The 144,179-nt window shown below is 36.9% G+C and overlaps 1 protein-coding gene and 2 non-coding genes across 4 annotated transcripts; all 3 read right to left on the reverse strand.

The window, feature by feature from the left end:
* Positions 1-48,267: 48,267 nt before the first annotated feature.
* Mtx2 (metaxin 2) lies at positions 48,268-98,254 on the reverse strand. Of its 2 annotated transcripts, none has more exons than XM_070020402.1 (10): positions 98,170-98,254; positions 79,466-79,513; positions 78,468-78,514; positions 67,340-67,412; positions 63,840-63,916; positions 62,571-62,663; positions 62,038-62,076; positions 61,530-61,655; positions 59,680-59,756; positions 48,268-48,675 (listed from the first exon to the last, which is right to left on the reverse strand). In XM_070020402.1, the coding sequence occupies exons 1-10, from the start codon at positions 98,207-98,209 to the stop codon at positions 48,504-48,506; spliced, it is 792 nt and encodes a 263-aa protein (XP_069876503.1). In that variant the 5' UTR covers positions 98,210-98,254; the 3' UTR covers positions 48,268-48,503. The 2 variants fall into 2 exon arrangements, with proteins under 2 accessions (XP_069876503.1, XP_069876509.1); XM_070020408.1 differs by lacking the exon at positions 98,170-98,254 and adding an exon at positions 86,182-86,210.
* On the reverse strand, positions 57,798-57,922 carry LOC138835112 (small nucleolar RNA SNORA57). Its single transcript, XR_011374441.1, has one exon. It is a non-coding gene; the product is annotated as a small nucleolar RNA SNORA57 (small nucleolar RNA).
* LOC138834979 (U6 spliceosomal RNA) lies at positions 72,276-72,386 on the reverse strand. Its single transcript, XR_011374320.1, has one exon. It is a non-coding gene; the product is annotated as a U6 spliceosomal RNA (small nuclear RNA).
* Positions 98,255-144,179: the final 45,925 nt, after the last annotated feature.

Here is a 144,179-nt window from a genome sequence, read left to right on the forward strand (position 1 = left end):
TATTGCTGCCAGCAGCATTTGTGTAACACTATAGCTGGCAGGAAAAAGAAAAAAGAAAAAGAAAGAGGAGCCTAATCCTACTTACGCTTCTTGAGTAATTTTGCTCTTCTGTGCCTGTTCTTAGATATTAATAACTATAATAATATGCTTCAAACGTGGAGAGCCTTTTCAGTCCTTGGTCTACCAACATATGATGACAAGTATTTACCTGATCACATCCATAACTATTAATATATATGATCTACTAAAGAAAACAAAAATTGTATAAATTCTGACATAAGAACTTCTGCAGTACTTCAGAATGGGGGATAACTATTTTCCTTTTCATCATATCTTAGAACTTTATGACTTTAAAGCTATGCATACCTGAAGCTGAAGCCAAGTAGCAGTTTGAAAAGGAAGTTAAGACCAAACCAAAAGGAATTATGTTGCTATCATCACAATGGACTGTATGGGTTAATTCATACATTGTCCATATGAGTAAGAACATATAAATTACATTTATACACATCATTCATTGTAAGAAGTTATAGTGTAATTATGAGAAATGCTTTACTAAAATAAATAAATACATTAAAAATAGATATCAAAACTTACCAAGAATGTAGCATGATTACAAATTCTGCAATATGTCAGAATTGTTTGTTTTTTATTACAAGTGTCATTTTGTCACTTCTTGAGGCGTCATAGATTTGAAGACTTTAAATTGTTGATGTACTATCAAAAATGATAGCCAACTTTTTTTTTTTTTTTGTCGATCGTGGGGACTGAACTCTGGACCTGGGCACTGTCTCTCAGCTCTTCAGCTCAAGGCGAGCACTCTACCACTTGAGCCACAGCGCCACTTCCAACTTTTTCTGCTTATGTGGTGCTGAGGAATCGAGCCCAGGGTCTCATGCATGCAAGGCAAGCACTGTACCACTGAGCCACCTTCCCAGCCTGATAGCTAGCTTTTTTGTCCCATTATAACTCTACTGGAGGAATTCTCTAATGGTGGGGTTTGGCACTATCATTTTTATCTGGTATAGTGATATTTATGACAAGACAGAAATATTTAGGGTCAAAACTCCCCACTTCACACCATATTTCATTTCATTTCTTATGCTATTTTTTAAATATAAACCAGTTCTTGTTGCATTGTGTTGTTGTTGTTGCTTCCTGTTTTGTGTTTGTGACAATAATGAAGCTTGAAATCTTGGGTATCTTGATTATTTTTTTCACTCAAGGCTAGAGCTTTACCAATTGAGCCACACTGCCACTTCTGGCTTATTTGGAGATAAGTCTTACAGATTTGTCTGCCCAAGCTGGCTTCAAATCTCAGTTCTTAAATCTCAGCCTCCTGAGTAGCTAGGATTACAGGTATGAACCACCCACAACCAACTCTGAAAAGATTTTAATGTTCCTTTGAGTTTGAGGAAAATGGTATAAGGTCTTGGTAACATATAGTTTTCAAATAAATGTAAGTAATATGTTTGAGATAGCGGCATCTTAAATTTGAAAATTCTACACAGAAAGACAATCTTCAAAGGATCTTTATCCTAACAACATGATTCCTTCCTCTGAGACCACGGGTGGGGGGGGGCCTTGTGGGGTGTAGAACTGGCATTCCAAAGCCCCATTTCCTTTGCCCGGGCACTGTCTCTTAGCTTTTTCACTCAAGACTGGTGATCTACAACTTGGGCCACAGCTACAGCTCTGTTTTCATCTTTTTTTTTTGGTGGATATTTGGAGTTAACCATCTTAAGGGTATGTCTGCTTGGGCTGGCTTCAAACCACAATGCTCAGGTCTCTGCTCCCTGAGTAGCTAGGATTATAGGCATGAGCCATAGATGCCAAGCTCAAAGCCCTATTTTCTATAAATGTGTTTGCCTTTTCTTTCTTTTTATGCCCACCAGATACCCAAGAACAGAAATTTCTTCAAGATGGATATCTTCAAGCTAGTATGACTTAATACTGCCTGGGCTAATTATTAAAACAAAATCCTTTGTCCAGTTTACCAGGCTGTTCTACATATCTAGAGCCTTGGCTGCTGGCATGGAAAGCTAGAGAGCAGCCAGTATTACTTTGGGTATAATATTTGCCATGGATTTTTGGCAATTTAAGGAATATTTTTGGAGCACTTATGAAAAGAATCAAAATTGAACTTACCTTCATGTTGTACACAGTGGGGGGTCTGGGGGCATCCTATATCCTGAGTTAAACTGTTTTTGTTAATTGCTCTACTCAACGAAAATATTCAGTAAGCAAAAAGTGATGACCCTTAACGAGCAACATGTTTCTGCAAGTATCCATATTCCCAGGACTTCACAGGCTCTGGCAGTTATGCTGTATAGGTATGCCTGGGCTGCTATAGCAAAATACAGACTTGGGAGGCTGTAGTAATTTATTTTTCACCCTTCTGGAAGGTAGAAGTCCAAGATTACAATGTCATTTGTTTTTTCAGGGGCCTGGTTTCCTCTGAGACATCTCTTCTTGTGGACAGCTTGTGGACAGCTGCCTTCTCATTGTTATCACAGGGTCTTCCTTCTGTGCACATAGTTTGTATTCTAATTTCCTCTTCTCATAAGGACACCACTGGTTATATCACTTCACCTAATTATTTCTCTGAAAGCCCTGTCTCCATGTGTAATTACATTCTGAAGTACCAAGGGTTAAGACTTCAACATCTGAATTTCGGAGGGGGCATAATTTAGCCCATAACATATACTTATGAGAAACATAACTCATAAGTGTAATATTGGCTTTGGTTACTCATAATGGTTTTAGGTTTCCATTAACCGAAGAATGGTGCTAAGTTATTTATCTGCTTATATAGCACTGAAGTACTGTGGCCTTGACATTAAAGCAAATAGTTCAAGACTTTTCTGGGCTGTCTGATTTTACACAAGCTACTTAAACTCTGTTTCTATCTGTAAACAAAAATAGTAACCTATCTCAGAGGCAGTGACATTAATGGATGCTGTATATTTAAAGCAGTGCCTGTCCCACTAGAATTGCTCAAGTTCTCACCAATTTTTGTCTATAAAATAAGAAAATTAGATAAGATACCTTCTAAAGTCTTCTTTCCTCCTAAAAGTAAAGCAGTAATGTTCCTATTATGTTTTATGATTCTCAGAGTTGCTACTTTGCAATTGCAGAGCAGCATTAGTAACCATAATAGAAGCTTAGAAGCAAATTCACTTGCCACTATTTACAATTAGCCAGCTTTTTCTTTCTTTCTTTTTATTGTGAAAATACTGTACAGAGGGGTCTCAATTACATGGGCAAGATAATGAGTACATTTCTTATCAAGCATTGTTGCCTCCTCCTTTGTTGCCCCTTACCATCCCTTCCCATGTTCTCCACCCCCTGCACTGCCCCCCCCTCCCCCGCCAAAGTTGTAAAGTGCGTTTTTTGACATAATGTCTTGTACATCTCATTGTTGCAATTGTATCCCGATTTAAACAATTTGTTTTTTCCCTTCCCCTCCACAAAGTATACCAACATCAAATACAGTGAAAACAGGGGTTATACCGTGGAGAGGGACATACAAAGCAACAAAGAAATCATCTTATAAATATGTTAGAAACAACCTCAAGAAAGAAAAAAAGCATTTGAATCCTTATCTTGGGGTTCATTTTGCCTAACATCAACTTATCTGACCATTTCTGCTTGTCTCAGACATATACTAGTTATTGCAAATAAGGGAAAGCATGGGACCTATGTTTCTTTGGGCCTGTTAGCCAGCTTTTTCATGCAATAGTGTTGAGTTATTCTTTCCATCACATTCCCAGAAGTTCATGAGACACTTTTACGCCAGCTCTTCAGTACAATACATTGTGTAGTATAATACATGTCCCTAAAATTCAGCTAATGAGAGATCATATTGCTTTTGGCTGAATATAGTACACTGTAAAACTATTTTTTCTTTTGCTGCTATAATATACAATATTGTATTTTAGGTAGAGAATAAGTAAATAGCATTTGGGGGTCATCCTGAGAAAACTGAGCATTCTTTAATAAATAAATATACCAGACTACCATAAAAGTCCTTTTCATTTAGAAAATCAAGCAATCAGAAACACTTTCATCTCAATGACAAGTATTTTATGGAAGTACTTAGCAAGACAATTGATAACTGAATAACATGATAGGTGAATCATGGATTAGGGAGATTAGAAATTATAACTATGAGAAGGCAATAATCTGATCACTGAAGTTGCATGAGATGGTTCTTAAAAATATAGATTATCAGATCTTTCTTTGGAGCTCTTGCATGAGGCCAAGGAATCCGAATGTTAGTGAGCATTCTGGTTATCACTGTGACCAGGCAGTTTGGGGAAATATGGCAGTGAAGCAAGCAATAGACCCCTGGGATGAGCCTGTGAGGATGCCAAAGGGGTTGGCGAAAGAGAAGGGTAGAAATTAAGCACAGTTGCACATTAGAACTGCTGAAGGGTATTGGCTGTAAAATGTATAAGTCTGTTTGTTTATTGTATTATGCTATCCTCACTCTGGAAAGATCTTTAAAATATAGATATAAATATATAAAGCCAATTTCAAAAGTATCATAAATTCCTAACACTCTCCATTAAAAATAAAACTCTTAAACACATAAAATTTTTATGCTGTTGTGTATCCATTTTAAAATAGATTTAAAAATTTTAGTGTCTTATTTTCAAGATTGTTAAAAGGAGAAACTCTTTTAACTCATTTTTTAAAATCTTCTTTAATATCAGCAGACCACAATAATGATATGTTGTCATTAATTATTGAGAAAATTCAATTCAACTAGTTTTTTAAAGTATTTTTAAGGAGTAGCATCACATGTTACAAATAAAATACAAAGACAGAGGCCTTGCTTTCAGTAAGCTTTCAATCTAGCAGAAGAAAGATGATGAAATGCCAAATAACACTAAAGAAGGACACAAAAAACATGGGAAAGAAGAAGCTAAATAAAGTACAGGGAGATTCAGGGAAGAGAGAAATTATATATTGTACAGGTTGAAGAAAACACTTCATAAGAAATGGGATGATCAGAAATACAGGGGAAATTTTAACCTAAAGATGGAAAAAAAGGACTGGGAAGGTGGCTCCGTGGTAGAGCGCTTGCCTTGCATGCAGGAGGCCCTGGGTTTGATTCCTCAGCACCACATAAGCAGAAAAAAGCCAGAAGTAGTGCTGTGGCTCAAGTGGTAGCGTGCTAGCCTTGGGCTGAAGAGTTGAGGGACAGTGTCCAGCCCAGAGTTCAGGCCCCATGAGCGACCAAAAAATAAATAAATAAATAAAGATGGAAGGAAAATGTTTTAGGTATAAACAAACTGCATAAAGAGTCTCCAGGGAAGGAAGGTACAATGTGTATGTCACATATTATGACTGGTCCCATGTGTAACAGAGCCATGCAGGATGGTAATGGGCTACAGTGCTTGAGAGGAGCCAATACCTTTCAAGCTGATATACAACTCAAGGCAACCAAAAGTTTTTCCTGGAAATGATACATGGAATTTTCTAAAGAAAATGTACCAATAATCAGAAGAATGGATTGGAAAAGAAGGAAATCTGAAGTTCGTGCAAGAATTCATCTTTTTTGCATATACAAAATATATTCTGTCATGAAGTTGAAATTTGCAAATAGATAAAGGCACTTTTCCAAACTTGAACATGATTAAAACCAGTTCAAACACAGAGAACCATTATTATAGCCAGGGACTTCAGCTCCCTTCCCATTAAGTACTACTAAGCAGAAAAGCAATGAAGATTGGAGAAGTGAAAATTACCATCAACAACAAGAGCCCAAGGACACAGGCCATCAGCAACACACAACAACAACAACACATACTTACACAGCAACAGGAGTAGAAACATATCCTTTTCAAGTAGCTCTGGAACACATGCCATGTATTCCAGACCATATACTGTGTAAGAAGACATATAACTAGATTCAGAAGAACTGAAATTATTCAGATATGTGTGTCCCTTGACAAAAACCATATTAAACTAGAAACAGACAGATAGATCGCTAATCACTTATTTCAAATACTCCCTGAGTGAAAGAAAAAAAATCATTTTTAAGTTAATATAACAAAATTTAGAGGGAAAATAAAACTTAAGAAACTTTGGTGATATAACCAAATAATTCAAAGAAAGAAGCATAAACTTATACTAGAAAAATCAAAAAGCTCTCAAGTCAATAATCTAAGTTCCAATCTAAGTTCCTATCTCAAAAAAAAAATAGAAAAGAAGGTCAAATAAACCCATATGGCAGAAGGGAAGAAATAACAAAGAGAAGAAATCAATAATGCTGAAAAGAGGAAAACAATAGAAAAAAATCAATAAAGCAAGCAAGCAAAGGGCCCTGTGTTCTAGAACCCTCAGAAGCACCAGTTGAAAAGAAAGAAACAAAACTTACAAACTCGAAACAGAGCAGTTAGCCATCCTTCAGTGGATACCTTAGCAAGTGGCACTACATGGTTACCATGCACTACCACTCAGCACTAAAAAGGATTAAACTACTGATTGTGCAACTCACTGCAAGAGCCTGCACAGAATACAGTGGAAAAACCAATCCCCAAAGGCTACACACCGTATGGTTTCATTTAAACAGCAAGTATAACACAAATGTTTTGAAACAACAAAATTATGGAGAAGAACCCATTCATTAGTGGTTGCCAGTAGCTAAAGCTTTGAGTAGGAGAAAAGGGACAAAGATAGTTTGAGGACACCAGAGAGGTGGTGATGGAGAAGTTTGGTGTTTTGATTACAACTGTGATAAAGTTGTATACACACACACATACACACACATACACACATACACACATACACACACTACACAAATTCAGGTAAAACTGGTAAAAACCTAAACTATGAATTGCACCAATGCCAATTTCCTGGTGTGATATTATTGTAGATATTCAAGATATTAGCATGGGAAGAAACTGAATGAAGGGCACACAAGACCACCCCCCACACCCAGAGTGTTCTTTTGTTGTTTTATAACTACTTGTGACACTACAATTGTCTGAATACAAAGTTTACTACTACTACTACTACTAATAATAATAATAATAATAATAATAATAATAATAACCTACTTTTAAAAAACAGACCAGGTACTAGGGAGAACAGGATGCAAGATGAAGAGTTGAGTAGAGGTCTTTGCCTTTTACTGTACACACTTCCACAAATGGCTAAACTGAATTTATTTATTTTTTAATGCAGATCTCAGGGGAGGAATAAAGAAACCCACACAGGGGCTGAGAAGGTGGCTCAGTGGTAGAGCGCTTGCCTTGCATGCATGAGGCCCTGGGTTCGATTCCTTAGCACCACATAAGCAAAAAGAAAAAAGCCGGAAGTGGCACTGTGGCTCAAGTGGTAGAGCGCTAGCCTTGAGCTCAAGGGCTGAGGGACAGTGCCCAGGCCCAGAGTTCAGGCCCCACACCAGACCTCCCCCCCAAAAAGAAGAAACTCACATAGATTGGTGGCTCCATACCTAGGCTTTGTGATTTCAGTGGATGTAAAATGTACATTGCTAATGGGTTTCAGTGGCACTGATGTTGCTGTCCTGCAACTCTCATGTTGAGAACCACTGGTTAAAGGAAATGGGAAATCAATTTAATCTTTGCTTTTTGGATCACATGTAAAATTGTTCCTTAATCTGGTGTTTGGTTAGATAATTGCTGAAACTAATCCAAGCTGTCATTTCAAATCTCATTTCTTTCAAACAGAAAATTATCAGTTCAGATAAAATGACTTTCAGCTTAAACACACAGAGAATAAACTGGTCCCAGAAAACATAAAAAGAAAATCCATTTGCAAAGGGAGAGATCCCCACCGAGTCTGTATATGAAAACAAATCCCTTCAGAAGTTCCCTGCACAGACTAAGCGGCTCCCGCTCCACCCAAGCTGGGTGATCCAGAGTGCCGAGTTTTGCTATCTACCCTCCACAGAAGAGCTCTTCCACCTCACAGAGAGGCCCAGCATAGCCTAGTGAATAAAATGTGATTTTCTCTTCCATTTCCTTTCCCAGTCACATTTCATGCCCTCTTCTCTGAATGTTTATCACCACCAAGAGTCATATTTCTGTTAGAGTATCTGGCAAGTGACTCCCTGCTGAACAGTGAGGAGAAAATTGCCATAAATCAGAGAGATCTGCAGCCCACATGCAGCCTCCCTGGCCAGCAGTGAGACCCTTGAATATTCCTCAAAGCTAAGTACTTCAGAACTGCACTCTTAAATGGAAAGTTCCAATTACTCAGAACTAGATGGCATGGGAAATACCTCAAATCCCCAAGTGTGCAGAAGGGCTGAGGCTCATTCCTTGGCTTCCGGAGAGCCCTGAACAGCCCTTGATTCAGGAAGTTCAAGGAATATTGCCTGTCTGCCATGACAGCCTTCTCTGACTACAAGGTAACCTCTGTGATGCTAGCAGATGGAAACAGAAGTGCAAAACTCAGAGCCTGTAATTTCCTGTAATAGATCAGAAGGTAAACCCATGAATAGGTTTGAGTAACTCTACGTAGTGCAGGTTCCCTTGCTTATCCTTTTCAGACACAGCTAATAATACCTTTGCTCTTTTCTGAGAAACTGCTGTACCCAGGAGCTTTGAAGACATGTCTCTGGAGCAAATCATAGCTGGTCAGCATGCCCCGCTATTGAGGACACACATGTACCTGTCAAAGGGATGGACAACCATCTTTCCAACCCCTACTCAACTTCCTCTAACCCTCATCTTACTAAAGCCCTTAAAACGTGACTCCAGTTATCCAACATGGCTAATGCCATCTACTTGTCTGCCCCTTTCCACTTTTGGAAAGTGAATTAGCCATTGCTTCCTTGCTTGCCACTCTGCTTCTTCATGGAAATTTTAATACCTTGGACTGACCAGAGCCCCCAACCCTAACAAAAAGGACTCAACTGAAGGAAGTTTGGCCATATCTGCAGCAAGTTTTTACTCAAAAACACTTCAAAATAAGAATAAACTATTCCAAGTATAAACTACTCCAAGCATGCTTGTGTCACCTGGGAGCTTCTGCAAAATGAGAATCTCTAGACCCACTCAAACTTGCCCAATCTGAATCTACATGTTAATAGTATCCCTGGTGATTCCTGGGCAACAAAATAATGAAGCAGGGCTGGGAAGGTGGCTCAGTGGTAGAGCGCTTGCCTTGCATGCATGAGGCCCTGGGTTCAATTCCTCAGCACCACATAAGCAAAAAGAAAAAAGCCGGAAGTGGTGCTGTAGCTCAAGTTGTAGAGCGCTAACCTTGAGCTGAAGAACTGAGGGACAGCATCCAGGCCGAGTTCAGGCCCCATGACCAGACCCCCCCAAAAAAGGTAAATAAATAAATAATGAAGCAGTATTGCTTTAAGGATAAAGGAAATACATTCCTAAGTGCCAGTCAGAGTGACTGCAGAGAAAGTATCTTATGGTCTAAAAGGGATAGCAACACACACACACACACACACTTGTGTGCACACACATGCACACATGTGTATATGTGTGTGTTTGAAGTAGTAGTGAGTCTAGATACAGCCAATCAGGAAAATTGCTGAAATCTGTGGGCCTCTCCCACCACTCTCCATCACATCTAGAAAGGTCTAAGACCTAATCCTAAATTCAGGTCTCACATTCTCCCAGAGAAGCATGAATTCAGACCTATTTGGCATTTCCTAATTGAATTCCTCATAAATAAGTAGTTGGTTAATTTGAAGATGGTGGCTGTTGGAGAAGTCTGAAATATTGGACCAAATTACCTAGTCAAGTATTTTTGGAAAGATTGGAAACTTATTAGACAGCCATCAGAATCTTTGCTTGTCCTTACAAACCTCTATTTGAGATAATACCATAGGCATTCACTCAGAGAAAGAGGAGAAAGAGAGACTAGGAATTAGCAGTAGGCTACCAAGACCTTATTAGCATCAGCACATTCTTGTAGTAACCACAGTTATCAAAGTGCATTTTTCCTGGGCCACCCTGGAATATGACCCTCCTATTTCTGTCTCCTTCATAGCTGAGATGACAAATGCTTTGTAGAACATTTTTGCCTGGACTACCCTCACACCTCCATGCTCCAAATCTCAGCTTTCTGGGTAGCTAAGGTTATAGGCATGAGCCACTATGCCCAACTTGAAAAGGTGTCTTTTGATAAGAAGATAAATCAGGACAGACTATGATGAAGCACACCACTAATCCCAACGCAGCACTTGGGAGGCTGAGGCAGGAGGATAAAGAATTAGAGGCTAGCCTGGGTTTCGTGGTAAGATCCTGTCCCACAAAGCCAAAAAGAAACTAGTTCTTATTCTCCTGGATAACTATTGTAGAAAATATTGGAGAAGCTTTTCTTATCAAGAAGAATTTGAGAGCCTTTTGTTTGCTTACAACTTTGCAAGAAGCTGCATTACATGAACCATGTACCTTTCAGGAACTTAAGGCAGAGGCAGATATCAAAACATGAGCTGCATCGTATAGGAAAAATTGATAGAGCTCGAAGTGAGAATATCAGGGGCAAGTAAAGGAGACAAATGAATCTGTTAAGAGACTAGATGCACTGCTGGCAAAAAAATCAGTGAGGAATAGAGAAGTGGGTTGGGAATGGGAAGACTGTGGGCTTGGCTTTGGGCCAGCGAATGGGAGATGGCTGGGAGGCATGGAATTGTACAAGTCAGTGAAAAATTAAGTGTGAAATGGACAATTAGTAGTAGAGGAACCAAAAGGAGGAAACTAAACAGACAAGTCAGCAAATAATGAATAGTGACTCAATGTTCCATGAAGGAGTTATGGCTTCAATTGAACCTTGAAAGAAATAAATTTGTTCAAGGTGAAGCAGAGTCAGATAATGTAAGGCTTTGAAAGTATCGTAGGCATTTCAGATAAAAGACATACTTTAAGGAGAAAGTAGAACTTTGAGTCTGAATATCAGGGAGCTGGAAAATGTGAGTAGTATACCTGACAGAGAGGTTGTCACCAACAGAAACTTATGGAGGAAAGGATGCTGAAGAAAAGATGATCCACTTGGTTCTGGATGTCATATGTTAGGTGACATTAAGATAGTCAAAACGGACACAAATACATGGCAGCAAGACTGGAATTAGGATGAGGAGAGTAAAACAGCTCAGGTGCCAAATTTAATAAGATTCTCCTGCTCAGATGGTTCCACATGGGAGTGAGTGCCTTCTTCCATTGTGTATCTGGACCTCAATCACTGCACCCTGGGCTCTGACCCACGACACAGGTGGAAATATGGAACTTGAATTTGGATGGAAAACAAGATTGGAGATACAGTCTTCAAAGTAAGCAGCATCTGAGCAATTGTTGTATTCAAACTAGACACCAAAGGCCAGGAAGGACCCAGGGTTGAGCCTTAGAGAACTCTCCTTTGCAAACAGAGAAGACTAAGGTAAGGACAATTAGAGTTAGAAAAACAGATATTTTTGTTTGAACATGGTAGCTCTAACAGAACTTCTTACTGTTACTACTCCCAAATCACTACTTAAATGGCAATTAAATGATTTTTTTTTGCAAAAGCATTTATAAGCAAGGATTACAAGAACGGGTGGGGAAGTGATAGTAATAAAACTCTGGAAGCTGGGATGCAGGTGGACAAATTGTTGCAGTCTAGGCAGAGTGCTGGCAACAGGATCTGAAGCCAGAAATGCAGGAAAGTGTGGGAGCAAATATAGCTGCAAACAATGTCCAAGAAAGCTTGGGGACAGCAGCACCTGACACCTCTGGAGATAAAACTGTACAAGAATAGAAACAAAAGAATGGGGTTATATTCTAGTTTTTTTAAATTATTATTATTGTGAAAATACCATACAGGGGGGTTACAATTACATGAGCAAGGTAATGAGTACATTTCTTATCAAGCATTGTTTCCTCGTCCTTTGTTTCCCCTTCCCATCCTCCCCCGCGCGCACCCCGCCCCCCCCTTGTTCTATAGCAGCTCCATACAAGAGCTCTCACCAACATGACTAAGCAATACCCTATGCTTAATCTGGCTGAATTCTAGAAATTTATTCTCTAGAAATTAAAAGTTGAGGGACTTTAGACACAACTGAGCATATGATTTCCTTCTTACTAGAAACAGGACAAAGGGAAAGTCCCCTGCTTCAGCTGAATTCCAAGAACGGTGGGAGCCTGGTTCCCAGAAGGTGGCTCAGTGGTAGAGCGCTTGCCTTGGCATGCATGAGGCCCTGGGTTCGATTCCTCAGCACTGCATAAGCAAAAAGAAAAAAAGCCAGAAGTGGTGCAGGCCCAGAGTTAAGGCCCCACGACTAGACCCAGAAAATAGAAAATAAAAAATAAGTAAAATACTTACCATACTGATGAAAAGACTAGTAAATACAGCTAACAGCTTGTATATTTTCTCAAATGAGATTGTGTACTTAGATAAACCTAATAGTAAGGCCTAGTGAAGACTTAGGACAAACAAACATTTCACATGGCACAGATAATTTGGCAAAGACTTACTCTTATGAATGAATAGTCAAGAGTCATAAAAGAAACACCTCTAGCATGAAAGATGGAGAAAAAGAAAAAGGGAGGGAGGGAGGGAGGGAGATGAGTCAAAATTGGAGAAAAATATACTGGGTATTGATGGCTCATGCCTGTAATTCTAGCTACTCAAGAGACTGAGATCTGAGGATCACTATTTGAAGCCAGCCTGGGGGCAGAAAAGTCTGTGACACTCATATTTCCAATTACACACACACACACACACACACACACACACACACACACACACACACACACACACACACACACACACACAAATATATTTTCTAAGGTCTTGCTCATTTTTAGAAAATATTCTATTTGAAGGAAATGATTCAAAGAACAGTAAAGAGTTGATAGAGATTATGGTCAGAAATTAAAGGCAAGAGAATGGTCAGAAGACAATGTTAAAGAAAACTCTAAGAAATCCAATAAAACACTGAAAGAAACATGATTATGAAAGAAAGAAGATGAACAAAATAAGGTAATCTATTTCAGAGCTTTAACTTGTAAATAATATATACTTGACAAAGAAACAAGGCAAGAAAAGATGAAAATATCAAAGAAATGACTCCACAAAAAGAACACAGAAGAAAAAGGACATTAGCTTCCATGTGAAAGGCTCTTGGGTCTCCCAGGAGAGTAAATTTCATCATCATGAAACTTCCCAACTCTGGAAACAGAGGGGCATCCAGGAAGTTTTGGTCATGCAGGGAAGGGACACATACACAGGAAGGCAGAGGAAATCTTAATGGCAAAATAGGAAACTTGGAAACAATAGTGAAATTCCTTCAAAACTTTAAGGGAAAATCATCTGAATATTAGAATTCTCTTCTCTCAGCCAAACCATTGATCAACTCTAAATATAAAATAAACTCATTTTTGGAAATGCAGACCAACAAAAGCCTTTCCTTTGCATCTTAAAAAAAAACTGGTTGACTAGAGGCTTACTACACAAAAATAGTGACACAAGAAAGAGTTTCAGGATCCCAGAAGCCAGAATTCAATATGGAGAAAGGGAATTCGTGAGATGATGGTTAGCAGCCTGCAGAATGGCAGGGAGCAGGCAGTTTAGAGTAGAGCTGATACAGATTCCTGGAAGGACATCACATAATGTAATCTTGGTCTGATCATCATTCAAAGATTTATTTTCCACTCAAGATTTGGGAATAAACTACAACAAAAACAGAAACCTAAGCAAGAAAACAGACAAACACACTAAGTAAGTATGAAATAAAGGAAATGATCTGATATCATAAGCTGTGATAGCAAGAAGGTGTGAGGTTAGGCCTGGTGGCATGTACCTGTACTCTCCGTCACTTGGAAGAAATAGGAGGATCACAACTTCAACAAGCCCATTAGGGCCAAATTAGCATGAGACTCTATCTGGAAAATCCAACTAAAAGCAAAGAGATTGGGGGTTTGGTTCAAGTGTAATGTGCTTGTCTATCAAAATCAAGGGCAAGAACACTGACTGTCATCACTAGAGGGAAGAAACTAAGAAATGCCTAAAGCCTAAAGCAGAAAAAAAAAATATTTTAAGAGTGTTTTTTCAGAGGAACAAAATCAGAAAATACTAGTGCTTCTGTGTTTGAAGAGTCAAAATGGTAAACAAATGCAGCAGTGGCACTCACTAGATATTATGTTGAAAATGAACTATAGAACTTGTGGGTGGGGACAGGAAGGAAAAACTGGAGGGGAGAGAGAGGAGGGATAGGACACGCATCAAAAAGAAATATACTCCTTACCTGACTTGTGTGACTGTAACCCCTCTGTATATCACGTTTATAATAACAATAGAAAAAATGCTGCAACCAAAAAATGGACTGTTATTAAAATCATGGCTTTGTGATAAAGGTTAAGACTATTTTATTATAAATACTATGACTTTCAACCTGTTTATTATCTCTTGTGCTGTCTGGTTGTTTTGCTTTGTTTCAGAAGTGGAGAGAATATCTCTGCTTGTCTGCTGAGTGAAGACCCACCTTCATGGTCTCAGTCAATGTGGTCATTGTGGGCATTGGTGGTGTAGTATTGAGAGAACTTAGGGTAAAGTTTACTTTCTCTATTTTTCTGATGATTCAGTTTTTCAAAATATTCTTTCTTCCCTTTCTCCCCAATATGGAAATTATGAATCAAAGCTTTTTATTGAGAGTAGAACAACATTTTTTTAGAAATGCAAAATGGGCTGATCCCCAGTGGCCTATAATCCTAGCTACTCAGGAGGATGACATCTGAAGGTTAGGGCCTGAGTTGAAGTCCCAGAACCAGCACAAAAAATAAAAATAAATAAACTACTAATCTGCCTTTTATTAAAATAAAAAGTGATTGCAATTGAAGTAGACTCAGAAAGAGGTGGACTCAGGATAGAGGACTCAAGTTATTCATATTAAGCCTTAAAGTAGTTTGCTTTTTAAAAGTTTGCATTGTACATCTTTACAATAAAAGTATAAAACAAAGTAAGGGATAAAACGAATAGTATCAATGTAGTACAATAAATCCATATCTTAGAAGCAGATACATTCATGATCACAAATATGTATCCTAGAAGTAATGACAAAACTTGTTACTCTTTCAAGCTTTACAAGTTTAATATGCTTTTCAAAACAAAAAATAAGAGAGATGGTTGTGTTGCAATTATTTAGACCTAGGATTGAAAATTAGCTTATAAGATACTCTTAATTAGATTAAGTGTGCTTTAACATCCTAAATATTCTGTATTCTTCTTTTAAACATGTTATCAATTCCTTTTTTCCAAGTGTTCATTCTTGTATCCAAAACAATGAACAGATGATCTTCAAGTACAAGATCCTCAGTGCGAAAGAAAGAAAGAAAGAAAAGAAAAGAAAGAAAGAAAGGAAGGAAGGAAGGAAGGAAAGAAAAGAAAGAAAGAAAGAAAGAAAGAAAGAAAGAAAGAAAGAAAGAAAGAAAGAAAGAAAGAAAGAAAGAAAGAAAGAAAGATCCCCAGTACTCAGAGGTTTCAAAAAAAAATTCACTTCTCATGTTTTCCAGATGTTTATGTAGTAGAATTCTTCAATGGTCTTGGTTGTTGTTGTGTGTTTTTTCAATAGTATTTTCCACGTGCTATTCTGTCTCCAAACAGTAGCTCTCAGTGCATTTCAACTTGAACACATAAACACTTCAGTGGGACAGGAAACTGCACTTTATTCAAACAATAGATTAGGCATGAAATAGTGGTTTTAAGGTTGTTTTTGACATTTGAAAAGGGCTGAAGTATTTTTATCCCTTTGCTGCCTGTGGTTTTGCAAGATAGCTAATAACTTTGAAGACACGATCCCAGCACATTATATGCACTGAAACCCTGTCCGATGCAAAGTGATATTTTTCTTTCTATTTTTCATTTCTGGATGCTGACTCCAGTAAACAATATAATCATTTTCTTTTATTGATTTTCTTATAAAATGTATCCTTGTTAGATTCATTGATGACTATCCATTACTGAGGCAGCTGATAGAATCTCATTGTGCTATTACCACAGCACAGGAAATACTTTCTGCTGGATAAAAATAACCACTCTTCAAGGGAATGATGAAACCAGGTTTGATGCAGAATTCCAGAGAATGGCATCCCCATTTGAAAAACAGTCATCAAAAATTTCCACCACCAATCCATTCAGTGTTCTCTGATAAGAAGATGCACTAGATCCCTTTAGCTTGACTTCAGTTTACCCATTAAAAATTAGTTCTTAGGTCTTTGATCTTAAACACTCAAAGTCTTAAGTCTTCAAAGGAATTCTGATTCTCTTATGCTTGGCTTGTGTAGAACCCCTCCTAAATTCCTCCACATGACCTTTAGTGGTAGCCTGTCCATGATAACTTGAATGAATCTGATCTGCCTTAACAGCTTAAGTTAAATAGTGACTTTGCATTTTGGCAGCTACAGGACTTAATTATTTTTTTATTTTATTAGGGAACCATAACCTCTTGTAATATTACTGGATCCTTTTTTACTTAGAAATATAGAGATGGTTTCTTTCACTTACAAGAGTGATAGGCTTCTGGGATCCTAAAGCACCATGCTGATAAAAATATCAGGGAACTTTTTTTTTATAAATTCATTGAAAGAATTTTTATTATTTCTAAAAAGCCCAACTATAAAGAAAACAAAATGTAAGTACTGTCATTGAAAATTTGGATATGAAGCCGGGCACCAGTGACTCATGCCTGTAATCCTAGCTACTCAGAAGGCTGAGATCTGAGGATCACCGTTCAAAGCCAGCCTGGGCAGTCTGTAAGACACTTACTTCCAATTAACCACCAGAAAAGCAGAAGTGGAGCTGTGGCTCAAGTAGCAGAGCACTCGCATTGAGCTGAAGAGCTCAGGGGCAGCACGCAGGCCCAGAGTTCAAGCCCCATTACTGACAAAAAAAAAAATGGATATGATAGTTTTAGTAGCTAATTCAGCTTACACTTAAATTGTATTTCATCCAACATTGTTCCTAATGGGATATGCTCGTGAAGATAGTTTCTAAAAGTAAAATTAAGGACTGGAGGAGTGGCTCAAATGTTACAGCATCTGTTAGCAAGCACAAGGCCCTGAGTTCAAACACCAGTACCACAAAAGGAGAAGGAAAGAGAGAAAGAAAGAACAAGAGAGGGAGAGAGGGAGAGAGAGAGAGAGAGAGAGAGAGAGAGAGAGAGAGAGAGAGAGAGAGAGAGAGAGAGAGAGAGAGAGAGAGAGAGAGAGAGAGAAGTTGGGCACCCTTGGCTCATGCCTGTAATCCTAGCTACTCAGGAGGCTGAGATCTGAGGATCGTGGTTCAAAGCCAACCCAGGCAGGAAAGTCCATAAGACTCTTATCTCCAATTAACTACCAGAAAACCAGCAGCAGCACTATGGCTCAAGTGGTAGAGCACTCGCCTTGAGCTGAAATGCTCAGGGACAGCGCTCAGGCCCAGAGTTCAAACACCATGACTGACCAAAAAAAATGGAAGGAAGGAAGGAAGGAAGGAAGAAAGGAAGGAAGGGAGGAAGGAAGAAAGGAAAGAGACTCTGATTTCAATCCCCAGTATTGCCAAAATAAATAAGGCTCAATTTCTTTTCATGGAAAATGATTTTAAAAACAATTTTAATTGCTTAAAATTAGAGTAACCAATAATTTTGTAGCATAAAAGCATTCAGAGTCCCAGAAATTCAGCAAATTCAGAGGTAAAGGTGATTTTTCAAATCAGGACAGTTAGGAGCTTGCACTTTTTGCTTTATGAAAAATGACATGCAATACCATACTAGTCCATAATTCAGTCTAATCTAAATTAGAGTACATATTAAATCAATGTAGCTTTATTTTCTTAAACCACACATAACTCATACAGCTAGCAAGGCAGTGCTCACAAGAGATTATTTAGGGATCCAGTTAACACATAGAGAAATAATTCATAATTAGTATGCCAATTATACAATGACTGGCTGCTTCCCCAGACTTTAAGTAGCACATGCACTAAACTTTCCTCCTTGTGGATTATTGATTTGTTTGGCAAACCCTCTCTCCAATCCAGAGGTAAGAGCCCAATTCTTGGCTCATTTATCAGAACTCTTCTAACTAAGAAGGTTTTGCTTACACGTTACCTGGATCTTCAAGTAACTACTATGTGAGTGCTGAGTCTTATCAGCTTATGGTCTCAGCAGCCCGTGGAGCCAGTTGCAGCAGCAAGACCTCATCTCCAAACTTAGAAGTGTGCAAAGGGTCTGTACAAGTTCAAGCAATCAGTTGTTTAAAATAATAATAATTACAATGATCCCAAGCTTGGTGAAGGTGGCTCATGCCTGTAATCCTAGCTACAAACATGGTTCAAAGCCAGCCCAGACAAGAAAATCTGTGAGACTATTATCTCCAATGAATGCCCAAAAAGCTGGAAGTAGAGCTGTGGCTCAAGTGGTAAAACACTAGCCTTGAGCACAAAAGTTCAGGAACAATGCCCAGGTCCTGAGTTCAGGCTTCAAAATTAGCATACACACACAGAGAATAATAATGATCATAACAATAATAATAACTTGATCCTAAAAAAAATGAAAAAGAGAAATGTCCAGGCATATAGGCCTTTTTTCCATGTATCATTTGAAGAGATTTCTGACTACCATAACATCTCCTTGGCCATTGTGTAAACAAAGCCATTCTCTTAACCATGCTATGAAATATGCACTTAGGGACTTGTAAACAGCAGTTTTTTAGCTCATTAAATCACTTTTAAAATAGGCTATGAATGACAACTAAAAAGTGTTTAAGAAAATATTATTCATTCTACAAAAGAGTTGCTGTGGCTTAGAATGTAAACTGGTCATTTGGGACTATTTTAAAACTACAAGCAGGAAGAGGCAGGGGTCATTGCCCTCCTCTCTGACTAAAACCTTTGCAGATTTGGCTGGTCCACTCATAAGCTGGGTTAGACCATCCGCTGCGGTGCTTGCTGCCTGGACATGAGCAAGATTTTTTTTTTGAATGAGGCAGACAATCACAAAACTAAAAACAAATTTGCAGTAAAGAGTGCACTTCGTGTTTCAGATTGTATTTTAAAACATTTATTCAAGCTCCTCTATGATTTCAAGCCCCACAGCCCAAAGGCATTAAACTGTATTGAAGCTTAATGGCCTGAAAAGTTTCTTTTTGAATTAAAGCACATCCAGTTACCAAAGTGCTGGGGGAGGGGCCATCTGCAACTAATCTGAAAATTCCATTTCAGATCCTGGAACTTTGAGGACATAAAAATAGTCAGCACAATGCTTTTAAATCACATAGGAGAGAAACATATTTCTGGGAGCTTCCATGTCCAGTTAAGGGACTTTTTAATAATGACAGATAACCTGCAGTACAGAGAGATTTAGATGGGTGTTGAGAAGAAAATAAGAACTCCCACCAGCTTCCCCAGACCTGTTTTTCTCCTCAATTACTGTAGAGGACAATTCTAAGATGTTTTGTTTTATAGGAAAAAAAAAAATGGGTTCCTCCATTGCAGCCCAGCGAATTTCAAAATAGGAATGAATGTATGATACACTTGAAAATTTAAAGATAAAAAATTAAATTGTTATTTCTATCATTTTTAATTTTCTCTTTTGTTTTCATAATGTACATTAGTAATATCCATCTCTTAAATAAATAAATATACCATGTTTGGGGTACTCAGACAGGGAAATTTAGAGCCAAATTCTACAGACAGTAACCCTGGGTTTAGCCTCGATTGACCATGAGCTGGGGGATAGCTGCAGCTGCCAGTTGTTCTGCTTGTCAGTCCACAGGTATCCTAGAATGCTGCAAGGTATCTCTGTACCCCAGAACCTGATAGACAATATGTCAAAAATTTTCTGCTCTTGTGTCTTAAAAAGCATACTATATATTAGCAATAGTAAGTCTATAACAGAAGTACAAATGCTTAGAGTCTGTGAAAATATTTACTATCAACTCTCATTGTAAAACTGGTCTATTTTTGTGAGAGAATGCAAAATAGAGCAACTCTGGGCAACTCTGGCCTGATGGTGTTCCCTTTGATGAATATTGATTACGGAGACATAGATTTTCTAATGTAGAGAGAAGCCGAAATAATATCTGAATGGGCAGGGTGTGTGTGTCTGTGTGTCTGTGTGTGTCTGTGTGTGTCAGTCCTGGGGCTTAAACTCAGGGCCTGAACACTGTCCTAGAGCTTTTTTTTTTCAAGCCTCCACTTCTGGCTTTTGGGTAGTTAATTGGAGATAAGAGTCTTATGGATTTTCCTGCTTGGGTTGGCTTTGAACCATGATCCTCAGATCTCAGCCTCCTAAAGTAGCTAGGATTATAGGAATGAACTTTAAGTGGGCATTTTTAACATCCACTTTAAATATACTGTTCTAATATCCATGCAAACAGGGTACCAGGCACAACTTCCTCTTCTGTGGGATGGTGGTTTATTGAAGGAAAGAGAAATTCAGATTATGTTTCTAAAAGAAAAGGTAGAGCAAGGGAAGGGATGACATTTTTCAAAAAGAAACATACTCTTTATATGACTTATATAACTGTAACCCCTTTGTACATCACCTTTACAATAACAATAAATAATTTTTAAAAAGAAAGAGTAATAGGCAGTATCAGCTCCTGAGCCTGTGCTGCGGCCCTGGCCGGTCAGTGTAGGCACCTTCTCAATAAAACAAAAAAAAAGAAAGAGTAATAACAACTACTATTCAAGGATTTGGAAATTTTTTAATTTAGTTATTAGTAATACTGGTGCTTATACTCAGGATCTTGTGCTTGCTGGGCAAATGGTCTACTGCTGAGTCATACAATCCTTCTTTTTAATTTACAGGTTATTTTTGAGATAGAATCTTGATTCCTTCCCTGGCATGCACCTGGACCTCAATCTACCTATCCATGTTTCCCATGAAGCTTAGGTAACAAGTATGCATCACTAGGTCTAGGTGACAGCTATCAGGCAAGAAGGGGATCTTGAAAAGTTTGCTTTGTTTGGTTTGTTGGCTTGGGCTAGACTCAAACTTTGATGTTTATCTCAGCATCCCAAGTAGCTAGGATTACAAGTGTGAAACACTGGTTTCTGGATGAAAATATTATTTTTAAATTTAACCTTGCAGAGCAAGGAAAAAAATCTTCCACCACTATCCCTCAAAAAAGAGGTAGGTCTATCAGTTTTAATGCCCACAGTGAATATCTTGTAAACCCTTATCGTATCTCTCTTTATCCAGGAAACCATATTATATATGATTCAGTGATATATATATGATATGTATTTAAATAATCATATATATGTTCTTTAATAGTTATGATTAATTTAGCAAGCATATGACACTATTTAAATAATTAATTGTACCTTTCTGGCTTTAAGCTATCATACATTGACTATTTTACTTCCCAAATCACTTCCTCAAACCTCTCTAAAACAATAAAATAAATGAGAAACAGAAACATAAGCTTTATCCTGATGATACCAGAAGTCATCTGAAATCCCCAGCTCTCACATGTACAATGGAATACATATAGAAGGAGAAACTAACTTCACTTAGTGCAAAGGTTGAAAACTTGGGTCTGGCAGAAAGATACACTGAGAAGAAGCAATGCAGCAGAATCTAAAAGAAACAAAATTCCAAAAAAACAGGAGAATTTCAGAAATGGTGAACATCAGGCAGCACAGAGGTAGGGAATCAACACCAGGTGAACTCAGGAAGAGATGGGCTTCACTGTTCATCTTCCCACTAAACAAGACGATGCTGTTCACTCACCTTCCTCCTAAATACAAAATGATGCTTAAATATTATTAACAAGAGGCCCAAGCCCCAGAATAGCCTCAGAGAAAAGAAAACCAGATATTTCTATTTGGAAATTTGCCAGTAAAAATGGCAGCTCATAATCTGATGTTTTTACAATGATGCTCATAAATTAGTTACTTCCTTATGTACAAACCACATCACCATTCTTAACTTTTCCCCAGTAGAATCATTAGACAAGTGGACAAAAATGTATTCACAATGATGCCTAGAGCAGCATGACTTTTGATAGTGACAAATCAAAAGTCTACATGGTTCTGGCAATAGATGACTTGCTAAATAAATAACATAGCCACTAAAAAGGGTACAGTATGTGTTGACACTAGTGACAGTTAGAAATGGCAAATTTCAGCTGTACACAATGAAATATAGGTCCCATAGTTTCCCTTATTTGCAATAATTAGTATTTGTTAGGATAATCTTATCAGATGAGCAGAAAAGCTCAAAAGCTATGTACATATGACCATATAAGATAATGCTGAAAGAAATGAACCCCACGATATGGACACAAGAAGTTTTTCTTTGTCATTGTTTTTAACGTACTATGTGATTTCTTTTTGTTTCTTTTGTATGTTCTTCCCCCTATAGTATATTCTCTGTTGTCACTATATTTGATTTTGGTACCCTGAATCTTGTATATACATTTATCTAATTTGGGAAGGGGAAGGGGAATAACAAAATGCTGAAACAAGGACACAGGATGACCCATTACAACAATGATACTCACAAGACACTATGTTGGAAACGAACTTTACATCTTCTGGGGGGGGGGAGAAGGTTGGAGGAGTGGGGGAAGGAATAGTAGCAGAAAAACAAAGGAGGGGTAATAGAAATGTACTTATTACCTTACTCATGTAACTGTAACCCTTCTGTACAGCATCTTTACAATAGAATAAAATTTTAAAATATATATGTGTGTGTTTATTGCATTAACATATGGCTTTATTTGGTTTTTATGGTACTGGGGGGGTTAGACCTCAGGGTCTTGTGCGTGATAGGCCACTGGTGAATGCCTGGTAACATATTTTTATTCCCACCCTAGCCCAGGAAAAATGTCTTAGATGATGACTCCACAGTGCATTCTGGAAGATGGCCTCCTTGGTGATAGAGACAGGGAGATGGAAAGAGAAGACCTAGAAATTATATGTAGGCCATTGTTGTGATCTGAGCTTGTATGTTGGAAAATGGTTTCACTGGTACCTATTACTTTCTAAAACTATACTGTATTAGTAAAGAAAAACAAAAAGAGGGCCAATTAGGAAAGGGTGTCATAAATCAAAAATGATCAATCCATTTCTATGTACCTGAATCCCAATGGAGAAAAAAATTCACCCAGAATCCTGTCTAATGGTACAGCAGATGGCACCTTTGCCCATATTCAGCAATTGCATGCAGCAAATATTTATTAAGTCTCTCCTTAGAGAAAGACATTGAGTGGGAGTGATGGTTACAGTAATTAAGAGAAAGAGAGCCCAAGGCCTGTGCATATTAGAGTACCTGTTCAATATTTAAGAATTCAGAAATCACATAAGACTATTTCAAAATATTTTCAAAACATACACAGAGTAGTTTCATAAAGCATACCATAAGCCAGCAAACAAAAATGAAAGGGAACAATAAAAATAAGTTAAGGAAAATCTATTCATTTTATCTCAAGTGTTGGTGCTTGTTAAAAGCAGATGTAGTTAGGAATATGGAGCGTTCCAGAAGGTATGAGCAGGCTCTGAAGGGACGGGACAAGAGGTGCTTCAGAGCCCTAGAGAAGCCAGTGATGGAGTCCTTGCTGCTGCTTTAACCCATGCTCACTTGGGAACTGCCTTAACCTGTTAGCCAAGATCAAATACTTGAAAGGCCAGATGTCTAAAGGCCACAAATATGATAAGTATGTTGTACTAAGAAAGAAACCACAATCTCTGAATGTTCCCAAAACCATTTGTCCCATTATTTCTTATCTTCCTCTCTTTCACAGATTTTTTTCCCTAGTGTTTCTCTCTAGTTCTCATGGCATGGACTGATTTCTTTCATTCTAAAAATGGCTCTCAGGTAGGCTGAGTGTAATGACTCACACCTATAATCCCAGTTACAAGAGACATACAGATTATATTGAGGGAAAATAACACAATTTCAGGCCATCCTAGGTAAAGAAAGTTATTAACACTTCATCTCAACAAACCAGTTGTGATGGTATGCATCTGTGATCTCAACTACACAAGAGGCGTAAGTAGGTAGATCAGCATCCAAGGCTAACCCTAGGTGAAAAATCTGAGATCTTATATGAAAATTAACTATAGCAAAAGGGGTTGGTGGTATGGCTTAAATGGTAGAGCCTCCGATTAGCAGCTTGAACTTCTGAATACAAACACTAGTACCACCATAAATCAACTAATAATGTCTTGGATACAAAACACATTTTATTTATTTATTTTTTTGGTTGGTCATGGGGCTTGAACTCTGGGCCTCGGAGCTGTCCCTCAGCTCTTCAGCTCAAGGCAAGCACTCTACCACTTGAGCTACAGCGCCACTTCCGGTTTTCTGGTGGTATATTGGAGATAAGAGTCTCATGGACTTTCCTGCCCAGGCTGGCTTTGAACCACGATCCTCAGATCTCAGCCTCTCAAGGAGCTAGGATTACAGGCGTGAGACACCGGTGCCCAGCCAAAACACATTTTAAAGCAGAGATACTTGGGTTTAACACTGTAGCCCACACTTCACAGACTACATCCACAGTCATCCCACACACACCTGAGAGTTCCCATAACCAGCAGGGATGTATTGCTGGATGGACCCAGTCCTTCAGTCCATGGCATCATCAGGACCTTGGTGTAGAAAAGATACTGAGCCTGCAGTTATACCTTTTCCAGGGGCTGAGAAACACAGGCAGCTGGTGACCAAACACACAGCTTTATTTCTGGTTTGCCAGAAGACTCAGCCTACAGTACAGTCAAGACAGTCAGAGGCAAGGGTGGAGAACACCATTTCTCACTGAGTAATCCCCTTACTCTGCCAATCTGTCCTAAGTGCATTGCTAACATTAACTGATTGAACTTTCATTACAGATCTGTAAGATAGACACCATAATTTCTATTGGAAGATGAAAGAGTGGAGATCAGAGAGATTACATAACTTCTCCAACATCACACAGCTAAAAGTGATGGATCAGGAATATAACCCAAAGGTTATGACTCAAACAAGTACTTTAAAGCTGGAGACAGAAAGCCTACTTTCTACCTGTCTAATTCCCAAGGTGATTAAGAAGCTGCTTTTTCTCTGTCAGAACATATAAAGAATGAAACGAGAGCAGGGGGCTCAGAGGAAGCATCCCTGGGAATGACATCTTCAGACTGGGAGAAGCCGGAACTTCCTGGCCAGGATAAGAATGACAGGCAGGATAATGCTGACACCCAACGTAGGCGGAGGTAACATCAAGCCTGGAAGCAGCTCATAAGTAGAAAATCAGCTCAAAGAGCAGGGTGAAGATGGCCTGTCCTGACGAGAGTCCACTCTGGTTATTCAGAGCAGTTCAGAACAGGTGCCAACTAACACTCCTCAGAGACGCATACAAACAGCATTGCAGACTTGGGCCCCTTTTCCTATTCCACTCAGCTAGCACTCACAAAAGGCAGGCTAAGAGGAGAGAATACTGTGCAACCACACGAAGTGCAGAATGTGGGATGGGTTTTCTCAGCTCCCTGGAGTCTTCCATTTAACTGGAGCGTAGGCTTGATATTCATGAGGAGTCTCATAGGACCCTCAGCCACCAAGGGGGCTTATGAATATCTCACAACACAGTCTGCCAGACCGAGGACATCAGAGCTTCTCAACTGAAGCAGAAATACATAATACATAGGAAGGTGCAGTGGTTCGTGCCTCTACTCCCAGCTACTCACTGTGTAGAACTCAGAAGGATTATGGTTCAAAGAAAATGAGGGCAAAAAGTTATCCAGACTCCATATGAACCAACAAGTCAGACATGATGGTTACAGATGTGGCTCAAGCTAAGAGCAGACGTATCCTGAACACAAACTCCAGAACCTATCTGAAAAATAACCTAAAGCAAATAGGGATAGAGGCATGCCTAACTGGTAGAACACTATGTGTAAGCCCAGAGAGTCAAATCCTAATACTGCCACAAATAAAGAATAAGCAAACAAAAAGGAAAAGGTAGAAAAACCAACCATAGTCAAGATCAAAAAAAAATTATAAAAGGAAGGTCAGCCATGCTAAGAATAACTGTCCTGCAAAAACAAAACCAGGCCAAAGATAACATCTCCTACTCCAGCCAACATCATCTGCCTTCTGAAGTCTGGGTGATGCTCTGTTACTTTTCTTTTATTCCCTATAGATTCTTCTAAGGTAGGCCATTCTCAGTGAAAGATATATGTGAGGCAAGTTTTATCTGACATCAGTTTGGAAACCCTCAAATTTGTGACGGTTATATTTAGAACAAACGATGGTTTTAGAAATAATGAGATACCTGTATGAGATTCTGGCTAGATAGTGGCTAATGTTTTTTATGAATATGCCTAAGAAATTCAAGAAACAAGCAAGAACAATTGTATTAATTTGTAGCGTATTAAAAAAGGGTCAATATTCTTTTTAATTCAGCAATATAGCATATCTGTGCCTCAGTTTCCCTCACGTGCATATGGTGCCATTGTTTGCATAAAGCAACTCCTCACCCTCTCCCACCCGTAGTCTAGGAAGGGGGAGTGTAATCATTTGGGTTTCCAACAGTAGTGATGGATTTGCTCTAATCCGCCCTCACCTTTCTCCCGTTTCCACCCATGATGAATGGACACCATTACAAGATGGTGGCTGGGGTTAGGCAGGCAGCCTGGGGGGCTCACCTCACAGGGGAATCAAATGTTGAACCTTTTGTGTGATGCTTTAACCTACTGAACTAATCATCCACAAAAAAAAATAGGGATGCTTGTACTGACTTGCCAAATTGAAGGACTGTGAGAATATAAATATGTATTTTTAGGGGGAGATATCAAAAACTTCGTTCCCACAGGAAAAGAAAAATCTGCTATTTAAATACTAACATTATTATAAGTCAGGAAGAGGGGTAGTGGCAATAAATGCTGCATCTCTAAGTCAACAACTGGCTAGAGATTACATGTGTCTACAAAATGAGTTTCCTAAGATTATGCTTATTTTAGAAACATCAATACTGAAACAACAGTAACAGAAAGTGGTTTTCCCCTTAGTTTAAGCACTGCTTGGGTATGCATTATATCCAGCCAAGCAATAACTGAACAAATTCCACTCTTAAATTTCCCCCAAGTTCAAGTATATGGCTCTGAGCACGCCACAAGCTTTCTAAAACAGCCTAGCTGTAAGTATGCAATAATCGCTCATTTCCTGGCCATTAATTCAGACATCATGCAATCACTCAAAGACATCCATTTTCCTTTGCTGCTATTTTGGGGACTGCTGCCCTATTGTCATCTCTGCCTCAGACCCCTGACTTAGTCGTCTTTTAATTAGAGCCAGCGAGAAGGGCAGGCGGAGTCAGCCTGCTGTGGGTAATCCATCACCTGCTCACTGTGCTCTCTGGCCTCCAAGATGACTGTTTATAAACAGGACATCTTGGGTACCAAGATAGACGTTTAAGGAAACAGAAAACAAATGGTGACCATTTTGTAAGCTACTTCCCTGAGATTATAAACTCTGGCCTAGGGCTATCTTTCTTGGCAATATTTAGGTTAAATGGCCAAATAAACTTTACTCATGATGTTCTTTGGAAGATGTTTTATCTGAGCTTGCCCTCAAATAAACAGATGCCATCATATAAGAGTTGCCCAAGATATTAACTGCTATTCTTACCATTAGCAACTGGGCCTGTTTTTAATGTGTCGGCTCTTTAGCTAAATCTTTTCCACATTGTTCAACAACATTAGCCTCAGTCCTGGAAAATGGAAACTGAAAATCACTCAGTACTGGTAGGCTTCTTTCATTGTCATTAGAGAAAGAACTGGGAAATTACTACTTAATATTACTGGTAAAACTGATTTATTCCTGCTAAAATTTAAGCCTCTTGTCCTAGGAAGGAGGCATATAAGACCCAAAGTTTTATAAGTTATATTAATTGTAATTTGAATCCATACCTCTCTGGCAAGGTAGGGCCACAGACCCCAAACTCCTGCACCTCCAGAGACCATCTTGAGTTAGAGGCAGTGCCACTGAGGAGACATTGACAGAGGTGGCAGGTGCCAAGGATGCTCTGACTGGATCTCATCGGCCTAGGCCCCACCAGGCTCCTTCAGCTGACAGCTGTGAGACCACAGGCAGTTTACTTAAACCATCTGCTGCTTGGTTTCTTCACTATGGTGATGCGTGTCTTTCCAATTTTTACAACTTTGTACAACAAAGTTGAAATAATGCTTTTGCATATTTATATCTTATTTTATAAACTTAAAATGCATCAGAAACATCGTCTTGTGGTAATAGAGTCATAGAGTACTATAATAGAATCTATATCCACAGGTTCTACATTGAAAATCCTCAGGAAAAATAACAAGCAATTACAGTTTTTTTCTTGTCATTAGAATATATAAACAATCCAGTAAAATAACTATTTACATAGAACTCATGCTGCATTATGTATTACAGAATTTAAAGTATGCAAGGGAATGTGTCTAGATTATGAGAAAATACTGCACTATTTTATATGTGGGACTTGATCATCTGTGATTTCAGTACCTGGGAAAGATTCTAGGACCAAGACTTTGGGAACTAATAAGAAACGAATTGTACTATGTTCATGTTCATAACTATAAGAATACATTATACGGATATATAGACATAAGTTAATATATATATGCATCCATATATTATATGGATGGATGGATGTATACATACATTGTCTGTTTCCGCCTATTATAATAAATTATGAACATTTCCCTAATTTTGCAAGAGCACTAAATTGCAATATTCCTTTAAATATTTTTGAATGACTGAGTGTCAGTGATACATAACTGTAATCCTAGCAATTCAGGAGGCTAAGATCTGAGGATCATGGTCTGAAACCTGTGAGACTCTTATCTCCAATTAACCACCAAAGAGCCAGAAGTGGAGCTGTGACTCAAGTGGTATCATTTTAGCCTTGAGCAAAAAGCCTCACTAACAGCTCCCAGGCACTGAGTTGAAGCCCCCAAACCAGCAAACACACACACACACACACACACACACACACACACACACACACACACACACACACAATTTACAAATGTCAGTAATAAAGTTGTCTTAAATGCTATAGGTTAAGAAGTGCTAATTCCCTAACATTTTTATCCTCCATGATCAAGTCTTATTCCTTGATTATAATCATGTTGATTTTACAAATACTATTCGATGGGAATTAAATTCAATGCTGATCCATGGATATTAATTGACCTCCAAGTCTCACTGGATCTGAGTGCCAAATATGCAATATTAGGGAACAAAATGGACAGGCTCACCCTTATGGAGTTTGCCTTCTAGCAGAAGAGATAAACCAAATAGACCTACAGAAAAGTGCAGAGCACATTTAAGATAAAGTATGCTTTAGAGGTGTAAACAGCCTGAGAAGGATCTATAGCGTGACCGCCAACATGGAAGAGGTGAATTTTTATAGGGTAGTCAGGGAATAACTCACTGAAAAGATAATGAATGACAGAGATGAGAGGAAAAGAGGTAGAAAAATGATTGATCCTAGAAGAGGAAACAAGACACAGCTTAGAAGCTTGTTAGTCTGAAGTGGAGTGGGTGAGGGGAAGACAGCAGGAGATGTAGCTTAGGGAAGTAGCTGAGCCCAGAGGACTAGGGTCTAATAGGCCTTCATGAGGATTTTTGCATTAAACTGGTACACTTGTGGAGTTATTTGTCTGTTTGTTTGTTTGTGCTGGTACCAGGGCTTGAACTCAGGGCTTCATGGTTTTGCTTAGCTTTTTTGCCCAAGACTGACATTCTACCACTTGAGCTACAACTCCACTTCCAACTTTTTAATGGTTAATTGGAGATAAGACTATTTCAGACTTGTCTACCCAGACTGGCTCTATCCTGGTCCTCAGATCCCATCTTCCTAAGTAGCTAGAATTACAGGTGTGAGCCACTAGCACCCTGCTAGAAAGTATTCACTTCCTTCTAAGGTATAGCTCCTGAAATAACTATTTCAGGTAAGTGCCAGTTCATATAGTTTTATATTCTTTCCTCATTCCAATCCACCAAAAGTATGTCTTCTTAACAATCATTTGTATCCAAATGGCCACTAATGAGGGGAGGAGCTCTGCTCTTAGAAGCCTGTTGATTCATTGAGAAAAGAGATAGATGTATAAAGCCTAAAAATCAAAGCAAATTGAAGTAAATATTTTCCTGGACTTCCATAAAGATCAGAATAGGATCACTTGGCAATTTAAGTGTCTTACAAGAGAACTCAAGGAAAAGCTCCTTGATGACAGATGACCCAAGATCTCTAAAACGTGACATGCTGACAGACACAAGACAGTAGAATGACCTTTTACCACTCCAACTTGATATAAAGTCAGGAAACAAGTGTCTGTCCTGAAGAGCATACATCAAAGAGGTCTCAGTGGGGCTCAGGATCTTCACTTACAGGTTTGTTTTTACAGACATTGCACCTACCATCTTCCTGCAATTGAAGAAATGCTTAAATACTGGAGAGCACTAGAAAACAAACATTTCTTTCAATCATATACAGAACACAGACCACATGCTTAGCATTGTGCTTGCTATTGGAAATACAAAATTTGTTATCAGAAGGGTGATGCAGGAATGAATGAAATCTGATGGATTCTCTTTTCTATATGACTGCATGGTACTGCGTAGAAAAGAAACACATGCCCTAGATGAAAGGGCTCTGATTAGCTAAGAACAAGTGATGGAAATTAGCTAGATATGGACGAATTTGATGTCCCAAAGGCAAGTTTTAAAAGGCCCACAAGAGTCCATGGGGTGTTTCAAGGTCATTCCATATAGTTAGAACACAGATATGAAGAGACAAAAGTAGGAGAAAGAAGCAGCCCCTTGCTCTTTCCTTCTAGGAACAATGGTACATACTTGGGAAATGAAAATTGAAATTCTGATCCTCAAATTCAATGAGGATGAAATCTAACTAAAATATTTAGTCGGTAAGTGGTCTGCCCAAAAAAAGACAAAAGGGGAAAACACACCAATGTCTATGAAATTAAGATAAGTAATGAATAGGGTAACATGGTGTATTTGTTCATGAAGCACCAGGGATTGGATTCTAGATAAAAATCCAGCTGAACCAGATATTTAATATATTAACCCTATCTGAAATATAATTGCCCATCAAAGGTGCCTGGTAAAATCACAGGAGATCTCCAGATTTCACTCTATTTAATCACCATCCTTTTTCATTCATCTACCTCCCTCCTGAATCAGACAGCCTGGAAACTCAGATTTTAACAAATAGTCCAGATGTTTCCTATGTTTTGGCAAATGTGTGAGACACTATTCTAAAGGCATTCCTGGGGTCAACAATATTCACTGCAAAACAGTATTCATTGCAAAAGGGTCTTGCACATACAATTGCAAAAGGATCTTGCACATACAATTGCAAGACCCTTTTGCAATGACTATTGAAAGCTGTCTGAGATAGCTTGCATCCCCTTGAAGAGAGGTGCTGATAAAAGACACAGATGTCCATGGAGATGGACCATCCTATGGTGACTGGCTAACCCAAATCTCACCAGCCTCACTAGCCACTAGAGACCAAAAATGTTCAAGAAACATTCGTATTTGATTGTGGCCAGTTCTGCATGCCAAGAGCTCATGCAAAATTGTGACCTCCCTCTAAATTGTCTCTGGTCATTTCCCCAGTTGTTGCTTCCAGAATAATTCCATTCAAGATCTTTCTCTCAAGAATCATCATGGGCAGTCAGCTGTAATGAGTCAGGTGCATGCCTGTAACCTCAGGCAGCACTCAGGGACCCATGGCAGGAGAATGGAGAGTTTGAGTCCAGCCCAGGCAATTTATTGAGACCCTGTCTCAAAAGTTCAATATAATACAGCTGGTAGTGGGCAGAAGTGGAAGAGGATGAAGAGGAGGAGGAGGAGAATCATGGAAATTTACACCCCATAATTGTTCAAAGGAATTACCACATGGTGTCCCCAGCTCTTCTGCTCCATGTTCTCTTACCTTCTCTCTCCAAATACCTTCCTCAATTATCTATCCCTGCCTTTAGCTCTCATCCTTATAAATAGCCAGAGGAAGGGACTGAACTTGTACTACAACTCATTCCTGTCTTGAAGTTTCCTGGGACTTTACTGCTATAGGGAACTATCCCCATACCCCCCAAAAAAAATAATGATGTGGTTTTCACCTGCTTGTCAAATCATGAATTTTCCCATTCATGACTATCATTTTAGATAGTATTCCCCAAGCACATCAAATAGAGTATTTTTTTTAAAAAACCTGTCTAGAATACAAATTGTTTTGCTAAATTTCAGTTTGATGGCATTTGAAATACTTAAAGTCAGAATCAATAAAATTATGGGATTTCAGCATCTTAAGAACCACTACAAGTTCCAGGAAGGAAAATGCCTTTCCTGGGATTTGCATAAGTCCCCAGCATCTGGAAAACATATGCAGTTTAATGAAAATGGTTCATAGATGCTTCTAAACACACTTGTATTTCAATAATTCATAATTAGTGGGTGTGTTTTAAGTAAGAGTTTCACTTGACTAGAACAATTAACACAACTTCTTTACAAAGCCCAATCCAAAACTCCAAAGGTTTAAGATAAGGATAAGACTTTGAGTCAAATTGAATCCCTTGATTTTTAGTCATCTTCAACAAAAGACAGAAGTAAAATCACAAATCAATCATTGACAGATGGTGCTACACTATACAATGACATCCATGCTCTGAAATGCCTAAAAAGTAGAGACGTCCCCTTTCTGGATGCTATAGAAAGCCAAGAGTTCTTCTTCCATGGTGAAAAAGAAATCATATGTTAAACAAGTGTAACAATTGTAGAAATTATGTTTATAGCTTCATAAAGCAATCTGGTCAAGACTAAAATCAGCTTCCCATAGCCAAGTGGCTTAGAGAATTTTATGAGGTTCCTACAGGGAAAAGAAGTCATCACTCAACAGAGATGTTCTCATGCAAACACACAGTGCCTAAATGATGGGTGTGTAGGCTTCCACGATGGAAATTCTATCCAGATGTTTGCTCAGGAATGAGATGTGTTCACTCTGTGACTGATGTTTCACCGTGTAATTAAGCATTGGCCACTTGGAGATATAGATCCCCATTTGGAAAAAAGGGATTGTTCTCTAGAGAAGATGTCAGCCCTATTTATAGATATCAAGCTCTTTTCATTATTCAACATTTTGTATTACAAGACCCTTTTCAAAATAAATTATGCACCAACATATTTGTTCATCTGGCATGTTTGTGGATCCTAGACACACATCAATGTTAGTTTTTTGTTTCCCCTTCAATCTACTGAATAATAGATCTTAGTGCTGAAATGCTTCATTCAATTAAACTTGCACTAGATCTAAAGGTTCAGCTTGTCCGCTCATCACAATGGGAGAAATATAGAAGAACAATACCATTGCTGGTGGCCTGGGCTACCCAGACATAGGGGAGAATTCTTTATAACAAGTTTAAAATTGAATCTTTGTGGGAGTGGATTCAATTCCTATGAAGGAGAGAGAGTCAGACATCAAAATTCAATAAAAGGAACCTTTGAATATGAAAAATCAGTAGTTGTGAAATATTTAACAAAAGCCAAGTATTGAAGTTGGACTCAGAATTTTCTTCTCCCTGTGACCTGTCAGAGGTGAAATGGAATATCTAGTCTCTTACTGAATGGATGACAGAAAGCAGCCATGAGTCTATCTTCATGTAGATTGGCGATCCAGGGATAGATGAAGGGCAAAGATTCTGTATTTTCTTTCCCAGAATATTTTATATTATGTAATTACCTTAAAGATTTTAATGCTGAATAAGTAAGATATACCCAGGCCTCAAATCAGAGTCTTCAGAATGATGTCTACAAAAATAAACACATAAGTTTGGGCTTACTTTAGACACACTTGTCTGCCAAAGTTTATAGGTATTTAAATATGAATATTGTAGGAAAAAAAGCAAGATTCTCTCTCCAAGGAGCTTAACAGCTAGTGATGCCAGATTCAACAGATAAAAATAGAAGCGATTTTCAATCAGGCAGAAAGGATACAGGTTTTTGAGATCTGTTGTACAGCATGGTGACTCTGGTTAAGAACATATGCTTCAAAATTGCAGAGTAATTTTCAAAATTTTCTCATAAAAATTAAATATTTGAGATTATAGAATATGCTAATTCGCTTGATGTAATCATTCTGCTTTGCATGTTATAACATTATTTTACCCATAAACATAACAATTATCACTCATCAATTTACAATAAATTTTTTAAAGAAAAATTATAGCAAAAAAAAAAGCATAACCACAATGCACAATACCCTCAATTTAAGGCACGACTAAGATTACCTCTGTGGTTGTTCCTTTATACCAACCAGATCTACTCTGCCTTGTAATTCTGGTCTACAGGTGTCAGCAGCCAGGTAAATTATACCAAGTTTAGTTTCTTACCTGTGAACTCTATATGGACTCCTTTTGTAGTAGTGAAATCATAGGGTTATTAGGTTATAAGATGCCCAACTAAATTTAAATTTTAGATAAAAGAATGATTATATATACTTATTAGCACACATATGCCCCAGGTATTACATGGACTAAACTTGTATCAAAATTATTGTTTATGTGAAGTTTTTATGTAACTGATTCTTATCTTTGCCATTCCCAAATATATTGGACATCTTTGAGAAGAAGGAAATTACTTGACCATCTTACTCTATTTCCTGGGTATTGTGAGAATCTTATTTCCCATTGTGCATCAGGAAAGCAGAATCTACTTATTTTTAAAAAAACAAAAACAAAAACAAACAAAAAATCCCTGAAACTGAACTTTCTTCAGGACCTGGGCACTGTCCCTGAGCTCTTTCACTGAAGGCTAGTGCTCTACCACGTCAAGCCACAGCGCCACTTCTGGTTTTCTGGTGGTTACTTGGAGATAAGACTCTGACAGGGTCAGGCTTTGAACCACAATCCTCAGATCTCAGCCTCCTGAGTAGCTAGGTTTATGGTCATAAGCCATCAGCGCCCGGCTTGAACTGTTCTTATGCTCACAGCCAGCAGTGCTGATGCCCAATAGATCCCAGTAATAATTCCAATGGAGCTTCTTTGAGAACTAACTAGTAGCCACTGCCAATTTACTTGAATTTCATCAGACCAAACATCTGAGGTACTTTTTTTTTTTTTTTTTACACACTAGCGTTGGAATCTAAGAATATTAAACACCTCCTAGTGCTCGTAGGAGCTCTAGTGCTTGACGATCTCCCACTGTATTGCTGGCTTTCTGTGCTGCTAGGGAAAGTCCAGTTCATTTGCAATAGAAAAGCCACAGATGTTCCCAAATCCATTTAAGTCTCCAAGCCAACTCTCTTCCCACTAAAGGAGAAGACTTCCTTCCTGCTCTCTACTTTTGCTGGATCTTGTTTCTAGTTCTATTCTACCAAAGATATAGACCCATTGTTTTCTTTTAACATTCTAGTTCTAAAAGGATTCAGACATAAACGTAAGCTTCACCAACACTGTGCCGAGGTCACAGTTGTGACTCCTGGGTATGTGTGTTGACACGCTACAGAGAAAAGCAATATTGATGTATTAGTAAGAGACAAGGTTGACCAAGGAGAGACTACTGTATAATGTATACTTAACCAGCTTAGCTTATAAGGTAAGTATTGATGTGCTCATTCTACAAATTAAGAAATTGACCTTCCCAAGGTCACATGACTGCAAAGCAGTGGTGCTAATATATTTGAACTGAGATCAAATTAATTCCAAAGGCTGAGATTTTACTGAGGAATCGTGATTCTCTCAATATTATCTACTCCTCCCACTACATCAAGTACACTGCCAGTGGTTAAATATTCAGGGTATATACCTAGCTAAGACTAGGCCAGGAGAGAAGACCATCTTGTCCTTTTATGTGAGGAGAAATGCCAAAGTTGGGACAAATGAACACTTTCTAAAAACTGCAAGGGGACATATTAAATTAGATTCATATAAAAAGAAGACAGATTGGGCTGGGAAGGTGGCTCAGTGGTAGAGTGCTTGCCTTGCGTGCCTGACGCCCTGGGTTTGATTCCTCAGCACCACATAAGCAAAAAGAAAAAGCCAGAAGTGGCGCTGTGACTCAAGTCGTAGAGCACTAGCCTTGAGCTGAAGAGCTGAGGGACAGCACCCAGGCCCAGAGTTCAGGCCCCACGACCGGACCAAAAAAAAGAAGAAGACAGATTATTATTTCCTTCATTGTAATTTTTAAATTTCTGTTCTCTTACTAGTTTACTCAAATATCAAGGTGAGTGTCTCAGTCAGGTTCCAACTTCCCAAACAACCCTTATCCCAACTATCCCTCCATGCAACACCTGCTTCAGAAAATTAACCTTCATAATGCTACTAAGTGGAATTTTCTCTGTAGGTCTTTTCCCTCAAATAACAACCACTTCCCATACATTCTTTTCTTACGTTTAGCATTAAATACTACTGAGTTAAGCACTGTAGAGGTCAGCATTAAAGTGATATTTGGCAATCGTATTCCATAAATAAGGATGTATAATAAGCCTGAAGTCAGAAGAAAGCAACCTGTGGACTGTGAAGAAGCACGCACCTAATTAGAGCAGAGGGCGGGAAGATGGTTCTCAGTCTGGAAGGAAGAGTTAGCAAAGAACAATATAATGCTGATGAGGGTCTGAAACCATGGAAAATGCAGTGAAGGAAGATGAGGGCATAAATATTCATCAAAAAGTCATAAAATAGTACTTGACAGTACTTGATGATACCAAGATGAGTAAGAACAAAGAACCCGAGGTGAGACAACTCAATTCAATACTTACCAAGCATCTGTGGACCTGCCATCGTTGTCAAAAAACCTCAAAGTCTACTTGAATAGATAGATAATTGACACATTAACTATAATATATATGTGTTTTACAACTGAAGTTAGCATAAAAGTTGTAGAAGAACATAAAGGAGCTAAATAGATGATAATATACTTGTACTGGGAAAAGAGTGTAAGAACAGCAGTTTAGAAAGGACATGTAAAATTTGAAGTTCTATGGAACACCCACTTAAACATAGAGGTATGAACATCCTATCAGCATATAGGCAGAAACCCCCAAAGAGTGGGTTGGTTTACCTGACGGAAGACAGTTTTAAAATCTTTTACGTTTGGTCCTATAAATATAATATTTGATTTTTAACCTCTGTCAAATTTAAATTTTAGTCATCTAATTTTTTCCTGATTGCCTAATAACAAATATTCTAATTTGATACTATTATAAAGATTTTCTGAAATTATCTGAACTTAATGTCAAATATGTTAGTGTACCATTTAAGATATATTAAAATAATGTATTGCAAATACTTGTCTCGGTGCACTTTTTAGTATGGTTATAAGATCACATAGTGATAATGATTACCTTCTATAAGAATACATATTATTTCAGAGATGGAAATGTAATAAATCTTTGTTCTAAGGGCCATGTAATGAGATGAGGCAGATGCAGCTCTGTTGATACAACTGAGTGCAAGTAACTTTGCCAAATAAAACAAGTCATATTTCTCTTGAAATTTTTGTACTCAATTTCTGAACAGCCTATTTTTGAATTTATTATAGTTTTCTTGCAAACTCTGAGAAATGGAGCCAGTCTCTAAAGTCCATTTATCAATTGGTCAAAATATATGCATTAGAGCAATGACTCAGAAGCATTTACAACATTTGTTATGTATGGTTAAACTGTAAAACACAGTTTTCAACATCAATTGGCATCAAACGCTCAATAAGTAAAGCCTGCCGTATGGCATTAGGCTCACATGATAGAAGCAGGGACAACACCGTCTGCTAGTTAATCACCATTTACCATCATTTTCTTGGGTGGAGAAACAAATCTAGTAACACTATATATAACTTTTAAAGGTGTCCATGGGATAGCATTGCAGATTTGCATACTCAGTTCTTAAATTTACCACAAAACAATAGTTAGAAAATATCCTTATTAAGGACCATTTTCAACTTTATACAATGCTGTAAAGCTTTATAGTGAGAAAATTAACATTCTCAGAAATAACTTCACTAACTTTGAAAAATGAAGTGAAGTTGAATGATAGATAGGCTGGATGGAGAGTTGCACTTAATAACTGCCTCGCCGAGGTAGAGAATCGAAGGCTACCTGAAGATCTCCATCCCAAAGAATGTGTGCTTTTGTTTTATCTCAGCAATGTACATGATACAGTACATGACTAAACATAATCCAGTATGATTTGTGTTGTGGTGCTTCTCCAAAGAACAAATCTGTAAAATTACACCATGTGAAAGCTTAACACAGTGATATAAAATGGCAGTGGCATGGTTCATATCTTAAACTGACAGACTGATGGTGATTATTGCAAGGACAATGCCCTGCATATGTCAAACGATTTGCAAATAATTTATGTCACCTTCCCCTCCATTATTGTTTTTGCAGAGGACATAAACTGTGTCACCAATATTAAACTGTCTGCAAAAAAGAGCCGAGCTCAGCTTTCTCCTCTCTGAGAATGCAGAGCCATCTGCACCCAGACAAACATGCATATGGCCATCATTTGTCCAACATCTTACACAGTGTGAAGGTTTTTTACTTGAAATGCCAACCTGGGTGGCAGATGATGTATGTGTTTCCTCAGTCCTGTGATTACCAGGCCCGTGCCGCTGTGCAGCGCTCTCACCTCATCAGTTCCACAAGCCACACTCCAAGGTGTGTGAAGCATTTGCAGCAATATGGCATCTGACACGCAGGGAGGTGGAGGCGGTCCAGTGTGAATATCTGACTCCAGATTTTGTTCCAATCAGGGTCAAAGTATGACCTACCGAAATTAGTGTGGGGAGAGATGTAGGACTCCAAAAACAGCAATTTGAAAACTGGAATGGATGTAGTTTGATAAAGGGGAAAGCAAAGGGTAGCCTGCTTGTCCCTGCTTGACTGCTGAGCCAAATACTTTAGAAACGACCTGCATGTGGTTCCTTTGGAAGAGAATGTAGTGCAAGGTGTATTTGTTATCACCAGTTGTAAACAGAAAAGATTACAACTACAGCTAGCAGGTGTGATTCATTTTAGGAGTTTGCTATTACTATAGACCAGGGAAGGGTCATCCTGCAATGTCCAATGGCAAAGCAGCATTCTCCAGGTCAGTGTCATTTATGGGACTTGTAACTAGGATGCCCTTCTATTTGTGTTTGTATTTGTGGGGTGCAGAAGATAGGAATGAAACATAACATCTAAACTATTGACATAGAACCTTTCCCTTCCTTTTCTTTTTTCTATCCTTCCTTCCTCCCCCCACCCCACTTTTTTTTGGGCAGTACTGATCACTGAACTCAGAATGTTGCATTTGCTAGGCAGGCACTCTACCACTTGAATCATGCCTCTCCCCTCTACCACCCTCTCCCCCATCCTTTATTTACTTTACTTTTCAGATATGGTCTCATAGTTTTATCCAGGGACATCACTGCACCATGATCCTCCTACCTATGTTTCCCACACAGCTGAAACCACAGGAACACACCAATATGACTAGCTCTTTGAGATTAGAAGTTTCACTGAAATTTTTTCCCAGGTTTGCCTTGAACCTTGATTTTCCAATTTCTGCCTCCCAGGTAGCTGTGATGACAGGTACAAACCACCACACCTGGCCAATGTTTTTGTTTTTTCAGAGCTCACCAAAATCCAAACATGTGATTCAGGTGGACTCAAGTACTTTTCTTCTCTTACTCTATAATCCTGTTTTCAACAAGAGAAGAGAGGGAGGAGGATAACTACAAAGTTTAAAGATTGTCCCAAAGGGATCTATTCAGACATCAAATGGCTTTTACAAAACCCACACTGTAAATTCATCAGAAACATATGGATTTATTTTCTATAAAATTCACATAGACTTAAACAGTATATCCATCCTACCTCCCACTTTTAGTGCTGGGTAAGTGGAAGATGTGTGACATGTCTTCTCATACTCTGCCATTACCATTTCTGAACATAAAATAAAAATTTTCCAAACATAGACTTTGAAGATTTGACCCAAAGTATCTGATTTTGATTTTAAATTTTTTTAAGTTCCTTTGCAAAACAAAAAATCTATGTATCCTAAAATGAAAACATATCCCATGTAGGATCAATTGAGGTTTTTTTTTTTTTTAATCAAAGCCATCATGGTCATCTCAGTAGTCATTTGACAGGATTTCTAGAAATTAAAAAAAAAACTTTCAATTGAAAAGACCATCATTTAACAAAATCTCTATCAATATTTGCCACTTCTGGTTACCTGTTATTCTTTCAGTTAATAGCAAGATGGAAGAAGCTGTAAGATACATATGTTAACAATAAAATTAGAGAAAATAAAAAACCAAACATGATGGATTCTGTGAATTTATATTTGGGGAGCTTTTAAGATGTGGCCAACAGCCCCATAGGAGTTCATTCTGACAAGTTCAATTTACATGTTGTAAAATGAGCATTGTAAAAGTTTGCAGAGTTGAATTACATCCAGTTCACCCCTCCTGGTTCCCAGACATTTTGTTTTCTTGCACACCCCCCCCCAAATATACAAAAGACAGTAATTAAAGACCTCTCTTAAGTCACAGAAGGTTTATTGAGAGACTTGCTAGAGTTTGAAAAAAAATGCTGTTTAAAAACTATCAACTGGACACTCCATTTGCTTGTTCAATTAAACATGTCTAAAACTGGCCTCCCAACTCTCAGCCTCTTATGAATATCCTTTCCTGTTGACTAGATCCTCTGCCATTGAGACTCAACATCTTGGATTTACTCCTCCATTCACATCATTCAATTAGCTATAAGTCTTATAAGCTTGCCTCATCATTTTTTTCTCAGATCTGCCCTCTGTTCGCTATTTCTTGGTGGCCTTCTTAATCCAGGTATTAAAGAAACGTAATGATATGGCCTTTCATTTTTTATTTCCTGATAAATCTTGCTTCGTAATCTACAAAGCACTATCACATTGGTTTGTTTGATCTTCACACAAAGCCTGTGGGGTGGCCAGAACAGGGATTAACATTTCCATTTCATTAATGAAGGAGCCCTAACTTGGAGAAGGAGTGAATTACCTGAAAGCATGTATACACACACAGCTACCAACTGGAACCAGGAATACTGCTTAAATCTTTTGACTCCAAAGCCAAAGGTATTTCCATGCACCATTACATTTATGCCAAGTATGTATTGCTTAAATATCCAAATGAATTCAATGTCCTCAAGGCCTTGTTTAAATCTGAAATTTGAAATTCATACTTCATCTTCCATGGTCACTTCATAGACAATATCTCACTTAACCACATTTATTTAACTAGGCATTTTTTTGTGAGCAAATCTGCAAGTCTTTGCCTATTCAGTGATCTAGGTAGATCCGTTCTCTGGTACTGGGATTTGAACTTGGAGCCTTGTGTGGGATAGGCTGGTACTATAACACTTGAGCCATACATCCAGTCCTGCTTCTTGCTGGTTGTTCTAGAGATTAAGTCTAGCAAACCTTTTACCTAGGCTATCCAAAAAAAAAAAAAAAAAAAATCTTGATTGCCGTCTCCAAAGTAGCTAAGATCACAGACATAAGGCACAGGCACCCAACAGCAATGATTTCGTTTTGTTGTTTTTAATTTTGCTTGGGGGGCCTTTGTTTATTTATTCATGTATCATTTCTGGGTCTATTTCTACTGATTGATGTTTCTCTTCATGCTTCCTTGCACATCTGGTAACTTTTTCCTTGGAGGACAAATATGTGATGATCCATACTCTATTGAAGAACCTTTTCCATATCTCCTGACTCCTCAACTCTACATAAATACCTTCTCTCCAATATTTGCTTCTTGAATTCTTACCTCCAGGAGATTGCTGTTTTCCGCATGAAGCTCTTCCGTGGCCACAGCATAGGATGTTCTCTCTCATCTCAGCAGATGAGGTGGTTAGAAGGCTCACTGCTTGCTCTCGTACAAGGATCGACGTTCTATATCAACTTTTGGTCCATTCCCTAAACCATCCTTTCCTACATTTCTTCTGTCTTCTTCAGTTAAGGCAGGACAAACCAATCCTTGCCAGGAAATTCTCTGATAGCTTTCTGAAAGGTAATTTCTCTAGCTCTCCTTATTTGGAATTTTCAAAGAACTAACAAAAAAGCATGAATGAAAACTGACTTGTTAAAAATAAACTCTTCTGACTAAAATAGGTAATATTAAATATATATTTATTATACATCTATATATTACATCTATATATTATTTTATGTTGTTACATATGGTATGTTATATAAGCTATATATATATGGTACTATATATTATATAAACGTACAAATTTAATTGAAGGTAATTTACCTCTAATGCAAAACTATCACTTCAATTTCTTTTTTTATTGTGAGAATACTGTACAGAGGAATTACAATTACATGGATTTCAATTTCTTAGAAGCCACAAAATCATTGTTTCAATAGCCAAAAATATTTCCTAATGTCGTTAGAATTCAGTTATTTCTCCAGTTCTGTTCTTTGGTAACAAAAAAAAGCAAAGAATAGTGTAACTGCATCTTCAATCTGTGCAAAGAGAGAATCAGAAAGAGAACGGAATGGAACGAACAGAAAAATTGGTCCAAGCAAGCTGCCACTTTTTTCTCCCACGCCCCACTTTGTATTGGTAAGACCAGATAATGAGTAGCACTTTCTCCTTGTAACAATTCATTAATCAGAGAAATGATCCTTGCTAGTGTTTAGATGTTTTACTTAATTTGGTACCTCTGGCCTGCTGCCCCACTAGTGCCAAAATTATTATTTCTCACCCAGCAGGTGATAAATAACAACTTCAGTCATGATTAATACCATGAATCCTTCAACCTGACTAATGCAAAAAAGAAAAAAAAACTTGAAAACTACAGAACAAGTGGGTGATAATTGTTGTAAGAACTGTTGAAGCTCTGCGCAGCTTGTGAGGATAGAGATCCACAGGAAATGAGGCGTTCGCCAGCAGTCCAGCTGATCCCCTAGGCGTCATTAAACCCATCTCAGTGACATTCGCCATTTGAATACCAGTGGTAGGTTTTCTTGCTCTCAACACTGAGTTTTAAAAATCTTCAGAGAAAAGAAACCACTAAATCACTTTTGCATACATTTAAATGTTTATTAAATGGATAAATGAATGACTGAATAATAAATGAGAAAATAGAATTCTTGCCCAAGTACTAGACACTGTAATATGGGTCATTTGAGAACTAAGTAATAGTTGTTTCTTGTTATTTCTCTAATAATACAGTTGTGCTGAACACATGTAGTTTTGCTAAAAACCCATAGAAAATTTAACATCTCTGCTGGCAAAAAGGAAACAGTTAGCAATGGCCACTAACTAAAGCTACATAAATTATCAAATTATCATCATTTAGTACTAGATAACAAAGGAAAAGACCAGTGGTTCTTAATTAGGTAGACTGTACGGTCTGAAAAAGTTTGCCAGGATATTCCCTCCCTCCTACTTGAGAAACTCCTTTATATGGTACTATATATCTTAAGTCATAAGTCAATGAATTCATAATGGTGACTATGGCCTACAGACAAGCAAGTTGCTTTGATTTTTATATTTTAATTCATTTAGGTAGAGGCATGTATTCTGCAGTTTGACAGCCCCCCTACCGGTCCTTATTTCTAATGCCTAGCCTGTCTCACTCTATTCATTATTTGTCTGGGTTCTGAATTGAGTTTGTGATTTCTGGCTAGAGGGAGAGGCAATAAAAATAACTACAAAGAAAAAAGGATGCATGAAAGTAAATTGTATAGTGATATGTCACTAGTTATATTCATAGATCTGGAATTAAAAATTCAATTTCTTAAGAAATTTTTTATTTCCTGAGGCTGGGAAGGTGGCTCAGTGGTAGAGCGCTTGCCTTGCATGCATGAGGCCCTGGGTTCAATTCCCCAGCACCACATAAGCAAAAAGGAAAAAGCCGGAAGTGGCACTGTGGCTCAAGTGGTAGAGCGCTAGCCTTGAGCTAAAGAGCTGAGGGACAGCGCCCAGGCCCAGAGTTCAGGCCTACGACCGGACCCCCCCCCCAAAAAAAGAAATTTTTTATTTCTTTCCTTATGTAAACAAGGACTGGTATGGTATCAAAAATCACTTCAAAATTGCAGTGGTATAAGTGAAATAGAACACAGAATGCAGCTTCTATCTTAAGATAACTGCATTCATTCATTCATTTTGGCACTACTGTTTTGAGATAGGGTCTCACTTTTGCCCCAACTAGTCTGAAATGTAATCCTCCTATTTATGTATGCTTCCAGCATAGTTGGGATGAGAGGCCCACACTGTGTCCAGCTTTTTTTTTTTTTTAATTAGTTGGAATGGGATTTTGTGAATTTTTTGCCTGGAGGCTCAAACCTCATTCTTCCTCATCTTAGCCTCCCAAATGGGCAGGATTACATCTGCTGTTCATTCCAAAGTCTTACACTAGCCTATACTTTCATGTGCCATGTAATGGTTTTGGGATTCACAAGGTTATTGCAACTTATGGTAGCTTATTCTTTTTTTGTTACTATTGTTCTACTAATCAAATGTATTGCAACATACTATTTGCCTGTAGATGGTCCAATTCTGGACTCTTATGGATTAAGATGCTGTGAATATTCAGGCATAAATCTTTTCTTCATTCCTCTAGGGCAAATACCCAGTAGTAGAATCTGTCATGTAGCACATGTATTTAAGAAGCTGTCAGTTTCCAAAGTACTTTCACCAACTTATGCATTTCTACTTAGCAATGTATGAGACTTTCAATTGTCTTACATCCTTGGTATCCATTTGATATTTTCAAGCATCTCAATCCTGTTTTCATTATTCCTAAATTCAAATGTTGATTAAGAAAATCATAGGAGTGATGACTTAAAGGCATTAAAACAAGTTGCCTGCAAATTAACATGTCTTAATAGGTGTGTGATGAGATCTCATTGTAGTTCAATTTATATTTTTCTGATGTATAGCTTGTTTTCATTAGCCATTGATATGTTTTCTTTTGTGTCTATGTAAATCTTTTGCTCACTTGTTATCTTGGTTTATTTGCATTTTTAACTAAATTCGAAGAGTACTTTGTTCTTGGAGATATAAAACCTTTACATACATTGTTGTAAAAAAATTTCCATTTATGGGTCTCTTCATTTTACTTTATATGGAAGATAATGGGGTTTATGTCAGACCTGGGTCACGAACTCAGGGCCTGTGAGCTATCTCTGAGCTTTCCACTCAAGGCTACTGCTCTACCACTTGAGCCACAGCTCCATTTCTTTTTGGTGATTAACTGGAGACAAGTCTCAGGGACATTTTCTACCCAGCCTGGGTTTGAACCCCAATCCTCAGATCTCAACCTCCTTAATAGTTTACAGGGGTGAGCTACAAGCACATCTAGCAAGGAAGGTAAGCTTTTTATTTTGATTTGTTGGTCATGGGGCTTGAACTCAGGGCCTGGGCACTGTCCCTGAGCTGTTTTGCTCAATGCTAGTGCTTTACCACTTCAAGCCACAGTGCCACTTCCAGTTTTTGAGTGGTTAATTGAAAATAAGTCTCATGGGGGCTTAAACCGTGATCCTCAGATCTCAGCCTCCTGAATAGCCAGGATTACAGGCATGCACCACCAGCACCTGGCTGGAAGATGGTTTTAAGGATTTTTTTTCCTTTCCTTAAAATCTTTGTATCCTGTCTAAAATCTTCGCCTATTCTAAGATCATGAAGACTTTGTCCAATGTTTTCTTTTAGACACTTAGATCTATGCCATACTTTGAGTTAACTTTTGTGTATGGTTTAGGTAAGAGTTGATCATTTGTTCCACAGATAAATAGTTGTTCCAGAACTATCATCCTAAACGACTATTTCCTCCCTTATCCTAAATGATCCTTTGGATTTCCTAGGACTTTACTGATTGTCTCTTGTGTTTTTCTATGTTATTTTGGGTCTCATTTGTCTCTTACTGTTTATTTCCACTGAATTGTTTTACTCTTCACTATTCCCTTCATAGCACTTACAATTTAATTGCTTCTTTCTACATTCTAAAAGTATAAGATAGATCTTGATTATAGAATTCTTTTCTATCATGAGCTGTTATTTTCCCACTAGTTCCTCCTTTGGTGGGATCCTATAAATCGAATATAGTCACTTCCTGAATTCAAAATATTGAATTGAAAAACACCTTTTAATTTCTTTCATTTTTCACTTTGGGCTACTTTTGGAGTATGAGATTAAATTCCTAAATACTTAGGAATCAATTCCATGGCCTGAATTTCATATATTTGTGGAGTTCCTACCTTGTACTCAACAAGTTCTCATCCAAAGAACTTCCCTTGTTTGCTGATAAGTGAAACTAACATTTTGGAGGAGTGTAAATGTGAAACTTGATTAGGCCTTGCTAGATTCAAGTATGAATCTAGAGATAAGAGTATGATACACAGATAGCCTAAGCTCTCAAGCAATGCTTCCTGGGCTGGCCAATGGAAAGGGTACACTTGTAAACTTCTCCAAGGGAATGGGTAATGGAAGTCTAATTGATTGGAAAGAATATCATAGTCAAATCACTAGTAATAGGTGATACATGGATCTACATTACATGAATAGTGTTTCTACCTCTTAGAAATGATGGCATTGTATCCAAGCATAGTTCACAGATTATTAACTAATTTTCCAGTCTATTTAAACAGTATTTCTTTATCATCATAAACTCCTAGGCAGAATGATCTAGTTAAAAGTCTACTTTAAAAGAACTCATTACCTTAATTTGATTATTAATTTTGTTCTGAGATTCCATGTGTAATAAGATTGTTTTTCATGAAATTTTTGTCTTTCAGTTTCTCTATTTGTTGTACAAGTTTTCCATAATATCCAAAATATATAATTTGCTTATCAAAAAGAAAAAACAAATCAAATTATGTACATCTAAAAGCTAAAAACAGAAATATTCTCAATATTTTAATGATAGCTGCAGAATTTAATTATCTCTCATTATAGGAGTGAAATGTTACAGTGATGAAAGTGTGTTGCATTGAACTTGATAAGCTTAACATTTCTGACTTAAAAAAAAAAAAAAAAAAAAATCAAAAACCCAAAAACTAGAAGTGGAGCTGTGGCTTGAACCTTGAGCATAAAAAAAAAAATCACAAGGACAACACCCAAGCCCTGAGTTCAAGCCCCAGGATCGGCCCCCAAAAAAACAAAAATAAAAATCTCTAGTATATAAAAAGAAACTTTGAAAGTATGATTACACCAAACAGCTTAATTTTTTTTTTTTGGTCGGTCCTGGGGCTTGAACTCTGGGCCTGGGTACTACCCCTCAGCTCTTCAGCTAAGGTTAGCACTCTACCACTTGAGCTACAGTGCCACTTTCGGTTTTCTGGTGGTTTACTGGAGATAAGAGTCTCACAGACTTTCCTTCCCAGGCTGGCTTTGAACCACAATGCGATCCTCAGATCTCAGCCTCCTAAGTAGCTAGGATTACAAGCGTGAGCCACAGGCACCTAGCTCAGCTTACAGTTTTATATGATTCCTCACTAAGTTTTTCAACATAGGAAATATTAGAAAATTTAAGAACCTACCACATAATCCTTACTATTTACATATAAATTGCCATCAATACTTTTATGAAAAGTATCCTCCCTTCCTCAAAAAAGGAATAAAAGGGCCTTATTAACATGCTCTTGTCTCAAAAAATATAAAACACAAATAAATAAAGTCCTTTAGTCTATCCCTTTACCAAATGCAAATCAAATGCAAGTCACAGCTGTTCTAACTGAAACTCTGGTCATTTAACTTAGGAGGTCAATTTAAGGAAGAATGCTTACATATAAAATCTGTACCTTAGAGAATCAGCTTATATTAATCCACATTTTCTTTTTTTTTTTTTTTTTTTTTTGGGGGGGGGGGGGGAGGTTCCAGTCGTGGGGCCTGAACTCTGGGCCTGGGCACTGTCCCTCAGCTCTTCAGCTCAAGGCTAGCGCTCTACCATTTGAGCCACAGCGCCACTTCCAGCTTTTTTCTTTTTGCTTATGCAGTGCTGAGGAATCGAACCCAGGGCCTCATGTATGCAAGGCAAGCGCTCTACCACTGAGCCACCTTCCCAGCCCCTAATCCACATTTTCTAAGTGGTTATTTATTAAGAACACTTTCCTGATGATCAGGTTCACCGTATGTCTAGCAGAGTAATCTCCCAGTATGCCACACAAATTACTGTTACAATTTTTCCATATATATATGTATGTGTGTGTACATATATATATATATACATATATATGTATTTGTGTGTGTGTGTGTGTATATATATATATAGATATACACACCTCAATGAGTGGCTCTCAGAAAGATCAAAAAACAAATGTAACAATCATACAGTTGTTTAAACTTTATTTTTATATGCTTATAAGATTTAAAGTACAATACATCAGATGAGACAATTGGAAATTAACAATGTATACATAGGAAGAGTATAAAGAATACATATAGGATACATTATTTGTTGTGAGAATGCAAAAGAACAGTGTTTTTGGCTTTAAAATTCTGATACCAATGTCTATTATAACATTCAAGTAAAACATGTTTCAAGTTATTTTAAAAATAACTATATTAAAATGTAATTCTAAGACAACCTGCCTCGACCACGATCTTCAAAATAGTGCTGTTCAATTCTTCTACAGAAAGCAAGGAGGTTACTATAGTTTTTCACCTTCTCACAAAGTTCATCATTGGTCAGTCGAGTGGTGAGAATGGTGTACAGATGGCCAAATACCAGGGCATCAAGTTCAGTAGGTCTAAAACAAAAGCAAAAATGAGAATATCATTAATGAGATCTGACTGAATTGTTTTAAAGTTCATTTCCAACATAGTGTCTTGTGAGTATCGCTGTTGCTTTGGTTCACCCTTTATCCTACCCTTTCTGTGATTCCCCTTCTCATCTCCAAATCAAATAAACAAGACAAAGTGTACTGAAATCAAAAACAGTGACCACAGGGACTAAATCAGAGGGGAAAAAAATGAAGAAAAAAAGAAATAACTGCAAACAGTGCACTAAAACAAACAAAACAACAAAACAATTTAATTTCCATATCTTGGAGTTCATTTTAATTAGCATCATTTTATGTGGTCATATGTACATAGCTATGGAACTATTGTGACCCTCTGCTAGTACTATCTTAGGTATATACTAATTACTACAAATGAGGAAAACCATGGAGCTTATATATCTTTGGTCTGGCTTACTCACTTAATGTGATTTTTTTCCCATTTTTTCCATTTCCTTAACAAATGGTACAATGTCATTCTTTCTGATGGAAGCATAGAATCCCATTGTGTATATATACCACATTTTCTTGATCCATTCATCTCGTGAGGGGTATCTGGGTTGATTCCGTATCTTAGGTATGGCGAATTATCCTTATATGTCATCCTGTACCAGAATCAATTCCAAATGGATCGAAGACCTTATTGTAAGATATCCTGAAAACAGTACAGGAAGGGCTAGGAGAAACACTAGGACTCCTCTGCCCAGGTCAAAACTTTCTAAGTACTTCCTAAATAAAGATCCAGAAACACAACAAATCACACAAAAGCTAAATAAATGGGATTACAGTAAACTGCAGAACTTCTGTATGGCAAAGGACATAGCTAGCAAGATCAATAGAAAGCCCAGATTGGGAAAAGATCTTGACTTGCTATACAACAGACAAGGGCCTCATATCTAAAATATGTTTAGAGCTCAAAAAATTAAACCCTCCAAAAACAAATCCTCAAAGAAACAACCACCCATTAATAAGTGGGCTAAAGACTAAAAATTAGAGACTTCTCTGAAGAGGAAATAAGAATGGCGAATAGGCACATTAAGAAATGCTCAACTTCTCTAGACAAAAAAGAAATGCAAATCAAAACAACATTGAGATTCTACCTCACTCCAGTTAGAATGGCTATAATCAAGAAATCTAGTAACAAGAGATGCTGGAGGGGATATGGCCAAAAGGGAACACTACTGAATTGTTGCAAATGCACTGCTTTGATCACTCTGGAAGGCAGTATGGAAGTTCCTCAAAAGACTAAACATAGAACTGCCCTGTGAGTCAGCAATCCCACATTTGGGCCTTTACTCAAATAACCACAAACAAGGACATACTAAAGCTACCAGCACAGCTATGTTCATTTGTGGTTTTTTTGTGCCAGTCCTAGGACTTGAACTTAGGGCCTAGGTGCTGTCCTGAGCTTTTTATGCTCAAGGCCAGTACTCTACCACTTAAACCAAAGCTCCACATCAGCTTTTTTGGTTGTTAATTGGAAATAAAGAGTCTCATGGGCTTTCCTTTCCTGTCAAGGATGGCTTCTAACTATGATCCTCAGATATCAGTCTCCAGGGTAGCTAGGATAATGGTCTGAGCCACCTTCACCCAAATGACTTTTCAAAATATTCCACTGCCAAATAAAAAGAAAAAAATTCATAGAATAATCCTACCACAGCTTAAAGAATGTATTATTCCTTTTTAACTTTGTTATAAGACATGGAAAAAAAAAAACTTAATTTGCTAGCTGAGACTTGCTTTTGGAAGAGGACTATTTAACTGTTTAAATATATATAACAGATATTAATTTTATTATTTTAATCACCAAATAAATATAGTAGGGCTCCAGTATGTCAGGAAACTGTCAGATACAAAAACAAGAAAACATAAATATAATTTATAAAAGTTTAATAAATTAAACTCATTTTTAAACAATAAGCTTCTTTTTTTAAAAAAAAAAAAAAGGATTTCACTGTAGAACTGGGAAAAACATATCTCATTTTCAACCATAATATAACCTCAATTTTATCATTTTTAAAATAATTTAGATTTCTAGCTGGGCACCAGTGGCTCATGCCTGTAATCCTAGCTACTCAGGAGGCTGAGATCTGAGGATCACGGTTCAAAGCCAGCCCAGGCAGGAAAGTCCGTGAAACTTTTTTTTTTAATTTAATTTAATTTTATTTGTGAACATACTGTACAGAGGAGTTACAATTACATGGGCAGGATAATGCGTACATTTCTTACCAAGCATTGCAGCCTCCTCCTTTGTTTACCCTTCACATCCCTTCCCAGCCTCCCCCCTCCCCCCCAATCCCAATCCTTCTCCTTCCCCCCCCCCCCCCCGCACCGATGTTGTAAAGCTCATTTTGGACATGACAACTTGTACTTCTCATTGTTGCAACAGGTCCACCTGTATCCTTAAACAACTGGTTTTTCCCCATCTCCTCCACAAGTTATACTGACATCAAATATAGTGAAAGCAGGGGTTATACTGTGGGGGAGGGACATACAAAGCAACAAAGAGATAATCTTATAAATGCGTTAGAAACACATGCATGAAAGAAAAAAACATTAAAATACACATCTAAGGGTTCATTTTACTGACATCACATTATCTGACCTTTTCCGCTTGACTCATACATATACTAGATATTACAAATAAGGGAAACCATGGGACCTATGTTTCTTTGGGCCTGGCTTACTTCACTTAATATAATTTTTTCCAAGTTTTTCCATTTCCTAACAAATGGGGCAATGTCATTCTTTCTGTCCGTGAAACTCTTATCTCCAATAAACCACCAGAAAACCGGAAATGGCGCTGTGGCTTAAGTGGTAGAGTGCTTGCCTTGAGCTGAAGAGCTGAGGGACAGTGCTCAGGCCCAGAGTTTGAGGCCCACAACCAACCAAAAAAAAGCAATTTAGATGTCTAAAGACAATCCTAAAGATGGTTTCAACATAAAATTTTCTAGGAATTTTTTAAATAACATAACCCCAGAACCAATGATCTATAAATGGAGCATCATCAGTCTATATAATATTACAACAAATACTAATGCCATTATTACTAAAAGAGAAAGCACTGTCATAATTATGAAATTTGTGTGTGTGCTGATCCCAAGGCTTGAACTCAGGGCCTCATGCTCTCATTTGGCTTGCTTTGCCCTACCACTTGAGCCATGCATTTTACTATCATTCCTATAATGATGAATTTTTGAGAAAATAAGTGCTAGCCACTGCCACTTACTAGCTATGATCCTAATTTCATTCTCCATGTAGCATTTAGACCATCTACCATATATTGTTCATTATGTCTCTTCTATCAAAATGTAGGTTGTATGATAGAGAAAAAAACAGAAACAAAAAACAAAAAACAAAACCCTGATACTTATTTCCTGATATTTTCCCAACATATACAACAATGTTTGGCACAAGTGGATTCTTAGTATGTGTTGCATGAGTCAATAAAAGGCATATGCTTCTTATACCGCACTGTAACTGCATTTACCTCTTTTTCTCACATTTTATGTTCTTTAATGTAAAGCCAACAATGCCTTGGCACAGTTCTTAGCACAGTAGTTAGGATCTGAAATAGTATTGGGTAAATAAATGAAAGAAAGAACGAAGAAAGCATCCTGCCTATGGAGGATCAATTTCCACCATCAATTATTCACATTCTTTGAAAGTCTTCCCTCTTTGACACATTCATGAAGTGTTAAAACTACAGTGAACATACAGCCAAGCATGATGGAGCATGCCTAATCTCAACATTTGAGAGACTGAGACAGGGGGATCACGGGTTCAAGATCAGTTTGGGCATCAAACAGAGTTCTTGTCTAAAACAACATAAATAAAAATTTTTAAAAAGCTTGATGTGCAGTATATAACCATATTTAAGAAGATAATCATAGTTTTTTTTTAAAAATCATGAGTGTCCTTGGACTCAATAGCACCATCATCTTTTTATCACAAATGAAGAATCAATAACATCTTTACAAAGACCCAGTGAAATCATGCAGAGTGGACAAATGTAGAGCTAAGGTACTTTGAGACAAGTAATATGAACACCAACTCTTTCACATCCCTAAATCTTGCTCTCTTTTTGGCAGAGGAAATACTGGTTGGGGGGGGGGGTTGATATCTGCTAGGCCAGCACTCTACTGCAGCCATGCTTCTGACACTTTTTGCTTTAGTTATGTTTCAGATAGAGCCTTGAGCTTTGTGCCTGACCTTGATCACAATCCTCTTTGCCTCCCACATAGCTGAGATTACCAATAAAAAACACTACAATGGCTTCTTTGTTGAGATGCACTTTTGCTAAATTTTTGCCCAAGTTGTCCTCAAACCAGGATCCTTCCCATCTCTGCCTCTCTGCCTCCCAAGCAACATGTACCACCACACATAGGCCACCTAAACATTTCTCAAAAGGTACCTTTTTAATTCTTGTTTAGTGCTAACTACCATCACTTCTTGTATGAGAGCCTAAAAAATGTGAATAGCTTATGTAACTTCCAGGGTATAGCTATCCACTCTATCAATAAATGAAGGCTCTGAATGAGGTCAAGTGTATATGTGTGCTCAAACTAGAAATGTCCAGAAGAACCCCTAAAGTGATCCAAATGTATTTGCTGAAAACATACACCCACATAACTCCAAATGTGATGGATTATATATGGACAAAAGCATACAAAATTTATCTGGTGTTATATAAAATAGTTAACGTTCTGACATTACTTTAGAAAATATATGAAAAAGTATAATGCAATGGGGGTTGAAACAAAATACAATTTTAAAAGCATATTTCTTATAATCCATACAAATTCCAGCAATTCCTATTAACTGATTCTGATATACATAAATTATCAATTCCCATAACCCCTTCTTTTACAAATTCTTCTAGATGTTACAAAACTATATGGCTTTGTTAAAATACATAGATCTACATTCATAAAGTATCAATTCTACTAAACATAAATTACCTGTAATCCTAGCTACTCAAAAGGCTTAGATTGTCATTCAAAGCCAGACTGGGCAGAAAAGTCAATGGGACTCTTTAACTACTAAAAAGCTATGGGTAGAGCTGTGTTCAAATGGTAGAATACTAGCCTTGAGCACAAAAAAAAAACCTCAGGGACAGCACACAGGCTCTGAGTTCAAATCCCAGGACTAACACATTGGCACGCAGGCACACACACAAATTTCAAGCAATGAATTCAAAAAAATACTTATAATTGTTATGACCCAAAATTTCTACTGAGTAGAAACCAACATTTTCATGTACTTCCTATTTTCTTTGTTATATAGTCCATAAAGAAAAAATACAACTTTACACTATTGTGCTTAACAAATAGTTTATGGACTGTAATTTGGTAAGACAGAAGTTCACTTCCTAAGAGCTCTAAGATATTTCAAATATACTGCAACATTTATCTTTATATATAAACTTTTTATTAGGAAAACATTCCAGGATGATAAATATATTTTTTAAGTCCTAAGAAATGTGTTTCCTTATCTTGAATTATCTTTTTTCACATTTCTGTTGGTTATCTACAACTTTCATTTGAATATCAAAATAAAAAAGTACTGTAAAACGTGAATATTTTCCATAAAATTTTTCTGTACTCTTTTGCTTTGCTTACCCATTATTTCATCTTTTTTTCTTTAGTTCTCTTTATGTCATCTAGTTTCACAAAAATATAGTTTATCTAGGTGCTTCTTAATATATTGTCATCTCTACATACTAGAAATAATCTACACACTGCTTACTTATATACTCCATATATATATTGGCACTCTTTTGTAAATCAGTTTTTTTATATTTTTATTATAAAGATACTATATAGAGGGGTTAGAATTACATGAGCAAGGTAATGAGTACATTTCCTATTGAGCATTGTTACCTCCTCCTTTGTTTTTCCCCTACCATCCCTTTTGTCCCTACCTCCCCTAATCCCCTCTCCCCCTAAGTTGTAAAGTTTATTTTCAACATGGTGTCTTGTACATCTGATTGTTACAATGGGTCAACCTGTATCCTTATTTCTCCAAATTAGAAAAATGTATATACAAGATGCAGGGCACCGGAATAAAATACAGTGACAACAGGGGTTATACCATGGGGAAGACCATACAAAAGAAACAAACAAACAAAAAAAATCACATAGTCCATTTGTAAATCAAGTTTCTTGCTTGTCCTCTTTTCCAAAGAAAAGATCTTTGCTACAAGATTTCCCTTTCTCATGTCAAACAAAATCACTTGATTTCTTTCATGAGTCTTCTTCACATGCTTAGTGGGTCAAAATTCGATTCTAATGTGAGGGCATAAAAGAAAAACTAACAGGACTTATCTAAGTTCAGTTTATGTAAGAGCCAAGAACAACATTTAAGGTCTTCATTTTGGAATCTAACCCATATATCTTAATTTAAAATACCACTCTACTTACTCACAAAGGATTGACTCCTGCCATAGATAAAGGAAAATTACTGAGAAACATTCTGCCATGGCAAAATAAAAAGATAAGTTACTTTTCTGGAAATGAAGTTTATTTACACTGTAATACTGATTAAATACTTAGCTAAAATACATTTAAGTTAAAATTATTTTGTTCTTTATTCATAATCATTGGTGAGTGAAAAATGTTAATCTAAATATCATAAGACTACTTCAAATAATTACATATTAATATCAATTAAATAGTTCCTCAGTCACCCCATTTGTTAGCAAATGGAAAGACTTAGAAAAAATTGTATTCAGTAAAGTAAGCCAGGCCCAAAGAAACATAGGTCCCATGGTTTCCCTTATTTGCAATAACTAGTATATGTCTAGGACAGCAGAAAAGGTCAAAAGCCATGTACATATGACCATATAAAATGATGTTAAGCAAAATGAACCCCAAGATAGGGACACAGTGTTTTTTTTTTTCTTTCTTGCTATTGATGTACTATGAGATTTTTTTGTTTCTTTTATATGTTCTCTCCCATGGTATAACCCCTGTTTTCACTGTATTTGATTCCAGTGCCCTGCATCTTATATATCATCTTATATATACATTTTTCTAATTTGGAGAGGGTAAGGGAAATAACAAAATGGTGAAATAAGGATACAGGTTGAACCATTTTAACAATGAGATGTACAAGACACTATGTTGAAAACGAACTTTACAACTTCAGAGGTGACAGAAAGGGATGGTAAGGAAAAACAGAGGAGGAGGGAGGAGGTAACAATGCTCGGAAATGTACTCATTACCTTATTCATGTAACTGTAACAGTATTTTTACAATAAAAAAACATACTATTAAATACATAAACATAAATTAAATTTTAAAAAACATAAATTAAATGATAAAGAAAAAAATAGTTCCTCAAATACAAGTTCTTGGTTTTACAACTATTCTAAATTTGAACTTCTTATATAAGCTTAAACATAACTGTACCCTTTATGAGGAAAAGTAATATCCTGCTATTTCCTCTGAATCACATGCCAAATGATCTCTAGTACTAACACTTTGACAATGAATTTAACTAAGAAGAAAAATAAAATCTATTCTATGGCATCCTCTAAAAAGAGTATACAAACTAAGGCACTCATTTATAAACTGGAATAATGCATTCAAATTTCTGAGCTTGTGAACTAATATGAATTCAATATCATAAAGAAAAATATCATAATAGTAACATTTGGATAGATTCATTTGTGTTAGGGACAAAATAACAGAAATAGGAACATTGTTGCAGAAACTTTACCTATACAGAATTCATGTTTGAACTCTGTGACTTTTCTATTTCAGAGACCATCAGGTCTGACATTTTATATGTAGTATATTTAGAATAATATTTAAATATTTTCAAGTTGTCATCACAGTTACTTTTACTACAGATATTAATATCTTTATCAAAGGATATTTGGCATGACTATAGAAGATGAATGTTTATGAAGATATAAAAGTAATATCAAATAAAGCCTTTTAAAAATTATCCATCTAAAAAGAAAGATACTTTGTATTAATAAACCAAGAAAAGGATAAACTTTCTAAGCAAATCACTGATATTAAAAAACGAATTTAATCTCCTTTTAATGGATCACAAGATAACTTTTGATATATTAAAATTATAATTTTTAATAAAGAAAAATTCATTCTTTGCCTATATTAGCAACTCTTCAAACCTCAAAGAAATTATGTCAATGAAACATAAATTACTCAATTTGCATATATACATACATTTAATCTATATCATTTACATTAATTTGTGCTTTACACATATTTTCATACTTTCAAAGTTAATAATAAGACTTGTCCATCCATATTCTTATTGTTCAGTCTTACTGACATTCCTAGTCCCCAGAGTCATAGCCCAAATAGACTGTAGCTATGTTAACAGCATCTTTATGTGTTTGTTGTACTTTCAAGTTTAGAGGCTAGAAGGAGGAAAGGAGACTATGTCTTACTGGTTGTTTACTTTTCATGAGGCACTCTACCCAGCAATTGCCACATATCTTATGCCACCTTCCCAATACCAGATCTCTTAATCATGAAGACAGGAATAGGAAGAGAGGGTCCCTCTAAAAGGTTTTCTCCCTCAGTTGAAAATGGAGGCTTAAAAACTTGAACACTACTAACTGGGAAGTGATGGGATTTAATCCAAGTTCTTGGTGCCCTGTTACTCATCTCCAAACAATGAGCCAGAAAAGGAAACAATGCATTGGTGGCACGCTACATAGAGGTACACTATTAGGGAAGGGAGAGGAAAGGAGAGGAGAGGAGAGCAGGCAGTGAGGGGAAGAGCAAAAGTAGAGGGAAGGACTGATATGATGGAAGCATGATATATACATGGATAGAAACATTATGAAATCCATTATTTTGTACAATATGTATTAATAACTATACAAAAGATTAAGTTTCCCTCCCCCCAAAAAACCTTTATTATACAATAATGACTGCTTTATACAACAACACGTAAGAAAAACTCAATGACAGAAACATTTTAGAAATCTTGATTTCCCAGAGCCTACCACAGTCAAGAAAGGCTACATGAATGTATAATAAGTGTTAAACTTTTAAAATAAGTCTATTTTATACATCAATCTCTCCCCCACTTCCCTCCCTACCACCCATCCTCATTCTTGAGGAGAGAATCAGTGGATGGGAAGCCATACCTGGAGGGCTAGAGTCCTTCCTTTTGCCTCTGTACCTAATCGGGAAAATGACCAACTGCCTGGTACCCACCAAGAAAAGAAAGGTTATAAACATTTCTTCAAAAAGTCAATTCCCACAAATCAAAGAAAGGTTGGACAAATGGGACTGCATTAAACTTCAGAGCTTCTGCATGGCAAAGGACATAGCTAGCAAGATCAAGAGAAAGCTCATAGATTGGAAGATCTTTGCTAGCCATACAACAGACAAGGGCCTCATACCTAAAATATACTTAGAATTCAAAAAATTAAATCCCCTAAAAACAACCACTCCATTAATAAGTGGGCTAAAGACTTAGAGAGACTTCTCTGAAGAGGAAATAAGAATGGCCAATAGACGCCAGGTGCCGGTGGCTCACGCCTATAATCCTAGCTACTCAGGAGGCTGAGATCTGAGGACCATGGTTCAAAGCCAGCCCGGCCAGGAAAGTCTAGGAGACTCTTATCTCCAATAAACCACTCGAAAACTGGAAGTGGTGCTGTGGCTCAAGCAGTAGAGTGCTCGCCTTGAGCTGAAGAGCTGAGGGACAGCTCCAAGGCTCAGAGTTCAAGCCCCTCAACCAACACACATAGACACACACACACACACACACACACACACACACACACACACACACACACACACACACACACACACACACACACACACACACACACACACACACACACACACACACACACACACACACACACGAATGGCCAATAGACTCGTGAAGAAATGCTCAACTTCTCTTGCCATAAAAGAAATGCAAATCAAAACAACATTGAGATTCTACGTCACTAGAGTTAGAATGGCTATAATCAAGAAATCTAATAACAACAGATGCTAGAGGGGATGTGGCCAAAAGAGAACCCTACTGCACTGGAAAGCAGTATAAAGGCTCCTCAAAAGACTACACATAGAGCTCCCCTATGACCCAGTAATTCCACTTCTGGGCATTTACCCAAATGGTCACAAACAAGGCCATACAAAAGCTACCAGCATAGTTATGTTTATCACAGTATTATTCACCATACCAGATGTCCCTTAGTAGATGAGTGTATATACACACAATGGAATTCTATGCCTCCATCAGAAAGAATGACATGGCCCTATCTGTTAGAAAATGGAAAGACGTGGAAAAAATCATATTAAGTGAAGCAAGCCAGACCCAAAGAAACATAGGTCCCATGGTTTCCCTTATTTGCAATAATTAGTATATGTCAGAAAAGATCAAAAGCTATGTACATATGACCATATAAGATGATACTAAATGAAATGAATCCCAGGATATGGTCACAAAAGGTTTTTCTTCATCGCTGTTGTTTTTAATGTACTACGTGATTTTTTTTTTTGTTTCTTTTGTATGTTCTTCCCCCTATGGTATATCCCCTGTTGTCACCGTATTTGATTTTGGTACCCTGAATCTTGTAAATCTAATGTGGGGAGGGGAAGGGGAATAACAAAATGCTGAAACAGGGACACAGGATGACCCATTGCAACAATGATTTTCACAAGACACTATGTTGGAAATGAACTTTACAACTTCTGACTGGGGGGAGGGGGGGAGGGGAGGTACTGGGGGAAGTAAGGGAGGGAAAGGATAGTAGGAGAAAAACAAAGGAGGGGGTAACAATGTTCAACAAGAAATGTACTCATTACCTTACTCATGTAACTGTAACTCCCCTGTAACAGCATCTTTCCAATAAAAGTAAATTAAAAAAAAAAACATACACAAAAAAGCCAATTCCTTTGTGATAAAGGAACTTTGCAGTTAAGTAATACACAAAAGAAACTAAAAATGTACAATATTAAAATGTCTTACTGCTTGTTGAAGAAATATGGTTGTGTTCCCAGTCTTTGAGAAAGAGCTTGACAGCACTGGTCTACATCTTCTAAGACCTATTATTGGCAAGGGACCCCAAAGGAAAATATTTAAGTTAGGAAAACAAAGTATCTAATTTGTATTACAATTTATAATAAAAATGTAAATTGAGGGTAACTTTTCATTATATATTTTCAAATGACTACAGATGACATAAGTAATAATGCTTTCTATTTAATAGGAAAAGAGTGAATTTTCTTTAAATACACTTGTTACTGATAAAGATCACTATAGCAGGTTTACTCTCAAAACTTCACAGACTAAAAGAGGTTTTCTTGAATTAAGTCATTTTGCATATATTTGCCATATACAATTGAAACTGCTTACCTACCACAAGTAAGGGCATTTCAGTTTGTTTTCCTACTCTAATTCATTCCATCCTTATTTATTTACTAAACACCTAGTTTTTACTAAACACACCATTTACTAAACAAATTAGTTAAATGGCTTGCTAGAATTAGGGGTAGCCTTGGCAAAAAGAGATTAATCAGTTTAATGATGCTTAAAAACATGACCTTGGGGGGGTGGAGGGGAGAGATGGAAGGGCTGGGATGGTAAGGGAAAAACAAAGGAAGAGGCAACAATGCTTGATAAGAAATGTACTCATTACCTTGCTCATGTAATTGTAACCCCTCTGTATGGTATTTTCACAATAAAAACTTATTTTAAAAAAACATGACCTTAACAAGACATAATTATATTACTTTAGTAAATTTAAGACCAAAAAAATAGATTAGCAACTATATTCAATGAGGATTTTTTATTTATTTTTTTTATTGTGAAAATTCCATACAGAGGGGTTACAATTACATGAACAAGATAATGAGTACATTTCTTATCAAGCATTGTTGCCTCTTCCTTTGTTTCTCCCTTTTTTTTTTTTTTAATTTTGGTTAGTCATGGGGCTTGAACTCTGGGCTTGGGCGCTGGTCCCTGTGCTCTTAAGCTCAAGGAAAGTGCTCTACCGCTTGAGCCACAGTGCCACTTCTGATTTTCTGGTGGTTTACTGGAGATAAGAGTCTCACAGACTTTCCTGCCTGGGCTGGCTTTGAATTGCAATCCTCAGATATCAGCCTCCTAAGTAGCTAGGATTACAGGCATGAGCCACTGGTGCCCGGCTCCCCTTATTTTTAAGTCCTGATACTGAAGATCTATATTTATTGACATAAAAGATGTCCAGAATGTATCACTCAATGGAATATAAAATTAGATTGTGGAGTAGTAGGCACAATACAATCCCACATTTAAGGAAAATATTAGTTACTAAGAGACATCTACAAGAATTTCTCCAAATTGTTAAGAATGGCACTTTTTTGTTGCTTTCTTTTGTTGGTTGTGCGATTTGAACTCAGGGCCTGGACACTGTCCCTTAGCTCTTTTGCTCAAAGCTAGTGCTCTACCATTCTGAGCCACAGTATCACTTCTGGTTTTCTGGTGGTTAAATGGAAATAAGAGTCTTATGGACTATTCTATTCAGGCTGGCTTGGAATTATGATCCTCAGATCTCAGCCTCCTTCCTGAGTAGCTAGGATTACAGGAATGAACCACCAGCACCTAGCTGAGTAGCAGGCACTTTTTAAACAGTGGAATATCAGACAGTTTTTACTTCTTTTTGTAGTATATAATTTGTCTCACAATAAGTATCTGTAACTATTAATAAAAAAATAAAACTACTTCGGGAAAGACAAAATAATAGCAAATGTTGGTTGTTTTTAGTAAGTTATACAGTTTATAGCATATAAAAATATCATTTTTTAACATAGTGAAAGTCAATTTCAGCCTCAACTAACCTGGTCCAGGGTCTTGTTGCCCCATCCAATAGCTTTCATCTTACGTTTGACTTCCCACTGTTTCTGGTAGGCCAAAATATGATTCAGCGGCCATGGGTAAGGAGACCCATACCTAGAATGAGTAATCTAAAACAAAAGGGTCCATAAAAAGCATGGTTCTTCCTAGAAACAATGTTTCTACAAACAGAATTCTAAAAGAAATATATTTGCAAAGAAAATGTATTCAGCCATCTGAAAACATGCGCTGCATCCAATGTAAAAAAATTAAAATTTTAAACCATTCCCTTTAAAAATATATAAACTTTTATGTACTTTACAACCAGTTACATCAAACAATGACACATAGCTTCCCTAAAATGTACGTGCAAGCAAAATTAAAGTAAGTGAAAAACTATATCACTAATGGTATAAACCACAATGTTTCATTTATGAGCAGGGACTTGCGATTCTGAGCAAAAGTGTTTTCTCATTAAATTTTAATTAAGATAAATGCTGCAGAACTACTCACCTCCTCTACTGTAGCTTCATCACACCACTGAAGATACAACTGGGGACAAAAGAACAGTCACTAAAACTTTAGAATACCAAAGGAAAAAAGGATAAATTTATTTCTTGCCACAGTAATTTCTTATAAACCAATTTTGTAGGTCACAGATGGGAAGAGTGTTTCTTGTTTCTTGTTAGAAAATGTTGCTGTACAGAATTATAAAATTTAATGGTAATACTTTATAAAAATATTTCTTATCACATAATATATCTCTACTATGAAATTGTTGTTCAGGTATTATTTATGTACACTGTGAAAGGCCAAAGTAAAACAATAAACTGGTGAGAATCACCCCTTCTTATAAACAGAAATTAAAATCATCAAGTAACTTATTCAAAGATAATTATCAAATCACTTGGACAACCATCCCAAGTTCTAGAATCTATTATTTTCCCATTTTTCAATAACTTTAAAAAACCCATAAGAAAGTTCTATGCTATGGGAGAACACAGATTATAAAAGATTTTATTTCACTCTATTATTTTATGTTATACCTCTGCAGTCAAAAGCATATTGTTGACTAATTCCATATAAGCTTTCATTTCTGCTTTTTGGACATCATCCAATCCATCACTAAGACAATGACCCTAAAGACAATATAAAAAAAATATTTAAAGGGCCTTATTTTAAACATACAACAATTTTCAGTTATTTTACTAACATGTAACACTCAAGTGTCCAATGGATTAATTTCCAAAGTGACTCAAGGACAAAATTATCTTATATAAGAGTATATTTAATATTCTATTGCTATAAAATCCTAAGTAGTACTTATTTGTTATTACATCAATGTATTTTCCATCACCAACTATTTCACAAAGAAAACAGAGCAGTCAGTAAAACTTGTATTTTTAAGAAAAGAACATTTATAATTAAATGAAATGCCAGGAGATGACACATTTTGTTAATAAAGAAATTGAAAAATTTTTTTAAAGATGTCAGTAAAGATACAGGGGGGAAAAGGAACAAATGTCCAAATTCTCATACCCAATTAAATAAGAGTGGAGACATAAACCAGTATATCCATTAAGTCAATCTGTAAGAGTTTTAAAAGGTATGTCCTATGACATCCCAATATCAATCTTAGGAACTTATCCTAATGAGACATTCAGTGTATAAAAGTTTATATACAAGAAAATGTATTTAAGCACTTACAATAGCAAATACATTGGCCACAATCAAAATGTCTATTAATAAAAACTTGAGTAAATAAAACTATCTAATACAACAGAATACCACACAATTTTAAAAGATAATGTAAATTTATATATTTAGAAAGTTATTAATATAGCAGGATTTATAAGCATTGATCATTTTAAGGAATTACAAAATAATACATAATATTATTGTCTTTATTTATATATGCAAAAAAATGAAAGTCTGGAGAGTATTCCCCAATGTCAATGAGGGATGCTTCAGTAGACTCACTAGAACAGGTAAATTATTATTTTCAACTGCCAAACATATCCTGTACGTCCCTTCTGAAAGGTCAATCAAATATTTTATAAGAACCTAAAAACCTTCATTTATAAACAAAAGTTAGAAATTTATCTACCATTTTATAAAGTATCAAACTACTTCTTTGCCAACAATTTATATTATGAAAAAACTCCCAACTTACACTTTGGAAACATTTTACAGTAATATGCATCAACATTTTATAAAACTAGGTTAAAATCAACAAGAACTGTAAGACATGCTGAAGAATGATGAATGACTTAAAATAATTGTAATCAAATTCATCTAATATTCTTTTTTATTACCTTGGCTTTAACAAATTGGACTATTGGACCAAGTTCTGATACTACCTGATTTCCCACATGAATAAATGGTACTTTACCTGTTAGGGAGAAAAATAAATGTGTAAAAATACTTAGTAAAGTTTGTGCTAATAAAAGAAATTAATTAGAAACCCAGGCATGTTTTCCCAATAGACTTTATAAAACTGTAAATTAAAACAATTACACTCATGTAATTTTTGAACACTAATTGTTAATCAATTTTAAAACAAGAGAACTGTGGTACAGTTTGGTAGGTGAGGTAGAGCCATGACATAATTTGAGCATTTGGGAGACTGAGGCTGGACAATTTTGAGTGTCTAGTGAGTTCTATTTAGGCTGGTCAGAGCTACATAGCAAGACCCTATTTCAGTGAAAGGAAAAGGAAAAGGAAGTGTTCTCCCTTGAATATAGTAACAGATCACAGTATTCTCATTTCAGGGCTGACAGTAAACAAATCCCTATGGAGCAATGAGCACTAATTATCCAAATTATATAAACTAAGTAATGACAGTAGCTCATCAGCACTAGTAAGTTTCAAAGAAATTTCTTTTTCTTCAGAGTACAGTCCAATGAACTCAATCTATATTGAAAACTACCTCTAAGAAACCTTTTTATACTTTTCATTTCAGATCTCTGATATCCATTTAAGATCAACAATTCAAGTGCGAAATAGATCATTAATAAATGACTTTGGCTCAATATATAAGGAATTAAAACTATTTTTAATAATTATAACAATAATTTATTTACTTATTTACATACCTATTTATTTATTTTTGGTTGTAGGCTTGAACTCAGGGCCTGGGCACTGTTCCTGAGCTTTTTTGCTCAAGGCTAGCACTCTACCACTTTAAGCCACAGCACCACTTCCTGTTTTCTGATGGTTATTTGGAGATAAAAGTCTCACATCCTGCCCAGGCTGGCTTGAAACTGCAATCCTCAGATCTTAGTCTCTTGAGTAGCTAAGATCACAGACATGATCCCGAGGCACCAGACCAATAATCTTTGAAGGTATGTTGATTTGTAAGTTAAAATACAAAAGATGCACCAACAGGAAAGGGAAGGACTGACAATGAGGGTGAATGAAAAGGAGTATGATCTATGTAGTTTATTTCCATGTATGAAGATAGAACAATGAAACCTGTTGAAATTGTTTTGCCAATGGAGAATGGGACTAGGGAAAGGGAGTGAGATTAATAGGGACATATTGTATGTGTAGAAATGTCACAATGAAATATCCCTTGTACAACTAATGTATGTTAATAAAATGAACAAAAAGTATATTCCTAATACATGGAGGAAAAACAAAATAGTATGCTTATAAAAACTGGCATCTTTTAAAATATTACATTTTTAAAGTAGCATTTCATTTTAATAAATACTAATGCTGAATATAAGGTAAGGAGGGGGGAAAGTCCCTAAACAGCAAGCAGGTCTACTCCAAATGTTAAACAATGAAACCTACTGTCAGACTAGTTCAAATAGAGTTCACACTAACAGTAGGCTTCTTCCTGCTCCTTTTCAATAGATTCACTTCTCTCTAGCTCAGTCAGCCTAGGGGTAATGGATGAGGTGCTGTAGCAACAAAAGCTTCATCTGTGCCGATAGGATAACATGAATTACAGAGGAAGGGCAGGCCTTTTGGAATACAACACTCAATGTATTCAGAATACATTCCTTCCCTTCTGCTGTTTTCTAAATCTTGCAAAAAGAAAAGAATTTCTGAACAAGGTAACCATTAGGCTATCTTGTTTTGTGGGTTTTTTAACTTAGATAAAATCTTTGTAACCATCATACTATACAGTACAAGTCATATGAAATTAAAAAACAACAACAACTAATGCCTAGACTGAAATGCATTTTGGAGTAAAACATTTTTAGAGAAAAGTATAGTTCTCCTGTTCAATAAGAGTTTCAGGTTCTTAGGAAAAAATATTTCATTTTATTTCTTAAAAATATATCAAGCATTGGCTGGAGGCAAAGCTCAAGAAGTACAATGAGGCAGGCCTGATTTCAAATCCTAGCATCACCAAGACAAAGTAAGGTAAGTAGATTAGATAGATAGATATTGAGCCTTGAAGACTCTAAAATACGGAAACTATGGGTAAGTCAATTAAGCACTCATAAAATCTTATAAATATAAAAGTCAATCCAGCAAATAAGCAGTGAACCATTTTTCCTTTACTTAAGATGGTACTATTATTACATTCTTATTATTCAGGTATCAGGCAAAAGCACAGTGAGAGTTATTCCCTGACGCCAATTCAGTCATCAAAGACTTTAGGCAAAAATCACATTTTAAAATTTTATTTAAGAAAACAGCATGTAGCAAAGCAAGTTTGTAGATTCTGAAAATGTTAGAAAACTCAAGTATTATCTAATCTGACTACCTCACAATACAGATGAAGTTACTGATGCTTAAGGAAGAAAAATAAAATATCCCAAAAGGAAATGCTACAAAGACATGGCAAATTTACCTAATGCTTGGCCAGGTAGTCTTCTATTCCATGCTCTCTGTTTTAAGTCTATCAAAAACAGATTGATAAATATCTCCCTGAAAAACTATATAACACTAATTATAGTAAATGTTATACTCAACCAGTTAAATCTACTAGCACATGCATACACAAAGATGTTGTCAGTAGTAAAAAATAGTAAAAAGGGTGAAACTTTAACAAAAAGCATTTTAAATATAAGAAAAGTTAGAAATTAAAATCTTTCAATAATGATTTTAACTAAAATCTAATGAAAACAGTTATTCCATAATCTCTTTTCTCCTCTATGAGAAAAGAAATGTAGAGAAATGTGTTTGATAATAAATGAATTCATTACTATTAAAATTAGTTTTCTGAAGAGAAAAGTCCTATGTAAGTAGGACTGGGGAAATCTGAGATTATATATATACTTAACACTTACTATTTGAAATAAATCCTATAATATTCCAGTAACCATCTCTAAGTACAGCTGAACTGAAAGACACACTGTCTTCAAAATTAAGTATACAAGCTATTAAATAATAGGTAAGGGAGGAAGGAAAACAAGAGTGCAGACGAGTAGGTTAATCTGATTAAAATATAGTATATGCATGTGTGAAACAGCACAGTGAAGCTTCTGTAAAATTAATATATACTAGAAAAGTTAATAACAAGAATTAAAACAGGTTCTGTTAGGGACTAGGTACCACCAGATATGAGCAGGGAAATACACAATAAAATTACTTTTAAAACATGTATGAAAATATAACAATGAAACCTATTGAGATTATTTTAAGGGAGGTGGGAAGGGGGAGAAAAAAATAATAAAGAAGTTAATTTGATTGCCATATATTGTATGCATGTATGGAAATATTTTTGACATCTCAAAAACTTTATATAACTTCATAACACAATGGGAAAATAAAAGTGTTTTTAACATGTAGGTAACAACCTAACATAGTTCTATAATTTTATCCAGAATATTAACAGAGAAAAAAGAACACTTACCAGATGGAGACATATATTCTGCATTTGCCCTACAAACCACTTTTATAGGCAAATTACACATCTGCAAAAAGGTCTGGAAATAAAGAGAAGTACAATAAGCTTAGTGAATATTTTTGCCTATTTGAAGTGAACTCTGTATTCATCTTCCCTGAACTTAAACGGTCCATACAATAACACTCTATTGGAAAACAATGAACCAATTTTAAAACTCTGTTTTCCAAACAAAAATGTCATTTTTCTTCTTTTAAAAAAAGCAATATGACCTACTATTAGTAACTACATGAAACTTAAGAGCATTTATATATACTCATGAAAATAAATTATTCACATTTATTTTATTAGTTTATGTAAGTAAGCAATGCTACAGAATGCTTTTTCTTTAACAGATGACTAACACATTTTATAAGACACTGATAAAATCTTAATTTTATATGATACTAATTCTATTACTCTCTTCAGGATCAATATCTTTTTCATCTTATAGTAAAACTCAAAATGTTATTTCTGCTGCTTCAATGTCCTCTACAATCATATTCAAAAACTTTAACACATAATTTCTATGCTCATTCACTTTTAAAGATTTAAATCATTTTTTTTCACTTAGTTTATAGGAACAAAAATTTCAGAAGTAAGTTAAATGTCTAACAAGGGAAAAAGAAGTAAATTACAGTAGATTCTACAGAATTCTACAGAAATTTAAAGTTTAGGCTTTTTTTTCAGGACTGGAGTTTGAACTCAGGACTTCTGTCTTACTAGGCTGCCAGGACACTGTTCAGCAATGCTTCTAGACTCATTTTTCACTGGATTTTAGGACAGAATCTCACTTCATGCCTGGTATACACATGAATTGCCTACTTTAAGTTGCCCCTCATTACTGAGATTACTGGTGCACATCACTATATCCAACTTCCTTTCATGAAGATGAAGTCTCTTGGTCTTTTCTGCCCAGATGGAGATTGGCACTGTGATCCTCTTGATCTCAGCCTCCCACATAGTTTATGATGACAGGCATACAACACTGTACCCGGTTTTGGATTGACAAGGATCTCTGGAATTTTTCTGCCTGAGCTGACCTCCAGCCATGATACTCTACATTTCAGCCTCCCAAGTAGCTAAAATTATAGATATAAGCCATAGATGCCCAGCATTTTTGAAAGACAGGTGACAGGAAGTGGCACTGTGGCTCAAGCAGTAGAGCGCTCGCCTTGAGCTGAAGAGCTGAGGGACAGCGCCCAGGCCCAGAGTTCAAGCCCCACGATCAACAACAACAAAAAAAAGATAGGTGACAATCTACTTTTCAATCCAATCAGGTGGGGTTATCTTCAAATGGCAGATGTTATGTTTTCTTCCTAAGAAAAAGCTTCTATTCATTTCACAATTAAATTTGAAACATTTTATATGAAAATTCACTAAAGACTTTTCCCAAGCATGCAATGCCATTTCAGGCACAAAATGAAAATGGTTATGAATTTTAATTCACATCCTGCTTCACCAGAACACAAAAGAAATGTGTGATGACAACTGAAGAATTATTATCCACATACTGAATATTTTAAAATTAAAAACCATGAACGAACCTATCCTAGAAAATAATTCATTTTTTACATCTAACAGCTGCAGACCCTATAATTGAAATAATGTATCTAAGGTTACAAATAAAAAGTGTTAGATATCATTCTTGAAGTGACATATTAAGTTCCTAATCCAGTTACAGTAATAGCCATATTTGTAGTTTAACATAAATTAAGACCTTAATTATATTTGTGACTATTTTAAACAAAATAACAAATTCCTTTGTACCTGAGAGTGTAATTTATAGCAAAGCCAGGTTCATTTTCCAAACCAATCTATTTCACACTGCAGAGGTACAGTGGTATAATGGTATAATATAATTCTGGATGTAGAATGTTTTTACTAAAAGCACAGAAGAGGTTTGAAGATAAATGAAGATGCTATTCATTCAAGGGTAATTTCATTTTAAAACTATATGAAGGATGTTTCACTTACACAGGATAGTGTATGGTCTCAAATTTAAGCATATTTTCAGGTCAGATATGATGCTGCTAGATCGATTATGTTGCTAGTGTATATCTAATAATGAAAAATTCTACCCCTTTTCTATTTAAAAAATAGGCTGCTTTTTTTTCATCTTACCACTATGTCTTTATCTCTTTAACAGCAACAAAATTTAAAATCCTGCTTGCTATTTCCTTCTTATACAAAATATATATGCAACTTATATTCTAATACATAATATCTCAGAACTAAAGAAGTATGAACTTTGACAAAGTTAGACAATATTTATATTAGCAAATTATTGCCATGTATAACTATTTCACATTTCAGTAACTACTAAAAATGACAAATCAGCCACCTAGTTCTACTATGACTATATGTCACTTCATTTCTACAAATTCTACATGAATTTATTTTATTATTAATTTTAGTATTAATATTAGTTCCTCAAACACATTTAAACTCAGTTGCTTTTTAAACATAATGTTTTTAAACTTACATATATTTTGTACTTAATGATTTCTATAAAGCATGCCAGGTATTAGAAGCATAAAACTACCATCATGCTCTAGTATTTCAGGTACAAAAAAATAATGAACTATAAAATAAGGCCTCTATCTTTACAGTTCATGAAATATTAGGAAGTTTTAAAAAATATTTTCCATAAAACATTATTCTATTGAAATATATCCAGATTCCATCTTACCGGCTTTAAGTTAGCATTATGCAATTAATTTAACTTGCATTGTGCAAAGTACACAACCAAAAACTAAAAACTATTCCCTCTGAAATTCTTCAGATAAGCTGTCTCTTGTGGCCACCTCAATGATACAAGTTGATAGCTACTATATATTTATACTGACAGTTGTTTCTCCAATTCAACAACACATGCAGCCCCAAAGGAAAGAGAAATGTTCTCCTTCTACTCAGCCTCAAACATGATTATTAGGATATTATAATTTAACCACTAATATGTCCACCTAAAAAAGCAACATTTGTTCAACTGAAAAAGCAAGAATCAGATAAGTATTTATCAAGCAAATAAATGGTGCCTATAAAAATGTGTGTCTTGTTAATGATGTGATATATTCAACAGAAAGAAAACATTTTTTTCTTTCATTTTCAGATAAAGTACTTACAAAAGAGAAAAAATTAAGTGGAACACTGAATTTGAACTCAAATGTTATTTTTATTTGAAGTGAAAAGATTACTTTTGCATGCAGCATTCTAATCGTGATTATCACTTTTAAACACTGTAAAAAAATTCATATTTTTATACTATCTATACTATGTCATACAAAAAGATAAACTGCTGGGTATGGTAGCATAAGTCTATAGCCTCAACCAACACTCAGGAGGTTGAAGCAGGAGAATCATAAGATTGAAGCCAGCCTAGGCTACACAGTAAGTTCCAGGCTAAGGTGGGCTACACACTGAGACCTGTCTCAAAAAAAATAAAAAAGAAAGAAAAACCAGGTTGTTTTTTTTTTTTAAAGCTGGCTTCATATAGATTAAAGTCTAAACCCTACTAAAAATATTTTATTTATATGACATTCACAAAATAGGTATATAAATCTTTGAGGTCAAAACAGGTACTAATTCTTCATTTAGCATCATCTTGTATTTCTATAGCTTTTACTTTTTTTTTAAAGAATTTCTCATTTATTACCAAGTTAGCTTCAAAATAAGACTTTATCTCATTTCAAAGTTCCAAGTTCTAAGATTTATTTTTCATACCCTAGTATAAACTACTGTATGATACACCCTGCTAGAAAAGATCATAAATACATGTTATCAAACATTTACTTGTTGAGTTTAAGTTCAAAGATCTTTAACACTAAACTAGAATAATATATAACTAACAGTTTTTGCATGTGGACAATCAACTCAAACTCCCTAGGTGTGTATTCTGACACTGCCACGTACTTTTTACGTAACTTTGGAACAACTGATTAATCCCTCTACCACATAAGGAAAAAAGATTATTAGTAGTACTTGTCTCACAAGGTTGCCCCACAGTATCTATGATATCTACCTCATATAGCACTAAGCTTATACAGTGGTTGTAAGAATTAGAGGTCATATGAATTAGGTATTCGGCACAATAGTAAAACATGTTGTATTCTATAAATATTGCTGTTTTCTGTTTACCATCACAATTTGTAGGCTCTATGCCTTTGAATACAGCATCCTTTGAGCTTTAGTTTCCACATATTTATAAGGAAAGTTAACAACAACAGTAGTGTGCATTATGGTTATGATCAAGACTGAATGAATGCATATTTTACCAAAAAAAAAAAATAAGTTCTCAGTAGTTTGCCATAAAATAAAAGCATTTAAAACAAGTGTTTTCAGTATTATTAAAGTAACATTTTGTTTGAATTTAATAATTCAATATTAACTTCGTTTTTGCTTTTTTAAAATTGGTAGAACACCAGCCTACCAAGCACAGGTCCTGAATTCAAACCCTAATACCTAAGACAATAAATAAAACTGGTTTATTAACTTCATAAAAATGAGCACTTCTCTATGAAATAAGCAAAACTTCCCTGCTAACAAAAATTTACTGACTGTGTCAAAAAACTGCATTCAGTTAGAAGCTATAAAATAGGAAAATCAGAAGAAACAAATAACATCAAAAGATTCACAACAGTCCTCACAATCATGTAAGTTTAAGAAGTAGAGGTCTCTTTATTAACTTTCAGGAATACATCAGGATTCAGGGTGTACGATGAAATTCATCAGGATGGTCAAGGTGAATGAGGTTAGAGCTAACTGCCCACAACTATGATCAACTGCCTCAGCTTTCTGTGAGCTGTCTCCACCCTTCTTGTTCTCTCATCCTTGTCTGAGACTTTCCAAGCCTATATATGCATCAAATCCCAACAACATTGTGGGATGAGCTGCCTAAAACAGAATCGAAACTATAAAATGCTTCACAAATTTGTGTTACCCTCTCATAGGAGTCATGCTAATCTTCTCTGTACTATTCTAATTTTAGTATATGTGCTATCAGAGCCAAGATGAAAACACTTTTTCTTAGGTATGATTATGAAAGAACACTTAAAAATACTAATGCTCAAATACAAGAATGTTCCTAAAAAGATCTTACATATATGTAACTCAATAATGTCAAAAAATTAGACATTACTAGGCCTGCAATTTACTAATCCCCTTTTTGAAATTATGTCCATTTCTGTCAAAGAAACAAGAGAACTAATGACCAACATTTATTTTCTACTTAATATATATGAGGTATTTTTAAATACTTTTAAATGTTTTAACACATTCATCTATTATTACACCTTTACTTATAGATGAGGACACTTGAAACAAAGAAGTCTATTTAAGGCCCAAATGCCGATTTTAACTGTAGAATCTGCTGTTTAAAAAAAAAAAAGATAGTCCAGATTGTCAGTTGCTCAAGCCTGTAATCCTAGCTACTCAAGAGGATAAATCCTAGAGATTGTGCTTTGAAGCTAGTCAAGGAAGAAAAATCTGGAGACTCTTATCTCTAATTAATAATCAAAAATGTTGAACTGGAGACATGACTAAAGTGACAAAGTACCAGCCATAAACAAGAAAGCTGAGAACACAATGCCTTGAGTTCAAGTCCAATACTATACTTCTAATCCTGCACTATCTAACACAAGAGCCACAAGCAAATTTTAGCTATTGAGTACTTAACAATGTGGCAAAGTGACGCTATGGCTCAAACTAGAACACTAGCCTTCAGCAAAAATAGCTCAGGAACAGCACCCAGGCCAAGTTCAATCTCCATGACCAACCTAAATAAACAAATAAATAAAATGGGGCTAGCACAAATTGAAATATGCTATTGGTACACTAACAGATTCTGAACTTAACATTATAAAATGTAAAATAATAAATTTTTATCGATTACATAAAATGATAATATTGTGATGCACTGGGTTAACTAAAATAATTATAAAACTCATTTCACCTGTTTAGTCTTTTAATGGGACTACTAGAAAATTTTTATTAAATATGTAGCTAACATTAAATTACCTATTGAACAACTGGTTTAGGTTTACTGGGTAAGAGAAGAAAGTAATGTAATTATCATAAATATGTTTTAATAGTCAATATAACCTTAACTCCTTCATAGCAGCATTACAGAATCGAAAATTCTCTATTTTTGTACACATGCATGCAGTATAACACACAAATATAGAACACACAGTTCATGGAAACCAAATGAATATGCCATACTAATATTTTACTATATTCCACTTACAAGGTTGCATTTTTTACCAGGAAAAATTTTCAGTTAAAACCAATACTTGAAGATAAAGTAAATTTAACTAGGCACTGCAAAGTGGGGGAAAATGTTCTTTCACACTGAAACTTTTTTTTAATCTAACTTAGTTACTTCATGAGTATAATAAATACCAAGTCTATATGGTAAATAAAACTTACATTTCTTGATGCTTAACAGACAATTAAAATATCTGATAGTTGCTATCCTCTAGAAAACATCTACTTCATGAATGAATACCTGTCATACTGCTTTGACCAATTTTATGCAACGAACATGAAGCCTTTAACCAGTTCCTCTAAACAGATGCTGGCCCGCTATATAGAAGAATATTACTCTATAAAGTTTACATCAGATATGTGGAAAAGTCACATTTATAGTCATGGCTACTATCAGCTGTCATACCAAAGAATATTGAAGAAAAACCAAGCCTTTTAATATATGCTAGTTAATTTATCATCTAAGTGACATATGTAGGATAAAAAATTGAAATAGTTAAGCAAAATTCTATTATTTTAAAATATCCTTTTCCAAGACACTACGTTGAAAACGAACTTTACAACTTCAGGTGGGGGGGGAGGGAGGAGTTGGGGAGGTAGGGAGAGAAGGGTTGGTAGGGGAAAAACAAAGGAAGAAGTAACAATGCTTGATAAGAAATGTACTCATTACATTACGCATGTAACTGTAACCCCTCTGTACAGTATTTTTACAATAAAAAAATATTAAAACAAAAAAATCCTAACCCTCATTTAAGTACAATCTTGGCAAATTTGTACTATGCCTTTTATTAACATATCCTTAATGTTTTTTCTAGTTCACTTGTTTGTTTCTTCAACATTTTTACCTTCTCCTAAAACATACCCATGCAAACACTACCTTTTTTTGTTCATAAATACATTAAGCTCAAGCCGGAAGTGGCGCTGTGGCTCAAGTGGTAGAACGCTAGCCTTGAGTTGAAGAGCTGAGGGACAGGCCCAGAGTTCAGGCCCCACAACCGGACCCAAAAAATAAATAAATAAATAAAATAAATAAATACATTAAACTATACACAGAAGTTAAAAAAATAAATAAATACATAAATAAAATATCCTTTTCCCTGGTTTTATTTTTAGTTGCAACTTCAGAAACTGTGGTGAGAAAGAAAATTAATAAGATGGTCTTTGTCTTCCCTTGTCCAAAATTCTTAAAATGTAAAATTTTTTAATTTTTAATATACTAATACCTTGCTTTGTAATGGAAACTTCTTAAAACATCTATTCCAGGTTTTAACCTTGCCACTATTCGCATATCAGGCTGGATAACTCAATGTTCTAGAAAACTATTCTCTGCATTATGGGAATTTAGCAGCATCCTAGGTGTCTACCCAACAGATGGAATTCTCCCAGGAATTCTGACAACCAAAGCATCAAAACATGGTCACATCTTCAGGAAACAAAATTCCCTCCATCTGAGAACAAAGAATATATTTCTACCCAAAGTACTTTCCTATTGTGTGAAAATTACTTCATTACTTTCTAAACTGCTATTATTTAGCTCATATCAGAAAGGAGGTCTACAGGCCCACTGAATCCATATGCAGAACACCCTGAGTTTTTTTTTTTTTTTCTGGGTATGCAATGAAATATTTTCTAGGAAAATGTTCTAGACTTCTGTCAAATCCTAAGAAGTTATTCCCAAAATGACAATTTAAGAAGAATTGAAAATTAAGAACTAATGTTTCAAGTAAAGTATTAGTAACGCCCTGACCTGAAGCTGTCTTTTCAAAGAAACAAGATTGACAAATATTATAAGCTTAATATTATAACAGAGTCTAAAGAGGAAATATGCAGCTTTGTAACTATCCAACTTGAACAGCGAATATAAAACATTTAAGTAAACTGGGCAGCAGGCGCTCACACCTGTAATGAAAACCAGCCCGGGCAAGAAAGTCCTTCAGACACTTATTTCCAATTTACTACCAAAAAGCTAGAAGTGGATCTCTAGCTCAAGTGGTAAGTGCTAGCCTTAAGGAAAAAAGGTCAGGAACAGTGCCAAAGCCCTGAGTTCAAGCCCCAGGACAGGCACCAAATTTAATTAATTAATTAATTAATTAATTTTCCTTATATACATCTTAATATAGTGATGTAAACTCAAGAAAAGAAAATATTGTTTTAAAACACAGCAAGTAATTTCTCTGTGCTGTGGTTGATCAGGCAAGATTACTTTCCAAAACCAAACATTTGCCAAGTGCATTCTGTGTGTTAGGCAACTACATTGTTAATGTTTGAAAGCTTAAATTACATTCCTTTCACCAAATATAGGGGGAGATTAATAAAGGCAGTATAAAGGCATTATCTATTGCATAAAATTCAAAATTTCTGCTCACAAAAGCTAACATAATATGAAAACATAATTAAAATACTGCCAGAAACATAATTTATATTCTGGATAAAAGATATAAAACAAAAATACACTTAGAACTCAAAAAAAATTAAATCCCCCAACAACAAATCCTCAAAGAAACCACCGCCCCATTAATAAGTGGGCTAAAGACTTAAAGAGAGACTTCTCTGAAGAGGAAATAAGAATGGCCAATAGACGTGAAGAAATGCTCAACTTCTCTAGCCATAAAAGAAATGCAAATCAAAACAACATTGAAATTCCACCTCACTTGATTATAGAATGGCTATAATCAAGAAATCTAATAACAACAGATGATGGAGTAGATGTGGCCAAAGGGAACCCTATTGCATTGTTGGTGGGAGTATAAACTTGTTCAACCACTTTGGAAAGCAGTATGGAGGTTCCTCAAAAGACTCCACATAGAGCTCCCCTATGACCCACCAATCCCACTTTTGGGCATTTACCTTAGGCATTTACCCAAATGATCACAAACAAGGTCATACTAAAGCTACCAGCACAACCATGTTTATTACAGCATTATTCACCATAGGTAAGATATGGAACCAACCCAGATGCCCTTCAATAGATGACTGGATCAAGAAAATGTGGAATACGTGTGTGTGTGTGTGTGTGTGTGTGTGTGTGTGTGTGTGTGTGTATGTGTGTGTGTATGTGTGTGTGTGTGTGTGCGCATACACATACATACAAAAATACATACATACACACACACATACATACAGTGGAATTCTATGCCTCCATCAGGAAGAATGACACCGCCCCATTTGTTAGGAAATGGAAACAGTTGGAAAAAATTATATTAAGTGAAGTAAGCCAGGCCCAAAGAAACATAGGTCCCATGGTTTCCCTTATCTGAAATAACCAGTATACGTCTAGGACAAGCAGAAAAAGTCAAGAGTTATGTACATTATAACCATATAAGCTGATGCTAAGTGAAATGAACCCCAAGATAGGAACACAAGAGATTTCATCTTTTTTGCTGTTGCTTTTAATGTACTTATAATGTACTATGTGATTTTTTTTTTGTTTCTATTGTATGTTCCTCCCCCATGGTATAACCTCTGTTGTTACTGTATTTGATTCCGGTGTCCTGCATCTTGTATATACATTTTTCTAATTTGGGGAGAGGAAGGGAAATAACAAAATGCTGAAATAAGGATACAGGCTGAGCCACTTTAACAATGAGATGTACAAGACACTATGTTGAAAACGAACTGGGGGGGGGGGGAAGGAATGGTAGGGGGAAAAACAAAGGAGGGGGTAAACAATGCTCAAAAGGAAATGTACTCATTACCTTACTCATGTAACTGTAACCCCTCTGTACAGTATCTTTACAATAATATATATGATATAAAATGAAGCTAAAAGATATTTAAAGATACTTATAGTCAAACTAATAAATCATTATCCAAACTCATTTCTTTCATACTAATAAATTGTTAGCCAAGCACATTTCTCTTTTCTTTTTCACCCTGCCTTCAAACAAAGATAGCCTGAATGCTGTACTATCACTGAAAGTATCAGACAGTTAGAAACACAAGATTAAATTTAAAAAATGTAAGAGATAACTTAAAATTAAGCACGTATTAGTATGGCTACAACACAACAGAAACTTGGTAATTTCCTTCCTTCCCTTTCTTTTTGTCCTCACGGAGCTCTCAGTCTCACCTCCAATAGATGTCACGTTTTAGAGTTCTCTTTGAATTATCTTTTAGGTGCTTAACAATAAAATCTTTGTGAATTAAACCACATAAACTAAGTAAATAGCAGCTAAATATATAAAATGTTTGTAGAACTATAGTCCTATAATACACATTAACATTTACTTTATAAAATAAGTAAGCAATCCCTCAAGTATCCTACAATGCCTTGGTGAAGTTTATAGAGCCAATAATCTCTGTTGGCTTATACAACTATGATATACAACTTGAAGAGCTATTTCATTCAGTAAGTGGTTTGGGGATAATAAACACACATGTAAAATTACTACATATAAAGAGTAACTAGAAAAGAACATGGCTACTTCAAATGGGATTATCAAATGGGATTATCAAATGGGATTAAGACTAAAATAGATACAAAAAAGCAGAATGACTGCTAAAAAATATTCAATAAATAAGTTTTTACACATAAACTAAAAAATACTGAAACTATTACCCCAAATATCCAAAATGCAAAACAACAGCTAAGATACAGAATGTGCCTAGCACTTACAAATGTTTTTTTAAAGAATAAGATTTTTATACAAAGACAATAACTGAATAATGTTCATATTAAAATTATAGTTCACAGAGAAGTAATGTTATACTGAAAATACTAAGTAACCCAGGAAAATGCTACCATATAGTATCTGACTTTCTGCAAGGGAAAAAAATGCATCTCAAAATGATATAGCCTAGAGGATAAAAAGTGTTACATAACTTACATATTTACCTGCACAGCAAGAGAAGCTGCATTATCAGAAAGCAAAATTTGTTCCCCTGTAAAAATTCAACGAAAGATCTGAGTAAAAGTGCAACAGCTAAACAAGCAAAATACTGTTTTATTTTAAATGTTATTCCCACTTTTAGAAGAAATGGTATACCATACTCTAATCTGCAGTTCTATATTGACATGGCATAATAATTTTGATAAAGCTATCATGGAAATAATAATGAAAATAGGGTATTTTATCTATTTGACCACTTCATTTTATCAGAAATCTATAATTAAATTTTCTCATTTAAAAGCAAATTCAATTTTAAATTTTCAAGAAACATTCCCCTTTTCATTAAAATTAACATAGTATCTGCTCAAATCTCTCTAAAAGTAAAAGCATTCACAATCATATAAAACCAGCTTCCAGTTAATATTGCACAGTGTGTCTAGATCTGTCACACAAAAGAAAGATGACAAGTTTGCTGCAATAAAAATTCCATGCTTAGAAGACTAGGGCTGCTGCCTATTAGTCTTCATTACTTTGCAGTCTTCTGACAACTGTAGCAGGCTGCTGAGCCCCAAATGGGGTCCATAATGTGATCTGATGATATATGAAGAGCTGCTAAAGGGAGCCTGAACTATCCTAGCCTATACATTTTAACAGTTCCTTTTTACTGAGAGCCCACTTTACCACAGGACTTCAAAAATCTGCTGTCTCAGCTATTGGTGCAGTAAATCTGCCAACTGCTCCTGCAACCACATCATTTTACACTGCCTACAGCAGCCAATATAATGAGTCAATAATAAACTAAGGACCTTATACGCCCTGAATAGTTGGTTTACCCTGGCAGATAGAAGTTTAGGCAAAACCTCCTAGACAAATTATACAAAGGAAACCCTTTTTTATGTTTTGAGTTCTCTTTGCAGTAAATTGTATTAGCTACTGTTTCTACATTTGTGATAATAAATATATTTTGATACAAAGTCATTTTTAATTATGAACAAGAACATACCTTTCAGTTGCTGATATAATGTAGCATTTTCTGGCCAAGGTTCTGTAGCTGCAGAAACAAGGTAATGACATTTAGGCACATATCAATAATCAACCAATTAATAAACAGTAATAACACATTAGGCTAGAGCACTAATGGCAACCTCTGTTAAGTTAAAATGTTTAAATGTATATTTCATTTATTGTTATGTGATAATTTTTTTTTGGTCGGTTGTGGGGCCTGAACTCTGGTCCTGGGCACTGTCCCTCAGCTCTTCAGCTCAAGGCTAGTGTTCTACCACTTGAGCCACAGTGCCACTTCCGGCTGTTTCTGCTTATGTGGTGTTGAGGAATCAAAACCAGGGCAAGCACTCTACCCCCTGAGCCACCTTCCCAGCCACCATGATAACTTTTTTTATGCAGAGGAGGGAGACTTCTTGTCCAATCAAAACTGAAAATTAAAAAAAAAAATTCATTTAGCTTCCCTTAAAAACACCAATACACATCAACACCCCATGCTGTTCATACATACAAAAGGATACTGATATTTGGCTCACTATTCCAAAAATAGTGAAAAAAATTATAGTACTTTAAACATATAGTAAAGAAAATTTTCAAATACTAAATAAAAGAATCAAAATGCATTTGTATTAGGCTACCTTTTCTTTCAAGCTCATATTATTTAAAATATAGATGAATCCTCATGTTTTAGAATACTTAATCACTTTGATCGTATTCCTACATATACACTTTGAAAAAGACAAGCATTAAGCACTTACAATGTAAAATAAAGCCAGTAATGCTAAATTTCAGATCTGAAGTAAAGCTTGACCCTTAAACTCTCATCTAAAACAGATTTCAGCTACAAAGAAAAGCATTAGATTTGAATTATCCAATCAAATGGTCTTACAAGCAATGATGCCACTGAGAGAATATACAGACTATAAGGATGTCATTCATGAAATTCTTTGTAAAAGCCATAAAATCTCAGAATCATCGATTCTAATACAGCAACTACATTTGCTCTCAACAAGAAAGCAAATTAAATGTCATGTGATAATAATTTAGTGTTTTTATTATTTTATCTTAATCCAGTCTCTAACATAGCAACAAATCCTTTTTAATATAAAATTATGGCTAATTTTTTAAACTTTTTATTATTATCTTTAAGTTGTTGTACAAAGAAGTTCCCAGTCTACAAAACAGTATATGAATACAAGGTGTCTGACAACATTGTAACCCATCCTTCCTAACCCATCCCTTCTCCCACTTTTTTTTAAATTGAGATAGGTGATTATATAAATCCATTTTAATATAAAATTATGGCTAATTTTTAAAATGTATACATGTGAAACATTTTGTTCTTATGACTGATTATTTAAGAAGTAGAGAAGAAACTTATTTTGCTTTCTTTATGCTTTACAATGAATGAAAATACAGTATAGTGTTACTAAAAATTGGTAGTGTGTTTTGCAGTTTAATTTAGACTATAGAAAATGAAGCCCATATTGAATGATAATATCAGGAGATCATCGAGCAAATAATGGACCATACATATTTCTGTATACTGATCCCACAATATTTATATACCAAGGCGACTGGATTTCAACACACATACCAAAAAGGCAGTGAGACCAAATATTTAATTTTACTGCAAATATTTTAACAAAGTAAAATTTCAATATGAGCCCAATTAACCTATACAACATAGTTTTTAAAATAAAAGTGAAGGAAACAAAAACAAGCTGACATCAGCAAATTACTCAAAAGTAACCTTTGAGGATGAAATTGTATGGTCAGCATACCTACCACTATTTACATCTCTACTAGAAACAATACAATGAAGTTCTTTCACTATAAAACTCTAAATCAAAGATTCAATTACATATAACATTAACTTGATTAAAGCAATAAAACCTACAAATGAAATTTACAAAAACTTCAAATAATTACAACTAATTTTCTTGAAGGAATAGATGTATCCTATATATATTATGAAAGCCAAATTATACTACATCTTACCTACAGTTGGTATTTATTAAATGAGAAAAGAAAGAAAAGGGATATCTGATTATACACCTACCATATTTCATTCCATAAACATTCTGGCTAATCAAAGTTTTACTAAACAAATATCTGTATTAAGATGGTAATTAACATTCTAGTAACTTTTATTTTTCTTAGCTAACTTTTGTGTATACAAATAGAAAAATATATGCTGAATATAATTTAAGTGTATATATTAGAAGCTATTTAATGTAGTAAGATGAAATTTTCATATGACCAGTAAGTCATGTATTCAGTTAATTTCATTAAATGTTAACTCACAGGGCTAGAGGTATAGTTTGGTGGTTAGAGCACCTGCCTTGCAGTGCAGTCTGGGCAGTGGTAAGTAGGAAAAAATGAGGGAGGGGGTAACAGTGTTTAAAAAGAAATGTACTCATTACCTTACTTGTGTAACTGTAATCCCCCAGTTCATCACCTTTACAATAAATTTCAAAAAATTAAGTGCATTTATTACCTCCACTATAAAATTCTCCAGATCTAATTCACAAAACATACTTAAACATAATAATAGAGTTTTTACAACATACAACATCTGGCTGCTGTTTCCAAATATCAAAAGTTCTGTTATTAAGAACCTACAGTTTGGATAAAAAGGATGTTTGTTTAATACAAGATATAAATTATGTTTCAACTCACTGGCCATTCTTTACTTCTTCTAAGAAGTCTCTCTAAGTCCTCAGCCTATTAATTAATTGGGCTGATGTTTCTTTGAGGGTTTATTTTTCTGGCCATCAAAGAAATGTAAATTAAAACAACACTGAGATTACACCTCATCCCAATTAGAATGGCCATTATCAAGAAAACTAACAATAACATGCTGACAGGGATGTGCCTAAAGGGGAACTCTATTACACTGTTGGTGAGAATGTAAACTTGTTCAGACACTCTGGAAAGCAGTAAGAAGATTCCTCAAAAGACTAAACATAGAGCTTCCCTATGACAAAGCAATTCCATTCCTGGGCATTTATCCAATTGACCACAAACCAGGCCACACTACAGCCACCAGAACAACCATGTTCCCTGCATTGTTGTTTACCAACAACAATGGGAGAACCCCATCCCTCCTACCTACTCTCCATGAAGGATAGCAAGTAGCCTTACCAGATAGCACCTGCCAGAAACCAGTAATCACCTGTATCTTTAATCACCTGTCAATCACGTGACTGTGTGTCAGCAAAAGGACCCCAGTCTCTGAGGTCATTTCTGCATCTACTGTGGCCACACCTCCTCCTCACCTTTCCCTATATAATCTCTCTCTAGTTCTCTCTCTGCACACCTACCTCTGGTGCAGGCCAGCAGTGTGATTCTCCTAATAAACTCTCTTCTGCCTGAATTGCATGTTGGTGTCCTTTCAGCAACCCTTACAGCCAAGATATGGAATCAACCCAGATCTAGTATACAGATATATATATAATATAGAATTCTACTCATCCATCAGAAAGAATGATATTGTACCATTCATAAGGAAATGGAAAAACTTTGAAAAAATTAAATAAAGTAAAATAAGCCAGACCCAAAGAAACATACATTGCATGGTTTCCCTCATTTATATTAGCTAGAATGTGCCTATAAATCTACAAGTAAACAAATGATTTAAAAAAAAAAAAACACTGGGATATGATACATTACACAGATCTCTAGGCATTCACACACAGTGAGACCAAAAGATCACAGTCTTTTTTTTTGGCAGGGGGGAAAGGAGGGTCCGGTTGTGGGGCCTGAACTCTGGGCCTGGGCACTGTCCCTCAGCTCTTCAGCTCAAGGCTAGCACTCTACCACTTGAGCCACAGTGCCACTTCTGGCTTTTTTCTTTTTGATTATGTGGTGCTGAGGAATCGAACCCAGGGCCTCATGCATGCAAGGCTAGCGGTCTACCACTGAGCCACCTTCCCAGCCCAAGGATGACAATCTTAAAAGAGGAATACAAAGCCTTAACACATATGTGCATCTGATCGTATAAGATAATATTTATCAAAATGAACTCCAGGTGTGGAAACAAGAGGTTTTTCCCTTTGTTGCTGTTTTGTTTTCCTTTTGTCTTGTTTATGTCTTTGGAAGGGTAAATGGGGGTACAAAAATGGTGAGACAGGGTGAACAAATGAATCAGTGATACTCAGTAGACATTATGTTAAACATGAACTACATAACTTGAGGATGGGGATGAGGGAAAAACTGGGAGTGAGGAAAGGGTTAACACTGTTCAAAGAAATGTACTCTTTATCTGACCTATATTACTGCAACCCTTCTGTACATCTCTTGTACAATAACAATAAAAAGTGCATACAAAAAGAACAGTTGAAAATAAATTATCAAAAAGCCACTCTACCAAAACATCTTACTTTTTTTTTATATTTCAAAAAAAGGCAAGTAAGCCAGGTGGCTCACACCTGTAATCCTAGCTACTAGGGAGGCTGAGATTTGAGGATCATGGTTCAAAGTTAGCCCCAGCAGGAAAGCCAGTGAGACTCTTATCTCCAATTAACCACCAGAAAACCAGAAATGGAGCTGTGGCTCAATGGGATAGAATGCTAGCCTTGAGCAAAAAAGCTTAGGGACAGCACCCAGGCCCTGAGTTCAAGGGACAAAAAAATAAAATGTTGGCCGGGCTCTGGTGGCTCATGCCTGTAATCCTAGATACTCAGGAGGCTGAGATCTGAGGATCGAGGTTCAAAGCCAGCTGGGGCAGGAAAGTCCGTAAGACTCTTATCTCTAATACACCACTAGAAAACCGGAAGTGGTTCTGTGGCTCAAGTGGTAGAGCACTCGCCTTGAGCTGAAGAGCTGAGGGACAGTGTCCAAGCCCAGAGTTCAAGCCCCATGACCGACCAAATCAATCAATAAATAAATAAACAAACAAACAAATAAATAGTCAAAATCCCATGTTGGATAGCATGGCAACAGATCCACAAATCAACTCGTAGGTGTCAAAACTGTTTTTGTAAGTAAATTCATGAATCCTGAACATTATTATGGACACCTAACAAAATATAAAGCCTTCTTTTTAGTTTCGATAATATTTTCTTTTATTGTGAGTCTCTAGTAATGAAAGATGAAGCCCAAAATGGCCACTTCACTTGTTCTTTTCCCAGAGTCAGGTAAGTCAATACCAACCAGGCCCTTACTCCTTGTTTCTAATCATGTGTAAAAAGAGAGGGAGATTTAATTTTTTAAACCAGAGTGCAAACAACAAACATTTAAAAGAACTGTAGCATGTAAAATCTTTACAACAGTAATAAAATATTTTCATCTTTAATATTTTCACTTGATCTGAAATGTTTTAGGCCATAATCTATTTCATAGTAAATAAATTTTCATGACTCACTTACTCAATCTTTCTTGAATTTCTACCATCAAAAGCACTCACTGATGTTAAATGTTGTTTTAAACATGTTTGAAGGATAAGACAGCATTAAAAATAGCTGCAAAAAAAAAAAAGGCTGCAAGTTTCTGAAAAGGAGGTAGTAAGAAATGGAAGTTGTGGGAAACAATATTAGGAACTCCTAATATTGTTATGGTTCAAGCACTTGTATTATAAGCACAACAAAATAAATTTTAACCTTAAGACGCATTAAGAATTATGTACAGCTCTTGGAATATAGACGTAAATCCTCAACATGGCCAGCCTATGAGTGCTACTTGGCTTTCTACTCCATCTCACACACCTTTCCATACTTTCCCTCTCTTTTCTTCAGTCACAATGGCCTTCATCCAGTTTCTAAATATTCTACAATCTTTCCTACCCAAGACTCTTTTGTGCTATTTCCTCTGTGTAGAACAATCTTTTGTTTCACATTTCAACCTCAAAATCAATTACTCAGAGAAAAAGAAACTGTATCTCTCATAACAAAGTAGTTCTAAGACACTTTAGTCATTTAAAATTATTTTAATAGAATTCACCAGCATAATATGAATTTTATCATACTATAAAGAAATATATTCCTAGGGCTGGGAAGGTGGCTCAGTGGTACAGTGCTTGCCTTGCATGCCTGAGGCCCTGGGTTCGATTCCTCAGCACCACATAAGCAAAAAGAAAAAAGCCAGAAGTGGCGCTGTGGCTCAAGTGGTAGAGCACTAGCCTTGAGCTGAAGAGCTGAGGGACAGAGCCCAGGCCCAGAGTTCAGGCCCCACGACTGGACCCAAAAAAATATTATATATATATATATATATATATATATATATATATATATATATATATATATATTCCTAGTAGGGCACTGATGGTTCGTGCCTCTAATCCTAACTACTCAGGAGGCTGAGATCTGAGGTTTGTGGTTCAAAGCCACCATGAACAAGAAAGTACCTGAGTCCCTTATCTCCAATTAACCACCTAATAGCTAAATATAAATCTGTGGCCCAAGTGGTAAAGAATTGACATTGAGGGAAAAAAAAAAAAAGCTGAGAGGCAGCACCAAAGCTCTGAGTTCAAGCCCCAGGACCAGCACAAAAAAATAAAAAGCTGCAGATAATGTTAGAAATACACACATAAAGCAACAGTCACAAACCAAAACATATATTCCTGTTATTTTTTATTTGCTTATTTTTAAGGTGTATCAACTATAACATATACCCAGAAATGTATATTCTTTACTACTAGTCTATTAATGAAATACTGCTGGCCAATAAATTCACATATGTGTATCATAAGGTTTCTTAAAGACTTATACTACTTGCAGTATTCTCTTCAGTGTCAAGAAATAAGTCATTCTGGTGGCAGATGATCCATCCATCCCATTCAACTCAGAATATTTCACATTATGAAAGTGTTATGACCTAATAAACAAGTCTAGATTCCAAAATCCATTTCTTGATGACCTCATGTAAGAGGACAAGAGAAGGGCCATAAAAAGAGTTGCCCTTTCTTAAGTTCTGCATTTTTAATGTACAACAAGCTTCCTCTGGCATATGAATGTAGGTGAAGACACATAATTTGTAGAATAATAGGCACTAATATTACATGCTGCTTCAGTTCTGTCATTTTTCCAATCCATCAAATTGATTAATGCTATAATAACTCTATGCAAACCTATCATTTGTACACTAATGAAGTCAACTCAGTTTATCCTTAGGCAACTAGATTCCAAAAAGCTTATAGATGTCATCTCTTTAGCCCAGCAAAACTATTTAAACAGTATAATATGAAAGGAATAAAAAACATGCATATCTTATGTCCAAATTTGGATGGCCTTCTGCCAAAGGTGTAAATGCAAATACTACTAAAATAGCAAAATGCTCTAAGAGCACTTGGCAGTTCTTAAACAGGTACAAGTTATTACAAGACATATGGAAAAAAGAAGAAATAAATTTGCTAAGCTGACATAGATGCTATACTGATAATCTCAATGAAAACATACATAAATTTAAAGCCATATAGTTTTAGGCAATTACAATATTAACGTTTCATTTGAAATACATTTAAATATGACTAGATTTAAAATATAATATAGGACTATTTTCTATAAATAGAAAAACCAATATTATACAATATGACCACATCAGTATTCCTCAATAAATATAAAAACAGGGGAAGAAAATCCTCAGACTCCTTAAAATATACTAAAGCAATTTAACTGAAAACAGATTATTAAATGTCCAAAATGTGCCTCTGACCATAAAAATAAGATAAAGGTAAAGTGAAATTGGTCAGGATAAACTGTTTACATGTCTATAAATACCACAATGAACCTCACTTTATAAAACTAATGCATGTTAATAAATATTAAAAGATAAATACGCCATATAAATTATACCATATGGTCTAAATTCATTGAATGAGTGAGAGGCAAGGACAGAAGTGAGAACAGTGGTTGTCAATCATTTACAACACAGTAAATAAATGCAGGTGGTGAGGGGGGAAAAATTTGGATCTTGAAGTCAGACACACATGGGTTTTCCTCCTAATTCTGTAACTTACTGAGTAACCTTGGCAAGTTTAACCTTTTTTGCCTCAACTATCTTACTAGAAAAAGTGGTAAATATAAGGTGTCTCATAAAGCTGTTGAAAGAATAAAACTAGATAAATGCTATAAATCCCCTATATAATTGTTGATTTAAACACTAAATCAGGAGTATGTATAAAACCTATAGAAATATTCTTGAAGAAATAACTAAATCTGCCTGAGGAAGATAGGAAGTTACAAAGGAGATGAAATCTAAATCTAGTCCAAGCAACATTTGGAAGAAAGGCAGATAGAAGGTGGGGAGCAAGGAGAGATATGAAGATGTTGGGTGAACATCTACCCCTACTAATTCAGTCTTAGGAATGGAAGATAAAATGCTTCAGCAAAGGCTTCCTGAATTAGCCATCTCCCTACAGATTTCTATAAGATAATCTACTCTTTATTGAAATTACCTATTTCAATAAATGTATCCTACCCAAGAATCTAAGCTTACCAAAGGCAAGAATTGTGTTATTCATGTTTGTACCTGTAGCATCTGTCAGAGGACATAACACAAATTATTTAATTTAATTTCATTGTGATGTACAGAGGGTTTACAGTTACATAGGGTAGTAAGTACATTTTTTGTTGAACATTGTTACCCCCCTCCCTCATTTTTCTCCCACTATCCCTCCCTGCCCCAACTCCCTCCTCCCCCGCCACAAGTCATAAAGTTCATTTCCAACCTACTGTCTTGTGAATATTGCTGTTGCACTGGTTCACCCTTTATCCTTGTTTCACATTTTTGTTATTCTCCTTCCTTTCCCCAAATCAGATAAACGTATACATAAGTCACAAGGTACCAGAATCAAAAACAGTGACTACAGGAGGTAAACCAAAGGGGTGAAAAAAAAAAAAGAAAAAGAAAAAGAAAAAGCTTCATACAGTACATTAAAAACAACATCATCAATAACAACAAAAAAAAACTCAACTTCTTGTTTCCATAACTTGGAATTCATTTGAATTCGCATCATTTCACATGGTCATATGTACATAGTTATGGAACTATTGTGATGCTCTATTAGGACTATGCTAGACATATACTAATTATTACAAATGAGGGAAACCAAGAAGCCTATGTTTCTTTGGGTCTGGCTTACTCCAAGTCTTTCCATTTCCTTACAAATGTGAAGTCATTATTTCTGATACACACACACACACACACACACACACACACACACACACACACACACACACCACACCACACCACACCACACCACACCACATTTTCTTGATCCATTCATCTACTGAGGGGCATCTGGGTTGGTTCCATTTCTTAGCTATGGTAAATAACACTGCAGTGAACATAGTTGTACTGATGGTGTTAGTGTGGCCTTGTTTATGATCATTTGGGTAAATGCCCAGGAGTGGGATTGCTGGGTCACAGGGGAGCTCTATGTTTAGTCTTTTGAGGAACCTCCATACTGCTTTCTAGAGTGGTTGAACCAGCTAACATTCCCACCAACAGTGTAGTAGGTTCCCTTTGGCCACATCCCTGCCAGCATCTACTATTTATTACTTGATTTCTTGATAATGGCCATTCTAACTGGAGTGAAGTTGAATCTCAATGTGGTTTTGATTTGCATTTCTTTTATGGCCAGAGATGTACATTTCTCCATGTGTCTATTGGCTATTCTTATTAATAGGGTGGTTGGTTGAGGATTTTTTATTGGGGAGTTTAATTTTTTGAGCTCTATGTTTTTTTTGTTTTTTGGTTTTTTTTGCTGGTAGTGGGGTTTGAACTCTGGACCTGGATGCTGTCCCTCAGCTCTTCAGCTGAAGGCCAGCACTCTTCCACTTCAGCCACAGTACCATTTCCGGTTTTCTGAGTGGTTTATTGGAGACGAGTCTCACGGAGTTTACAGCCTGGCTGGCTTTGAACCTCGATCCTCAGATCTCAGCCTCCTGAGTAGCTAGGATTACAGGCGTAAGCCACTGCCTGGCTTCTATGTATATTTTTGATATGAGGTCCTTGTTTGTTGTATAACTAGGGAAGATCTTCTCCCAGTCTGTGTGTGGGCTTTCTATTTATCTTGCTAGCTATGGTCCTTTGCCATAAAGAAGTCCTGCAGTTTAATGCAACCCCACTTATCTAGCCTTTCTTTGATTTGTTGGACATAACACAAATTAAATATTTGTAAGTATATTCTGTAAAAATGTAAGCAGAAGTTTTTCTATGTAAAGCTTGAAAGATATCTGGCACTAAAACATGCTGTAACTCTGAAAGTAAAATCTCTGAACCAAATTAAAGAAGCTAACATCTCAACAACTAAATTCAACAGCAAAAACTCAAAAACTCACTTTTTCTCCGAATTGTTCAATGGCTCCTAACCAGAGGGAATTCAAGGCCAGCCTCAGCTATTATATAGTGAATTCTAGGCCAGTTTCTCTCCAAAACAAATAAAAAGAAGTTCTTAGAGATAAAAATATATAATCAGCACAAAAAGTTGCAATATAAACACAATGAAATGCATTTTATGGTCTCTATTTTGCTTAACACAGTTATAGTCAATGGGGATTGTCATAACAAAAATGGTTGTTTTATTGAAAAGAACCTTTCTTTTCATTAACCAATCAGATTTCATTTTTATTACTGAGGTAAAAAATGTTCAAAACCATGGTTCATTTAGAGCATACAAAGTAAGGAAAGTATTCAAGAATAGAGAAGATCATTTACAAAGCAATAAAAAATTAAAGCATGCATTTCTCTTACTGGCAAGGCAAATACATTTTCTTCTACATAGGAATGAGTATAGTTAAATTTGCTGAATATTGTAACTTCTGTCTTTGAACCAAAAAATGAAAAGCCTGAATGTAATTCATCTGTCTCTATTTAATATCTTCAGTCCGTCTGAAAACTGCTTAAGACATCTTTTAATGTTTGAAATATGTTAAGTTTGATGATGTTTTCTTTCCATTTTCTTTACGCTAACAATAATAATTCAAAAGTCCAAAATTTTTCAAAGTCCAAAATTTTTCACAGAAAAAAAAAAAACAGACAATTTTTACAGGGCATTCATCACCAAAATCTTTTATGTTCAAAGCTAAAAATCATGGGGTTAAGGGTCCATATTTCAGTGGCTCTGGAATAGACCTCCAGCACCAAAAGCAAAAATATCAAAGCATGAAATTATAATAAACCTTACAAGAAAATTAAAACTCGTGTGTGTGTGTGTTGTGTGTGTGCACGCACACACGAATGCACACTTTGCTGGAGACCAAACCCATAGCATCACACTTGCTAGACAGTGTTCTACCACTGAACTACATTCCCAGCCACACAGTGCCAGTTTTGACTGAACTTGCTTTCAAGATACTTACATATAGGTCCCATAGAATACTGTAAAACTACTTTCCGAGCTCATATTAGAGATGAATGCCACTGCTAAAATAAACTCATTAATAAATTAGAGTACCCAGATACTCACATGAAATAAACAGAATTTCCCAAGTACTATTTCTTAACCTGTGTAGTTAAATTAGTTTCTACAAAAAGACTAGAATATAGCACAGTTGCAGAGCAATTGCCTAGTATAGCTCAAGACCTTGAGTTTGACTTCTAGCACCACAAATAAAATTAAATAACAAAAGACATATTGCACAGATATCAAAAGATTACTAAATTACAAGTATGCTAAACTTAACATGTTTAAAGTACAGCAAAGCATCGAGGTACAAATTCAGGAAAGCCTTTGAAATGTAACATCTTCAAAAGACCCTTTTACTTTAAAGTGAGTGGTCTTGAGCAATAAAATATAGAAATTTCTGTTTATTAAATATTTATTTGGGGGCTGGGAAGGTGGCTCAGTGGTAGAGTGCTTGCCTTGTATGCATGAGGCCCTAGGTTCGATAAGCAAAAAGAAAAAAGCCGGAAGTGGCACTGTGGCTCAAGTGGTAGAGCACTAGCCTTGAGCTGAAGAGCCGAGGGACAGTGCCCAGGCCCAGAGTTCAGGCCCCACGACCAGACCCAAAAAAAATTTTTTTTATTTTATATAACTTCATATATATTACATACACATTATAAGTATATATATATGATATATTACTCTCCTTTAATAAATATGGAAACTAAACACCAGAAAGCTCTACCCAAGAGAGTAGGACAAAAAATAAAGCTAGTCTTACATCTCAGTTCTTACTTCAAAGACCATATTCATTAATATTTATTCTCTTCAATTTCCTGATCTAAAAAAATAATATCTATGAAACAAAATCAAACTACTGTTAGCAATTATATAAATAAACCATTTAGCCCACTAGCTCAAAAAATGGAAGCTTACTCTCATTGCCAGTAATCAACTGTGGCAAAGTCTAACAGGCCTCTACCGCAAGTTTCCGTGTGTGTGTGTGTGTGTGTGTGTGTGTGTGTGTGTGTGTGTGTGTGTGTGTGTGTGTGTGTGTGTGTGTGTGTGTGTGTGTGTGTGTGTGTGTGTGTGTGTGTGTGTGTGTGTGTGTGTGTGTGTGTGTGTGTGTGTGTGTGTGTGTGTGTGTGTGTGTGTGTGTGTGTGTGTGTGTGTGTGTGTGTGTACTGGGGCTTGAACTCAGGACCTAGACACTACCCTGAGCTTTTTGCTCAAGGCTAGTACTCTTATCACTTTAGCCACAGCTCCACTTCCAGCTTTTCTGGTAATTAATTGGAGATAAAAGTCTCATGGACTTTACTGCCTGGGCTGGTTTTGAAGTGCAATCCTCAGATCTCAGCTTCCTGAGTAGTTAGGATTACAGGCATGAGGCACAGGTACCTGGCAACAAGTTTCAATTTTATAATGAAGATAAACATGATTAAAATGAGAGATGAGTATAAAAGGGAAACTGCACAGGGTGGATCAGTGGAAGGGGAAAAAAGAAGAGATCTGAGGGGTAAAGAGAATACAAATAATGAGTGCATATATATAACATTTATAATTATATTTAAAAACTGTATGTATATGTGTGCATGAATATTAGTATAATGAAACCCAGTTAAAAGAAAATAAAAGATGGCCAGGCGCTGGTGACTCATGCCTGTAATTTTAGCTATTCAGAAAGCTGAGATATGATGATCGCAGCTCAAAGCCAGACCAAGCAGGAAAAGTCCGTGATACTCTTCTCTCCAATTAACCACCAGAAAACTAGAAGTGGCACTGTGGTTCAAACTGGTAAAGCATTAGTCTTCAGCAAAAGAGCTCAGGGACAGTGCCCAAGCCCTGAGTTCAAGCCCAATAACAGACAAAAAAAATAATAATAATAAGTAAAAATAAGTAAAATAGGTACAAGTAGCCAAGGTAAGATTAGAGCATATTCGATCAGCAAGAGTAGGAAGAGTCCGCTTAGTTGTTTTTAAAAAAATCATGATAGGGCCTGGGAAGGTGGCTCAGTGGTAGAGTGGTGTCTTGCATGCATGAGGCCCTGGGTTCAATTCCTCAGTACCACATAGGCAGAAAAAAACCGCAAGTGGAGCTGTGGCTCAAGTGTTAGAGCATTAGCCTTGAGCTGAAGAGCTCAAGGAGACCACCCAGGCCCAGAGTTCAGGCCTACAAAAAAAAAAAAAACATGATAAATATGACCAAAAGCACACATTTAAAGATGGGAAATAAATTCCTTAGAATAATTTGTTTTTTAAAGATAAATTACAAAATAATTCTGATAATTAAATTAACTTTTTTATTGCCTCTATTTAGGTGTACTACAGGGATGTTTCACAACAGGTTTGAGTGAGAAAAAAATAGCCATTTTGTAGTACTGATGACCTGTAATTGGAGCTACTTAGGCAGAGGGTCTGGAAGATTAAGGTTCCAAGAAGGTAAGGCAGAAAAGCCATGAGACTTTGCCCCATCCAGAAAAAAAAGCAAGTATGAAGGAAGTTCAAGTTGTAAAGTACCAGCCACCAAGCAGGAGGCCCTAAACACAATCCTCAGTACTATTAAAAAATAAAAATAAGCGGGTGCGGGTGGCTGAGATCTGACGATCACGGTTCAAAGCCAGCCCGGGCTGGCTTTTACCTCCAATAAACCACTAGAAAACCAGAAATGGCGTTGTGGCTCAAATGGTAGAGTGTTCGCCTTGAGCTGAAGAGCTGAGGGATAGTGCAGCGCCCAAGCCAAGTTCAAGCCCTACAACTGACCAAAAAAAAAAAAAGAATTAAGTCCTAAGTCCTCACCAAGTTTAGACACTTCAATCAACACCTGATCCTGAAATTGCACTTTTTTCCTCCTGCATCTTCCAATCCTGATTTCCAGTCTTATGCCTTTTGTACTTGCCAGCCCCCATAATAACAGCTGAGCTATTGTGTATGTACAGACAGATATACTACTGCTTCCATTTGAACTGACAGATACCACACCCTAAATATCAATCAGAAATAGACATAGTTTCTTTGACACAATATAAACATTTAAAAATAACTATCTCATTATAGACATGAAGAGCTCCCAATGATATATTACAAATAGGTTATAAAATGTGTACATTGTTATTTAAAATGTAAATACATTTTTAATTTAGGAAAAGGAATGCTATGGGTTTGTCCACCAACACTTTAAGTATTTGAGAAGAGAATGGTGGTATAATTTTAAATGATCGTTACTTTATTCCTTATATTTCTGTTTTATTTTCATTTTATAGGATGACTTTACATCAGCAACAGCAGCATTAGAAAAACACAACTCTAACCTTTTTCTCATTTAACAGGAAAAAATATTAGATTGACTTACATATTCAAATGGTACACAGAGTCTTTTTTTTGGAGAGGGAGGGGGTCCAGTCATGGGGCCTGAACTCTGGGCCTGGGCACTGTCCCTCAGCTGTTCAGCTCAAGGCTAGCACTCTACCACTTGAGCCACAGCACCACTTCCAGATTTTTTTTCTGCTTATGTGGTGCTGAGGAATCGAACCCAGGGCCTCAAGCATGCAAGGCAAGCGATCTACCACTGAACCACCTTCCCAGCCCTACACAGAGTCTTAACAAAGAAACAGAAGCTATCTCAGTAAAGTGGACTCTTCAGGCAAAGGGCAGTATGTGCCAAGGATGGGCACAACAAATAGTTTAGAAAAGTTAGAGTTCAAGGAATGACCAGAAATAAGGCTAGAGTTAGTCATGGAAGATCTTATATGCCATGCTGCTCTACTAATGCGGTTCAAAGCCAGCCCAGGCGGGAAATTCCTTGAGACTCTCCAATTTACCACCATAAAGGCAGAAGTGGATATGTAGCTTAAGTGGTAGAGCTCCAGCCTTGAGCAAAAAAAGCTAAGAGACAGCATCCTAAGTTCAAGCCCCAGTACTGGCATAAATAAATGAATAATAAGATAAAAATAAAAGCAGGGGCTGGGAAGGTGGCTCAGTGGTAGAGTGCTTGCCTTACATGCATAAGGCCCTGGGTTCAATTCCTCAGCACCACATAAGCCAAAAAAGTCAGAAGTGGCATTATGGCTCAAGTGTTAGAGCACTAGCCTTGAGCTGAAGAGCTGAGGGACAGTGCCCAGGCCCAGAGTTCAGGCCCCACGACCAGCAGAAATAAAACAAAAATAAAAAAATAAAAGCAAAATTAGGGCATTAATCACTCATGCCTATAATCCTAGCTACTCAGGAGGCTAAGATAGAGGATCTTAATATTACCAGTAAAAGAATATTATGAATAGCCAGGCACTGTTAGCTCACAACTGTAATCCTAACTACTCAGGAGGTTGTTATCAGGACCACAGTTTGAAACCAGCCTAGGCAGGAAATTCCATGAAACTCTTATCTCCAATTAAGCACCAAAAAATATGGAAGTGGACCTACGGCTCAAGTGATTGGTGGAGTGTTAGTCTTGAGTAAAAAAGCTCAGGACAATGCCCAGGCCTGAGTTCAAGCCCCAGGACCAGCACCAAAAAAAAAAAAAAAAAAAGAGAGAGATGGAAGTAGAGCTGTGGCTTAAGTGGTAAAGCACTAGCCTTGAGCACCCAGGTCCTGAATTCAAACCCAGGACTGGCACAAATAATAATAGTAATAATAATAATCTTTTAAATTTAAAGAATTACAATCATTTAAACTACAAATGAAAATATGCCCAACTACAGTAATTCAAATAATTCAGAATTGTATTTCCTCCATCCACTACCAGCACTCTTATCTTTACTACCCCAAAACTCCAAGGGAAAAAGTTATATGTTTTACTCTTTTTCTTAGCTTAAATACACATATTCATTTCTATGTAGAACTTAACAAGTTCATAAAATATATATACACACATATATATATATTCTCCTATAACTTTTAACTTAATATAATCCCAGCTTTTAAGTCATAATATTTAGCAAGTACATCTCATTTCTAGTTATCTATAAAAATTGGGCATGCCATTGTTTTTCCTTTGCTAGTATCAGTATTTGAACTCTGGGTCTAGTGCTTGTGCAGCTTACTTGCTCAACTGATGTTCTACCATTTAAGTCCAGTGTGCTCACACATGTGTGTGTGTGTGTGTGTGTGTGTGTGTGTGTCCATCCTAGGGCTTGAACTCAGGGCCTAAACACTGTCCCTGAGCTCCTTTGCTCAAGGCTAGCAGCACTGAACCACTTGAGCCACAGCTCCACTTCCAGCTTTTTGGTGGTTAAATGGAAATAGGAGTCTTACAGACTTTCCTGCCCAGGCTGGCTTCAAACTATGATCCTCGGATCTCAGCCTCTTGAACAGCTAGGATTAGAGGCATGAGTCACAAGTGCTTGACCCTCCAGCCTAAGTTTTTACAGGTTAATTTCAAGATGGAGTCTCACAAACCTTTCTGTCCAGGCTAACTTTGAACAAACTGTGAATCTCAGCCTCCTGAATAGGTAGGATTACAAAGGTAAACCACTGACATCTGGCTTACTAATACATTTATAATTTTAACTTTTGTAATTGACAAGTGTTTTCGTCTATATATACATTATGGAAAGATTAAATCAAACTACATCTCCATCACTTTTCTAACTTACCATCTTTTGTAATGAGAGCATTAAAAATCTAATCTTTCAGCAATTTTGAAATGCATATTATTAACTATGGTCACCATGAAGGACACTAAAACTTGCTTTTCTGGTCTAAACCAGATTCTGAGCCCTTGATTATCATCTCTTCTTTCCCCAGCCTCTGGCAACCACCTTTTTACTCTCTATTTCTTTTTTTGGGGGGTCCGGTCGTGGGGCCTGAACTCTGGGCCTGGGCACTGTCCCTCAGCTCTTTTAGTTCAAGGCTAGCGCTCTACCACTTGAGCCACAGTGCCACTTCCGGATTTTTTCTTTTTGCTTATGTGGTGCTGGGGAATCGAACCCAGGGCCTCATGCATGCAAGGCAAGCGCTCTACCACTGAGCCACCTTCCCAGCCCTTTACTCTCTATTTCTATATTCCACTGATTTTCTTTATATTCCACATACAAGTTGGCTCATACAAGTAGTTGTCTTCCTCTACCTAATTTCATTTAACATAAAAATGTCCTATTCTATTCACATGGCAAAATTACCTTCTTTTTAAGGCAGTATAGTATTCCATATTGCACATATGCCAATTTTCCTTATCAATTTCATCCACTGATGAACACTAAGGTTGCTTACATGTCTTGGTTATTATGGATAGTGCTAAAATTAATATGGGTACAAAAACCCTTTGGACAAACTTTATAAAATTTCCTGTTTCAAGTGCACCTATTTATTCTGGTGACAATTTCATACTATTCTCATATTTAAAAAAAAAAAACTAGAGAAGTGCTAGAGAATTAAGATAACTCTATTAACTTAAACATAGAATATATGCCTCACCTCCCCATATTCTCAGTATTTTTTTTAATAAATAAAAACCTCAACAAGCCTGTAATCCGAGCTACGCAGGAGGCTGAGATCTGAGGATCGCCGTTCAAAGCCAGCCGGGGCAGGAAAGTCCGTAAGACTTTTTTTTTTTTTTTTTTTGAGAACATACTGTACAGAGGGGCTACAATTACATGGGCAGGATAATGCATAAGACTTTTATCTCCAATAAACCACTAGAAAACCGGAAGTGGCACTGTGGCTCAAGTGGTAGAGCGCTCGCCTTGAGCTGAAGAGCTGAGGGACAGCGCCCAGGCCCAGAGTTCAAGCTCCAGGACCGACAAAAAAAAATAAATAAGTAAACCACCTCAACAAGAAAAGACAATTACAACAAGACAAGACAATTACAGATTGTATATCGGTCATATTCCGTCCTTCGAATCAAAGATAATTTCTTTAACGTTCAGATAAATTCAGACATTTCAATGAATCTTATGGAATGTTGCGTATGGCAGGCCGAATTGTGACGACAAGTGAGGAAAGCACTCGAATTCTGACTGGTAACGACGGTAACGGGTAACGCTCAAGAACAGGCAACAGGACGACTCTTCCACGACAGCCACCTTAAACTTCAGGTCCCACGAGGGAGACCGCCCACACCCCTACCCCGGGCGGCCTTGTGGCCACGCCCCCAGCAGGACCCAGCTCCGCGCCGCCCGGCTCGTGACCACGCCCCCGCCTCAGCCCCGCCCCGGGCCCCCCACGCCCCTGCCGGCCCGGTGAGGGTTGCACGGAGCACCGCGAAGAAAGCGGGCCGACTGCGGCCCCCGAGGCGTGTCCCCGGCACAGCCAGTGCTGCTGCGTCTGCTCGCCCGTGAGGCGAGGGCTGGCGCTCGGGGCCGCCGCCGCCTCCCGGCTTGGCCCCGCACGCAGTGCCGCTCAGAGCGCCCGCCGCGGCCCCGCCCCGCCCCCGGCCGCCAGCGTTACCTGCGATCTGCGACACCAAGGCTTCCGCCACCAGAGACATGTCGGCCAGGGAGCCCCGCGCCCGGCGGCCGGCTCTCTGCAACCCTCGGCGCCCTCCGGCGCAACCTCCACGGCTCCGGGCAGAGCACAAGTCTGGCCGGGCTTCGGCTCAGACTCGCCGAAGCCACTTGGGCAGCAGCCGCGGCTTGGCCCCCAAGGTTACCGCCAGGTCCCGCCGGCGAACTTCCGGCGTAGTGACAGCCGCGCGCCGCGCTTCCGTCCGCCCCGCCCCACGTCCGTCCGACTTCCGGTCTCCCCGCGAACCTGTGCCGGCCAGGGTGCCCGAACCCTGGCGGGCGAAAGAGCCGGAGGGCCGGCGGTCCCATTAGTCTCCCACCTAGGAGACGCGTTGGTTTGGATGGCGTATCTGTAAGCCATTTGGGAACCATGATGCACCCTTAGGGCCTGCTTGAACACCAGGCAATCTAAAGACGTTTGTGGTAGGTATTCTATTTTATCTCTTCGGAACACTGATAGTGTTGTCAGCTCTGGACGAGGACCCTAGCTTGGCTCCCGGACTCCGCGGAGGTCCTCCAGCCCACGGGACTTCCCTCCATTCCACTAAGCCGCCTGCTTGGTTGGTCCATGGACAGATGCTAGTGTTATTTCGTTATTCACACGTGCTTTTCAGGAAGGAGGCCTGAGTGGCCCCTAAGCTGAAAGTTTGTCCTCCCAAACAACCAAAATGAAGCGCGGATTGGGGAAAAACATGTTTGTTTTCATATGTTACAAGTGAAGGGGCAGGAAGAGGAGCAGACACTAAATCCCCAAAATAGATATTTCCCCATTAATCACATCTGAAATTATATGCGTAAGACTGAAGACATCCATTTATATTACAGAATAATATAAAGACATAAAATCTGGGATAGTCTTCAAAGATCATCTGGTTAGCCAAAGCCCTCTTTTGATGAGAAACAGGTTCAGAGATGTGAGGAAACTCATTTAACACAATTGTCTCTAGCATGGGGTGAGGGCCTGGGTTCTATCCCCAGCGTTACAGGGGGGGAAAAAATCAAATAACTGAATTTGTGCAAAAAGAGCCTGGTGTTCTAAGAAGTATTGTTCATAGCCCAAAAATACTCTTTTATTATATCCATAGAGCTCTGAACCTCTATTACATCATTCATAGTCCTGTCTCCTTAGTATATTCATTTCAAAAAGCCAACATACAATACACATTACCACAATCTGGTGGCTTAAAACAACACATATTTATTCTCATAGTTCTAGAAGTTACGTGTCTGAAATCAAGATGTTGGACCATTGCTTTCCCTTGAGGATCTGAGGAAAAATTCTTCCCTAACTCCATAGTGACTCATAGACACATCAGTCTTGCTCCATCATGCAGCATTATCCTTTGTCTTTCTATATGTTTAAATCTCCCTCTGTAGTGGAGACGTGCAGTGAGACCACTCAGTCTGCAGTGAAAAATGTAAAAGATTTTATTGAATGGAAAGTGCTGACACTAGGACCTCACCTGGAGTCAGGATCCCAGGATACGGCCCTGAGTGCCAGCCCATATTGTCTTTTAGGCATTTGGGGCTAGGGCAAGGAAAGGAGGAGATTGGGTGTTGGTTGTAGCCAATGATGGTTACAAGAAATTCACACTTTAAGTTTAAATTTACCTCCCAAGGTTTCGCTGGTGGGAGGGGGGGTGGAATTGGACAAAGGGTGGTGATGGTTCAGCTGGATTAGGGCTCGAATTGTTCAGAAAACAGCAGAAGCAGAATTAAAGAGTTACAGTTTCAACTACTAGCTAAAATAGCTAGTTACCAGGGAAGTCTTATCTACAGAAAGCACAGTTACATTTATATCTTAAAATCATTATCCATTTTATACAATCCAAGTCAAATATTACATTCCATGCTTACTTCATATCACCTCTTCTTATGAAGGCACCAGTCTTGGATAAGAACCAACCTAAGAGTGTATAGACTTTATCTTCACTTGGTTTCATCTGCATATATCCTATTTCCAGGTGAGGTCACATTCACAAATATTAGAGGTTTCTATGTAAACATAGGTTTTTGAGAGAACACTTTCTATCCACTACACTAGATAAGCTTTTTCATGCCAATACTGAAATCTGAACTGTGGACCTTGCACTTGCACAGCTGGAGCTTTCCCACTAGAGTTGGACGTCCAGCCCAGCTTTTCACCAGTTATTTTGAAGATTGACTTTTCTGCCCAGGATGACTTGGAAGTGTGATCCTCTGGATCTCAGCTTCTGGAATATTTAGAATTACAGTGGTGAGCCACCAGCATTCAGTTGATAATAGGCTTCTTTAAGTTAGGTCATATATTTGTATGCTCCTGAGCATACAAGCATATTTAACAAGCATAACAAAGCTTGTTAAATCAAATTTAAATTTGCCCACTAATTTACATGGATATATATATAGAGAGAGAGAGAGAGATCTATATCTATATGTAGATATAGATATAGATATATCATACAAAAGTGCCCAAAGTCAGCATCTTTTCTCTTGCTGAAATTCAGAGTTAACTAGGAACTGTGTATAACAAATACAAGGAAAATAACAGGTGGTTTTTATTTATGTTGAGAGAAATAATACCCATAGCAAATAGTACATGATGCTCCATTTCCTCCTCTTCCTGTTGGTGATATTGTTCAGGTATTTGGTGTAAATGAAAAGTTTTCAGCCCTGTTTGTTCTCTGCAAAGTGAATAATTTTGTAAAAATTAAGATATGGCCCCCTTCAAAGTCTATTAGCATTTTAGTTTGTCACTTTTATAAAGTTTTTACTAGCTTTTGACAGATTTAGTACTCCAAAGAAGAGCCTTTGTGGAAACTTGAGCCAGTCACTAGTATCAAAGATTGGACTGAGAAACCAAGATCAAACAAGTTCAAGGAGGGTAGCTGAGCTATAAAAAAGAAGATGGTGCTAAGAGCCAGAGACTGGAAATACATGCAAAAGAAACAAAACATGGCTAAGACTACACTGTGTCTTCTCAATTTGGATTAAGTATCTGTATCTTGATGAATAAAATGTAGATGAAATGGGAGACTTTAACCTACAATACTGGGTTGGGATTACATCCACCATCAAGTGTCTCAGTCTGTCAGTGATGTTAGCATAAGATGCTTTAGACTGAGTATAACAAATCTCACTTTTGGAAGCTGGCAAATCCTAGGGGGAGGCACCAGCAGATTTAATGTCTGATGAATGGTGTCGTCTTCATGTCCTCAGAAGGGTGAAAGGGGCTAAGAAGCTCCCCCAAGCCTCTTCATAATGACATTAATCCTGCAGTTGAGGGTGGAGTCCTCCAAGAGGCCACACCTCTTAATGATATCATATTGGTGATAATACTTTAACATATGGCTTTAGAGAAGATACCAACATTCAGGCCACAGCAACAAACTTTTTAAGAAAAAAAAAGATCTGCTGGAGGCTCCATCTATACACAACTCATTCTTCACTATAGCTAGGGAAAAACCAGAATCCTCAGCACCATATGGATTTACTTTTTTTTTCTGTGACTGACGGTTCTTTTGCTTCCCACACAGGCAAATTTAGGCTGGAAAGAATGTGTAATGTGGGAGGTCTTTATTACTCAAAATTAAATCCAATAAAATGCAGATGTCCTGACGGTGCCCACAAACAAGCTGTCTTTTTAATAGAGAGCCAACTGGAGAAAATATATGCATCTGTATTAGGATAACTGGCAGATTTAAAACTGAAGATCTGTTTAAGATCACCACAATTAAAAGAAATATAAGAAAACACGCCACTGGAATTTTTAAGAATGAGATTATAAAACAAAAGTGCTAGGGAATCTATATGCTACTAAAAGGATAATCACATAATTACTTAAAATAAAATATTAATGTATGACATTAACAATTTATTTGCCCTAATAAAATCACTTTTCTTGCCAAGCTGTTCTGTCAGAGGATGTTTTCATTTCCCTAATCTAGATTATATACCACACACTAAGTGGGAAAATACACATTTATTGTTACAAATATGTACTTGATTAACATTAAAGTAGCAAGGCATTTTATCTATTTCATTTTTCTCTGACACTATTAATTGTGATTTTTCAAAAGGCATTTACAAAAGTAGAATTTCTTCAAAATTATATATATTAAATTACTATTTGCTTAACAATGAATTTATAAATTAAGACCTGCTTGTTCAGTTATCTCCTCTATCAATATAAATAAATATGAAAATGCACTTAATCCAAATTAAAAAACACTAAGGTAACCATGTTGTGCTCCAACAGCTTTCTGTTCCACTCTTATCAGTCTTTACTTCTTTAAAAACAATGGGGAATTAAAGCAGAACGAAGAAAGTGGAAAAACATCCCAAGCTCCTGGATTGGAAGGATTAACATCATGAAAATGGCAATACTTCCATAGGCCATGCAATACCTATCAATATCCCAACCTCATTCTCCAATGAAATAGAAGAAGCAATCCAAAAATTCATATGAAACAATAAAAGACCCCAAATAGTAAAAACAATCCTTAACAGAAAGAACAGTGCTGTAGGAATATCAATACCAAACTTTAAACTCTACTACAAAGCCTTAGTAATCAAAACAGTTTGGTACTGTCACAAGAACAGACCTGAGGACCAATGGAATAGAACTGAAGACCCAGAAATGAACCCACAGACCTATAGCCACCTAATCTTTGATAAGGGGGCTAAAAAAAAATAGAATGGAAGAAAGACAACCTCTTCAGTAAATGATGCTAGCAAAATTGGTTTAACACCCGTAGAAAACTAAAGCTAGATCCTTATATATCGCCCTGACCAGAATCAACTCCAAATGCACCAAAGACCTCAAAGTCAAAGCAGATATCCTGAAAACATTACAGGAAGGAATAGGAGAAAGTCTAGGGCTCCTTGGCACAGGCGAAATTTTCTTAATAAAGACCCAGAAACAACAAATCAAAGGTTGGACAAATGGGATTGCATGAAACTGCAGAGCTTCTGCATGGCAGAGATCAATAGAAAGTCCACGGATTAGCCACACAATGGACAAGGGTCTCATATCTAAAATATGCTTAGAACTCAAAAAATTAAATCCCCAACAACAAAACCTCAAACAACTGCCCCATTAATAAATGGGCTGAAGACTTAGAGACTTCTCTGAAGAGGAAATAAGAATAGCCAATAGACACATGAAAAAATGCTCAACTTCTCTAAGCCATAAAAGAAATGTAAATCAGAACAACATTGAGATTCCACCTCATTCCAGTTAGAATGGCTATAATCAAGAAATGTAATAACAGATGCTGGAGGGGATGTGGACAGAAGGGAACCTTACTGCATTGTTGGTCGGCGTATAAACTTGTTCAACCACTTTGGAAAGCAGTATGGAGGTTCCTCAAAAGACTACGCGTAGAGCTTCCCTATGACCCAACAATCCCACTTTTGGGCATTTATCCAAACAATCACAAGGCCATATTAAAGCTACCAGCACAACTATGTTTATCACAGCATTATTCACCATAGCTAAGATATGAAACCAACCCAGATGCCCCTCAGTAGATGAATGGATCAAGAAAATGTGGTATATGTACACAATGGAATTCTATGCCTCCATCAGAAAGAATGATATTGCCCATTTGTTAGGAAATGGAAAGACTTCGAAAAAATTATAGTAAGTGAAGTAAGCCAGGCCCAAAGAAACATAGGTCCTTATCTGCAATAACCAGTATACATTTAGGACAAGCACAAAAGGTCAAAAACTATGTACATATGACCATATAAGATGATGCTAAGTGAAATGAACCCCAAGATAAGGACACAAGAGGTTTTATCTTTCTCACTGTTGGTTTTAATGTACTTATAATGTACTATGTGATTTTTTTATTCTTTTGTATATTCTTCCCCCATGGTATAACCCCTGCTTTCACTTTATTTGATCCAGGTGTCCTGTATCTTGTATATACATTTTTCTAATTTGGGGAAGGGAAGGCAAATAACAAAATGCTGTAACAAGGATACAGGTTGAGCCATTTTAATAATGAGATGTACAAGACACTATGTTGAAAATGAACTTTACAACTTTTGGGGGGGGAGGGAAGAGTTAGGGAGGTGGGGAGGGAAGGGATGGTAGGGGAAAACAAAGGAGGGAGTAACAATGCTCAAGAGGAAATGTACTCATTACCTTACTCATGTAACTGTAACCCCTCTGTACAGTATCTTCACAATAAAACATATATATTTTTTTTAATGGGGAAGAGCCAGAAGAGCCACTGGTGGCTCACGCCTCAAATCCTAGCTACTCAGAAAGCTGAGATCTCCAGTTCTAGGTTCAAAGCCAGCCCAGAGTCCATAAGACTCTTATTTCCAATTAACTACAAAAAAGCTAGAAGTGGATTGTGTCTCAAGTACTAGAGCACTAGCCTTAAGCAAAAGTTAAGGGACAGCATCCAGGTCTTAAGTTCAAGCCCCAGTACTGGCACACACACACATACACAAACACACACACACACAGAGAATCGTAACCCCTTTGTACAACTGCTTAATGATAATAACAATATAATAATATAATTTAAAAAATAATTAAAATCAGTAGAAATGTAGACACCTATAATCCAGCTGCTAGTTTGGCAGAGGTACAAGGATCTTGGTTCAAAGCCAGCCCAAGCAAAATTAGTAAGAGATCTTTTATTAAAAAAAAAAACTAAAAGCAAAAAGCTGGGTGTATGGTATAAAAGAGCAACAGCCTAATAAACATCAGGCCCTGGGGTCAATCCTTACTACCACACACACACACACACACACACACACACACACCAAAGAAAAGGATAGAAAAGAACAAAAATCACAATCAGCAGGTCTGGCTCACATCTATAATCCTAGCTACTAAGCAGGCTGAGATCTGAGGATCTTTGAGCAAAGGGAGCTCAGGGACAGCACATAGGCCCAGAGTTCAAGCCCCAAGACCAGCAGAAAAAAAGAAAGAAAAGTCACAACAAGACTATTAAATTCCTACCTTAAAAAAAAAAACAAAAAACAAAAAAAAAACTTCCTCATCTTCTTGTATTTTAAGCTAGCATACCCTCAAACCATAGCATATGTGACCACATTTTGAAAAATATCTACATTATTGATTGTGGTGGACCTAGAATCTTTAAATATTAACAGTTTTCTAAGGAGGTTAAAATGCTAAATGATTATAATCTTCCAAATTAGGCTTCATGTTGCTCATTTTCATAGTTTATTATTGAGAATTGAAACTTTTTTGTCTACTGACTGTTCAGTGCACTGGTGGCAATAAGTCTTATCTATAGTCACAGAAACTGTACTGGGAGATTTTTGGTGACCAGTTATAAAACACACACACACACACACACACACACACACACACACACACACACACACACACACACACACACACACACACACACACACACAGTTAAACCTAATGAAAATTTAAGTTTGTTGCCTCAACAAATTTAAGATATGGAGAAAATTCACAGAACTGAATGAAGCCCTCTAGGAACCAGAATCTTGGTGCTTTAGCTGTCTCTCTCCATATCTGGTCTCTGTTTGGTTTTATTCTTTCTATAGAAAGACATTTCTCCTAAGTGTCAGGAAAAACAACTACCAGCAGCACCAAGTTGACGTTCTCCCAGCTTGGCAAGCTCAAGGGTAAAGAGGGTTGCTCCTTCCAATGTCCACTTATTAATCCTAGGAGAAAATTGTAATTGTTTTTACTTCAAGGACCGTGGTTCCCTAGATTCAATACTTTGTCCAGTGACAAAGAATGGTCTGGATTGATTGACCAAGCCAAGGAAGACCAGAAAGGAAGTGGCTGTCCAGTGGATTGTCTGATGTCATGTATTAAGGCAGGAAAAATAAGAAGAGTGCTGTGCTGCAGCCATCACTTAAAAAAAAAAACACAAGTCATTTAAGCTCTTTAATATTTTTCATAAAGGGAATCATAAAATGTAATGATGCCTTAATTACAGTCTCTATAATGGGGTGGGATTCAGATGATTGTGTTAAAGAAATGGAAATGAGATACCTCCAACAGAATTATTTCTTTCACCTATACATAATAAGTTACCTCAAGATTAAATTGCTATAGCAGTAAACTTACAGGTTAAAAAATAAAACACTGCATGGAATTATTTATTCCTTGGAGTTTACATTTGCCTTCCAGACCTAGCTAACAGACTTTTTTGAATATTCTCTTCATTGTTGAACTCAGTTGTTCACATGAACTTTAAATGTTCCATTTGTTTTGGTTTGTAATTCTAAAGTGTTAATATCACCTCTGCCTCTTTTGTAGAGTTGAATCTATAATACAAGAAGTGCAGTAAGTCTCCTACTCCAGTGCAAGCAAAAAGTGAATATGTGAATTCCTCAATGCATATTGAGACAGAAGTACTAAAAATTTAAATAAGAGGGCCTTTAGCTAGCTTGAAAAGGTATAAGAGAACTCACATTTTCAGCACTCATCCAGTTTTCTCCAGAGGTTTTGTAACTAGACCCTTGCACAGCTAAAAAAAGAGAGACAGTTTATAAATCTATGTAAGAGTGGATGCACAGACATATAACATAAATATGAAAACATTCTAGGAGGTACTTTAAGACTATGCAATAAATATCCTTTTTCTGAATGTACCTTTGTTCACTAATTTTAGTATCCATTGATACTGCTTTGCCTACAGCTAAGATTTGCTTTGGTGCTAGCCTTAATGGTGATTTTAAATTTTCACCTTTCTTTCTACATTTATTAGTATTCCACCACTGAGAAAGAACCGTAGTTTTCCTCTTTATTCAGTTATTTACTTATATCAGTATGGATTTATGGGTATTTATTTTATTCTGTTTGGTTACAAGAAAAAAAATCACTGTTTTTTCTTTCCTCATGGTTTCCAGATTTGCACGTGAATAGGTCTTTCAAGTTTGTTTCTGTAATCTTTCAAACGTCCCTATCATTTTTTAAGCATTTCTTTATTTTCTGTGCTAGATGCTCCTGTTCAGTTTGTATTTGGCCTGCCCCAGTACAGAATCATCCATTTTCCAAGGGTTCCTTGTTTGTTTTAGTGTAGAATGATATTTTTGAAATCTAGATCTGTTTACAAGTTTTGTCCGATGCTACTGAGTTGCCACTGCATCTGGGTATTCTCAGCAGACAAAGGCAGGAAATATATGACTGTATAAACACTCACACACATACATCTGCACTGATTTTTAAAACTGTCTCTGTTTATGTGTGGGAGGAGAATATAAAACTATATTCTGGGCTGGAGACATGGCTTAGTGGCATAGCCCTTACCTACTGTGTGCAAGGCTCTAGATTTGGTTCCCAGCACTGCAAAACAAAAACAAAAATAAAAATGGCAATTTATGCTGATATCCTTAATTTTAATTCAGTACCATAAAGTTCATTCTAGCCTTCTCTATTATTTACAACTTCTTTTCTGAAAGTAAAAATCCTGGCTCTCATTAGCTTCAATTTATTTTCTATTTGATTAATTATAGTATAAAATAGTTTCAGGATTGCAAACCATTTCCCCATGAGAAGCAAATTTACAAACTACAATATTTCTGTACAGATTTTTTCCCTTACAGTTTATAGTCCTAATTCTGTTTTCGAGGTTTACATTTTCCTTCCCACTCACCTTAATATTGTCTTATTCAATTAGCACACAGGTTTATTTATCAATTTTAATATTCTACTTGGGTTCAGCCATATCCTGGCTGATATTAATTATATTTATTGGGAAGGGGATATGAAGTCAGTACTATGGTGCTAAGTGTCAAAGCAATACAAAAGATCTACACAGAGAAGTGTCACACCTCTTTCGTTCTCCCTATACATATTCTTTTCACCCATTCCCATCCACTTGCTCTAGCAACTAGGCTCATGATTTCTATATTGTCCTTCCTTTTTTATGTGGCCCACATAATGTAGATAAATGTTTATTTTCTTAAAATCATCTTTATACAAGAAGTATTTTACTTTCTTCAACTCTTCTGTCTCATAACTTTTGTTGTCCAATGTAATCCTTATATGCAATGTTATCCTTGCATGTTTGCCTTTCCACGTGAACTTTGTATCAACTTATATAACTCCATTTTTTAAGAGCTTTTTGGTATTTTTATTGGAATTGCATTAAATCTATAAACTGATTTAAGTATAATTGCATCTTTATAATGTTGACTCATCCTTTGCAAGAATAGAGGGCGTCTCTCATCTGCCCAAACTACTTCTAGGCCTTACAGGAATGCTATAAAATTTTCACATCTAGGTTTTGCACAGCTTTTACTATGTTTATTCCTGAGTATTTAATCTTTTATTGCTATTAAAATGGAGTTCTCTCTAACATTATGGACTGTAAGTGGTTTTTGTTTGTATATATAAAATCTATTTATTTTTAGCATTTTGCATTATATCTTAAATGTTAAGAACTTTGGTAACCAAATAGTGGTAGACCTATATGACCAGAAGAGACATTAAGGGATGGGATTAGTATAGTTCAAGTGGTAAAGTACCTGCCTAGTAAGTGCAGGGCTCACATTCTAGTACTGCCAAATGAGTGAATGAATGAATGAATGAATGAATGAATGAATGAATAGACAGATAGATAAAATTGGAAGAAGGTGTATTAAGAGTGGTATGTCTAGCACCACAGTTTCTCCTAATCTAGTGTCTATAGGATAATTTCTGTAGGCTCCACACTGCTAGACTTAGGGACATATTCTCTCAATGTCTCTGAAAATGAAAATACCAAATGACATTACCACATGACACAGTTCTAGTGAGAATGAATGCAATGAGTGAAAGCATCAGATACCAACTTTGAGTTCCAGTTTCAGATGAGAAAAAAAGCAACCTTTTGGGGATTGGAGGCATGGTTCAGGTGGTAGAACATCAGCCAGTGAGCAAAAGCATCAGCTCAAGAGTTCAAATCTGGTATCAGACAAGAAAGAATTTTAAAAATGAAGCCCTTGATTAATATTTATAAAAATATGTTTCCCCCTACAACAAAAATCCTATCCAACATAACCAGTCTTTAGGAGAATCAGAAAAGAATGTACATTGTAGCGAGAGAATTTGAGATGGCAGCAAAATAAAGAAGTGAGCATTCTGGGGCATTTTTAGGATGCAGGCTATAGCTAGGAAAGATACTAGGGAGTGCTTTTTTTTTAAAGTCCATTTACAAGTGATGGTTGAAACTATGAGATAGAATGTAATCTAATTAAAAAATACTTCAACCTCCCAAGTGCCAGTGGCTACTCAGGAGGCTGAGATCTGAGGATCGTGGTTCAAAGCCAGCCAGGGCAGGAAAAATTCCTTGAGACTCATCTCCAATTAACCACCAGAAAACCTGAAGTGGCGCTGTGGCTCAAGTGGTAGAACATTCGCCTTGAGCTGAAGAGTTCAGGGACAGCTCTCAGACCCAGAGTTCAAGCCCCATGACCAACACCAACAACAACAAAAAAAATCTCAACCTGAGACTTGAACCTTGGGAAAAAACAGGTTTAAGACACGGTTGAAAATCTGGCATTTATTATACACCAAATAGTTCACATTAATGCACAATATCCTCCTAGACACTGATTCAGAGTGTTGACTCTCAATACTAGTCTTAGCTTGCTTGTGCCTAGTGCATTATGTTTTCTCAACAACCTACCCAAAATGAGGTCCCCCAAAACTGCTTTAATCATGTTAAGGACTTGTCCTTTTCTTATGTTTTTAATTTCAACTTTTGTATCTGTAATTGTATAGGTTGAATATTTTGTAATATAAATATATCTACTAATTTAAAGTCTGGGGAGCCTATTCATACGATTTGATGAATCCGCTAAACCTCCCTTATTGTTGCCTTGTGTATTTTGAAAATTTGTATTTGTACTCTGCAAATCTTGTTCTTGTGGTTAAAAACTTTAAGAAGATACTATTTCAATTCACTGTGGGCACAGGTGAAAATCAAGTGTACTTGTTGCCTTGCTGGGTTGATGGGCACCTCTGGGAAAAAACTCATCTCTGGCCTACAGCCTCCTATCTTCTTGTATGGAGTAATAATGCCCAAGGCCTTAGGTTAATAGGACCAACACGCTCTCCATAATGGCCATAAAATCACCTGCTACTACACCATGTAGGTTTTGATTCCCTCATCATTTTTGGTGCATGAAGATGTTCTATTTTGCTATGAATTTCAAATTTATATTACTTTGTAGTGGGAAGCTTTTCCAGGTTATCTAATCCATAAATTTCCTGGAAATAGGTGTGAATATACTTGGGGGAGAGAGTTTACTGGAGGCACTCAGGGTCACACTTACTAGGTAAGAGCTCTACCACTTGAACCTTTTTGATATAGTTATTTGCTTAAGGTTGACCTCAAGCTTTATCTTCCTATGTATGCCTTCCCTGTATAGTTATAACATAAGCTTCCATGTCCAGCTTGTTTGTCAAGATGGGATTTCCATAACTTTTTGGCTGGTTGGTCTCAAATCCTCATCCTTCAGATCTTTACCTCTTCAGTGGCTAGGATTACGGATGTATACCACCATACCCAGGCCATATGTACCTTTTTAATTACAAAAAGCTCAACTAACTTTTAAAGATAGTTCTGTATGACTTAGTGTGCTTTAAATAAATAAAAAGAACCTTCAATAAAAGTAATACAGGACCTTACTCATTAATATTTCAGAGGATGACCCAGATAATCATTATATTTATTATAAATCAAAAGGCCTAGTTGTAATGTCGGCTCTGTAAAATGATAAAGTATCAATCATTTTCTATTATCGTTTCCATTTCTCTTTATATATTAAGTACCACTTTGGTTTGGACCACATTACCTCATGTCAGGATTTATGAGATAGACTTTTAATTGATTGCCAATCTCTCCCAAATCTACATGCCACAGATGACCACCAAGTTCATCTTGCTGAAATACTGCTCTTGTGGTAACATGTTCTCTGCATATTTGATACTCCTCTATACAAGCTAGACATTTACTCACTATCTGTTAATCAGCCTTCTGTTGCTATGACAAAGTACCTGAGAAAAATCAACTGACAAGGAGGAAAGATTTTTTTTGGTTCATAGTTTCGGAGATTTTGGTCCATTGTTGCTTGGCTCATTGTTTGGGGCTGTGGTAAGGCAGAGACATTGTAGTGGGGGGCGGGGGGAATGCTGCTTGACTCTTGGCAGCCAGTAAGCAAAAACAGAAGAAGGGGTCGGGTCCCACTATTCCAGTGCAGAACATGCCTAGATGACCTCACTTCCTTCCAGCAGGCCCCGCCTCCTAAAAGTCTAGCCATCTACCACAAGTTCCATAGCCTGTCATCCAAGGCTTCATTCAGCACATGGGTTTCTGAGAGAATGCAAACTATATGCCATCCCCCTGTACTCCTTGTTCAGTCCTGCCTTTGCTCACAATGTACTTGTCATCTAGGACACCTTTCTTCCCTCTCTCTGCCTTTCCAACTCCTACTCATTCTTTTTTCCTTTCCATTGGGGCTTGCATTCAGGGCCTGAGCTTTGTCCCTGAGCGCTTTTTGCTCAAGGCTAGGGCTCTGCCACTTTGAATCACAGTGCCATTTCCAATTTTTGAGCAGTTAATTGGAGGTAAGAGTCCCATGGGAACTTTTCTGCCCTGGCTGGCTTTGAACTGTGATCCTCAGATCTCAGCCTCCTGAGTAGCTAGGATTACAGGTGTGAGCCACCAGTGTTTCTACCCATTCTTAAAAATATGCATAAATCATCCATCATAAAAAATTCTCGGGGGGGGGGGATGGGAAGGGATGGGAAAGGGCAACAAAGAAGGAGGCTACAATGCTTGAAAAGAAATGTACTCATTATCTTGCCCATGTAATTGTAACCCCTCTGTACAGTATTTTCACAATAAAAAAAAAGAAATTAAAATAAAAAATAATAAAAAAAAATTTTAAAAGAAAGAAAAAAAATTCTCACCTACCCAACTGGAAGCATTCATGCCCTCTTCCATACAACTTTCATGTCTAATATCTGAAATACAGTGAATCCCTCTTTGCAAATAGGTTATATTCTAAAAGTATCTTTGCAAACCAACTAAATAAAAAACTAAATATGATTCCCCTCAGAAGTCAGATTATAATTGCTGGTTAAATTTTAATACAAGCTGCAAACATCTATCCAGCCTTTAATGAAATTGAATCAAAATACTTATAGTACTAGCTCAAGAATATTCAGATCACAGCTTATGCTACCTGAAAAGATAGCATAATTCAATAAATATGTATAGAATGATTAATGAGTATTGGGCACTTTGGTAGTCCTGTAGAAACACAATAAAGAAGACAAACTTTCCTTAACCTCATGATGGTCCTTTACCCCTCCTATTTCCTGTTCACCATCCTGGCTTGGTGCTTGTCAGAGGGCCCAAAGTAATCAGGCTGGCCTGATTACTGGGTTGAGGAGAGTAATTATAGTTAACATTCAAGATAGAGATAGGAATTGCCAGAGCAAGAATGGTTTGATTTGGTTTGGAACTTCTATTGGTTTGTTTTTATTTCAGAGAGACAGAGACAGAGACAGTGACAGAGACACAGAGTGTGTGTGTGTGTGTGTGTGTGTGTGTGTGTGTGTGTGTGTGTGTGTGTGTGTGTGTGTGTGTGTGTGTTACAGAAGTAGAGTGGAATGATTGCTGCTTTTCTTATATTTGCTGATGGAAGGTGGAAAGGAAGGATGTACTGGTAAAAATAAAATGGATTATGGAGTGTTTGGGCTGCTCAAGATAGAGAACTGTTGTATTTTTAATTAATTAATTAATATTGTCCTCTTAGAGCTTGTGGGGATGCGTGACCTGTAACAGATCTAAGGAGTTAGGGGTGATTAATGTGCCAAGATAACTTTTCTTATCATGAGTATGGATAAAATCAGTTTTTAAAATATGAGTTGCTGAAAGGTTTACTTTTTAAGATTCTAAATTGACTACGTGGTCCTGTGTTTTATTTTGTTTGTTTTGTTCTGTTCTGTTTTTTTCCTTGAAGCCATTTCCTAACAGCAACTTCTTTGTCGCCTTCAAGCAAGAACCTTTCCAATTCAGCTTTATGCCCATAAAGAGTTGCATATTATATAGATTCAATAAATATTTGTCAATTGTTCTACTGTATCAATGTTACATTCTGAGACACATCAATAATTTCCCTAGGGTTAATAAAAAGTAATTGTAAACAGTTGGATAGTCTGATGTACCACAGGCTGGCTAAATATAGCAGTAATAGCTACCACATTTGCTAAAATAACAGCTAAGCTGCTGTACACAATTTGGGATTAAAGGCTCATTAAATAATAATACAAATTTTCCACTCAAACTTGCCTTCTCATTATTCCGAGACAGGGATTGAGTGTTCCAGCTCTCCTGTCTCATCTTTCTTCTACCTCTTTCACATCTATCTGTGAAAGGCCTAGTCAAATACCTTGGGCCTCGATCATTATCCCCACCAGCTTCATTACTTTGTTTCCTTAATTTTATTGAACTCATCTTCTCAGTCAGTTTGGAGAGGAATATTATACATTTTTTGTATCTCCTTTGCCTACTACAATATGGTAAAATAATAGGTATCTCATAACTTTTCATTGATGAAGACTGAAAGATAGGTACCAAATTACTCATAGTGTCAGAGACTGAAGGAAACTAGAAATTCAGCAAACTTAGCCAATATTAGACATTATATGTTTGTCCTCAAATTGACACCAGGTGTTAGATGGTGGTCTACAATTAGGAGTTCTCAGAAAACCACTGAAACCAGGGTCTCCAGAGATGAAGGGAGTCACAAAATTTAGTCAAATCTGAACTCCGTATTTTAAAATGAAGATCTAGAGTTCCAAACCAAAAAAAAAAAAAAAAAAGTAAAGATTTTTGCACAGTGCTGAAGTGTTTTCATGCACAATGCCAAATGATTGAGAAGTTTCTCAGCCCTACCACCAATATAAAGACAAATATTTAACAACTTCCCTTTCTAGAATAAAACTCTTCCCACTATCATATCCTTGCTACCAGCTCCTACCAGGACCAGATGCTAAGGGTAACTAAATCTTGCAAATCATTCAATGAGCTACGTAAGGCTTCTATAATGTCATGAAATTTTCACATTGCTTCGTTTTGTTTTGAATAGTCTATGTAGAATTAAATCCATGGTTTTAAAATATAGGAAATTCTTAATGGCGTATGCTGGTGGTCTCTCAAAAAGAGAGAATATTAAGATACTGAGCATAGTTCGCTTCAGAGCATCCTGTCAGGTGTCTGGTAATGGGAATGTTCACTGCTAAATTAAAATGCTTTTCAATATTCCCAAAGTAATATTACAATTTTCAAAATACCATTTAACAAAGAAGTTGGCCTTCTTGCTCCCTCCCTTCCCCCACCTCTTAACAAACATATATACATACATATATATGAATTTTACTTTTCAGAAAATTTATTCAGCTTTGCTATTCTTATATCTCTAGGGACCACATTTACATTTAAAAAAATATTATGTTGTACAAATGTTCATACCCTACTCTGCCAACATATCATAGATACTATATAATAACATCTGGGAATATTAAACTTTGCCTTTACTTGCAACCCGATTGGCATCTTTAATTTACAGTGCAGATGTTTTATGCTGATGTGTTTTGCAAATATTTGAAGTATTCTCAAGACAATATTCTGAGGTTTCTGCAGTGGTCCACTTTAGTCTTTTGAAGTTCTCTGTACAATAGGATACATACATAGATTTTTCCAAAACATGCTTCAATGAGAAAAGAAGAAAAGTTCAAGTTGGCAGTATGCTGAGCTTCCCTGAGTCGTCTGCACCTAATTCCTTTATGGCAGTATTGTTTGGGCAGTCTGTAGGCTTTAAGAGACCAATCTGATTAAACTTTTCCTCTTCCTAGTCAGCTTTGTAAAATCTAAATTATTTGAATGGTTTATGTTTATGAAATACTCCTATTTCTAAAGAGATATGTAATTTTAATTTGCTCTCTGAGGACATAATATCTCAGCTGTGCATTTTCTAGAGGGTAATGTCCCGTGATGATAGTTGTGGCCTATGTGTACAAAATGCTGCTGCAGACAGTGTATCAGGAGGAGCCCTTCCACAGGGTACACACTGAGCATTGTTCTTCCATTCAAAACCTCAGCTACTTCTGTTGGAGCTTGCTCCTGTGTCTGCCAGAGGCTCCTATGCCGGAGCACAATCTGTCTTTTGTTCAAAGGAAGTGCCTCAGCCATCTGTTACTGATATTTGTCAGTGGTCCATTTCTGTGCCATGGAGAAGTGCTTAAAACATAGGCTTCAGAACATTTTTAAAGCAGAGTTTACATCAAATGTCACTGATGGGTCAAGTGAGAACTTGACTGAGAAATAGCCATTGATTGGATTTGCAAATCTGGATGCTATTAGTGATCTTAGAAGGAGCACTTTCAATATAGTGATAGCAATGCGAAATCTGCTTAAGGTGGAGCCAAGTGACAATTAGAAAACAAACTTGGAGATGGTGAGCATAAACAGTTTTGCAGGAAATGAACAACTAACAAGCAAAATACTTTACATACTGATTACTAAGGATGATATTATATAAGCCCTTCAGGTTCAGGCTATAAACTACCTAACCCTTAAGTAAGGGGTGCCTAGCAGGTGCCTCTGAGGAGAAAGTTAGGTATGGTCTGTCTTGTGCTCTGCCACGAATTCCATGAAAGCACAATCTGGACTTGAGCTTTTTTAAATCTACAAATTAATTATTTGTCTCTTGTACTATCCCACAAGATTTCATTAGTGGTAAGTAAATTCATAATTTTAAACAGGTTGCAGAATATAACACTAAATAAAGGTGTAGTGTTATCTTGGATCAAGGAAAAACACATAAGTAAAGATATCAGCATAGAGAGAGTTTGTATAACTTAAAAGACAATACTATAAGTCACTGAAGAAATGAGTGAGTTGGCAAGTGTTCTTAGACCATGGAGAAATATGGGCTGGGAATGTGGCTTAGTGGTAGAGTGCTTGCCTAGCATGCATGAAGCCCTGGGTTCAATTCCTCAGTACCACATAAACAGAAAAAGGCTGAAGTGGCAGGACTGGCAAAAAAAAAAAAAAAAGAAAGGAAAAAAAAAGAACATGGAGAAATATTCAGCATTTTCCAGATTGACTCATATCTACCTATGCCTGACTTTCCCATCCCTTTTTATTTCTAATTCTCCAACCATTTCATATCTTGATCTCCAATAGACCACACTCATTAAGAAAATGCCACAAAAATTTACAAATACTAACTTCCCCAGGTTTTCCCTGATGTCCTTCTTTTCCTCCCTTTTCTGCAGAAAAGAAAATAAAAAATAGCTGAAGTCGGACTGTATGTGAATCCACTTGAGCTGTCAAAACAAACGAATTGTACAGGAAGTAAAAGAGACAATTTAGAGGACATAAAGAAATATCATATGGACTGAACTGACAAGTTCAAGAAGAAGTTTTGAAGACCTATTATCACATCAGTAAGTCTGTAAAACTATATAAGTACATGGAATAGTTAATAATAAACCTTATTGATCATTAATTGGCAAACAAGCCAGACAATACTAGTAATGTTCAGACCTATCAGAAAGGAAGGACTGGGGTCAATCACTAACCATAACCAGCTGAAGTACTCATTGAAAGGCACAGGGAATATGGAAGGAGTAATAGCAAAAGACAGTTATAAGCCCAGCTATGATCACATGACTCATTAAACAATTGTTTTTGTTTTTTGTCCTATCAATGTTTATTATATAACATACAATGTATTGTTAAATGTGTACAAAGTTTTAAGAAATATCAAGGAGTAAAGGTCAAAAAATAATAATAAACCTTATCCTGTTACATAAGAGACAAAATGAACTGTCAAAACTTCAGAAAGGTCAGCTTTATCATATATTGTATCTGTAGTAAATGTTCATGCTGAAAATTAATTGGAAGCCTAATGAAGAACTTGCTTTGCTAAGAAAGAATAATCTCACAGTGAGTCAGATGATATAAAATATGGAAGGCTCTTGGCTCCCTGTGATTGCCACAAGATCAATTTGTGGTTTGCCAGCTGAAGGGTGATTCACAAGGAGCACACAAAATGTCCGGGTGGAGGCCACCCCACCTGAGAATGCTGTTGGTCAGATGAGACCAGAAATATCACACAGGCAAGATCAGCAAAACTGCTTAGGTAACCCACACATCAGCCTCCAAAAAGAAAATGTTCCCTGGAGTGGAAGCATGGGAAAATTAGGTAGACAGTGAGGAGGCTGCTGTGAAATGCTAAATAAATACCTCCGAAAATATTACCAATATTAACATCATAGAAAGCAAGACAAAAGTCCTATTGTGCCACCTGGGAAGTGGTTGTTTCCCCCAAAATAGAGCTAGCTTTGATTAAGTATCCATAGCTAACTACTGATTTAAATATCAGAGGTTCACAATCAACAAAATGCAGACTGGAAAACTGAGTATAACTCAGTAGTAGAGCTTATGTGTGTCGGGCCTTGGGCTCAGTTCTCTGCAGAAAGAGAAGTGGAGAGGAAAGAAAAGAAAGGTGAAAGGGAGAAAGAGAAAGGGGAAGTGGAGGAGACTCCCCCAGACAAATTTCTTTTAAAAGGAAGGGTTACTCATAGACTTCTAAAAAGTAATTAAAAATACTAATAATCTATACTCTATAAAAAAAAGTCAGGTGTCAAAAACATATGTATTAAATGGACAAGGGAGCTAAGGAGAGACTTCTCAGAAGAGGTAAGAATGGCAAACACATGAGGAAACAACCATCATCCCTGGTCATAAAGGAAATCAAACAAATCAAAACAACTCTGAGATACCATCTCACCCCAGTCAGACTGGCCAACATTGTGAATTGGAACAACAAATGTTTGTGGGGATGTAGGGAAAAAGAACCCTACTGCACTGTTGGTGGAATACAAACCAGAACAACTACTCTGCATAGCAGTCTGGAGGTTCCTCAAAAAAGTAAACATAGATCTTCCTATGACCCAGACATGCCACTCCTGGGCATCTACCATGAACATCACAAGCCAGGATATGATAAGGACACCTGCACATCCACATTCATTGCATACTATTTACAATAGCCAAGATATGGAAACAGATGCCCCACAACAGATGAGTGCATCCAAAAATGTGGTACCTATTCAAAATGGAATTTTACACAGCCATTAGACAGAATAAAATAATGTCACCCATAAAGAAATGGATGGAACTAGAACAAATCATGTTAAGTGAGGTAAGCCAAGCTCAGAGAGACAAATGGTGCATGTTCTCTCTGATATGTGGAAATTAGATCTAAAAGACACTAGAATATGATAAGTTATACAGGATTCTAGATATTTACACACAGACCAAAGACTATACTCTCAGGGGAGGAAAAAGAAGGCACAATGTCTACATACCCCTTCATATTTATATAAAATTTTATATATATAATAAACTAATTCCAAGACATGGAAACAAAATATCACTTTTTTACATTTTTATTTTTTGATGATTCTATCATCTTATGAATGTTATACTCAAGTGTATATCAAGGGAAAAGGGGTGAAAAAATGCAGCAGTGGAGCTCACTGGACACAGAAGAAAGTGAACTATACAACTCATGGATAAAGACAGGAAAGAGGGCTTGGGAAACAGTGAGGGAACAGGAGACACTGAGAGGACTGAGTCATGTAATTGTAATCCCTCTGTTCATCACCCTTATAATAAAAATAAACTAAATTAATTATTTTAAAAATTACAGCTGTCAATGTGGCTTAGTGGTAGAGTACTTATGAAGCCCTAGGTTCAGTTCCTCAGTACCACATAAACAGATAAAGCCAAAAGTGGTGGTGTGGCTCAAATGGTAGAGTGCTAGTCTTGAGCAAAAGGAAGCTCAGAGACAGTGCTCAGGCCCTGAGTTCAAGCCCCAGGACTAGCAAAAAAAAGCTGAATAATGATTATATTTTATAATGAGAAATTATTGGATTTTTATTTTATTTATTTTATTATTTTTATTTTTTATTTTTATTTTTATTTTTTTGCAGGTCATGGATCCTGAACTCTGGTTCTGGGTACTGTTCCTCAACTCTTTAGCTCAAGGCTAGTGCTCTACCACTTGAGCTACAGCACCACTTCCAGCTTTTTCTGCTTATGTGGAACTGAGGAATCAAACCCAGGGCCTCATGCATATGAGGCAAACACTCTACCACTGAACCACCTTTCCAGTCCCAAATTACTGGATTTTTTTAAATGATGTAATAAACAGAACAAAATTAGACATGAATTGATAACTATTTGAAACTGATGACATCCTATTTTGTGTATGTTTGAATTCTCTGTATCTTATGTATCTTTATTTAAAATAAAAAATGTTTCAAGAGTATGGGGGAATGTAGTTCACATGTAACACATGAGAGAAAAAGACACTTGAATTTTATTCTTCCTGTGATTAACAATAAAACCTTTCACTCTTTGCAGGTTATGCTCCTGTAAACAACCCCTCTCCAATGTACCATTAATGAAGAGACTCCTGGGCTAGTGAGTAGCTTCAGCAAACTTAAGAATGAAGTGATCTAGAGAAATAAAGTGGTGAAGCATCTGTCTATCAGGAGTAAGGTGCTGAGTTTAGATACACACACACACACACACACACACACACACACACACACACACACACACACACACACACAGAAATAAAGTTTCTTTGGACTAGATATATTGGTTCATACCTATAATCCAGCAACTCAGGAGGTAGAAATCAGAAGGATCACAGTTTAAGGTTGACCTACATTAAAATTCAGTGAATAATAATGTGTTATGCATCTCAAAAATTACCAAAATTATTAGCATAAAATTGCTGAATGATTTCTGTTTTAATGAGCTTAATTTTTAATTAAAATCAAGTAATGTTTATAGAAAAATAATCCAAAGAATACAGATAATGTGAGGAAAGAAAAAATTCTTTCTTGGAACATTTAATCTCATTGCCAGAAGGGTGGAATCCCTTACTTTACACATGCTTAAATATATTGTCAGTATTATTCAATGCACAAGCATATGTGCATCCAAAATTTATCTTAAAGGATATTGATTAAGCACAAAAGTGATCTAGCTTTTGGTTAACTATCAGATACAATGATTAGTGGATATATAATAAATCTTTGTTTTACAGCAATGCTTTCATTTACAAGAAGGCATATAGCTTAATCATAGACCTTGGTCATATGATTTTCCATATCATTCTAATATCGTTTCTTATATTTGTATTGATCATTTGCAAATATAGCTGAATTTCTCACCCTTATAAAAAGATACATTGAAACAAAACAAATTAATGGCTTATTTATCATTGTTTCTCTAAACCTTTCAAATTGAAATTGCTTGGATGAGTTTTCCTTTGAGGTTCTTAAGGTACTATCTCACATCAACAAATTAATACAAAATTCTAGGACATGAAAAAAAACCTACAATATTGGTGTCTTATATCACCTGCCTGAGTTAAGCATAGAAATATTTATGCTATAAACATCAATACAAATTTTTCAAAACATATTAAAATTATGACAGGTTTTTAATATCACCTCTTTGTCATTTTTAACCTTTATTTTCTAAACAATTGTAAGGTTTGTAGCAATAAACAAAAATATTTTATTCTCTAAAAAATTGAATCCACTAATTTTGCACACAATGTAATTACTACACTCCTTTATAATGGCTCTCAATTGAATATTGACTAGATATTCTTTTTTCCCCTCCTATTAACTCTTTTATAAGATTTCAAGACTCATCTAAGAGCTGGATGCCAGAGGCTCACACCTGTAATCCTAGCTACTCAGGAGGCTGAGATCTGAGGATCACGGTTCAAAGCCAGCCCAGGAAGGAAAGTATGTGAGACTCTTTTCTCCAATTAACCACCAGAAAACCGGAAGTGGCGCTGTGGCTCAAGTGGTAGAACGCTTCTCTTGAGCTGAAGAGCTCAGGGACAGTGCCCAGGCCCAGAGTTCAAGCCCCATGACTGACAAAAAAAAAAAAAAAAACTCATCTAAGGCTTGAGTGCCCCTTACCGTTTGATTGCTGTTGTTTGGTTTGATGAGAAAAGGTCTTTCTGATAGTTTAGGCTGGCCTGAAATTCACTGTATAGGTCAAGATGTCCTCAAATTCATGATCCAACAGCCTTAGCCTCCCAAATTCTGAGATTATAGGCATGTACCATCACACCTAACCTTATCACATTACTTTTTCTATATACTGCTATGAGGTGTGTTTATTTTGTTTGTGCTCTTTCTACTTACTGGTTTTTTTCAATCTTGAAATTTCTAATAATTTTATCTTGGACAGGTGTATTGTTAGTGAAATCCAGACACAATGGTATAGGTGTATGAGTAGAAACACAGTATGTATGTCCATTGGTCCTTTCCTATACCACAATTTTGTATAGTATTCCTCACGGTACATGTGTATAGTATTTGAGTAGATCACTTAGTAGAGATCAGCAAGATTCAAGGTAGATCCCAGGTAATTATTTTATAGCTTCCACAAATTGTTGGTAGAATGAGTAAATGTCATGAAGTGAAATTTTTAATTTTTTTTTTTTTTTTGGGTCCAGTCATGGGGCCTGAACTCTGGGTCTGGGCGCTGTCCCTCAGCTCTTCAGCTCAAGGCTAGCGCTCTACCACTTGAGCCACAGCACCACTTCTGGCTTTTTTCTTTTTGCTTATGTGGTGCTGAGGAATTGAACCCAGGGCCTCAGGCATGCAAGGCAAGCGCTCTACCACTGAGCCACGTTCCCAGCCCCATGAAGTGAAATTTTTAAAAAATGTTAATATTGTTTTTTAAACAGCTTTTCCAGCATTCTCATAAATACAAAATATAAATGCATGTACAAGTTACAAAACACAAAATGTATAGTTTCAGTAATTCCACACGAGTTAACTACATGTAAAATTGATATCATACATTCTAAAGACGAGTGGTTAAAAATCATGCCAATAGGAACCAGTATACAAGGACACATGCACCTCCATGTTTATTGCTGCACTGTTCACAATAGCCAGGATATGGAAACAACCCAGATGTCCCACCACAGATGAATGGATCCAAAAATTGTGGTATCTATACACAATGGAATATAATGCAGCCATTAGAAAGGACAAAATAATGGCATTTGCAGGGAAATGGATGGAGCTAGAAGAAATCATGTTGAGTGAGGTAAGCCAAGAGCAAAGAGACAAATGGCACGTGGTCTCTCTGATAAGTGGATGTTAAATCCAAAATGTTAGGTGATACGACAAAGAAACAAAGGACTTCTACTCATCTGGTTGAATCACTACTAAATAACCCCATGCTGCTGATCACATGTATGGTATATATGTGCACTCCAGAGGGAAACCAGGAGGGCGACACAGAACTAGAGGGAATCAGGGGAAAACATACACCAGCGGGACCCATTAGCTGTACAGGACGTTGACCAAAATGAACTAAGCAACTTAATGGCAGCGATGGGAGGGAGGGAACAAGTGGGAAAGAGGGAACAGCTGATGCTATGCAAAACAAAAGAAATGTACATATCACCCAATGTGGAAGAAATAACTGTATTGCAAAGCTCATAGAACTCATAAATGTTATAGACCATGATAGACACTTTGCTCCATGAAAGTTAGAATGTGTTTGTGACTTTAAATAAGCATCACTATCCCACAATACTGTGAAATTTGGGAAATTATGTAACCACTTAATCACAATAAAAAATTTGAGAAAAAACTCATGTCAATAATTTACATTTTTAATTTTCCTTAGTGTAATGTTTTAAAAACCCACCTTTAAAAGTTACTAGAGGGGGCTGGAAAGATGGCTCTGTTGTGCTTGCCTCACATGCATGAGGTCCTGGGTTCAATTCCTCGGCACCACAGAAGCAGAAAAGGCCGGAAGTGGCTCTGTGGCTCAAGTGGTAGAGCATTAGCCTTGAGCTGAAGAGCTCAGGGATAGACCCAGGCTCATAATTCAAGCCCCATGACCAACCAAAAAAAAAAAGTAACTAGAGAAACTGTAGAGGGGAAACCTTTCTATTTTCATAACTTTGTTATTTTCCACTGAACTTTAAGCAAAGATCCCATGTTTTTGTTTTAGGCTGGGGCTCACACCTTCCCTAACCAGGTCTGGTGATGTGCTCTGACTGTACAAGAATTCCTCCTGAGGAAGCCTCTGTCTTGCTGTCTGGCATACTGAAGTCATCATCTCCCCATCAGCTGGAAAAAGAATATCTTTATTTTGGCAAATGGGCAGAACCAGCAAACAGAAGAGTAAAAGGAATACTCTTGTGTCCTACGATTCAGAGTGGTAAAACACTTAGGCTCCGATGGATTCGGTTTTCTTTGCTTCATTGTGATTTACAGCTCTGGATTTTTTTACACCAAGGAGCAGTTGTCAAGTACAGTAAATATTTTTCCTTTATCACTTCTTTACAAAAGCACTTCTCATGGCTTACTGTGAACTCTTTTCTCTTACAGGGAGTAGAATTGGCCCAAGACTAACAAACAGCTGTTATTAATTTTTATTGGGTGCTTTTCTATCATTGTCTCTGATGAACTCTCTTCAAATTACTTCAACAAGCATTTTCAGAGCCAGCTCTACAAGAATCACTGTGCTGAGCACTTCAGACACCATGAAATGGAAAGAGTCTCACCTTCAAGGAAGTCAGGTCTAATGGTCCTCCAGAGGAATGAACAAGGCCAAAATGTGATGGCAAGTGATCTGTTGGTTCATGGGAGACGTTCTTTTGTGTTTTGTTCACACAGACTAGCAAGCTCTAGTTTTTTTGTGGTATATAAATCACTCCCTAATGGCGAGTTAAGCATATTAAGTTAACTTAGAGCACCACTGGGTAGATATATTATTGAAATTGACTCATTTGGGGAGGGAAAAATGCTCCTGAGGGGGAATTTATTCTTTTGAGTTGAAATTTCAGTCTCCCTGATTTGTGCAGCCAAGTACAGTAACACTAGTTAGGAGAATCTGACCAAAATAAATCTCCCCAGCTCCCAAATCTGTGATTCTGAGGAAGTCCACTGACAGCAATCACAGCCATTTCTCACACTGTGACAAGCTGCTGTTACACTTGCAAATCTCAAAGGCCCTTTTTTTCCAACATTCACCCATGTGAAGAGCAACAATGTGCCTCTTAAAGAGCTGTGATTTTGATTCTGCTATTAAAAAATTCTAAAAATTATTTCACACACACATACACACACATGCCAGTTATAGGGTTTGAACTCAAGACATGGGTCTGGTCTCTGAGCCATTCTGCTCAAGGCTACCACTCTACCTCTTGAGCCATAGCTCCACTTCTAGCTTATTAGTTGTTAATTGGCTATAGGAGTCTCATGGACTTCCCTGAGCTGGGGCTTTGAACCATGATCCTCAGATCTCAGCCTCCTGAGTAGCTAGGATTATAGGCATAAGCCACCAGTCCCCAGAAACACATATTTTTAATTATTTATGTAATATTGGAAGACAGACATTTTGAGGAGCTTGGTTTCATGAACCAAGTAGTTCGCAGTTATGTTATATTTGTCTATTCAACATCTATCCTTTCCTTTTTCTTTGCAATAATATGGACGTTAGCTGGCACATAGCTAGACATTAGTTGATATTTCCCAGCTTCCCTATTAGCTAATATAATCAAATGACTAAGTTATATCTAATGTAATTTGAGTCAAAAATGTAAGTATCTTCTTTTTATTGCCCGAAATGGAACTTTAGCATCCACTTTAGACCATGACAGAACACCAAAAGTTGTAAAAAAAAAAAAAAAAAAAAAGGAATACAGGAAGCATCTCAGTCCCCGATCACTCAGACTGCTACCTCTAGACTTTTATGTGAAAGAGAAATTAAACTCCATCTTGGTAAAGCCAGTAGTATTTTGTGTATCTGTTACTTGTAGCCAGACCTAATTCTGACTAGAATAGATAGTATAGATTCCTGCCTAGGAGAATCCAGTCTTAATACTTCTACTTTTTCTCTACCTTAAACATTATTACTCTTGCTGCTAAAGAGTCCTGAGGGGAAATTATAAAGCAATTACTTATAAAACATAACAACTAGCCAGGCACTGGTGGCTCATACCTGTAATCCTAGCTATTCAAGAGGCTGAGATCTGAGGATCACTGTTTAAAGCCAGCCGAGGCTTTAAACTCTTATTTCCAATTAACCACAAAAAAACAGAAGTGGCACCGTGGCTCAAAGTGGTAGAACTCAGCCTTGAGCAAAAGAGCTCAGGGACAGCAGCTAAGCCTTGAGTTCAAGCCTTATGGCCACCAAAAAAAAAAAAGGCTATAAATAACAACTGTAAATATCACTTACAAGTTTTCTATCAATGTACAACTACTCATAGCCCAGATGAGACCTCCCTTCTTAACCTGGTGCAGCTGATTGAAACATCTCACTTTTGACTGGAAAAAGAATGATCCAGCTTTCTCACAGAGAAACAGCTGTTAGGAAAACCTCCACTCATCATCATTGTCCTTTACCATTAGCACATGCCAAACCCAGTCTGGAGTGGAAGAAATCACATCCTTCTTTGGCAGGATATCTCTTCTTTCATACCCAGAGGTTTTGGTTAGTGTAATAAACTGTGTATCAGAGTCCCAGCAGATAACAGACTGAACTTGTCAAATGCTATAATCTGAGGGGAAGAGGGCAGAGAATTGTTTGCAAAGTGTGAACAGGCGGCTGAGTCCATAAGGGACAGTACTGTCTGTGGTGCCTTCAGATTGTTCCCACTCTGCAAATCACACAAAGGAATAGAGAAGTTTCTGGAACCTAGAGTTAAAGGGGCTGTATGCAGAGAGCACAATCAAGCTGCTAAATCTCTCAGAGAAGAGCTTACATGAATAAATCCTCTCCTCCTCCCTTCAGTCTCCTTCACCCATACCAACAGGAAGCCACAGAACAAGGGACCTTTTGATGTGGTCTTTACAGGTGAAATTCCAGAGCAGAGAGCAAGGTAGAGAATGGCAGGAATGGATTACAGGGACAAATGGAAGCTCTGTGGCACAGCTGTGCTTTATCCATCTCCATGACTCTGTGTCTGTATAGAGATCTCTCATTTCCAGTGAGAAAGTACTGCTAGAGTTAGGCTTTACTCAGGCTAATACAGTGAGCTGTAGTACAACAGTGGAATCTGGGACCTTTTCTATCTGTATTTGGCTGTGTGGTGCTGGGAAAAGTAAGCTTTCTGCCTTTAGGTCCGTTTGTCTACTTTATACTTTCTCCCAAGGATATTGCTAAGATATTTGTACCACTTGATTGTATGTCTGTCTGCCTCCTTTTTAAATTTTTCTATAATCACTTTCCTTAACAGCTTAGTAATCAAGAGCTTCTTTAGTTCTCTTCTTGTTTCTTACTGTGCTTCCCTGATACTGAAATCTTGAGATGTACTGTGAACACTATTGTGGTTTAAGTCTGGGTCTGTTGTACCTATTGCTCAGCTCTATAAAAAGCTCCTCCTTCAAGTTTGAGATCAATTACCCAAGTGACATCCTTCACAATTTTATTATAACATTCAAAATGTTAAAAGCGTCACAAATATTGTTCAAACCCTCCTTACAGTTCAATATTTAGAGACAATAAAATGCCAGAAATCATATCATCCAAAGAATAATCTATGTTGTAGGATTATGGTTATGACTTTAATGGTGATTATTATGGTTTGGATGCTAAATGTCCCTAAAGGCCTATATGCTAAACACTCAATCACCAGCCTGTGGCACTGTCATGACCCTTTAATAGGGAGAGCCTGGTGGAAGGAAGTTAGATCCTTAAAAGCATGCTCTTCAAAAGAAGTTCAGGGATAGTGCAAGCCTCAGGACCAACACAAGAAAAAAAAAAGAAAAAAAAGAACATGCTCTTAGAAAGGATGTGAGACCATGGGACTGGGACTCTCTCTCTCTCTCTCTCTCTCTCTCTCTCTCTCTCTCTCTCTCTCTCTCTCTCTCTCTCTCTCTCTCTCTCTCTTCTCTCTCTCTCTCTTTCTCTCTCTCCTCTCTCTCCTCTCTCTCCATGATGCTCTTCCATGCTTTAAATTGTTTATTTCAGGCATGTTGTCATAGTGGCAGAAAGCTGATTAACACAATGATGATGATGAATAGTAGTTGTTTGTTTGTTATTAAATAGTGTTTACCACATGTGGGGCACCATAATAAATATTTTACACATGTAAATACTGAATGATAAAGGCTTGACAAGCCTGTGATGCTTTGGGAACTGTTGGAGCCTTTTAAAGGCAGGACTAGTGGAAAGAAATTAGTTACCCTTAGAAGGGAATGGAACCATTGGTTGTTATTAGGTGCCATTACAAAGCCTCTGCTTTGCCGGCACCAGTGGCTCATTCCTGTAATCCTAGCTACTCAGGAGGCTGAGATCTGAGGATCTCGGTTCAAAGCCAGCCCAGGCAGGAAAGTCCGTGAAACTCTTATCTCCAATAAACCACCAGAAAACCGGAAGTGGCCCTGCAGCTCAAGTGGTAGAGCGCTAGCCTTGAGCTGAAGAGGTGAGGGACAGCGCCCAGGCCCAGAGTTCAAGCCCCACAACCGACAAAAAGCCCCTGCTTTGTAAAGGAGTAAAATGAGTTAGATGTATTTTATCTGAGACACTAAAATAGTATTGAAATTGAAGAGTTCTAAAGGCACATCATTCAAATTCTCTGATACAATAATCAAATTCATGAAAATGTTTCCTAGTTCAAAAGAAAGGCAACACCATTATGAAGTTAGTGTTGATGGTTATGTAACAATGTCAATATATTCAATGCCATTGAAATGTATATTTAAAAATGGTCAAAATGGTTAATCTTGTGCTATGTATATTTTACTATATTAAGAAAAACTTAGAGCTAGGAGCTGATGGCTCATGTCTGTAATCCTAGCTACTCAGGAGGCTAAGATCTGAGGATCATGGTTCAAAGCCAGCCAGGTCAGGAAAGTCCCTGTGAGACACTTATCTCCAATTAACCACTCAAAACAAAACAAAACTGAAATAGAGCCCAAAGTGGTAGAGCACTAGCCTTGAGGAAAAGTGTTCAGGGACAGCACCCAAGCCCTGAGTTCAAGTTCCACAACTGAAAAAAAAAAGAGGATGCAAAATTTTACTAATTTGCAATGTAAATATGTGTGAATATCTGTGCAGACAAATAAAATATGAAAACTAAGGCAAGGGCAGTGATCGTGTGCTGATTTTTCTTCCTACTCTTTCCTAAGCTCTTGTAATATACCATTTCATAGCTGAATTAATTGGGTGTTGTTAGGAAGCAAAACTTGGAGGCTTGAGACAACAAGCATTTCTTTTCTGCTGGTTCTATGGGTAGAACCCAGACAACAGAGTTACCAGATGCCTTGGCCTCAAGGCAGTTCATGACTGGACTAAAAGAACACACACTTCCAGATTCACTCTGATGAAAGCTAACAGGATAAGTTCCTCTGCAATTGTCATGTTGGGAGCCTGGGGGCCTCCCTGGCTATCCTCCAGATGCCTACCTCCATCCCTTGTTACATGGCCTCTCCATAGCACAGCTCAAAACATGGCAGCTGGTTTTCATCAGAGCAAACACAAGAGAGCAACTGAGGGCAGGCATGACAGAAGCCAGAGTCTTTCTGCAGCCTAAATCTGTGAACCAGAACTTTATTGGTTTTGCCTTATTCTGTTGGAAGCAAGTTTCAAGGTCTCGCTCACACTCAGGAAAATGGGGATCATTTAAAGGCTATCAATTGTCAAAATTCTCAAAATAGAATACTTAATGAATGAGAGTTCTTTTCTTTTACCATCACCAGTGTCTAAACTCAGTCCCCATGATCCATTATTCTGTTTGTTGAGGGGGGGGTTGTTTATTTGGGGGGTGGGGTTGCCATATACAATTTTAATTCAGAGCCTCATGCTTGCCAGTTAAAACACATACCCATCCTATTTTGCTTTAGTTATTTTTCAGATAAGGTCTTCTATTTTTGCCTGAGACTGACCTCAGATTGAGATCCTTTTACCTACAACCTTATAACCTCTCAGGTAGCTGAATGATAAATGACAACACTCTCAGTACTATTAGCCCAGGCCAGCCTAGAACTGTGATAAAGCTATCTCTGTCTCCTGAGTAACTGGTATTACAGGGATGTATTACCAGCTCATCACATTAATCTTTCAGAGTAAAATTTAGTAACTTCTCTCAGCAAAAGTATCAGCAGGAGCTAATCCAAATCATGTAACTATACTGAGAAGATTATGTTTCTAGTATGTGGAAAGGCTCTGTGGGGTTGTTTCTGAAAGGGATGGAGTTGAAGTAGAGGCTGGTGGGGAAGGACTACAGAACAGGCTACTATAGGTACCTAAGAACTGAATGATTGCAACTGGGCACCAGTGGCTCACACTTCCTAGCTACTCAGGAAGCTGAGATCTGAGGATTGTAGTTTGAAGCCAGCCAAGGCAGGAAAGTCCGTGAGATTCTTTCTCCAATAAACTACTCAGAAAAAGCCAGAAGTGGTGCTGTGACTCAAATGGTAGAGTGCTAGCCTTGAATAAAAGAAGCTCAGGGACAGAGCCCAGGCTTCGACCCCCAGGACCAAAGGGAAAAAAATACAGAATTAAATGATTCCCTCTCTTATCCCTAAAGACCACAACTTTTATTATTATTTTACTCCCTTAAAATTATTTTATTATATTTAGTAGTTTATAAAAAGGTTTCAATTCAACATATTAATTTATGAGTGGAATTCAATATTATTGTCCTTGATCAACACCTATCTTTAAATCTTTGACTTGAGAAAGACCCTTTTTTTTTTTTGTTGTCGGTCGTGGGGCCTGAACTCTGGGCCTGGGTGCTGTCCCTCAGCTCTGCAGTTCAAGGCTTGTGCCCTACCACTTGAGCCACAGTGCCATTTCCAGCTTTTTCTGCTTATGTGGTGCTGAGGAATCGAACCCAGGGCCTCATGCATGCAAGGCAAGCACTCTACCACTGAGCCACCTTCCCAGCCCAAACCCTTTATATTTTAAAGGATCAGAGGAAAAAATGAAAAGATAATAGAGAAAAACAACCTAACCAAGCCCAAGCTGGTAGTTTCTCACAGCTGTGTAGAACTTTAACAGCTGCATCCGTTTTGCAGAATTATATACCTTCCCCTTGGGAAGTACTGGGTATCCCCTGGCAGATCAAAGACATAGCAGGAAGACAGAGGAAGGATGAAGAAGAAATAAAGGTCACATCCCTCCACATTCAATCAGAAAGAGGAAGATAAGGATGCCTGCATTGTGGGTGATGGCATCTGATAATACCAGAGCTCTCAGTAAGAACCACTGTCTGCAAGGTGACCAACCTTGGTTTGCCAGGACTGAGCCCACTGTCTTCACATTTACAATATGAACTTTAGAGAGAGGAAACTCATGCAGCTACTTTCAGCCCCAGTCAGATCAGAATAATAGTTCTTAAGCTATTCTTTTCCAACACCTGCCATATCACTTGGCCCCAGTCTACTGTTTGAAAGGAGATGAATCCCCCTCCCCCAGTACACACAGCCCTATTCCAGCTGCCACTGTGAGTGTCACAAATCCAGGGGCTCGCCTCTAGTAGACAAGGCTCACTTGGAGCTTGTGAGCCAAAACCAGTTGCTTCCAATCTTCACACCAAATGACAAATCTTTCCAACTGAGAACTGTTTTCATTTTACTCTCTGAAAAAGAAAATTTCACATAATTTTCTTGTGCTGTTTTTTTTTCCTTTAATGAGTATTAAAGGATTTTTTTCTTCATCCCACTAGGTAAAAATGTCTATGTCTTAACCACTAGAATTATTGAATATATTGTGTTACAGGACCAAAGGAATACAAATTGCAGATGAGATTATGATGGCAAACTAACTGATTTTAAAATAAAGAGATTTTTTTCTGAATTATTCAGTAATTTTAGGAGTCTTTAAAAATAACAGCAAGAGGCAAAAAGCATTAGTGTCCAGGTGATGCAATAAGATAAAGACTCATGAAGCTGTTGTTGCCTATGAAAATGAAAGGAGACAGCAGCCGGGAAAGGCAGTGTCTGTAGAAACTGGGATTGACAGAAGTTCTCTCCAGAGCCTCTGGAAAGGAATGTAGCCCTCTGTCTCTTACATTTTATCCCAGTGAGACCCAACTCAGAATTCTCACATCTAAAACTATAAGACCGTAAGTCTGTGTTGTTTTAAACTGCTGAATCTGTGGTCATTTGATGAGACGATGACACAAAATGAACAGTGGACCCTTGGTATCCAGGATATATGGTTCTAAGAAGACTCCATTGAGGAAAACCCATGAGTTTTCAGGATGTATAGAATTCAGTTCTGGGGCTGGGGAGGTGGCTCAGTGGTAGAGTGCTTGCCTTGCATGCCTGAGGCCCTGGGTTCGATTCCTCAGCACCGCATAAGCAAAAAGAAAAAAAGCCTGAAGTAGCACTGTGGCTCAAGTGGTAGAGCGCTAGCCTTGAGCAGAAGAGCTGAGGGACAGCGCCCAGGCCCAGAGTTCAGGCCCCACGACTGGACCCAAAAAAAAAAAAAGAATTCAGTTCTAACTGTAAACAGTTGACTCATTTTTCTCATAATATCTCTCTTTAAAAACTATTCTCTGAATCTTCCAACAAATCTAAAATTTTTGCTTTATCACTTCAATTAATGATATCAAACTTTTACCTGGCTCTTGGGCGCATTTTGCTTTTTGGGAGGCATATTTTCACAAAATACAGGGCAGGAACTCAGCAGATCACACAATTTAAGCACAACTGATAATAATGTGATACTAAGAATCTCTCAATCAATGGAGCTGTGTAATGCATGCATGGGAACTTAAAAGTTTTGTTTTTGAATTTTTTAATATTTATGATTTTTTACCATACTGGGCTAAAACTGCTTATATTGAATCTCTGAATAAGGCATATTCACTGTGCAAGCCACAAGCCAAACAAATTGATAATAAAGTATAGCTTACTTGTACTCCAAATGTTTGGACACTTGACTGGAAGAAGTTGCACAGAAATAAGTATTAAGATTGGGTTTAGCTGGCCTGGATATAGAAGCACTGCAAAGCAGCCCTACCCTGCCCTAGCCATCATAGAAAATGGTTACAGAAACAGCAGTATTAAATTTCTCATTGACTTTTCACACTGAGTTGTGACAATAACTTTCATCCACTACAGAAATTTATTTTAGTTAGTGGAAAAAATTGAAAATATAGGATTATTTCAATCAAAATGAATAGAAAAATAGACATTTCACTTCTTTGATGCTTTGAGAACAGAAAAGCCTTTAAGTCCAAGAATTCAGAGACATTTGGGGCAATGTTAAGAAAAAGAAGAGGAAAAGGAGGAGGAGGAGCAGGAGAAGGAGGAGGAGGAGGAGGAGGAGGAGGAGGAGGAGGAGGAGGAGGAGGAGGAGGAGGAAGAGAAGAAGAAGATCTCCTGATGTCCATGAAAATCAGAGGAGACTGGCTTTTTAATGCCTGTCCTTCATAAGCAAGGTTTGAAGAAATTCCATTAATCTATTTTAGAAAGATTAAAAGCAAAACCCATCCTTCAGAGATGAGAACCTGTGATTCCAAACAGTTTGGCCATTTAAAAGCTAGGGTTGCAGTATGATGAAGCGGTAAGTATAGAGGTGGACTCCTTAAAAAGCCTTGGAAATTCCAAGGGATTTTCTCCCCTTTCCCAGCCCCCACCAGAGCCCGTGAGATGGAAGACTTGGCCGATGAACTTGGATGCTAAGAGGCTTATTTTGCTCTGTGATGCACTTGCTGAGCTTCCATTAACACTTAGGGGAATTATGTGCAAGTATCAGTGGGAGAATATATCCCTAATACTCTAATTTTAATTTTTTTTCAATTAACAATTACATTTAGCCAATCCCCAGCAGGATTTGCTGGTGAGATTGCTGGCTTTCTAATGCGAGTTTCTTTTCAGTTAGCCAAGCTAATGCTGATGGCCTGTTTTTTACTTGATGATGCACTGTTAGATATATCCAACGTCTACCTAAATGCATTTGTGAAGTAAATCTTGTCTGGGAAGGTTTTCTCATTCAATTTAGGAATTCGAAATTATATTGACCTGAGAAGCAAGACTTACTATATTTAGCCTGGGATAAGGGCCAAAAATGCATAGCCAGTTCAGGGGATAAGGGAGCTCTGACGCTTTATTACTTCCGTGTCTTATAAAATATCAGCGTTGGTATTGCGCTGTTGCACTTTCAAGATACAATACCCAGGTTTTATATTATTTATTTTTTATTGTTTAGAGTCTTGGTTTTGAATGAGTGATAGTCAGTGCTTGAACAGGGAAAGCAAAAGAATAGAAAGAAGAAGAACCAGCCTTTAGCAAGGACCAGGTGAATGTTATTCCCTTTTGGCATAAGAAAACAATAGAGAGGCTAGTTGATAACTGGATCCATATCCCCACCAGCAGCTGTGTATTTTTACTCTTAATCCTATCTTGACAAGAGAGCAAAAGACTTACGTGTTTCATTTCAGAGGAAAAAGTAAAGTAGTGAGACCATTATAATAATGGAATGGGTTCCAAACCTCTCAAGAAAAGCTGAATGGCTTCTGACTCAACCTTGCATCCCTTTTTTAGACTATCATTTTCCTCCTCTCTTCCCTTCCTAAGAAAAGCACTGATTAAATTAAACATTAAAATTCTAGGAGAAAGAAAGTCTCCAGGAGGACAAAAGCCTCCAGGAAGACAGATTGTCATTTATCTTTGTACCTCTTTGTACAATGCCTGACCCAGAGTAGGTGCTTGTCACTGGCTCATGAAAAGAACAAATGAATTAATAAACCAAAGAACCAATAACTTTTCTATTTATAATATATATTGGAAATGGTGTTTTACTTTTTTGTGGACCTGTTTTACTTTCAAATATAATAAAGTATTTTGTTATTATTTTATTATTTCGAATATGTTTAATATTCCAAGTTTTTAACCTGTTACAAAAGGCATGGACATGAAACTATTTTTCTCTCTCACCACACACACCACACACACACACACACACACACACACACACACACACACACACACACACACGAATACACTGAGTACTACATTTTTAGTTCACTAATCCTCCCAGGAGTAAAGTACTCTGAGCTCCTAGGTAATATCCTCCATGTTGTAGCTTGAACATGATGACATTCACAAGCTCCTGTGTTGAAGCCTTGTTTTCCCCCTTGTGCCACCATTTTGGATGATACTGGAAACTTTAAGAAGACAGGCTCTTGGAGGAAGTGCTGTCTTTGGAGGATGACTTTGGGGAATGTATCTTGCTTTGGCTCCTTCCTGTGTCATTCTACTTCTTATGGACCTTGAGGTAAAGGACTTTTCTGACCATATGCTTCCTGCTATGATGTTCAGCCTTCACCTCAAGCCCACAATAGCAGAACTGGTTCTTCATGGTTCTCTCCTCTGAAACAGTAAGCCAAAATAAATCTTCACCTTCTAAATTGTTTATCTCAAGTACTTGTAACAGTGATAAAAAAAAAAAAAACTCAACATACTCAGAAAAGGTCTTTATGAGTCCTATTAATTTTTTTTTTTTTGCTGGAGATTGAACCTAGGGCTTTACAGATACAAACATTCTATCACACAGGTATACCCTAATACAAATTCTATTAACTTAAAATAAAGACATCCATAGGTCTCTAAAATAGAAGTATTCTTGGAAAGATTTATAAATCTTCCAACTGTAATAGAAAACCATTTGGGCAGATATGAATGATGTTACCTTTAAAAAGAATTTAAATTTAAAAATCAGTAGTTCATATTTAAAGTGTGGCTGCATTTGAAGAAGTGTTGTAACCAGATATACACACTTTAGGGATCAACAAATACTTTTCTTTTTGTTATTGGGGGTTTTTTTGTTTTGTTTTGTTTTCTTTGCAGGCGGGTGCTCTCCCTGAGCTTCTTGCCCAAGGCTACCACTTGATCTCTACCATTTGAGCCACAGCTCTACTTCTGGATTTTGGGTGGTTAATTGGAAATAAGAATATCCTGGACTTCCCTTTCCTGCTGGCTTGGAACAATGATCCTCAGTAATTTCCAAACAAACTGGGGTCTAGGCATGAGCCATTGGTGCCCAGCAGCAAAGACTTTCTAAAATAATTTAAGTGATGCTTTGAAATTTTTTCTCAAAATGTACACTTTTGTTTCCCACATCATGTTTTCTTTAGTAGAAACTAAAATATTCTAAATATAATTCTAGCAAAAACCAAACAATTTTAAATTTATTTTCAAGTGAAAAAAGTCCTTTAAAAAACTGTAATGAAATATAAGTATTACTTCAATTTTTTAAAAAAGGTCATTCCTACAATATCATTTTGTAGTCATTTTTTTTCCTTTCAAGACAGATTCTTGCTCTGTAACTCAACTCTAAATCCTTGTGTTTGAACCTTACAAGTTTTGGAATTACAAGCATGTATTCTAGGAACCATGCCTGCTTGCTAGTATATATTATTGTATTGAATGTGAGATATCATTTATTTTTCCCAGTACCAATTTTTAGATTCAGGGCCTCGCACTTGCTCAGTTTACTTGCTCAGCTGGCAAGCTACCACCTGAACCACCACTTCAGTGACACTTCTTGCTGCTTATTTTGGAGATATCATCTCACAAACATTTTTGGCCCATGCTGGCTTTGAACCAGAATCTTCAAAATTTTAGTCTTCTAAGTAGCAAGTATTGCAGACACAAGCTACTGGTGTCCAGTAATAAGACATCTTCTGTATAAGATATTAGTTCACATCCTTGAGATATCATTTTTTTTATAATACTGCCTTTGTGAATGTATTGGTCTAATGAAAATGTCGATACACTTAGGTCATACATGAGGTGTATTTGGATTGATTATATGCTGTAATAGCCTGAAATCTAAATGAAGAGGTTTTTTAATAAGAAGGTAATAGGACTATAGAGATATTGTACAGCATAAAATACACGAGGAGATGTGTTGTAATGTGAATAAGACAAATTGATCATCTTATTGGAGGAATACTTATCTTGAGATGAAAAATTGCCACACTGTTGTTTGACATTTGGATTGTCAATGGCTTGACCAGAAGAAACCTTAGTCAAACACTCCAGAGACAGGAGCAGTTCAAGGGAGCAGTTGCTTGCCAAAGGTCATCAATAGAATAAATAGGGGGTTTTCTTCAAAATCTTAAGAAAGTTATTTGATGCTGCTTAAGTCCCAGTGAGAGCAAAATAAAATGATACACAAAACTCATTCATTTATTAAAAATAAAACCAGTGAATGTTACAGCCAACATGACAGGATAAAACCAAAATTTCTTTATTAAAAAATCCTGAATAACATACGGCGTATACTATCCATATTCTGCCTATCTATGATGCACATCAAAATTTAAATACTCAAATATTTTTGAGGAAACAAGAAAGCATCCAAGTTAAATTACCAGTTCACTAGCTTGAAAATAATTAAATAAGTGGAAATCTCAAGGTAAGTTTAGAATTTGTTTTACAATTTCTATTTTAAAAAAAGAGAGAGACTTGGGGCTGGGAAGGTGGCTCAGTGGTAGAGCGCTTGCCTTGCATGCATGAGGCCCTGGGTTCGATTCCTCAGCACCACATAAGCAAAAAGAAAAAAGCCAGAAGTGGCGCTGTGTCTCAAGTGGTAGAGTGCTAGCCTTGAGCTGAAGAGCTGAGGGACAGTGCCCAGACCCAGAGTTCAGGCCCCACGACTGGACCCAAAAACAAAGAGAGAGAGAGAGAGAGAGAGAGAGAGAGAGAGAGAGAGAGAGAGAGAGAGAGAGAGAGAGAGAGAGAGAGAGAGACTTGTCTTAAAAGTATTTGTAACAGAGATTCTTCTTCTTCACTATAGAGTTAAGGTTTTGAAAAAGTGTTGGTAAGTGTTTTTAGTCATCTCATGAACCTTTGCTAATTTCAGCACTTCCTATACCCTGAAGTTGTGCACAGTAAGAACTTAAATTTTTTAAATTGTTTGGGATTTTTTTTAGGGGGGTCCGGTCGTGGGGCTTGAACTCTGGTCGCTGTCCCTCAGCTCTTCAGCTCAAGGCTAGCGCTCTACCACTTGGACCACAGCACCAATTCCGGCTTTTTTTTTCCTTTTTGCTTATGTGGTGCTGAGGAATCGAACCCAGGGCCTCAGGCATGCAAGGCAAGCGCTCTACCACTGAGCCACCTTCCCAGCCCCTGTTTGGGATTTTTAATATCACATTAACAAATACGACACACTTGAATTATCTAATAGATGTTGTTGACAGCACTGATGAACAGAACTGATGAACAGTACTGGTGAACATGATGCAGTCTGAAACTTGGACTTCTCATGCTAAGAGGGAAAATTATCTCCAAACTTCCCATTCTAGTCAGTCAACTGCTCCCTAGAAAGGATGGGAAATATAGGACTATATCAGAAGATACATCTAAAAAATACAATAGAGTTTGGGTAGAGACAAAAGCTGACCTACTAAATTACTGTCAGATTCAGATTCTTAGGAGTGTTTTATTTAGGGTACCTAAGCCATCCCCTATCAGCTTGAATTGCACAAATAAAGCTCAATAGCAACATGTTACCTGGTTTTCTCAATCAAAAATCCACGATTTTAAATATCAGAGTAAAATGCCATTGGTGTCTGATCCAGATAGTTACCAATTCTATGAATTCAGTAAAATTAACTTATTGCCAATATTGTTTTTATAAGGTTTTCAACAGAATAGTGTCACTTGCATGCAAAGTTTGCACAAAGCCCATTGGTTCTATGAGCTGCACATGGGATGTAACTGTAGGATCCTCTGCCAAAAACCCACCAGAATCTGAAAAGCCAACTTCATTTGGAGCTGGAAGGTTTCTTGAAACTGAGGTGTAATGAAGGGACAAGCTCAATCAGATTTATAGAAAGATGATAGCCTCCAATATTTTGTCTGATTTTGAGAATAGATTATAATCTGACTAAATTATTCAACTGGATCAGGGGTACAGTTCAGTGGTAAGGTACTTGTTTGGATGTTTAAAATTGGGGAAAAAAGAAATAAAATATTAAAAACACTCAAGTGTTTGCTCACGTAAATGAAGAAGTCCTTGCAAATAATTCTACATCTCTGTCTCTACTGTTTCTTGCAATACACTACTTAATGGTCAAGTTCTCCAAAATAGACATTTTGCTGTGAAAGAAAATGTGTTCAAAAGCCAGATGTGGTGGTATATGCCTCTATTCCCAGATTTAGGAAACTGAGACACAAGAACTGTTTCTAAAAAATAAACAAACAATTAAATAAGCAAATGTATTTCAGATTTTGATTATGTCACAATAGAATCAGGTTAACATTCTAAACCTATCATCCCAGATGTGTAATCTTGGGAAAAACTTTTATTTTCTCCTGGTCTATTTTTTTCATCAAAAAGATGTAGTTAATATTATTTGTCTTGCTAGGCATGTTGTAAGAATTATATGATGTATGACAAAGTAACTAGAATAGCATAAGCACATAAAAGGTATTAGATTTTTAGCAAAATACAAATTCTTTCATTAAAAAATTGTTAATGGATATGCTTTTCCTTTGTCAGAAAGGTCTTCAATGTCAAATTATCTTTTTTCACCATTTGAAAAATAGAAATAATCAAGCTTGTATAAAATGTACTATTTAAGGACTGGCTTAAAATATTTAAATAACTATAATATTGTTTCTATTTTTGTTTAACTTTATATTCTTTAAATCCATACAATTACATATTCTTTTTATCATATTTGTATTGTGTACTCAATATTTTCATAGAATGATGTATGATAATTATTTCTTTCCACTATTGGACATGTAATTTGTTTCCTATTCTTCAATATTATCATCAATAATATTGGATGGGAGGGAGAAACTTCAAGCACAAAAAATTTTTAATGGGTTAATTGTTTATTTCTTAAGTTATAATTCCAGAAATGAAATTCCTGTACCAAAGGTTATGAACACAGTGTTATTATTTTAATTTTTGTTGATTTTAAGTGCAAAGAAAGAAGAAGCTATCCAGGTATCAGCAGCTTATACCTGTAATCCTAGCAACTTAGAGGCTAAGAACTGACGCTAGAGGTTCAAAGTCAGCCTTGACAGGAAAGTCCGTAAGACTCTTACCTCCATTTAATCATTAAATTGAGCTGTGACTCAAAGTGGTAGATACTAGCCTTGAGCACAAAAGCTTAGGGACAGCTCCCATACCCTGAGTCCAAACCCCATGATTGGAACAAAAAAGAGAGAGAGAGAGAGAAAGAGAGGGGGGAAGGAAGGAAGGAAAGAAGGAAGGAAGGAAGGAAGGAAGGAAGGGAGGGAGGGAGGGAGGGAGGGAGGGAGGGAGGGAGGGAGGGAGGGAGAAATTACTGTGAGGTCTGGTCATCATAACCCTGAATTTGAGGATTTGGAATATGGGAAAAAATATTTTAGGAAGAAAAGAAAAATTGTTTAAAGAAACAGAAATAGGTAAGCACTTACTATATATAAAAACAATAGGTGGCCTGGCACCATGGTTCACATCTGTAATCCTAGCGACTCAGAAGGCAGAGATTGGGAAGATCTGGGTTCCAGGCCAGCTAAGCAAAATAAGCTCTAGATACCCCTTCTCAACAATAGCTAGGTGCATATACCTGTTTATCCCAGCTACAAAAGAGGCTGAAATATAGAAAGAAATGCGTTTCTGAGCCAGCCCAGAGGAAAAACTTCGAAACCTAATCTCAACAGAAAACAAAAAAGTGGGAAATTATGTTGGAAAAGCAGAATTGATCATTAGAGAGGATCTTGAGTGTCGCAGAGAAGTCACAATTGTTGTTACTGCCCAGGCAGTAACACAATTAAGAGGAGCAGGAGGGGATGGTGGTGAGAAATTAATGAAGAACTACTTGCAACATAACTGGCTTTGATGACAACATTGAGTGGTGTGAAATGGTTCTAATAAAAGAATGGTATCAAAGAAGAGGGAAGTGGAAAACAATTTAGACACTTGAGAGAAAAATAAGTTAATAGACTAAGAAAAAAGTTACTGTAAGAGAATTAAAAAAAAAAAAAACTACTTCCCAACAGTTCTCACCTGAGTGACTAGAAATGAGAAGTAGGTGTCACTGGAGTGACAGCAGGTAAGCAACTGAGAAGGGGGAACCAGTTTACTGGAATGGTGAAAGGGACAGGAGGTTTCAGATATGCAAATGTATTTTGATACTCAAATACACTCAAGTATATTTTGGAAACCTTTGCATTCTTCAAGATTCAAAACACAGAGTTCATAGCACAATATAAGACATCTTAAACAAGATGCATATGACTGAGGCACTTCTGAGAGAGTCACGTTAACCCAGGCTTGTCTTATCAACAACAACAAAAAAAAGTGCCTATGTCCAGACACCTTTAAAATACATCCATGAGAAACTGAAAGAAATCTCTGAGAAGCAATATGAAGAGCTTTCAATATGATGAAAGTTTGGCAGACCTCATACCTTCAAAAGCGTGCACATGGGCTACAACATCCACCAGAGTTCACAATTGTGGATTCATCTTATAGCTACAGAAAATTCCATAAGAAAACTCTAATAATCCCCTGGGTCATCAGAACCACCGAACACATACCTTGTATTCTAAATATAATCCTTTGCATTTTTCCTTAAAGGAATACTAATGGCATGTGTCGACCATATGTTGCAGTAATATCTCCCCAATCAGTAAGGAATTTTCTCAAATTTTTCATAGGATCCCTAAGGACCCAGAAATAGACAAGAGAATTCAGTTTGAAGCAGCTCTCTTAAATTGAATTGAGTATCATCATATCTGTAATGGTACCAAGAGCCACTAGAATACTGCAGGTACCTTAAATGTTACTGAGCTTGTATGTTCCACCCATTCTTAATGATCATTTTTAAACTTATAAGGCAACTAGTCCAATAAAATACTTACAGTTCAAAAACTACAAATGGTTTGAGTAAGTCACCTTAAAAAAATGTTCATATAAGCCAGGCGCCGGTGGCTCACGCCTGTAATCCTAGCTACTCAAGAGGCTAAGATCTGAGGATCGAGGTTCAAAGCCAGCCTGGGCAGGAAAGTCCATGAAACTCTTATCTCAATAAGCTACCAGGAAATCAGAAGTGGCGCTGTAGCTCAAGTGGTAGAGCACTAGCCTTGAGCTGAAATGCTGAGGGACAGCGCTCAGGCTCAGAGTTCAAGCCCCATGACCAACAACAACAACAAAAAATGTTCATGTCATATTAGACATGAGTCAGGAAAGCAACAGAATAACTCATGGCCTGAAGAGCCCTTGATATAACCTACCAGCCAAGCATTTTTAGCCTGCAGAAGAGGAAGCTCTGAAAATTGCTATTAGTAAGTCACCCCAAAAACCCCATATCAGAATCAAAGCAGGTGCATTTACATATGTACATCTCCCAAAATTTCTGAGTCCCAGGTTCTGAGCTATAGCTCTCCAAGGCCTATAGAGTGCAGAACATATTCTGGCTGAGTTTCCTGCTTTCCCAAGACCTTCAGAGCTGAAATGAAGAGACAGGAAAGAAGAGTGAGAGCATGAGGAAGCACTCTTGCCCATTTCCAAAGGTTGTTTTTATTCTTTGACATTGATAGAACTACTTAGATTTATATATTTTTTTCTTTTCTGTAACTCTAGCAAATATGTTCATTGCAATTAAATAAGATTTTGCAGTCCATTACCCTGTAATGATATAGCCTTTGGGTATTTTTGAAAACTAAAATTAAAAGAAAAATGAGCAAGTAAATGTGTTGATTAATGCATCTATAAAGATCTTACACTATCTTTTAAATAGACTAATGAACATTTAAGACAAAATAATAACTTGAAAATAAATATACTGTGTATTTGTAATGATAACCTATTTTTCAAGACAACCAACAGTACATTGATATTGTTTAACCTATTTCAAAAAAGAAGATAGTAAGGGATGAAGGTAACTTGCTTTTACACACAGTAAGCTGATTAGAGAAACAGCAGGCACTATATAATCCAGCCAAGTAAAATGATTACTAGGAAATATGTTGAATTTATTTAAAATTTACTTAAAAGAGGATCCATGTCACTTGTATATTTTAGGTAAGGATATGTGTCTGAACTCTGTAGTTTCCTAGAAAGGCTGCTTCTTTCAGATTCAGGTTGCTTTTTTGGCAGATAGGGCAAAAGATGCTGGTGAACCTCATTTTCAAGTGTTGATGCTTCTCCATCAGGGATGTTTCGGGGTGTTCCTCCAGACCCCACCTATCTCCTTGCCTCTCCTATGCTAGAGAATAACAAATTACAGCAAAGGTGAGTGTGATCACCATTCTCCAAGATAGTACATAATGACACCTTCTACCTTGGTTTCTTGGATTACTCATTTTGGAGAAAGCCAGATAGGATACCAAAGCAGTGGTCACCTGGAGAGATTTGACCTGCCAGTCATATAGGTAAACCACGTTGGGAGTGAATCATTTAAGTCTATTTCAGTTGATACATTACTACAGTCCAGCTTATATCTGACCATATCTAAATGAAAGCTCCTGTGCCAGAACCACCAGCCAAGCCACTCCAGAACTCATTACTACAGAAAATGTGAAGTTTGAAATTATTGTTGCTTTAAGTTACTGCTTGGGATGATTTGTTGCATAGTTATGAATAACTAATAAAGGAGGTAATCAGGAGGAATATTTATACTTTAACCAGTGTCTTTCACTAAAACAAGATGGAGGAATGACAAGTTGAGTGTGGGTGTGTGAAAAAGAGTCCCACTGGCAGTCTGTCCCTCATTCCCCAAGCAACTCAGGTCCTGATCTACATTCTCATGAAGTTTATCCTTATTCCATCTATGGGGAAATAAACCACAATATCTGGGCCTCATGTGGTATTTTATCCTTCAGACCTACATGGAGAGATTCTTGATTATAACCTTGTGTTCTCCCTTCCTGTGATAAGGCAACATACAAGTTTTAATTATTGTAGCTCTAATCTTGGCTCTATGCAGAACCAGTAAAGCAACATCTCTGAACCTCACCTTTTGTTCTAAGGCTACAATGAAGAATAAATCACACAGATGCTCAAAAGTATCCATAAATTATTTTTAATGTCTAGTTTTATTTAATCTTAATAATAGTTCCACAAGGTGGATCCTATTTTACTCATTTCCCCACAAAGAAACAAACACAGGAGAGATACCCATGGCCAAATAATCTGAAACATGGCTATCTGGTCTCCAAACTCATATGCTATGAGAGAACTAGAAAAAAGTTTTTCCATCCCACTAAGGATTCTAGGCTATGAAGAGATCTTCTTTCCCTGCCTCCTGCCTCTCAAGCACCATCTACCTTTAGAAAGTTGTGTTGGGCCCATATGGCAGGGCACTGTTGTGTTCATAGCAACCCAAAGTACACAGGAAGTTTGGGAGACAGTTACAAGCTGTTCCCATTCTTCCTTCAAACTGTCATCTGCCACAAATTTCCACTTCCACTGTGCCAAAGCACTGATTGGAGTCTATTAAAATTGTTTTAAATGTGTTATTTGGGAAGTACACATCAACCTCTTGTTGATATTCTTGACCCAGTAGAAGAGAGGAAAGAATGGGCATGACCATTTGAATAGGGGGAATTTGAGAAAGACTTGAACATGAAGTAATTCTGAGTGTTGGAAGGACACTTAAGCAATGGAAGAGTACAAAACAGGTGCTCTAATAAGCCTTGCTTACACACACACACATACTACCACCACCACCACCACCACCACCACCACCACCACCACTCATTCTACACACACACAAAAAAGTTTAACTTCAGTCAAAAGTTTACAAGTAGAAAATCCAGAAACTTTTATTAAGCTTAGACATAATTTGGTATTATTTTGAAAATTACAACTGTATTTTAAAGAACTTGTAAGCCGGGCGCTGGTGGCTCATGCCTGTAATCCTAGCTACTCAGGAGGCTGAGATCTGAGGATCCCGGTTCAA

The sequence above is a fragment of the Dipodomys merriami genome, unplaced genomic scaffold (assembly GCF_024711535.1).
Source record: "Dipodomys merriami isolate MVZ:Mamm:240054 unplaced genomic scaffold, mDipMer1.0.p SCAF_1, whole genome shotgun sequence".
Classification (NCBI taxonomy): domain Eukaryota; kingdom Metazoa; phylum Chordata; class Mammalia; order Rodentia; family Heteromyidae; genus Dipodomys; species Dipodomys merriami.

Bases quoted from the DNA above. Each gene is read 5' to 3' on its own strand.
- Mtx2 (XM_070020402.1), bottom strand. From the start codon at position 98,209: ATGTCTCTGGTGGCGGAAGCCTTGGTGTCGCAGATCGCAG. The intron at 78,515-79,465 runs GTATGTTCTTGT...GAATTTTTACAG, and splicing joins ATTATATCAGCAACTGAAAG to GGGAACAAATTTTGCTTTCT. The intron at 61,656-62,037 runs GTGAGTAGTTCT...CTTTTGTTTTAG, and splicing joins ATGAAGCTACAGTAGAGGAG to ATTACTCATTCTAGGTATGG.